Genomic DNA, 144,179 nt, shown 5'->3' with positions numbered 1-144,179 from the left:
AGATGCTGTCGGAGATGTGTGTTTGGGAAGACCCCAGAGCCAGCTGCTTGCGCGCCCCTGGAGAGCATTAAAACCTCCGCACCGATGCAGCTTGTGTGTATGGATTTCTGGTCCGCTGAGGACAGTAAGCAGCGGTCGGTCGATGTCCTAGTGGTTACTGACCACTTCACTAAGCTTGCTCACGCGTTCCCCTGCGCCAATCAGACAGCGAAGCAGGTCGCCAAGAAACTCTGGGATCATGTATTCTGTGTTTACGGGTTTCCGGAGAGAATACATTCTGACCAGGGCACAAACTTTGAGAGCAACCTGATTGCAGAGCTTCTCAGGTTGGCGGGTGTAGCGAAGTCCCACACGACGGCCTACCATCCTATGGGTAATGGCGGGACAGAGCGGTTTAATCGCACGATGGGGAATATGCTCCGTTCCCTTCCGCTTCAGCAGAAGCAACAGTGGCCTCAGCAGATCCATTCTCTCACGCTCGCGTACAATGCCACTGTTCACGAGACCACGGGTTACGCGCCTTTCTTCCTGATGTATGGGCGTGTCCCAAGACTGCCGGTGGATGTTATGTTCAGGCAGGTTTTGCATGACCCTCACGTTGTTGATTATGACTCTTATGCTCAGTCTCTGCTTTCCTGTCTAAGGAGTGCAATGGAGATCGCTCAGAAGCACTCCACGGCTGAGCAGCAGCATCAGGCGCGACAGTACAACAGACATGCCAAGGGCACTGTCCTGTCTGTCGGGGATCGTGTTTTGGTTGCGAACCAGAGTGAGCGAGGGAAGAGAAAGTTGGCTGACAAATGGGAGAACGGAGTGTACATGGTTGTCGGTGTCAACCCCAATATCCACGTCTACAAGATTCAGGATGCAGAGGGGCACACCAGGGTGGTGCACAGGAACCGTTTGTTGGAGGTCAACTTCTTGCCCCTTCCTGAGTTAGATCAGGGTGAGGAGTCCAGTACAACCAGTCAGTTGCTTGACTGCGCAGGGTCCGATGAGGAGGACAGTGCAGATGGCCTGACGGTCTCAGGGGATGCAGTGGGGCTAGCAGTCTCATCACTTGGAGACTCACCTAGATCTGAGTGGGCAGAAGCGGAAGAGTTCATTCCGTCTAGTCTGGTAGTCAGTCCTGTGGGGGCCACTGCTCAGTCTCCACCCAACACACACGCACCACACAACACACATGCACCACACATAGAGGCATCACACTCACTCGATGTAGGTGTTATATCTCACACTGATTCGTACACAGGGGCACCACCCTCACTCGATACAGATGTTGCAGCTCGCACTGTCTCACGCACACAAGTAGAGAGCGATGGTCGGGTTAGGACACGCACAGGGAGGGTGGTGAGGTCAGTGAACAGGTTAATAGAATCTATGGCTCAGATGCCATTTCTACGGAGTGTGAGGGTTTAAACTTTGATGGAGGTTGGAGTCATTCAAACTAGTTTAATGTGAGTTATTAGGTGTCTATCAGACAAGGTTGTTTTGGGCCAAATGTATGGTGTGGCGTATCAGGCGTCACATTGATCTAAGGGAATTCTGAGACTTGATCAACCTCATTATTTTCTGGACCTCGTAACCGAGGTAGCTCCTAAGTTGACTGGAGGACTAGGTCCTTCTTTTCACTTGTGCCAGTAGTCAGTGATGGGATTTTCCTTTCCTCTTTCTCTTTTTATCCTGCTGTCAGGATGTTGGTGAATTTCAGGAGGGGTGAATGTAACCAGGTTAAAATTAATGTTTTTATTTTATTTTGTTTGAGTATGAAATATCACCAAATCCTGTCTGTGTGCTGTTATTTGTGTTTACTACATTTTATTTTATGTCATTATTTACTTTTATGTGTTTTACAACGACCGTCATATACGTGTACTGTCGCTTTAAGAGAGAGGTCTTATGGGTACACGGAAGACGGAACGCGGGAGAGGCCATTTTTTTTTGTGGGAGGAGTCTCAAGCAGCAATCGAGCCGAGCCACACGTGTTTCTTACCGTGGGACAGTTTTGCTGGTTGAGGAGAACGTAACCTTGAGTATCCCTGTAAGAAGATACTGCAAGCTGTGGGATAAAATACTTGTTTATCCTTTCTTACATCGGAGTCCCGTGGACGGTTTCTACTTCTAACGCACACGAGTGGAGTCCGGGCAGTGGTTGAACTTCGACCCCCACGTCCGTAAGAAACACCGCTCCCGCTGGAGGACTGGACGGTTGTCGAAGGGTTTGAAACCAAAATAAATAGCAAGGTGGGCCAAATAGAGTCCTGTGTGTCCCCGCTCCTTCCTTGATCATGATGATGATGATGATGATGAGAGACTGAGGGCCCCCCACAACACCTGGGGCCCCACACAACTAGAACACAACGCAGAGCTACTGATGAGAGTGACGGGCATGCAGCAGGCTGACCAGCACAGAACAGAATAGGACTGCCCCCGTTACATGTGTAAACATGTCAACATTATGAAATGTTCTCTGTAAATATGTCAACATTATGAAATGTTCTATGTAAACATGTAAACATTATGAAAGGTTCTCTGTAAACATGTCAACATTATGAAATGTTCTGTGTAAACATGTCAACATTATGAAAGGTTCTGTGTAAACATGTCAACATGATGAAAGGTTCTGTGTAAACACGTCAACATTATGAAAGGTTCTCTGTAAACATGTCAACATTATGAAATGTTCTCTGTAAACATGTCAAAATTATGAAAGGTTCTGTGTAAACATGTCAACATGATGAAAGGTTCTCTGTAAACATGTTAACATTATGAAAGGTTCTCTGTAAACATGTCAACATGATGAAAGGTTCTCTGTAAACATGTTAACATTATGAAAGGTTCTCTGTAAACATGTCAACATTATGAAATGTTCTCTGTAAACATGTTAACATTATAAAATGTTCTGTGTAAACATGTCAACATTATAAAATGTTCTGTGTAAACATGTCAACATGATGAAATGTTCTGTGTAAACATGTCAACATTATAAAATGTTCTGTGTAAACATGTCAACATGATGAAATGTTCTGTGTAAACATGTCAACATTATGAAAGGTTCTCTGTAAACATGTCAACATTATGAAATGTTCTGTGTGAACATGTCAACATGATGAAATGTTCTGTGTAAACATGTCAACATTATGAAATGTTCTGTGTAAACATGTCAACATTATGAAAGGTTCTCTGTAAACATGTCAACATTATGAAATGTTCTGTGTAAACATGTCAACATGATGAAATGTTCTGTGTAAACATGTCAACATTATGAAAGGTTCTCTGTAAACATGTCAACATGATGAAATGTTCTGTGTAAACATGTCAACATTATGAAATGTTATCTGTAAATATATCAACATTATGAAATGTTCTGTGTAAATGTGTCAACATGATGAAATGTTCTGTGTAAACATGTCAACATCATGAAAGGTTCTCTGTAAACATGTCAACATTATAAAATGTTCTGTGTAAATATGTCAACATTATGAAATGTTCTCTGTAAACATTTAAACATAAAATGTTCTGTGTAAACATGTCAACATGATGAAATGTTCTGTGTAAACATGTCAACATGATGAAATGTTCTCTGTAAATATGTAAACATTATGAAAGGTTCTCTGTAAACATGTCAACATGATGAAATGTTCTGTGTAAACATGTCAACATGATGAAATGTTCTGTGTAAACATGTCAACATTATGAAATGTTCTGTGTAAACATGTCAACATGAGGAAAGGCTCTGTGTAAACACGTCAACATTATGAAAGGTTCTCTGTAAACATGTCAACATTATGAAATGTTCTCTGTAAACATGTCAACATGATGAAAGGTTCTGTGTAAACATGTCAACATGATGAAAGGTTCTCTGTAAACATGTTAACATTATGAAAGGTTCTCTGTAAACATGTCAACATGATGAAAGGTTCTCTGTAAACATGTTAACATTATGAAAGGTTCTCTGTAAACATGTCAACATTATGAAATGTTCTCTGTAAACATGTTAACATTATAAAATGTTCTGTGTAAACATGTCAACATTATAAAATGTTCTGTGTAAACATGTCAACATGATGAAATGTTCTGTGTAAACATGTCAACATTATAAAATGTTCTGTGTAAACATGTCAACATTATGAAATGTTCTGTGTAAACATGTCAACATGATGAAAGGTTCTGTGTAAACACGTCAACATTATGAAAGGTTCTCTGTAAGCATGTCAACATTATGAAATGTTCTCTGTAAACATGTCAAAATTATGAAAGGTTCTGTGTAAACATGTCAACATGATGAAAGGTTCTCTGTAAACATGTTAACATTATGAAAGGTTCTCTGTAAACATGTCAACATGATGAAAGGTTCTCTGTAAACATGTTAACATTATGAAAGGTTCTCTGTAAACATGTCAACATTATGAAATGTTCTCTGTAAACATGTTAACATTATAAAATGTTCTGTGTAAACATGTCAACATTATGAAATGTTCTGTGTAAACATGTCAACATTATGAAAGGTTCTGTGTAAACACGTCAACATTATGAAATGTTCTGTGTAAACATGTCAACTTGAGGAAATTTTCTGTGTAAACATGTCAACATGATGAAATGTTCTCTGTAAATATGTCAACATGATGAAAGGTTCTGTGTAAACATGTCAACATTATGAAAGGTTCTCTGTAAACATGTCAACATTATGAAATGTTCTGTGTAAACATGTCAACATGATGACATGTTCTGTGTAAACATGTCAACATTATGAAAGGTTCTCTGTAAACATGTCAACATGATGAAATGTTCTGTGTAAACATGTCAACATTATGAAATGTTCTCTGTAAATATATCAACATTATGAAATGTTCTGTGTAAATGTGTCAACATGATGAAATGTTCTGTGTAAACATGTCAACATGATGAAATGTTCTCTGTAAATATGTCAACATGATGAAAGGTTCTGTGTAAACATGTCAACATTATGAAAGGTTCTCTGTAAACATGTCAACATTATGAAATGTTCTGTGTAAACATGTCAACATGATGAAATGTTCTGTGTAAACATGTCAACATTATGAAAGCTTCTCTGTAAACATGTCAACATGATGAAAGGTTCTGTGTAAACACGTCAACATTATGAAAGGTTCTCTGTAAACATGTCAACATTATGAAATGTTCTCTGTAAACATGTCAAAATTATGAAAGGTTCTGTGTAAACATGTCAACATGATGAAAGGTTCTCTGTAAACATGTTAACATTATGAAAGGTTCTCTGTAAACATGTCAACATGATGAAAGGTTCTCTGTAAACATGTTAACATTATGAAAGGTTCTCTGTAAACATGTCAACATGATGAAAGGATCTGTGTAAACATGTCAACATTATGAAAGGTTCTCTGTAAACATGTCAACATTATAAAATGTTCTGTGTAAATATGTCAACATTATGAAATGTTCTCTGTAAACATGTAAACATTATTAAATGTTCTCTGTAAATATGTCAACATTATGAAATGTTCTGTGTAAACATGTCAACATTATGAAAGGTTCTGTGTAAACATGTCAACATTATGAAAGGTTCTGTGTAAACATGTCAATATGAGGAAATGTTCTGTGTAAACATGTCAACATGATGAAATGTTCTCTGTAAATATGTCAACATGATGAAAGGTTCTGTGTAATCATGTCAACATTATGAAAGGTTCTCTGTAAACATGTCAACATTATGAAATGTTCTGTGTAAACATGTCAACATGATGAAATGTTCTGTGTAAACATGTCAACATTATGAAAGGTTCTCTGTAAACATGTCAACATGATGAAATGTTCTGTGTAAACATGTCAACATTATGAAATGTTCTCTGTAAATATATCAACATTATGAAATGTTCTGTGTAAATGTGTCAACATGATGAAATGTTCTGTGTAAACATGTCAACATGATGAAATGTTCTCTGTAAATATGTCAACATTATGAAATGTTCTGTGTAAACATGTCAACATTATGAAAGGTTCTGTGTAAACATGTCAACATTATGAAATGTTCTGTGTAAACATGTAAACATTATTAAATGTTCTCTGTAAATATGTCAACATTATGAAATGTTCTCTGTAAACATGTAAACATTATTAAATGTTCTCTGTAAATATGTCAACATTATGAAATGTTCTGTGTAAACATGTCAACATTATGAAAGGTTCTGTGTAAACATGTCAACATGATGAAATGTTCTGTGTAAACATGTCAACATTATAAAATGTTCTGTGTAAACATGTCAACACGATGAAATGTTCTGTGTAAACATGTCAACATGATGAAATGTTCTCTGTAAACATGTCAACATTATGAAAGGTTCTCTGTAAACATGTCAACATTATAAAATGTTCTGTGTAAACATGTCAACATGATGAAATGTTCTGTGTAAACATGTCAACATTATGAAAGGTTCTCTGTAAACATGTCAACATGATGAAATGTTCTGTGTAAACATGTCAACATTATGAAATGTTATCTGTAAATATATCAACATTATGAAATGTTCTGTGTAAATGTGTCAACATGATGAAATGTTCTGTGTAAACATGTCAACATCATGAAAGGTTCTCTGTAAACATGTCAACATTATAAAATGTTCTGTGTAAATATGTCAACATTATGAAATGTTCTCTGTAAACATGTAAACATTATTAAATGTTCTCTGTAAATATGTCAACATTATGAAATGTTCTGTGTAAACATGTCAACATTATGAAAGGTTCTGTGTAAACATGTCAACATTATGAAAGGTTCTGTGTAAACATGTCAATATGAGGAAATGTTCTGTGTAAACATGTCAACATGATGAAATGTTCTCTGTAAACATGTCAATATGAGGAAATGTTCTGTGTAAACATGTCAACATGATGAAATGTTCTGTGTAAATGTGTCAACATGATGAAATGTTCTGTGTAAACATGTCAACATCATGAAAGGTTCTCTGTAAACATGTCAACATTATAAAATGTTCTGTGTAAACATGTCAACATTATGAAATGTTCTCTGTAAACATGTCAACATTATAAAATGTTCTGTGTAAATATGTCAACATTATGAAATGTTCTCTGTAAACATGTAAACATTATTAAATGTTCTCTGTAAATATGTCAACATTATGAAATGTTCTGTGTAAACATGTCAACATTATGAAATGTTCTGTGTAAACATGTCAACATGATGAAATGTTCTGTGTAAACATGTCAACATTATGAAATGTTCTGTGTAAACATGTCAACATGAGGAAAGGCTCTGTGTAAACACGTCAACATTATGAAAGGTTCTCTGTAAACATGTCAACATTATGAAATGTTCTCTGTAAACATGTCAACATGATGAAAGGTTCTGTGTAAACATGTCAACATGATGAAAGGTTCTCTGTAAACATGTTAACATTATGAAAGGTTCTCTGTAAACATGTCAACATGATGAAAGGTTCTCTGTAAACATGTTAACATTATGAAAGGTTCTCTGTAAACATGTCAACATTATGAAATGTTCTCTGTAAACATGTTAACATTATAAAATGTTCTGTGTAAACATGTCAACATTATAAAATGTTCTGTGTAAACATGTCAACATGATGAAATGTTCTGTGTAAACATGTCAACATTATAAAATGTTCTGTGTAAACATGTCAACATTATGAAATGTTCTGTGTAAACATGTCAACATGATGAAAGGTTCTGTGTAAACACGTCAACATTATGAAAGGTTCTCTGTAAGCATGTCAACATTATGAAATGTTCTCTGTAAACATGTCAAAATTATGAAAGGTTCTGTGTAAACATGTCAACATGATGAAAGGTTCTCTGTAAACATGTTAACATTATGAAAGGTTCTCTGTAAACATGTCAACATGATGAAAGGTTCTCTGTAAACATGTTAACATTATGAAAGGTTCTCTGTAAACATGTCAACATTATGAAATGTTCTCTGTAAACATGTTAACATTATAAAATGTTCTGTGTAAACATGTCAACATTATAAAATGTTCTGTGTAAACATGTCAACATGATGAAATGTTCTGTGTAAACATGTCAACATTATAAAATGTTCTGTGTAAACATGTCAACATGATGAAATGTTCTGTGTAAACATGTCAACATTATGAAAGGTTCTCTGTAAACATGTCAACATTATGAAATGTTCTGTGTGAACATGTCAACATGATGAAATGTTCTGTGTAAACATGTCAACATTATGAAATGTTCTGTGTAAACATGTCAACATGATGAAAGGTTCTCTGTAAACATGTCAACATTATGAAATGTTCTGTGTAAACATGTCAACATGATGAAATGTTCTGTGTAAACATGTCAACATTATGAAAGGTTCTCTGTAAACATGTCAACATGATGAAATGTTCTGTGTAAACATGTCAACATTATGAAATGTTATCTGTAAATATATCAACATTATGAAATGTTCTGTGTAAATGTGTCAACATGATGAAATGTTCTGTGTAAACATGTCAACATCATGAAAGGTTCTCTGTAAACATGTCAACATTATAAAATGTTCTGTGTAAATATGTCAACATTATGAAATGTTCTCTGTAAACATGTAAACATTATTAAATGTTCTCTGTAAATATGTCAACATTATGAAATGTTCTGTGTAAACATGTCAACATTATGAAAGGTTCTGTGTAAACATGTCAACATTATGAAAGGTTCTGTGTAAACATGTCAATATGAGGAAATGTTCTGTGTAAACATGTCAACATGATGAAATGTTCTCTGTAAATATGTCAACATGATGAAAGGTTCTGTGTAATCATGTCAACATTATGAAAGGTTCTCTGTAAACATGTCAACATTATGAAATGTTCTGTGTAAACATGTCAACATGATGAAATGTTCTGTGTAAACATGTCAACATTATGAAAGGTTCTCTGTAAACATGTCAACATGATGAAATGTTCTGTGTAAACATGTCAACATTATGAAATGTTCTCTGTAAATATATCAACATTATGAAATGTTCTGTGTAAATGTGTCAACATGATGAAATGTTCTGTGTAAACATGTCAACATGATGAAATGTTCTCTGTAAATATGTCAACATGATGAATGGTTCTGTGTAAACATGTCAACATTATGAAAGGTTCTCTGTAAACATGTCAACATTATGAAATGTTCTGTGTAAACATGTCAACATGATGAAATGTTATGTGTAAACATGTCAACATTATGAAAGGTTCTCTGTAAACATGTTAACATGATGAAATGTGCTGTGTAAACATGTCAACATTATGAAATGTTTTCTGTAAATATATCAACATTATGTAATGTTCTGTGTAAATGTGTCAACATGATGAAATGTTCTGTGTAAACATGTCAACATGATGAAATGTTCTCTGTAAATATGTCAGCATTATGAAATGTTCTGTGTAAACATGTCAACATGATGAAATGTTCTGTGTAAACATGTCAACATTATGAAAGGTTCTCTGTAAACATGTCAACATGATGAAATGTTCTGTGTAAACACGTCAACATTATGAAAGGTTCTCTGTAAACATGTCAACATTATGAAATGTTCTCTGTAAACATGTCAAAATTATGAAAGGTTCTGTGTAAACATGTCAACATGATGAAAGGTTCTCTGTAAACATGTTAACATTATGAAAGGTTCTCTGCAAACATGTCAACATGATGAAAGGTTCTCTGTAAACATGTTAACATTATGAAAGGTTCTCTGTAAACATGTCAACATTATAAAATGTTCTGTGTAAACATGTCAACACGATGAAATGTTCTGTGTAAACATGACAACATGATGAAATGTTCTCTGTAAACATGTCAACATTATGAAAGGTTCTCTGTAAACATGTCAACATTATAAAATGTTCTGTGCAAACATGTCAACAATATAAAAAGTTCTCTGTAAACATGTCAACATGATGAAATGTTCTGTGTAAACATGTCAACATTATGAAATGTTCTCTGTAAACATGTAAACATTATTAAATGTTCTCTGTAAATATGTCAACATTATGAAATGTTCTGTGTAAACATGTCAACATTATGAAAGGTTCTGTGTAAACATGTCAACATTATGAAAGGTTCTGTGTAAACACGTCAACATTATGAAATGTTCTGTGTAAACATGTCAACTTGAGGAAATGTTCTGTGTAAACATGTCAACATGATGAAATGTTCTCTGTAAATATGTCAACATGATGAAAGGTTCTGTGTAAACATGTCAACATTATGAAAGGTTCTCTGTAAACATGTCAACATTATGAAATGTTCTGTGTAAACATGTCAACATGATGACATGTTCTTTGTAAACATGTCAACATTATGAAAGGTTCTCTGTAAACATGTCAACATGATGAAATGTTCTGTGTAAACATGTCAACATTATGAAATGTTCTCTGTAAATATATCAACATTATGAAATGTTCTGTGTAAATGTGTCAACATGATGAAATGTTCTGTGTAAACATGTCACCATGATGACATGTTATCTGTAAATATGTCAACATGATGAAAGGTTCTGTGTAAACATGTCAACATAATGAAAGGTTCTCTGTAAACATGTTAACATTATGAAAGGTTCTCTGTAAACATGTCAACATGATGAAAGGTTCTCTGTAAACATGTTAACATTATGAAAGGTTCTCTGTAAACATGTCAACATGATGAAAGGTTCTGTGTAAACATGTCAACATTATGAAAGGTTCTCTGTAAACATGTCAACATTATAAAATGTTCTGTGTAAATATGTCAACATTATGAAATGTTCTCTGTAAACATGTAAACATTATTAAATGTTCTCTGTAAATATGTCAACATTATGAAATGTTCTGTGTAAACATGTCAACATTATGAAAGGTTCTGTGTAAACATGTCAACATTATGAAAGGTTCTGTGTAAACATGTCAATATGAGGAAATGTTCTGTGTAAACATGTCAACATGATGAAATGTTCTCTGTAAATATGTCAACATGATGAAAGGTTCTGTGTAATCATGTCAACATTATGAAAGGTTCTCTGTAAACATGTCAACATTATGAAATGTTCTGTGTAAACATGTCAACATGATGAAATGTTCTGTGTAAACATGTCAACATTATGAAAGGTTCTCTGTAAACATGTCAACATGATGAAATGTTCTGTGTAAACATGTCAACATTATGAAATGTTCTCTGTAAATATATCAACATTATGAAATGTTCTGTGTAAATGTGTCAACATGATGAAATGTTCTGTGTAAACATGTCAACATGATGAAATGTTCTCTGTAAATATGTCAACATGATGAAAGGTTCTGTGTAAACATGTCAACATTATGAAAGGTTCTCTGTAAACATGTCAACATTATGAAATGTTCTGTGTAAACATGTCAACATGATGAAATGTTATGTGTAAACATGTCAACATTATGAAAGGTTCTCTGTAAACATGTTAACATGATGAAATGTTCTGTGTAAACATGTCAACATTATGAAATGTTTTCTGTAAATATATCAACATTATGTAATGTTCTGTGTAAATGTGTCAACATGATGAAATGTTCTGTGTAAACATGTCAACATGATGAAATGTTCTCTGTAAATATATGACAACATTATGAAATGTTCTGTGTAAACATGTCAACATGATGAAATGTTCTGTGTAAACATGTCAACATTATGAAAGGTTCTCTGTAAACATGTCAACATGATGAAATGTTCTGTGTAAACATGTCAACATTATGAAAGGTTCTCTGTAAACATGTCAACATGATGAAAGGTTCTGTGTAAACACGTCAACATTATGAAAGGTTCTCTGTAAACATGTCAACATTATGAAATGTTCTCTGTAAACATGTCAAAATTATGAAAGGTTCTGTGTAAACATGTCAACATGATGAAAGGTTCTCTGTAAACATGTTAACATTATGAAAGGTTCTCTGTAAACATGTCAACATGATGAAAGGTTATCTGTAAACATGTTAACATTATGAAAGGTTCTCTGTAAACATGTCAACATTATAAAATGCTCTGTGTAAACATGTCAACACGATGAAATGTTCTGTGTAAACATGACAACATGATGAAATGTTCTCTGTAAACATGTCAACATTATGAAAGGTTCTCTGTAAACATGTCAACATTATAAAAAGTTCTCTGTAAACATGTCAACATGATGAAATGTTCTGTGTAAACATGTCAACATTATGAAATGTTCTCTGTAAACATGTGAACATTATTAAATGTTCTCTGTAAATATGTCAACATTATGAAATGTTCTGTGTAAACATGTCAACATTATGAAAGGTTCTGTGTAAACATGTCAACATTATGAAAGGTTCTGTGTAAACACGTCAACATTATGAAATGTTCTGTGTAAACATGTCAACTTGAGGAAATGTTCTGTGTAAACATGTCAACATGATGAAATGTTCTCTGTAAATATGTCAACATGATGAAAGGTTCTGTGTAAACATGTCAACATTATGAAAGGTTCTCTGTAAACATGTCAACATTATGAAATGTTCTGTGTAAACATGTCAACATGATGACATGTTCTGTGTAAACATGTCAACATTATGAAAGGTTCTCTGTAAACATGTCAACATGATGAAATGTTCTGTGTAAACATGTCAACATTATGAAATGTTCTCTGTAAATATATCAACATTATGAAATGTTCTGTGTAAATGTGTCAACATGATGAAATGTTCTGTGTAAACATGTCAACATGATGAAATGTTCTCTGTAAATATGTCAACATGATGAAAGGTTCTGTGTAAACATGTCAACATTATGAAAGGTTCTCTGTAAACATGTCAACATTATGAAATGTTCTGTGTAAACATGTCAACATGATGAAATGTTCTGTGTAAACATGTCAACATTATGAAAGCTTCTCTGTAAACATGTCAACATGATGAAAGGTTCTGTGTGAACACGTCAACATTATGAAAGGTTCTCTGTAAACATGTCAACATTATGAAATGTTCTCTGTAAACATGTCAAAATTATGAAAGGTTCTGTGTAAACATGTCAACATGATGAAAGGTTCTCTGTAAACATGTTAACATTATGAAAGGTTCTCTGTAAACATGTCAACATGATGAAAGGTTCTCTGTAAACATGTTAACATTATGAAAGGTTCTCTGTAAACATGTCAACATTATGAAATGTTCTCTGTAAACATGTCAACATTATGAAATGTTCTGTGTAAACATGTCAACATGATGAAATGTTCTGTGTAAACATGTCAACATTATGAAAGGTTCTCTGTAAACATGTCAACATTATGAAATGTTCTGTGTGAACATGTCAACATGATGAAATGTTCTGTGTAAACATGTCAACATTATGAAATGTTCTGTGCAAACATGTCAACATTATGAAAGGTTCTCTGTAAACATGTCAACATTATGAAATGTTCTGTGTAAACATGTCAACATGATGAAATGTTCTGTGTAAACATGTCAACATTATGAAAGGTTCTCTGTAAACATGTCAATATGTAGAAATGTTCTGTGTAAACATGTCAACATTATGAAATGTTCTCTGTAAATATATCAACATTATGAAATGTTCTGTGTAAACATGTAAACATTATTAAATGTTCTCTGTAAACATGTCAACATGATGAAATGTTCTGTGTAAACATGTCAACATGATGAAATGTTCTGTGTAAACATGTCAACATTATGAAAGGTTCTCTGTAAACATGTCAACATGATGAAATGTTCTGTGTAAACATGTCAACATTATGAAGTGTTCTCTGTAAATATATCAACATTATGAGATGTTCTGTGTAAATGTGTCAACATGATGAAATGTTCTGTGTAAACATGTAAACATTGTGAAATGTTCTGTGTAAACATGTCAACATGATGAAATGTTCTGTGTAAACATGTCAACATTATGAAATGTTCTCTGTAAATATATCAACATTATGAAATGTTCTGTGTAAATGTGTCAACATGATGAAATGTTCTGTGTAAACATGTCAACATTATAAAATGTTCTGTGTAAACATGTCAACATGATGAAATGTTCTGTGTAAACATGTCAACATTATGAAAGGTTCTCTGTGAACATGTCAACATTATGAAATGTTCTGTGTAAACATGTCAACATTATGAAAGGTTCTCTGTAAACATGTCAACATGATGAAATGTTCTGTGTAAACATGTCAACATTATGAAATGTTCTCTGTAAATATATCAACATTATGAAATGTTCTGTGTAAATGTGTCAACATGATGAAATGTTCTGTGTAAACATGTCAACATCATGAAAGGTTCTCTGTAAACATGTCAACATTATAAAATGTTCTGTGTAAACATGTCAACATTATAAAATGTTCTGTGTAAACATGTCAACATGATGAAATGTTCTGTGTAAACATGTCAACATTATAAAATGTTCTGTGTAAACATGTCAACACGATGAAATGTTCTGTGTAAACATGTCAACATTATAAAATGTTCTGTGCAAACATGTCAACATTATGAAATGTTCTCTGTAAACATTTAAACATAAAATGTTCTGTGTAAACATGTCAACATGATGACATGTTCTGTGTAAACATGTCAACATTATGAAATGTTCTCTGTAAACATGTCAACATTATGAAATGTTCTGTGTAAACATGTCAACATTATGAAATGTTCTGTGTAAACATGTCAACATGATGAAATGTTCTGTGTAAACATGTCAACATTATGAAAGGTTCTCTGTAAACATGTCAACATGATGAAAGGTTCTGTGTAAACATGTCAACATTATGAAAGGTTCTCTGTAAACATGTCAACATTATGAAATGTTCTGTGTAAACATGTCAACATGATGACATGTTCTGTGTAAACATGTCAACATTATGTAATGTTCTGTGTAAATGTGTCAACATGATGAAATGTTCTGTGTAAACATGTCAACATTATGAAAGGTTCTCTGTAAACATGTCAACATGATGAAATGTTCTGTGTAAACATGTCAACATTATGAAATGTTCTCTGTAAATATATCAACATTATGAAATGTTCTGTGTAAATGTGTCAACATTATGAAATGTTCTGTGTAAACATGTCAACATGATGAAATGTTCTGTGTAAACATGTCAACATTATGAAAGCTTCTCTGTAAACATGTCAACATGATGAAAGGTTCTGTGTAAACACGTCAACATTATGAAAGGTTCTCTGTAAACATGTCAACATTATGAAATGTTCTCTGTAAACATGTCAACATTATGAAAGGTTCTCTGTAAACATGTCAACATGATGAAATGTTCTGTGTAAACATGTCAACATTATGAAATGTTCTCTGTAAATATATCAACATTATGAAATGTTCTGTGTAAATGTGTCAACATTATGAAATGTTCTGTGTAAACATGTCAACATGATGAAATGTTCTGTGTAAACATGTCAACATTATGAAAGCTTCTCTGTAAACATGTCAACATGATGAAAGGTTCTGTGTAAACACGTCAACATTATGAAAGGTTCTCTGTAAACATGTCAACATTATGAAATGTTCTCTGTAAACATGTCAACATTATGAAAGGTTCTCTGTAAACATGTCAACATGATGAAAGGTTCTCTGTAAACATGTTAACATTATGAAAGGTTCTCTGTAAACATGTCAACATGATGAAAGGTTCTCTGTAAACATGTTAACATTATGAAAGGTTCTCTGTAAACATGTCAACATGATGAAAGGTTCTGTGTAAACATGTCAACATTATGAAAGGTTCTCTGTAAACATGTCAACATTATAAAATGTTCTGTGTAAATATGTCAACATTATGAAATGTTCTCTGTAAACATGTAAACATTATTAAATGTTCTCTGTAAATATGTCAACATTATGAAATGTTCTGTGTAAACATGTCAACATTATGAAAGGTTCTGTGTAAACATGTCAACATTATGAAAGGTTCTGTGTAAACATGTCAATATGAGGAAATGTTCTGTGTAAACATGTCAACATGATGAAATGTTCTCTCTAAATATGTCAACATGATGAAAGGTTCTGTGTAATCATGTCAACATTATGAAAGGTTCTCTGTAAACATGTCAACATTATGAAATGTTCTGTGTAAACATGTCAACATGATGAAATGTTCTGTGTAAACATGTCAACATTATGAAAGGTTCTCTGTAAACATGTCAACATGATGAAATGTTCTGTGTAAACATGTCAACATTATGAAATGTTCTCTGTAAATATATCAACATTATGAAATGTTCTGTGTAAATGTGTCAACATGATGAAATGTTCTGTGTAAACATGTCAACATTATGAAATGTTCTCTGTAAATATGTCAACATGATGAAAGGTTCTGTGTAAACATGTCAACATTATGAAAGGTTCTCTGTAAACATGTCAACATTATGAAATGTTCTGTGTAAACATGTCAACATGATGAAATGTTATGTGTAAACATGTCAACATTATGAAAGGTTCTCTGTAAACATGTTAACATGATGAAATGTTCTGTGTAAACATGTCAACATTATGAAATGTTTTCTGTAAATATATCAACATTATGTAATGTTCTGTGTAAATGTGTCAACATGATGAAATGTTCTGTGTAAACATGTCAACATGATGAAATGTTCTCTGTAAATATATGACAACATTATGAAATGTTCTGTGTAAACATGTCAACATGATGAAATGTTCTGTGTAAACATGTCAACATTATGAAAGGTTCTCTGTAAACATGTCAACATGATGAAATGTTCTGTGTAAACATGTCAACATTATGAAAGGTTCTCTGTAAACATGTCAACATGATGAAAGGTTCTGTGTAAACACGTCAACATTATGAAAGGTTCTCTGTAAACATGTCAACATTATGAAATGTTCTCTGTAAACATGTCAAAATTATGAAAGGTTCTGTGTAAACATGTCAACATGATGAAAGGTTCTCTGTAAACATGTTAACATTATGAAAGGTTCTCTGTAAACATGTCAACATGATGAAAGGTTCTCTGTAAACATGTTAACATTATGAAAGGTTCTCTGTAAACATGTCAACATTATAAAATGCTCTGTGTAAACATGTCAACACGATGAAATGTTCTGTGTAAACATGACAACATGATGAAATGTTCTCTGTAAACATGTCAACATTATGAAAGGTTCTCTGTAAACATGTCAACATTATAAAAAGTTCTCTGTAAACATGTCAACATGATGAAATGTTCTGTGTAAACATGTCAACATTATGAAATGTTCTCTGTAAACATGTGAACATTATTAAATGTTCTCTGTAAATATGTCAACATTATGAAATGTTCTGTGTAAACATGTCAACATTATGAAAGGTTCTGTGTAAACATGTCAACATTATGAAAGGTTCTGTGTAAACACGTCAACATTATGAAATGTTCTGTGTAAACATGTCAACTTGAGGAAATGTTCTGTGTAAACATGTCAACATGATGAAATGTTCTCTGTAAATATGTCAACATGATGAAAGGTTCTGTGTAAACATGTCAACATTATGAAAGGTTCTCTGTAAACATGTCAACATTATGAAATGTTCTGTGTAAACATGTCAACATGATGACATGTTCTGTGTAAACATGTCAACATTATGAAAGGTTCTCTGTAAACATGTCAACATGATGAAATGTTCTGTGTAAACATGTCAACATTATGAAATGTTCTCTGTAAATATATCAACATTATGAAATGTTCTGTGTAAATGTGTCAACATGATGAAATGTTCTGTGTAAACATGTCAACATGATGAAATGTTCTCTGTAAATATGTCAACATGATGAAAGGTTCTGTGTAAACATGTCAACATTATGAAAGGTTCTCTGTAAACATGTCAACATTATGAAATGTTCTGTGTAAACATGTCAACATGATGAAATGTTCTGTGTAAACATGTCAACATTATGAAAGCTTCTCTGTAAACATGTCAACATGATGAAAGGTTCTGTGTGAACACGTCAACATTATGAAAGGTTCTCTGTAAACATGTCAACATTATGAAATGTTCTCTGTAAACATGTCAAAATTATGAAAGGTTCTGTGTAAACATGTCAACATGATGAAAGGTTCTCTGTAAACATGTTAACATTATGAAAGGTTCTCTGTAAACATGTCAACATGATGAAAGGTTCTCTGTAAACATTTTAACATTATGAAAGGTTCTCTGTAAACATGTCAACATTATGAAATGTTCTCTGTAAACATGTCAACATTATGAAATGTTCTCTGTAAACATTTAAACATAAAATGTTCTGTGTAAACATGTCAACATGATGACATGTTCTGTGTAAACATGTCAACATTATGAAATGTTCTCTGTAAACATGTCAACATTATGAAAGGTTCTGTGTAAACATGTCAACATTATGAAATGTTCTGTGTAAACATGTCAACATGATGAAATGTTCTGTGTAAACATGTCAACATTATGAAAGGTTCTCTGTAAACATGTCAACATGATGAAAGGTTCTGTGTAAACATGTCAACATTATGAAAGGTTCTCTGTAAACATGTCAACATTATGAAATGTTCTGTGTAAACATGTCAACATGATGACATGTTCTGTGTAAACATGTCAACATTATGAAAGGTTCTCTGTAAACATGTCAACATGATGAAATGTTCTGTGTAAACATGTCAACATTATGAAATGTTCTCTGTAAATATATCAACATTATGAAATGTTCTGTGTAAATGTGTCAACATGATGAAATGTTCTGTGTAAACATGTCAACATGATGAAATGTTCTCTGTAAATATGTCAACATGATGAAAGGTTCTGTGTAAACATGTCAACATTATGAAAGGTTCTCTGTAAACATGTCAACATTATGAAATGTTCTGTGTAAACATGTCAACATGATGAAATGTTCTGTGTAAACATGTCAACATTATGAAAGCTTCTCTGTAAACATGTCAACATGATGAAAGGTTCTGTGTAAACACGTCAACATTATGAAAGGTTCTCTGTAAACATGTCAACATTATGAAATGTTCTCTGTAAACATGTCAACATTATGAAAGGTTCTCTGTAAACATGTCAACATGATGAAAGGTTCTCTGTAAACATGTTAACATTATGAAAGGTTCTATGTAAACATGTCAACATGATGAAAGGTTCTCTGTAAACATGTTAACATTATGAAAGGTTCTCTGTAAACATGTCAACATGATGAAAGGTTCTGTGTAAACATGTCAACATTATGAAAGGTTCTCTGTAAACATGTCAACATTATAAAATGTTCTGTGTAAATATGTCAACATTATGAAATGTTCTCTGTAAACATGTAAACATTATTAAATGTTCTCTGTAAATATGTCAACATTATGAAATGTTCTGTGTAAACATGTCAACATTATGAAAGGTTCTGTGTAAACATGTCAACATTATGAAAGGTTCTGTGTAAACATGTCAATATGAGGAAATGTTCTGTGTAAACATGTCAACATGATGAAATGTTCTCTCTAAATATGTCAACATGATGAAAGGTTCTGTGTAATCATGTCAACATTATGAAAGGTTCTCTGTAAACATGTCAACATTATGAAATGTTCTGTGTAAACATGTCAACATGATGAAATGTTCTGTGTAAACATGTCAACATTATGAAAGGTTCTCTGTAAACATGTCAACATGATGAAATGCTCTGTGTAAACATGTCAACATTATGAAATGTTCTCTGTAAATATATCAACATTATGAAATGTTCTGTGTAAATGTGTCAACATGATGAAATGTTCTGTGTAAACATGTCAACATGATGAAATGTTCTCTGTAAATATGTCAACATGATGAAAGGTTCTGTGTAAACATGTCAACATTATGAAAGGTTCTCTGTAAACATGTCAACATTATGAAATGTTCTGTGTAAACATGTCAACATGATGAAATGTTATGTGTAAACATGTCAACATTATGAAAGGTTCTCTGTAAACATGTTAACATGATGAAATGTTCTGTGTAAACATGTCAACATTATGAAATGTTTTCTGTAAATATATCAACATTATGTAATGTTCTGTGTAAATGTGTCAACATGATGAAATGTTCTGTGTAAACATGTCAACATGATGAAATGTTCTCTGTAAATATATGACAACATTATGAAATGTTCTGTGTAAACATGTCAACATGATGAAATGTTCTGTGTAAACATGTCAACATTATGAAAGGTTCTCTGTAAACATGTCAACATGATGAAATGTTCTGTGTAAACATGTCAACATTATGAAAGGTTCTCTGTAAACATGTCAACATGATGAAAGGTTCTGTGTAAACACGTCAACATTATGAAAGGTTCTCTGTAAACATGTCAACATTATGAAATGTTCTTTGTAAACATGTCAAAATTATGAAAGGTTCTGTGTAAACATGTCAACATGATGAAAGGTTCTCTGTAAACATGTTAACATTATGAAAGGTTCTCTGTAAACATGTCAACATGATGAAAGGTTCTCTGTAAACATGTTAACATTATGAAAGGTTCTCTGTAAACATGTCAACATTATAAAATGCTCTGTGTAAACATGTCAACACGATGAAATGTTCTGTGTAAACATGACAACATGATGAAATGTTCTCTGTAAACATGTCAACATTATGAAAGGTTCTCTGTAAACATGTCAACATTATAAAAAGTTCTCTGTAAACATGTCAACATGATGAAATGTTCTGTGTAAACATGTCAACATTATGAAATGTTCTCTGTAAACATGTGAACATTATTAAATGTTCTCTGTAAATATGTCAACATTATGAAATGTTCTGTGTAAACATGTCAACATTATGAAAGGTTCTGTTTAAACATGTCAACATTATGAAAGGTTCTGTGTAAACACGTCAACATTATGAAATGTTCTGTGTAAACATGTCAACTTGAGGAAATGTTCTGTGTAAACATGTCAACATGATGAAATGTTCTCTGTAAATATGTCAACATGATGAAAGGTTCTGTGTAAACATGTCAACATTATGAAAGGTTCTCTGTAAACATGTCAACATTATGAAATGTTCTGTGTAAACATGTCAACATGATGACATGTTCTGTGTAAACATGTCAACATTATGAAAGGTTCTCTGTAAACATGTCAACATGATGAAATGTTCTGTGTAAACATGTCAACATTATGAAATGTTCTCTGTAAATATATCAACATTATGAAATGTTCTGTGTAAATGTGTCAACATGATGAAATGTTCTGTGTAAACATGTCAACATGATGAAATGTTCTCTGTAAATATGTCAACATGATGAAAGGTTCTGTGTAAACATGTCAACATTATGAAAGGTTCTCTGTAAACATGTCAACATTATGAAATGTTCTGTGTAAACATGTCAACATGATGAAATGTTCTGTGTAAACATGTCAACATTATGAAAGCTTCTCTGTAAACATGTCAACTTGAGGAAATGTTCTGTGTAAACATGTCAACATGATGAAATGTTCTCTGTAAATATGTCAACATGATGAAAGGTTCTGTGTAAATATGTCAACATTATGAAATGTTCTCTGTAAACATGTCAACATTATGAAATGTTCTGTGTAAACATGTCAACATGATGAAAGGTTCTGTGTAAACACGTCAACATTATGAAATGTTCTGTGTAAACATGTCAACTTGAGGAAATGTTCTGTGTAAACATGTCAACATGATGAAATGTTCTCTGTAAATATGTCAACATGATGAAAGGTTCTGTGTAAATATGTCAACATTATGAAATGTTCTCTGTAAACATGTAAACATTATTAAATGTTCTCTGTAAATATGTCAACATTATGAAATGTTCTGTGTAAACATGTCAACATTATGAAAGGTTCTGTGTAAACATGTCAACATTATGAAAGGTTCTGTGTAAACATGTCAATATGAGGAAATGTTCTGTGTAAACATGTCAACATGATGAAATGTTCTCTCTAAATATGTCAACATGATGAAAGGTTCTGTGTAATCATGTCAACATTATGAAAGGTTCTCTGTAAACATGTCAACATTATGAAATGTTCTGTGTAAACATGTCAACATGATGAAATGTTCTGTGTAAACATGTCAACATTATGAAAGGTTCTCTGTAAACATGTCAACATGATGAAATGTTCTGTGTAAACATGTCAACATTATGAAATGTTCTCTGTAAATATATCAACATTATGAAATGTTCTGTGTAAATGTGTCAACATGATGAAATGTTCTGTGTAAACATGTCAACATGATGAAATGTTCTCTGTAAATATGTCAACATGATGAAAGGTTCTGTGTAAACATGTCAACATTATGAAAGGTTCTCTGTAAACATGTCAACATTATGAAATGTTCTGTGTAAACATGTCAACATGATGAAATGTTATGTGTAAACATGTCAACATTATGAAAGGTTCTCTGTAAACATGTTAACATGATGAAATGTTCTGTGTAAACATGTCAACATTATGAAATGTTTTCTGTAAATATATCAACATTATGTAATGTTCTGTGTAAATGTGTCAACATGATGAAATGTTCTGTGTAAACATGTCAACATGATGAAATGTTCTCTGTAAATATATGACAACATTATGAAATGTTCTGTGTAAACATGTCAACATGATGAAATGTTCTGTGTAAACATGTCAACATTATGAAAGGTTCTCTGTAAACATGTCAACATGATGAAATGTTCTGTGTAAACATGTCAACATTATGAAAGGTTCTCTGTAAACATGTCAACATGATGAAAGGTTCTGTGTAAACACGTCAACATTATGAAAGGTTCTCTGTAAACATGTCAACATTATGAAATGTTCTCTGTAAACATGTCAAAATTATGAAAGGTTCTGTGTAAACATGTCAACATGATGAAAGGTTCTCTGTAAACATGTTAACATTATGAAAGGTTCTCTGTAAACATGTCAACATGATGAAAGGTTCTCTGTAAACATGTTAACATTATGAAAGGTTCTCTGTAAACATGTCAACATTATAAAATGCTCTGTGTAAACATGTCAACACGATGAAATGTTCTGTGTAAACATGACAACATGATGAAATGTTCTCTGTAAACATGTCAACATTATGAAAGGTTCTCTGTAAACATGTCAACATTATAAAAAGTTCTCTGTAAACATGTCAACATGATGAAATGTTCTGTGTAAACATGTCAACATTATGAAATGTTCTCTGTAAACATGTGAACATTATTAAATGTTCTCTGTAAATATGTCAACATTATGAAATGTTCTGTGTAAACATGTCAACATTATGAAAGGTTCTGTGTAAACATGTCAACATTATGAAAGGTTCTGTGTAAACACGTCAACATTATGAAATGTTCTGTGTAAACATGTCAACTTGAGGAAATGTTCTGTGTAAACATGTCAACATGATGAAATGTTCTCTGTAAATATGTCAACATGATGAAAGGTTCTGTGTAAACATGTCAACATTATGAAAGGTTCTCTGTAAACATGTCAACATTATGAAATGTTCTGTGTAAACATGTCAACATGATGACATGTTCTGTGTAAACATGTCAACATTATGAAAGGTTCTCTGTAAACATGTCAACATGATGAAATGTTCTGTGTAAACATGTCAACATTATGAAATGTTCTCTGTAAATATATCAACATTATGAAATGTTCTGTGTAAATGTGTCAACATGATGAAATGTTCTGTGTAAACATGTCAACATGATGAAATGTTCTCTGTAAATATGTCAACATGATGAAAGGTTCTGTGTAAACATGTCAACATTATGAAAGGTTCTCTGTAAACATGTCAACATTATGAAATGTTCTGTGTAAACATGTCAACATGATGAAATGTTCTGTGTAAACATGTCAACATTATGAAAGCTTCTCTGTAAACATGTCAACATGATGAAAGGTTCTGTGTGAACACGTCAACATTATGAAAGGTTCTCTGTAAACATGTCAACATTATGAAATGTTCTCTGTAAACATGTCAAAATTATGAAAGGTTCTGTGTAAACATGTCAACATGATGAAAGGTTCTCTGTAAACATGTTAACATTATGAAAGGTTCTCTGTAAACATGTCAACATGATGAAAGGTTCTCTGTAAACATTTTAACATTATGAAAGGTTCTCTGTAAACATGTCAACATTATGAAATGTTCTCTGTAAACATGTCAACATTATGAAATGTTCTCTGTAAACATTTAAACATAAAATGTTCTGTGTAAACATGTCAACATGATGACATGTTCTGTGTAAACATGTCAACATTATGAAATGTTCTCTGTAAACATGTCAACATTATGAAAGGTTCTGTGTAAACATGTCAACATTATGAAATGTTCTGTGTAAACATGTCAACATGATGAAATGTTCTGTGTAAACATGTCAACATTATGAAAGGTTCTCTGTAAACATGTCAACATGATGAAAGGTTCTGTGTAAACATGTCAACATTATGAAAGGTTCTCTGTAAACATGTCAACATTATGAAATGTTCTGTGTAAACATGTCAACATGATGACATGTTCTGTGTAAACATGTCAACATTATGTAATGTTCTGTGTAAATGTGTCAACATGATGAAATGTTCTGTGTAAACATGTCAACATTATGAAAGGTTCTCTGTAAACATGTCAACATGATGAAATGTTCTGTGTAAACATGTCAACATTATGAAATGTTCTCTGTAAATATATCAACATTATGAAATGTTCTGTGTAAATGTGTCAACATGATGAAATGTTCTGTGTAAACATGTCAACATGATGAAATGTTCTCTGTAAATATGTCAACATGATGAAAGGTTCTGTGTAAACATGTCAACATTATGAAAGGTTCTCTGTAAACATGTCAACATTATGAAATGTTCTGTGTAAACATGTCAACATGATGAAATGTTCTGTGTAAACATGTCAACATTATGAAAGCTTCTCTGTAAACATGTCAACATGATGAAAGGTTCTGTGTAAACACGTCAACATTATGAAAGGTTCTCTGTAAACATGTCAACATTATGAAATGTTCTCTGTAAACATGTCAACATTATGAAAGGTTCTCTGTAAACATGTCAACATGATGAAAGGTTCTCTGTAAACATGTTAACATTATGAAAGGTTCTATGTAAACATGTCAACATGATGAAAGGTTCTCTGTAAACATGTTAACATTATGAAAGGTTCTCTGTAAACATGTCAACATGATGAAAGGTTCTGTGTAAACATGTCAACATTATGAAAGGTTCTCTGTAAACATGTCAACATTATAAAATGTTCTGTGTAAATATGTCAACATTATGAAATGTTCTCTGTAAACATGTAAACATTATTAAATGTTCTCTGTAAATATGTCAACATTATGAAATGTTCTGTGTAAACATGTCAACATTATGAAAGGTTCTGTGTAAACATGTCAACATTATGAAAGGTTCTGTGTAAACATGTCAATATGAGGAAATGTTCTGTGTAAACATGTCAACATGATGAAATGTTCTCTCTAAATATGTCAACATGATGAAAGGTTCTGTGTAATCATGTCAACATTATGAAAGGTTCTCTGTAAACATGTCAACATTATGAAATGTTCTGTGTAAACATGTCAACATGATGAAATGTTCTGTGTAAACATGTCAACATTATGAAAGGTTCTCTGTAAACATGTCAACATGATGAAATGTTCTGTGTAAACATGTCAACATTATGAAATGTTCTCTGTAAATATATCAACATTATGAAATGTTCTGTGTAAATGTGTCAACATGATGAAATGTTCTGTGTAAACATGTCAACATGATGAAATGTTCTCTGTAAATATGTCAACATGATGAAAGGTTCTGTGTAAACATGTCAACATTATGAAAGGTTCTCTGTAAACATGTCAACATTATGAAATGTTCTGTGTAAACATGTCAACATGATGAAATGTTATGTGTAAACATGTCAACATTATGAAAGGTTCTCTGTAAACATGTTAACATGATGAAATGTTCTGTGTAAACATGTCAACATTATGAAATGTTTTCTGTAAATATATCAACATTATGTAATGTTCTGTGTAAATGTGTCAACATGATGAAATGTTCTGTGTAAACATGTCAACATGATGAAATGTTCTCTGTAAATATATGACAACATTATGAAATGTTCTGTGTAAACATGTCAACATGATGAAATGTTCTGTGTAAACATGTCAACATTATGAAAGGTTCTCTGTAAACATGTCAACATGATGAAATGTTCTGTGTAAACATGTCAACATTATGAAAGGTTCTCTGTAAACATGTCAACATGATGAAAGGTTCTGTGTAAACACGTCAACATTATGAAAGGTTCTCTGTAAACATGTCAACATTATGAAATGTTCTTTGTAAACATGTCAAAATTATGAAAGGTTCTGTGTAAACATGTCAACATGATGAAAGGTTCTCTGTAAACATGTTAACATTATGAAAGGTTCTCTGTAAACATGTCAACATGATTAAAGGTTCTCTGTAAACATGTTAACATTATGAAAGGTTCTCTGTAAACATGTCAACATTATAAAATGCTCTGTGTAAACATGTCAACACGATGAAATGTTCTGTGTAAACATGACAACATGATGAAATGTTCTCTGTAAACATGTCAACATTATGAAAGGTTCTCTGTAAACATGTCAACATTATAAAAAGTTCTCTGTAAACATGTCAACATTATGAAATGTTCTCTGTAAACATGTCAACATTATGAAAGGTTCTCTGTAAACATGTCAACATGATGAAAGGTTCTCTGTAAACATGTTAACATTATGAAAGGTTCTATGTAAACATGTCAACATGATGAAAGGTTCTCTGTAAACATGTTAACATTATGAAAGGTTCTCTGTAAACATGTCAACATGATGAAAGGTTCTGTGTAAACATGTCAACATTATGAAAGGTTCTCTGTAAACATGTCAACATTATAAAATGTTCTGTGTAAATATGTCAACATTATGAAATGTTCTCTGTAAACATGTAAACATTATTAAATGTTCTCTGTAAATATGTCAACATTATGAAATGTTCTGTGTAAACATGTCAACATTATGAAAGGTTCTGTGTAAACATGTCAACATTATGAAAGGTTCTGTGTAAACATGTCAATATGAGGAAATGTTCTGTGTAAACATGTCAACATGATGAAATGTTCTCTCTAAATATGTCAACATGATGAAAGGTTCTGTGTAATCATGTCAACATTATGAAAGGTTCTCTGTAAACATGTCAACATTATGAAATGTTCTGTGTAAACATGTCAACATGATGAAATGTTCTGTGTAAACATGTCAACATTATGAAAGGTTCTCTGTAAACATGTCAACATGATGAAATGTTCTGTGTAAACATGTCAACATTATGAAATGTTCTCTGTAAATATATCAACATTATGAAATGTTCTGTGTAAATGTGTCAACATGATGAAATGTTCTGTGTAAACATGTCAACATGATGAAATGTTCTCTGTAAATATGTCAACATGATGAAAGGTTCTGTGTAAACATGTCAACATTATGAAAGGTTCTCTGTAAACATGTCAACATTATGAAATGTTCTGTGTAAACATGTCAACATGATGAAATGTTATGTGTAAACATGTCAACATTATGAAAGGTTCTCTGTAAACATGTTAACATGATGAAATGTTCTGTGTAAACATGTCAACATTATGAAATGTTTTCTGTAAATATATCAACATTATGTAATGTTCTGTGTAAATGTGTCAACATGATGAAATGTTCTGTGTAAACATGTCAACATGATGAAATGTTCTCTGTAAATATATGACAACATTATGAAATGTTCTGTGTAAACATGTCAACATGATGAAATGTTCTGTGTAAACATGTCAACATTATGAAAGGTTCTCTGTAAACATGTCAACATGATGAAATGTTCTGTGTAAACATGTCAACATTATGAAAGGTTCTCTGTAAACATGTCAACATGATGAAAGGTTCTGTGTAAACACGTCAACATTATGAAAGGTTCTCTGTAAACATGTCAACATTATGAAATGTTCTTTGTAAACATGTCAAAATTATGAAAGGTTCTGTGTAAACATGTCAACATGATGAAAGGTTCTCTGTAAACATGTTAACATTATGAAAGGTTCTCTGTAAACATGTCAACATGATGAAAGGTTCTCTGTAAACATGTTAACATTATGAAAGGTTCTCTGTAAACATGTCAACATTATAAAATGCTCTGTGTAAACATGTCAACACGATGAAATGTTCTGTGTAAACATGACAACATGATGAAATGTTCTCTGTAAACATGTCAACATTATGAAAGGTTCTCTGTAAACATGTCAACATTATAAAAAGTTCTCTGTAAACATGTCAACATGATGAAATGTTCTGTGTAAACATGTCAACATTATGAAATGTTCTCTGTAAACATGTGAACATTATTAAATGTTCTCTGTAAATATGTCAACATTATGAAATGTTCTGTGTAAACATGTCAACATTATGAAAGGTTCTGTTTAAACATGTCAACATTATGAAAGGTTCTGTGTAAACACGTCAACATTATGAAATGTTCTGTGTAAACATGTCAACTTGAGGAAATGTTCTGTGTAAACATGTCAACATGATGAAATGTTCTCTGTAAATATGTCAACATGATGAAAGGTTCTGTGTAAACATGTCAACATTATGAAAGGTTCTCTGTAAACATGTCAACATTATGAAATGTTCTGTGTAAACATGTCAACATGATGACATGTTCTGTGTAAACATGTCAACATTATGAAAGGTTCTCTGTAAACATGTCAACATGATGAAATGTTCTGTGTAAACATGTCAACATTATGAAATGTTCTCTGTAAATATATCAACATTATGAAATGTTCTGTGTAAATGTGTCAACATGATGAAATGTTCTGTGTAAACATGTCAACATGATGAAATGTTCTCTGTAAATATGTCAACATGATGAAAGGTTCTGTGTAAACATGTCAACATTATGAAAGGTTCTCTGTAAACATGTCAACATTATGAAATGTTCTGTGTAAACATGTCAACATGATGAAATGTTCTGTGTAAACATGTCAACATTATGAAAGCTTCTCTGTAAACATGTCAACATGATGAAAGGTTATGTGTGAACACGTCAACATTATGAAAGGTTCTCTGTAAACATGTCAACATTATGAAATGTTCTCTGTAAACATGTCAAAATTATGAAAGGTTCTGTGTAAACATGTCAACATGATGAAAGGTTCTCTGTAAACATGTTAACATTATGAAAGGTTCTCTGTAAACATGTCAACATGATGAAAGGTTCTCTGTAAACATGTTAACATTATGAAAGGTTCTCTGTAAACATGTCAACATTATGAAATGTTCTCTGTAAACATGTCAACATTATGAAATGTTCTGTGTAAACATGTCAACATGATGAAATGTTCTGTGTAAACATGTCAACATTATGAAAGGTTCTCTGTAAACATGTCAACATTATGAAATGTTCTGTGTGAACATGTCAACATGATGAAATGTTCTGTGTAAACATGTCAACATTATGAAATGTTCTGTGCAAACATGTCAACATTATGAAAGGTTCTCTGTAAACATGTCAACATTATGAAATGTTCTGTGTAAACATGTCAACATGATGAAATGTTCTGTGTAAACATGTCAACATTATGAAAGGTTCTCTGTAAACATGTCAATATGTAGAAATGTTCTGTGTAAACATGTCAACATTATGAAATGTTCTCTGTAAATATATCAACATTATGAAATGTTCTGTGTAAACATGTAAACATTATTAAATGTTCTCTGTAAACATGTCAACATGATGAAATGTTCTGTGTAAACATGTCAACATGATGAAATGTTCTGTGTAAACATGTCAACATTATGAAAGGTTCTCTGTAAACATGTCAACATGATGAAATGTTCTGTGTAAACATGTCAACATTATGAAGTGTTCTCTGTAAATATATCAACATTATGAGATGTTCTGTGTAAATGTGTCAACATGATGAAATGTTCTGTGTAAACATGTAAACATTGTGAAATGTTCTGTGTAAACATGTCAACATGATGAAATGTTCTGTGTAAACATGTCAACATTATGAAATGTTCTCTGTAAATATATCAACATTATGAAATGTTCTGTGTAAACATGTCAACATGATGAAATGTTCTGTGTAAACATGTCAACATTATAAAATGTTCTGTGTAAACATGTCAACATGATGAAATGTTCTGTGTAAACATGTCAACATTATGAAAGGTTCTCTGTGAACATGTCAACATTATGAAATGTTCTGTGTAAACATGTCAACATTATGAAAGGTTCTCTGTAAACATGTCAACATGATGAAATGTTCTGTGTAAACATGTCAACATTATGAAATGTTCTCTGTAAATATATCAACATTATGAAATGTTCTGTGTAAATGTGTCAACATGATGAAATGTTCTGTGTAAACATGTCAACATCATGAAAGGTTCTCTGTAAACATGTCAACATTATAAAATGTTCTGTGTAAACATGTCAACATGATGACATGTTCTGTGTAAACATGTCAACATTATGTAATGTTCTGTGTAAATGTGTCAACATGATGAAATGTTCTGTGTAAACATGTCAACATTATGAAAGGTTCTCTGTAAACATGTCAACATGATGAAATGTTCTGTGTAAACATGTCAACATTATGAAATGTTCTCTGTAAATATATCAACATTATGAAATGTTCTGTGTAAATGTGTCAACATGATGAAATGTTCTGTGTAAACATGTCAACATGATGAAATGTTCTCTGTAAATATGTCAACATGATGAAAGGTTCTGTGTAAACATGTCAACATTATGAAAGGTTCTCTGTAAACATGTCAACATTATGAAATGTTCTGTGTAAACATGTCAACATGATGAAATGTTCTGTGTAAACATGTCAACATTATGAAAGCTTCTCTGTAAACATGTCAACATGATGAAAGGTTCTGTGTAAACACGTCAACATTATGAAAGGTTCTCTGTAAACATGTCAACATTATGAAATGTTCTCTGTAAACATGTCAACATTATGAAAGGTTCTCTGTAAACATGTCAACATGATGAAAGGTTCTCTGTAAACATGTTAACATTATGAAAGGTTCTATGTAAACATGTCAACATGATGAAAGGTTCTCTGTAAACATGTTAACATTATGAAAGGTTCTCTGTAAACATGTCAACATGATGAAAGGTTCTGTGTAAACATGTCAACATTATGAAAGGTTCTCTGTAAACATGTCAACATTATAAAATGTTCTGTGTAAATATGTCAACATTATGAAATGTTCTCTGTAAACATGTAAACATTATTAAATGTTCTCTGTAAATATGTCAACATTATGAAATGTTCTGTGTAAACATGTCAACATTATGAAAGGTTCTGTGTAAACATGTCAACATTATGAAAGGTTCTGTGTAAACATGTCAATATGAGGAAATGTTCTGTGTAAACATGTCAACATGATGAAATGTTCTCTCTAAATATGTCAACATGATGAAAGGTTCTGTGTAATCATGTCAACATTATGAAAGGTTCTCTGTAAACATGTCAACATTATGAAATGTTCTGTGTAAACATGTCAACATGATGAAATGTTCTGTGTAAACATGTCAACATTATGAAAGGTTCTCTGTAAACATGTCAACATGATGAAATGTTCTGTGTAAACATGTCAACATTATGAAATGTTCTCTGTAAATATATCAACATTATGAAATGTTCTGTGTAAATGTGTCAACATGATGAAATGTTCTGTGTAAACATGTCAACATGATGAAATGTTCTCTGTAAATATGTCAACATGATGAAAGGTTCTGTGTAAACATGTCAACATTATGAAAGGTTCTCTGTAAACATGTCAACATTATGAAATGTTCTGTGTAAACATGTCAACATGATGAAATGTTATGTGTAAACATGTCAACATTATGAAAGGTTCTCTGTAAACATGTTAACATGATGAAATGTTCTGTGTAAACATGTCAACATTATGAAATGTTTTCTGTAAATATATCAACATTATGTAATGTTCTGTGTAAATGTGTCAACATGATGAAATGTTCTGTGTAAACATGTCAACATGATGAAATGTTCTCTGTAAATATATGACAACATTATGAAATGTTCTGTGTAAACATGTCAACATGATGAAATGTTCTGTGTAAACATGTCAACATTATGAAAGGTTCTCTGTAAACATGTCAACATGATGAAATGTTCTGTGTAAACATGTCAACATTATGAAAGGTTCTCTGTAAACATGTCAACATGATGAAAGGTTCTGTGTAAACACGTCAACATTATGAAAGGTTCTCTGTAAACATGTCAACATTATGAAATGTTCTTTGTAAACATGTCAAAATTATGAAAGGTTCTGTGTAAACATGTCAACATGATGAAAGGTTCTCTGTAAACATGTTAACATTATGAAAGGTTCTCTGTAAACATGTCAACATGATGAAAGGTTCTCTGTAAACATGTTAACATTATGAAAGGTTCTCTGTAAACATGTCAACATTATAAAATGCTCTGTGTAAACATGTCAACACGATGAAATGTTCTGTGTAAACATGACAACATGATGAAATGTTCTCTGTAAACATGTCAACATTATGAAAGGTTCTCTGTAAACATGTCAACATTATAAAAAGTTCTCTGTAAACATGTCAACATGATGAAATGTTCTGTGTAAACATGTCAACATTATGAAATGTTCTCTGTAAACATGTGAACATTATTAAATGTTCTCTGTAAATATGTCAACATTATGAAATGTTCTGTGTAAACATGTCAACATTATGAAAGGTTCTGTTTAAACATGTCAACATTATGAAAGGTTCTGTGTAAACACGTCAACATTATGAAATGTTCTGTGTAAACATGTCAACTTGAGGAAATGTTCTGTGTAAACATGTCAACATGATGAAATGTTCTCTGTAAATATGTCAACATGATGAAAGGTTCTGTGTAAACATGTCAACATTATGAAAGGTTCTCTGTAAACATGTCAACATTATGAAATGTTCTGTGTAAACATGTCAACATGATGACATGTTCTGTGTAAACATGTCAACATTATGAAAGGTTCTCTGTAAACATGTCAACATGATGAAATGTTCTGTGTAAACATGTCAACATTATGAAATGTTCTCTGTAAATATATCAACATTATGAAATGTTCTGTGTAAATGTGTCAACATGATGAAATGTTCTGTGTAAACATGTCAACATGATGAAATGTTCTCTGTAAATATGTCAACATGATGAAAGGTTCTGTGTAAACATGTCAACATTATGAAAGGTTCTCTGTAAACATGTCAACATTATGAAATGTTCTGTGTAAACATGTCAACATGATGAAATGTTCTGTGTAAACATGTCAACATTATGAAAGCTTCTCTGTAAACATGTCAACATGATGAAAGGTTCTGTGTGAACACGTCAACATTATGAAAGGTTCTCTGTAAACATGTCAACATTATGAAATGTTCTCTGTAAACATGTCAAAATTATGAAAGGTTCTGTGTAAACATGTCAACATGATGAAAGGTTCTCTGTAAACATGTTAACATTATGAAAGGTTCTCTGTAAACATGTCAACATGATGAAAGGTTCTCTGTAAACATGTTAACATTATGAAAGGTTCTCTGTAAACATGTCAACATTATGAAATGTTCTCTGTAAACATGTCAACATTATGAAATGTTCTGTGTAAACATGTCAACATGATGAAATGTTCTGTGTAAACATGTCAACATTATGAAAGGTTCTCTGTAAACATGTCAACATTATGAAATGTTCTGTGTGAACATGTCAACATGATGAAATGTTCTGTGTAAACATGTCAACATTATGAAATGTTCTGTGCAAACATGTCAACATTATGAAAGGTTCTCTGTAAACATGTCAACATTATGAAATGTTCTGTGTAAACATGTCAACATGATGAAATGTTCTGTGTAAACATGTCAACATTATGAAAGGTTCTCTGTAAACATGTCAATATGTAGAAATGTTCTGTGTAAACATGTCAACATTATGAAATGTTCTCTGTAAATATATCAACATTATGAAATGTTCTGTGTAAACATGTAAACATTATTAAATGTTCTCTGTAAACATGTCAACATGATGAAATGTTCTGTGTAAACATGTCAACATGATGAAATGTTCTGTGTAAACATGTCAACATTATGAAAGGTTCTCTGTAAACATGTCAACATGATGAAATGTTCTGTGTAAACATGTCAACATTATGAAGTGTTCTCTGTAAATATATCAACATTATGAGATGTTCTGTGTAAATGTGTCAACATGATGAAATGTTCTGTGTAAACATGTAAACATTGTGAAATGTTCTGTGTAAACATGTCAACATGATGAAATGTTCTGTGTAAACATGTCAACATTATGAAATGTTCTCTGTAAATATATCAACATTATGAAATGTTCTGTGTAAATGTGTCAACATGATGAAATGTTCTGTGTAAACATGTCAACATTATAAAATGTTCTGTGTAAACATGTCAACATGATGAAATGTTCTGTGTAAACATGTCAACATTATGAAAGGTTCTCTGTGAACATGTCAACATTATGAAAGGTTCTCTGTAAACATGTCAACATGATGAAAGGTTCTCTGTAAACATGTTAACATTATGAAAGGTTCTCTGTAAACATGTCAACATTATAAAATGCTCTGTGTAAACATGTCAACACGATGAAATGTTCTGTGTAAACATGACAACATGATGAAATGTTCTCTGTAAACATGTCAACATTATGAAAGGTTCTCTGTAAACATGTCAACATTATAAAAAGTTCTCTGTAAACATGTCAACATGATGAAATGTTCTGTGTAAACATGTCAACATTATGAAATGTTCTCTGTAAACATGTGAACATTATTAAATGTTCTCTGTAAATATGTCAACATTATGAAATGTTCTGTGTAAACATGTCAACATTATGAAAGGTTCTGTTTAAACATGTCAACATTATGAAAGGTTCTGTGTAAACACGTCAACATTATGAAATGTTCTGTGTAAACATGTCAACTTGAGGAAATGTTCTGTGTAAACATGTCAACATGATGAAATGTTCTCTGTAAATATGTCAACATGATGAAAGGTTCTGTGTAAACATGTCAACATTATGAAAGGTTCTCTGTAAACATGTCAACATTATGAAATGTTCTGTGTAAACATGTCAACATGATGACATGTTCTGTGTAAACATGTCAACATTATGAAAGGTTCTCTGTAAACATGTCAACATGATGAAATGTTCTGTGTAAACATGTCAACATTATGAAATGTTCTCTGTAAATATATCAACATTATGAAATGTTCTGTGTAAATGTGTCAACATGATGAAATGTTCTGTGTAAACATGTCAACATGATGAAATGTTCTCTGTAAATATGTCAACATGATGAAAGGTTCTGTGTAAACATGTCAACATTATGAAAGGTTCTCTGTAAACATGTCAACATTATGAAATGTTCTGTGTAAACATGTCAACATGATGAAATGTTCTGTGTAAACATGTCAACATTATGAAAGCTTCTCTGTAAACATGTCAACATGATGAAAGGTTATGTGTGAACACGTCAACATTATGAAAGGTTCTCTGTAAACATGTCAACATTATGAAATGTTCTCTGTAAACATGTCAAAATTATGAAAGGTTCTGTGTAAACATGTCAACATGATGAAAGGTTCTCTGTAAACATGTTAACATTATGAAAGGTTCTCTGTAAACATGTCAACATGATGAAAGGTTCTCTGTAAACATGTTAACATTATGAAAGGTTCTCTGTAAACATGTCAACATTATGAAATGTTCTCTGTAAACATGTCAACATTATGAAATGTTCTGTGTAAACATGTCAACATGATGAAATGTTCTGTGTAAACATGTCAACATTATGAAAGGTTCTCTGTAAACATGTCAACATTATGAAATGTTCTGTGTGAACATGTCAACATGATGAAATGTTCTGTGTAAACATGTCAACATTATGAAATGTTCTGTGCAAACATGTCAACATTATGAAAGGTTCTCTGTAAACATGTCAACATTATGAAATGTTCTGTGTAAACATGTCAACATGATGAAATGTTCTGTGTAAACATGTCAACATTATGAAAGGTTCTCTGTAAACATGTCAATATGTAGAAATGTTCTGTGTAAACATGTCAACATTATGAAATGTTCTCTGTAAATATATCAACATTATGAAATGTTCTGTGTAAACATGTAAACATTATTAAATGTTCTCTGTAAACATGTCAACATGATGAAATGTTCTGTGTAAACATGTCAACATGATGAAATGTTCTGTGTAAACATGTCAACATTATGAAAGGTTCTCTGTAAACATGTCAACATGATGAAATGTTCTGTGTAAACATGTCAACATTATGAAGTGTTCTCTGTAAATATATCAACATTATGAGATGTTCTGTGTAAATGTGTCAACATGATGAAATGTTCTGTGTAAACATGTAAACATTGTGAAATGTTCTGTGTAAACATGTCAACATGATGAAATGTTCTGTGTAAACATGTCAACATTATGAAATGTTCTCTGTAAATATATCAACATTATGAAATGTTCTGTGTAAACATGTCAACATGATGAAATGTTCTGTGTAAACATGTCAACATTATAAAATGTTCTGTGTAAACATGTCAACATGATGAAATGTTCTGTGTAAACATGTCAACATTATGAAAGGTTCTCTGTGAACATGTCAACATTATGAAATGTTCTGTGTAAACATGTCAACATTATGAAAGGTTCTCTGTAAACATGTCAACATGATGAAATGTTCTGTGTAAACATGTCAACATTATGAAATGTTCTCTGTAAATATATCAACATTATGAAATGTTCTGTGTAAATGTGTCAACATGATGAAATGTTCTGTGTAAACATGTCAACATCATGAAAGGTTCTCTGTAAACATGTCAACATTATAAAATGTTCTGTGTAAACATGTCAACATGATGACATGTTCTGTGTAAACATGTCAACATTATGTAATGTTCTGTGTAAATGTGTCAACATGATGAAATGTTCTGTGTAAACATGTCAACATTATGAAAGGTTCTCTGTAAACATGTCAACATGATGAAATGTTCTGTGTAAACATGTCAACATTATGAAATGTTCTCTGTAAATATATCAACATTATGAAATGTTCTGTGTAAATGTGTCAACATGATGAAATGTTCTGTGTAAACATGTCAACATGATGAAATGTTCTCTGTAAATATGTCAACATGATGAAAGGTTCTGTGTAAACATGTCAACATTATGAAAGGTTCTCTGTAAACATGTCAACATTATGAAATGTTCTGTGTAAACATGTCAACATGATGAAATGTTCTGTGTAAACATGTCAACATTATGAAAGCTTCTCTGTAAACATGTCAACATGATGAAAGGTTCTGTGTAAACACGTCAACATTATGAAAGGTTCTCTGTAAACATGTCAACATTATGAAATGTTCTCTGTAAACATGTCAACATTATGAAAGGTTCTCTGTAAACATGTCAACATGATGAAAGGTTCTCTGTAAACATGTTAACATTATGAAAGGTTCTATGTAAACATGTCAACATGATGAAAGGTTCTCTGTAAACATGTTAACATTATGAAAGGTTCTCTGTAAACATGTCAACATGATGAAAGGTTCTGTGTAAACATGTCAACATTATGAAAGGTTCTCTGTAAACATGTCAACATTATAAAATGTTCTGTGTAAATATGTCAACATTATGAAATGTTCTCTGTAAACATGTAAACATTATTAAATGTTCTCTGTAAATATGTCAACATTATGAAATGTTCTGTGTAAACATGTCAACATTATGAAAGGTTCTGTGTAAACATGTCAACATTATGAAAGGTTCTGTGTAAACATGTCAATATGAGGAAATGTTCTGTGTAAACATGTCAACATGATGAAATGTTCTCTCTAAATATGTCAACATGATGAAAGGTTCTGTGTAATCATGTCAACATTATGAAAGGTTCTCTGTAAACATGTCAACATTATGAAATGTTCTGTGTAAACATGTCAACATGATGAAATGTTCTGTGTAAACATGTCAACATTATGAAAGGTTCTCTGTAAACATGTCAACATGATGAAATGTTCTGTGTAAACATGTCAACATTATGAAATGTTCTCTGTAAATATATCAACATTATGAAATGTTCTGTGTAAATGTGTCAACATGATGAAATGTTCTGTGTAAACATGTCAACATGATGAAATGTTCTCTGTAAATATGTCAACATGATGAAAGGTTCTGTGTAAACATGTCAACATTATGAAAGGTTCTCTGTAAACATGTCAACATTATGAAATGTTCTGTGTAAACATGTCAACATGATGAAATGTTATGTGTAAACATGTCAACATTATGAAAGGTTCTCTGTAAACATGTTAACATGATGAAATGTTCTGTGTAAACATGTCAACATTATGAAATGTTTTCTGTAAATATATCAACATTATGTAATGTTCTGTGTAAATGTGTCAACATGATGAAATGTTCTGTGTAAACATGTCAACATGATGAAATGTTCTCTGTAAATATATGACAACATTATGAAATGTTCTGTGTAAACATGTCAACATGATGAAATGTTCTGTGTAAACATGTCAACATTATGAAAGGTTCTCTGTAAACATGTCAACATGATGAAATGTTCTGTGTAAACATGTCAACATTATGAAAGGTTCTCTGTAAACATGTCAACATGATGAAAGGTTCTGTGTAAACACGTCAACATTATGAAAGGTTCTCTGTAAACATGTCAACATTATGAAATGTTCTTTGTAAACATGTCAAAATTATGAAAGGTTCTGTGTAAACATGTCAACATGATGAAAGGTTCTCTGTAAACATGTTAACATTATGAAAGGTTCTCTGTAAACATGTCAACATGATGAAAGGTTCTCTGTAAACATGTTAACATTATGAAAGGTTCTCTGTAAACATGTCAACATTATAAAATGCTCTGTGTAAACATGTCAACACGATGAAATGTTCTGTGTAAACATGACAACATGATGAAATGTTCTCTGTAAACATGTCAACATTATGAAAGGTTCTCTGTAAACATGTCAACATTATAAAAAGTTCTCTGTAAACATGTCAACATGATGAAATGTTCTGTGTAAACATGTCAACATTATGAAATGTTCTCTGTAAACATGTGAACATTATTAAATGTTCTCTGTAAATATGTCAACATTATGAAATGTTCTGTGTAAACATGTCAACATTATGAAAGGTTCTGTTTAAACATGTCAACATTATGAAAGGTTCTGTGTAAACACGTCAACATTATGAAATGTTCTGTGTAAACATGTCAACTTGAGGAAATGTTCTGTGTAAACATGTCAACATGATGAAATGTTCTCTGTAAATATGTCAACATGATGAAAGGTTCTGTGTAAACATGTCAACATTATGAAAGGTTCTCTGTAAACATGTCAACATTATGAAATGTTCTGTGTAAACATGTCAACATGATGACATGTTCTGTGTAAACATGTCAACATTATGAAAGGTTCTCTGTAAACATGTCAACATGATGAAATGTTCTGTGTAAACATGTCAACATTATGAAATGTTCTCTGTAAATATATCAACATTATGAAATGTTCTGTGTAAATGTGTCAACATGATGAAATGTTCTGTGTAAACATGTCAACATGATGAAATGTTCTCTGTAAATATGTCAACATGATGAAAGGTTCTGTGTAAACATGTCAACATTATGAAAGGTTCTCTGTAAACATGTCAACATTATGAAATGTTCTGTGTAAACATGTCAACATGATGAAATGTTCTGTGTAAACATGTCAACATTATGAAAGCTTCTCTGTAAACATGTCAACATGATGAAAGGTTCTGTGTGAACACGTCAACATTATGAAAGGTTCTCTGTAAACATGTCAACATTATGAAATGTTCTCTGTAAACATGTCAAAATTATGAAAGGTTCTGTGTAAACATGTCAACATGATGAAAGGTTCTCTGTAAACATGTTAACATTATGAAAGGTTCTCTGTAAACATGTCAACATGATGAAAGGTTCTCTGTAAACATGTTAACATTATGAAAGGTTCTCTGTAAACATGTCAACATTATGAAATGTTCTCTGTAAACATGTCAACATTATGAAATGTTCTGTGTAAACATGTCAACATGATGAAATGTTCTGTGTAAACATGTCAACATTATGAAAGGTTCTCTGTAAACATGTCAACATTATGAAATGTTCTGTGTGAACATGTCAACATGATGAAATGTTCTGTGTAAACATGTCAACATTATGAAATGTTCTGTGCAAACATGTCAACATTATGAAAGGTTCTCTGTAAACATGTCAACATTATGAAATGTTCTGTGTAAACATGTCAACATGATGAAATGTTCTGTGTAAACATGTCAACATTATGAAAGGTTCTCTGTAAACATGTCAATATGTAGAAATGTTCTGTGTAAACATGTCAACATTATGAAATGTTCTCTGTAAATATATCAACATTATGAAATGTTCTGTGTAAACATGTAAACATTATTAAATGTTCTCTGTAAACATGTCAACATGATGAAATGTTCTGTGTAAACATGTCAACATGATGAAATGTTCTGTGTAAACATGTCAACATTATGAAAGGTTCTCTGTAAACATGTCAACATGATGAAATGTTCTGTGTAAACATGTCAACATTATGAAGTGTTCTCTGTAAATATATCAACATTATGAGATGTTCTGTGTAAATGTGTCAACATGATGAAATGTTCTGTGTAAACATGTAAACATTGTGAAATGTTCTGTGTAAACATGTCAACATGATGAAATGTTCTGTGTAAACATGTCAACATTATGAAATGTTCTCTGTAAATATATCAACATTATGAAATGTTCTGTGTAAATGTGTCAACATGATGAAATGTTCTGTGTAAACATGTCAACATTATAAAATGTTCTGTGTAAACATGTCAACATGATGAAATGTTCTGTGTAAACATGTCAACATTATGAAAGGTTCTCTGTGAACATGTCAACATTATGAAATGTTCTGTGTAAACATGTCAACATTATGAAAGGTTCTCTGTAAACATGTCAACATGATGAAATGTTCTGTGTAAACATGTCAACATTATGAAATGTTCTCTGTAAATATATCAACATTATGAAATGTTCTGTGTAAATGTGTCAACATGATGAAATGTTCTGTGTAAACATGTCAACATCATGAAAGGTTCTCTGTAAACATGTCAACATTATAAAATGTTCTGTGTAAACATGTCAACATTATAAAATGTTCTGTGTAAACATGTCAACATGATGAAATGTTCTGTGTAAACATGTCAACATTATGAAATGTTCTCTGTAAATATATCAACATTATGAAATGTTCTGTGTAAATGTGTCAACATGATGAAATGTTCTGTGTAAATATGTCAACATTATGAAATGTTCTCTGTAAACATGTAAACATTATTAAATGTTCTCTGTAAATATGTCAACATTATGAAATGTTCTGTGTAAACATGTCAACATTATGAAAGGTTCTGTGTAAACATGTCAACATTATGAAAGGTTCTGTGTAAACATGTCAATATGAGGAAATGTTCTGTGTAAACATGTCAACATGATGAAATGTTCTCTCTAAATATGTCAACATGATGAAAGGTTCTGTGTAATCATGTCAACATTATGAAAGGTTCTCTGTAAACATGTCAACATTATGAAATGTTCTGTGTAAACATGTCAACATGATGAAATGTTCTGTGTAAACATGTCAACATTATGAAAGGTTCTCTGTAAACATGTCAACATGATGAAATGTTCTGTGTAAACATGTCAACATTATGAAATGTTCTCTGTAAATATATCAACATTATGAAATGTTCTGTGTAAATGTGTCAACATGATGAAATGTTCTGTGTAAACATGTCAACATGATGAAATGTTCTCTGTAAATATGTCAACATGATGAAAGGTTCTGTGTAAACATGTCAACATTATGAAAGGTTCTCTGTAAACATGTCAACATTATGAAATGTTCTGTGTAAACATGTCAACATGATGAAATGTTATGTGTAAACATGTCAACATTATGAAAGGTTCTCTGTAAACATGTTAACATGATGAAATGTTCTGTGTAAACATGTCAACATTATGAAATGTTTTCTGTAAATATATCAACATTATGTAATGTTCTGTGTAAATGTGTCAACATGATGAAATGTTCTGTGTAAACATGTCAACATGATGAAATGTTCTCTGTAAATATATGACAACATTATGACATGTTCTGTGTAAACATGTCAACATGATGAAATGTTCTGTGTAAACATGTCAACATTATGAAAGGTTCTCTGTAAACATGTCAACATGATGAAATGTTCTGTGTAAACATGTCAACATTATGAAAGGTTCTCTGTAAACATGTCAACATGATGAAAGGTTCTGTGTAAACACGTCAACATTATGAAAGGTTCTCTGTAAACATGTCAACATTATGAAATGTTCTCTGTAAACATGTCAAAATTATGAAAGGTTCTGTGTAAACATGTCAACATGATGAAAGGTTCTCTGTAAACATGTTAACATTATGAAAGGTTCTCTGTAAACATGTCAACATGATGAAAGGTTCTCTGTAAACATGTTAACATTATGAAAGGTTCTCTGTAAACATGTCAACATTATAAAATGCTCTGTGTAAACATGTCAACACGATGAAATGTTCTGTGTAAACATGACAACATGATGAAATGTTCTCTGTAAACATGTCAACAATATGAAAGGTTCTCTGTAAACATGTCAACATTATAAAAAGTTCTCTGTAAACATGTCAACATGATGAAATGTTCTGTGTAAACATGTCAACATTATGAAATGTTCTCTGTAAACATGTGAACATTATTAAATGTTCTCTGTAAATATGTCAACATTATGAAATGTTCTGTGTAAACATGTCAACATTATGAAAGGTTCTGTGTAAACATGTCAACATTATGAAAGGTTCTGTGTAAACACGTCAACATTATGAAATGTTCTGTGTAAACATGTCAACTTGAGGAAATGTTCTGTGTAAACATGTCAACATGATGAAATGTTCTCTGTAAATATGTCAACATGATGAAAGGTTCTGTGTAAACATGTCAACATTATGAAAGGTTCTCTGTAAACATGTCAACATTATGAAATGTTCTGTGTAAACATGTCAACATGATGACATGTTCTGTGTAAACATGTCAACATTATGAAAGGTTCTCTGTAAACATGTCAACATGATGAAATGTTCTGTGTAAACATGTCAACATTATGAAATGTTCTCTGTAAATATATCAACATTATGAAATGTTCTGTGTAAATGTGTCAACATGATGAAATGTTCTGTGTAAACATGTCAACATGATGAAATGTTCTCTGTAAATATGTCAACATGATGAAAGGTTCTGTGTAAACATGTCAACATTATGAAAGGTTCTCTGTAAACATGTCAACATTATGAAATGTTCTGTGTAAACATGTCAACATGATGAAATGTTCTGTGTAAACATGTCAACATTATGAAAGCTTCTCTGTAAACATGTCAACATGATGAAAGGTTCTGTGTGAACACGTCAACATTATGAAAGGTTCTCTGTAAATATATGACAACATTATGAAATGTTCTGTGTAAACATGTCAACATGATGAAATGTTCTGTGTAAACATGTCAACATGATGAAATGTTCTCTGTAAATATATGACAACATTATGAAATGTTCTGTGTAAACATGTCAACATGATGAAATGTTCTGTGTAAACATGTCAACATTATGAAAGGTTCTCTGTAAACATGTCAACATGATGAAATGTTCTGTGTAAACATGTCAACATTATGAAAGGTTCTCTGTAAACATGTCAACATGATGAAAGGTTCTGTGTAAACACGTCAACATTATGAAAGGTTCTCTGTAAACATGTCAACATTATGAAATGTTCTTTGTAAACATGTCAAAATTATGAAAGGTTCTGTGTAAACATGTCAACATGATGAAAGGTTCTCTGTAAACATGTTAACATTATGAAAGGTTCTCTGTAAACATGTCAACATGATGAAAGGTTCTCTGTAAACCTGTTAACATTATGAAAGGTTCTCTGTAAACATGTCAACATTATAAAATGCTCTGTGTAAACATGTCAACACGATGAAATGTTCTGTGTAAACATGACAACATGATGAAATGTTCTCTGTAAACATGTCAACATTATGAAAGGTTCTCTGTAAACATGTCAACATTATAAAAAGTTCTCTGTAAACATGTCAACATGATGAAATGTTCTGTGTAAACATGTCAACATTATGAAATGTTCTCTGTAAACATGTGAACATTATTAAATGTTCTCTGTAAATATGTCAACATTATGAAATGTTCTGTGTAAACATGTCAACATTATGAAAGGTTCTGTGTAAACATGTCAACATTATGAAAGGTTCTGTGTAAACACGTCAACATTATGAAATGTTCTGTGTAAACATGTCAACTTGAGGAAATGTTCTGTGTAAACATGTCAACATGATGAAATGTTCTCTGTAAATATGTCAACATGATGAAAGGTTCTGTGTAAACATGTCAACATTATGAAAGGTTCTCTGTAAACATGTCAACATTATGAAATGTTCTGTGTAAACATGTCAACATGATGACATGTTCTGTGTAAACATGTCAACATTATGAAAGGTTCTCTGTAAACATGTCAACATGATGAAATGTTCTGTGTAAACATGTCAACATTATGAAATGTTCTCTGTAAATATATCAACATTATGAAATGTTCTGTGTAAATGTGTCAACATGATGAAATGTTCTGTGTAAACATGTCAACATGATGAAATGTTCTCTGTAAATATGTCAACATGATGAAAGGTTCTGTGTAAACATGTCAACATTATGAAAGGTTCTCTGTAAACATGTCAACATTATGAAATGTTCTGTGTAAACATGTCAACATGATGAAATGTTCTGTGTAAACATGTCAACATTATGAAAGCTTCTCTGTAAACATGTCAACATGATGAAAGGTTCTGTGTGAACACGTCAACATTATGAAAGGTTCTCTGTAAACATGTCAACATTATGAAATGTTCTCTGTAAACATGTCAAAATTATGAAAGGTTCTGTGTAAACATGTCAACATGATGAAAGGTTCTCTGTAAACATGTTAACATTATGAAAGGTTCTCTGTAAACATGTCAACATGATGAAAGGTTCTCTGTAAACATGTTAACATTATGAAAGGTTCTCTGTAAACATGTCAACATTATGAAATGTTCTCTGTAAACATGTCAACATTATGAAATGTTCTGTGTAAACATGTCAACATGATGAAATGTTCTGTGTAAACATGTCAACATTATGAAAGGTTCTCTGTAAACATGTCAACATTATGAAATGTTCTGTGTGAACATGTCAACATGATGAAATGTTCTGTGTAAACATGTCAACATTATGAAATGTTCTGTGCAAACATGTCAACATTATGAAAGGTTCTCTGTAAACATGTCAACATTATGAAATGTTCTGTGTAAACATGTCAACATGATGAAATGTTCTGTGTAAACATGTCAACATTATGAAAGGTTCTCTGTAAACATGTCAATATGTAGAAATGTTCTGTGTAAACATGTCAACATTATGAAATGTTCTCTGTAAATATATCAACATTATGAAATGTTCTGTGTAAACATGTAAACATTATTAAATGTTCTCTGTAAACATGTCAACATGATGAAATGTTCTGTGTAAACATGTCAACATGATGAAATGTTCTGTGTAAACATGTCAACATTATGAAAGGTTCTCTGTAAACATGTCAACATGATGAAATGTTCTGTGTAAACATGTCAACATTATGAAGTGTTCTCTGTAAATATATCAACATTATGAGATGTTCTGTGTAAATGTGTCAACATGATGAAATGTTCTGTGTAAACATGTAAACATTGTGAAATGTTCTGTGTAAACATGTCAACATGATGAAATGTTCTGTGTAAACATGTCAACATTATGAAATGTTCTCTGTAAATATATCAACATTATGAAATGTTCTGTGTAAATGTGTCAACATGATGAAATGTTCTGTGTAAACATGTCAACATTATAAAATGTTCTGTGTAAACATGTCAACATGATGAAATGTTCTGTGTAAACATGTCAACATTATGAAATGTTCTCTGTGAACATGTCAACATTATGAAATGTTCTGTGTAAACATGTCAACATTATGAAAGGTTCTCTGTAAACATGTCAACATGATGAAATGTTCTGTGTAAACATGTCAACATTATGAAATGTTCTCTGTAAATATATCAACATTATGAAATGTTCTGTGTAAATGTGTCAACATGATGAAATGTTCTGTGTAAACATGTCAACATCATGAAAGGTTCTCTGTAAACATGTCAACATTATAAAATGTTCTGTGTAAACATGTCAACATTATAAAATGTTCTGTGTAAACATGTCAACATGATGAAATGTTCTGTGTAAACATGTCAACATTATGAAATGTTCTCTGTAAATATATCAACATTATGAAATGTTCTGTGTAAATGTGTCAACATGATGAAATGTTCTGTGTAAATATGTCAACATTATGAAATGTTCTCTGTAAACATGTAAACATTATTAAATGTTCTCTGTAAATATGTCAACATTATGAAATGTTCTGTGTAAACATGTCAACATTATGAAAGGTTCTGTGTAAACATGTCAACATTATGAAAGGTTCTGTGTAAACATGTCAATATGAGGAAATGTTCTGTGTAAACATGTCAACATGATGAAATGTTCTCTCTAAATATGTCAACATGATGAAAGGTTCTGTGTAATCATGTCAACATTATGAAAGGTTCTCTGTAAACATGTCAACATTATGAAATGTTCTGTGTAAACATGTCAACATGATGAAATGTTCTGTGTAAACATGTCAACATTATGAAAGGTTCTCTGTAAACATGTCAACATGATGAAATGTTCTGTGTAAACATGTCAACATTATGAAATGTTCTCTGTAAATATATCAACATTATGAAATGTTCTGTGTAAATGTGTCAACATGATGAAATGTTCTGTGTAAACATGTCAACATGATGAAATGTTCTCTGTAAATATGTCAACATGATGAAAGGTTCTGTGTAAACATGTCAACATTATGAAAGGTTCTCTGTAAACATGTCAACATTATGAAATGTTCTGTGTAAACATGTCAACATGATGAAATGTTATGTGTAAACATGTCAACATTACGAAAGGTTCTCTGTAAACATGTTAACATGATGAAATGTTCTGTGTAAACATGTCAACATTATGAAATGTTTTCTGTAAATATATCAACATTATGTAATGTTCTGTGTAAATGTGTCAACATGATGAAATGTTCTGTGTAAACATGTCAACATGATGAAATGTTCTCTGTAAATATATGACAACATTATGAAATGTTCTGTGTAAACATGTCAACATGATGAAATGTTCTGTGTAAACATGTCAACATTATGAAAGGTTCTCTGTAAACATGTCAACATGATGAAATGTTCTGTGTAAACATGTCAACATTATGAAAGGTTCTCTGTAAACATGTCAACATGATGAAAGGTTCTGTGTAAACACGTCAACATTATGAAAGGTTCTCTGTAAACATGTCAACATTATGAAATGTTCTCTGTAAACATGTCAAAATTATGAAAGGTTCTGTGTAAACATGTCAACATGATGAAAGGTTCTCTGTAAACATGTTAACATTATGAAAGGTTCTCTGTAAACATGTCAACATGATGAAAGGTTCTCTGTAAACATGTTAACATTATGAAAGGTTCTCTGTAAACATGTCAACATTATAAAATGCTCTGTGTAAACATGTCAACACGATGAAATGTTCTGTGTAAACATGACAACATGATGAAATGTTCTCTGTAAACATGTCAACATTATGAAAGGTTCTCTGTAAACATGTCAACATTATAAAAAGTTCTCTGTAAACATGTCAACATGATGAAATGTTCTGTGTAAACATGTCAACATTATGAAATGTTCTCTGTAAACATGTGAACATTATTAAATGTTCTCTGTAAATATGTCAACATTATGAAATGTTCTGTGTAAACATGTCAACATTATGAAAGGTTCTGTGTAAACATGTCAACATTATGAAAGGTTCTGTGTAAACACGTCAACATTATGAAATGTTCTGTGTAAACATGTCAACTTGAGGAAATGTTCTGTGTAAACATGTCAACATGATGAAATGTTCTCTGTAAATATGTCAACATGATGAAAGGTTCTGTGTAAACATGTCAACATTATGAAAGGTTCTCTGTAAACATGTCAACATTATGAAATGTTCTGTGTAAACATGTCAACATGATGACATGTTCTGTGTAAACATGTCAACATTATGAAAGGTTCTCTGTAAACATGTCAACATGATGAAATGTTCTGTGTAAACATGTCAACATTATGAAATGTTCTCTGTAAATATATCAACATTATGAAATGTTCTGTGTAAATGTGTCAACATGATGAAATGTTCTGTGTAAACATGTCAACATGATGAAATGTTCTCTGTAAATATGTCAACATGATGAAAGGTTCTGTGTAAACATGTCAACATTATGAAAGGTTCTCTGTAAACATGTCAACATTATGAAATGTTCTTTGTAAACATGTCAACATGATGAAATGTTCTGTGTAAACATGTCAACATTATGAAAGCTTCTCTGTAAACATGTCAACATGATGAAAGGTTCTGTGTGAACACGTCAACATTATGAAAGGTTCTCTGTAAACATGTCAACATTATGAAATGTTCTCTGTAAACATGTCAAAATTATGAAAGGTTCTGTGTAAACATGTCAACATGATGAAAGGTTCTCTGTAAACATGTTAACATTATGAAAGGTTCTCTGTAAACATGTCAACATGATGAAAGGTTCTCTGTAAACATGTTAACATTATGAAAGGTTCTCTGTAAACATGTCAACATTATGAAATGTTCTCTGTAAACATGTCAACATTATGAAATGTTCTCTGTAAACATTTAAACATAAAATGTTCTGTGTAAACATGTCAACATGATGACATGTTCTGTGTAAACATGTCAACATTATGAAATGTTCTCTGTAAACATGTCAACATTATGAAAGGTTCTGTGTAAACATGTCAACATTATGAAATGTTCTGTGTAAACATGTCAACATGATGAAATGTTCTGTGTAAACATGTCAACATTATGAAAGGTTCTCTGTAAACATGTCAACATGATGAAAGGTTCTGTGTAAACATGTCAACATTATGAAAGGTTCTCTGTAAACATGTCAACATTATGAAATGTTCTGTGTAAACATGTCAACATGATGACATGTTCTGTGTAAACATGTCAACATTATGTAATGTTCTGTGTAAATGTGTCAACATGATGAAATGTTCTGTGTAAACATGTCAACATTATGAAAGGTTCTCTGTAAACATGTCAACATGATGAAATGTTCTGTGTAAACATGTCAACATTATGAAATGTTCTCTGTAAATATATCAACATTATGAAATGTTCTGTGTAAATGTGTCAACATGATGAAATGTTCTGTGTAAACATGTCAACATGATGAAATGTTCTCTGTAAATATGTCAACATGATGAAAGGTTCTGTGTAAACATGTCAACATTATGAAAGGTTCTCTGTAAACATGTCAACATTATGAAATGTTCTGTGTAAACATGTCAACATGATGAAATGTTCTGTGTAAACATGTCAACATTATGAAAGCTTCTCTGTAAACATGTCAACATGATGAAAGGTTCTGTGTAAACACATCAACATTATGAAAGGTTCTCTGTAAACATGTCAACATTATGAAATGTTCTCTGTAAACATGTCAACATTATGAAAGGTTCTCTGTAAACATGTCAACATGATGAAAGGTTCTCTGTAAACATGTTAACATTATGAAAGGTTCTCTGTAAACATGTCAACATGATGAAAGGTTCTCTGTAAACATGTTAACATTATGAAAGGTTCTCTGTAAACATGTCAACATGATGAAAGGTTCTGTGTAAACATGTCAACATTATGAAAGGTTCTCTGTAAACATGTCAACATTATAAAATGTTCTGTGTAAATATGTCAACATTATGAAATGTTCTCTGTAAACATGTCAACATTATGAAAGGTTCTGTGTAAACATGTCAACATTATGAAAGGTTCTGTGTAAACATGTCAATATGAGGAAATGTTCTGTGTAAACATGTCAACATGATGAAATGTTCTCTCTAAATATGTCAACATGATGAAAGGTTCTGTGTAATCATGTCAACATTATGAAAGGTTCTCTGTAAACATGTCAACATTATGAAATGTTCTGTGTAAACATGTCAACATGATGAAATGTTCTGTGTAAACATGTCAACATTATGAAATGTTCTCTGTAAATATGTCAACATGATGAAAGGTTCTGTGTAAACATGTCAACATTATGAAAGGTTCTCTGTAAACATGTCAACATTATGAAATGTTCTGTGTAAACATGTCAACATGATGAAATGTTCTGTGTAAACATGTCAACATTATGAAAGGTTCTCTGTAAACATGTCAACATGATGAAATGTTCTGTGTAAACATGTCAACATTATGAAATGTTCTCTGTAAATATATCAACATTATGAAATGTTCTGTGTAAATGTGTCAACATGAGGAAATGTTCTGTGTAAACATGTCAACATGATGAAATGTTCTCTGTAAATATGTCAACATGATGAAAGGTTCTGTGTAAACATGTCAACATTATGAAAGGTTCTCTGTAAACATGTCAACATTATGAAATGTTCTGTGTAAACATGTCAACATGATGAAATGTTCTGTGTAAACATGTCAACATTATGAAAGCTTCTCTGTAAACATGTCAACATGATGAAAGGTTCTGTGTAAACACGTCAACATTATGAAAGGTTCTCTGTAAACATGTCAACATTATGAAATGTTCTCTGTAAACATATCAACATTATGAAATGTTCTGTGTAAATGTGTCAACATGATGAAATGTTCTGTGTAAACATGTCAACATTATAAAATGTTCTGTGTAAACATGTCAACATTATAAAATGTTCTGTGTAAACATGTCAACATGATGAAATGTTCTGTGTAAACATGTCAACATTATGAAATGTTCTCTGTAAATATATCAACATTATGAAATGTTCTGTGTAAATGTGTCAACATGATGAAATGTTCTGTGTAAATATGTCAACATTATGAAATGTTCTCTGTAAACATGTAAACATTATTAAATGTTCTCTGTAAATATGTCAACATTATGAAATGTTCTGTGTAAACATGTCAACATTATGAAAGGTTCTGTGTAAACATGTCAACATTATGAAAGGTTCTGTGTAAACATGTCAATATGAGGAAATGTTCTGTGTAAACATGTCAACATGATGAAATGTTCTCTCTAAATATGTCAACATGATGAAAGGTTCTGTGTAATCATGTCAACATTATGAAAGGTTCTCTGTAAACATGTCAACATTATGAAATGTTCTGTGTAAACATGTCAACATGATGAAATGTTCTGTGTAAACATGTCAACATTATGAAAGGTTCTCTGTAAACATGTCAACATGATGAAATGTTCTGTGTAAACATGTCAACATTATGAAATGTTCTCTGTAAATATATCAACATTATGAAATGTTCTGTGTAAATGTGTCAACATGATGAAATGTTCTGTGTAAACATGTCAACATGATGAAATGTTCTCTGTAAATATGTCAACATGATGAAAGGTTCTGTGTAAACATGTCAACATTATGAAAGGTTCTCTGTAAACATGTCAACATTATGAAATGTTCTGTGTAAACATGTCAACATGATGAAATGTTATGTGTAAACATGTCAACATTACGAAAGGTTCTCTGTAAACATGTTAACATGATGAAATGTTCTGTGTAAACATGTCAACATTATGAAATGTTTTCTGTAAATATATCAACATTATGTAATGTTCTGTGTAAATGTGTCAACATGATGAAATGTTCTGTGTAAACATGTCAACATGATGAAATGTTCTCTGTAAATATATGACAACATTATGAAATGTTCTGTGTAAACATGTCAACATGATGAAATGTTCTGTGTAAACATGTCAACATTATGAAAGGTTCTCTGTAAACATGTCAACATGATGAAATGTTCTGTGTAAACATGTCAACATTATGAAAGGTTCTCTGTAAACATGTCAACATGATGAAAGGTTCTGTGTAAACACGTCAACATTATGAAAGGTTCTCTGTAAACATGTCAACATTATGAAATGTTCTCTGTAAACATGTCAAAATTATGAAAGGTTCTGTGTAAACATGTCAACATGATGAAAGGTTCTCTGTAAACATGTTAACATTATGAAAGGTTCTCTGTAAACATGTCAACATGATGAAAGGTTCTCTGTAAACATGTTAACATTATGAAAGGTTCTCTGTAAACATGTCAACATTATAAAATGCTCTGTGTAAACATGTCAACACGATGAAATGTTCTGTGTAAACATGACAACATGATGAAATGTTCTCTGTAAACATGTCAACATTATGAAAGGTTCTCTGTAAACATGTCAACATTATAAAAAGTTCTCTGTAAACATGTCAACATGATGAAATGTTCTGTGTAAACATGTCAACATTATGAAATGTTCTCTGTAAACATGTGAACATTATTAAATGTTCTCTGTAAATATGTCAACATTATGAAATGTTCTGTGTAAACATGTCAACATTATGAAAGGTTCTGTGTAAACATGTCAACATTATGAAAGGTTCTGTGTAAACACGTCAACATTATGAAATGTTCTGTGTAAACATGTCAACTTGAGGAAATGTTCTGTGTAAACATGTCAACATGATGAAATGTTCTCTGTAAATATGTCAACATGATGAAAGGTTCTGTGTAAACATGTCAACATTATGAAAGGTTCTCTGTAAACATGTCAACATTATGAAATGTTCTGTGTAAATGTGTCAACATGATGAAATGTTCTGTGTAAATATGTCAACATTATGAAATGTTCTCTGTAAACATGTAAACATTATTAAATGTTCTCTGTAAATATGTCAACATTATGAAATGTTCTGTGTAAACATGTCAACATTATGAAAGGTTCTGTGTAAACATGTCAACATTATGAAAGGTTCTGTGTAAACATGTCAATATGAGGAAATGTTCTGTGTAAACATGTCAACATGATGAAATGTTCTCTCTAAATATGTCAACATGATGAAAGGTTCTGTGTAATCATGTCAACATTATGAAAGGTTCTCTGTAAACATGTCAACATTATGAAATGTTCTGTGTAAACATGTCAACATGATGAAATGTTCTGTGTAAACATGTCAACATTATGAAAGGTTCTCTGTAAACATGTCAACATGATGAAATGTTCTGTGTAAACATGTCAACATTATGAAATGTTCTCTGTAAATATATCAACATTATGAAATGTTCTGTGTAAATGTGTCAACATGATGAAATGTTCTGTGTAAACATGTCAACATGATGAAATGTTCTCTGTAAATATGTCAACATGATGAAAGGTTCTGTGTAAACATGTCAACATTATGAAAGGTTCTCTGTAAACATGTCAACATTATGAAATGTTCTGTGTAAACATGTCAACATGATGAAATGTTATGTGTAAACATGTCAACATTACGAAAGGTTCTCTGTAAACATGTTAACATGATGAAATGTTCTGTGTAAACATGTCAACATTATGAAATGTTTTCTGTAAATATATCAACATTATGTAATGTTCTGTGTAAATGTGTCAACATGATGAAATGTTCTGTGTAAACATGTCAACATGATGAAATGTTCTCTGTAAATATATGACAACATTATGAAATGTTCTGTGTAAACATGTCAACATGATGAAATGTTCTGTGTAAACATGTCAACATTATGAAAGGTTCTCTGTAAACATGTCAACATGATGAAATGTTCTGTGTAAACATGTCAACATTATGAAAGGTTCTCTGTAAACATGTCAACATGATGAAAGGTTCTGTGTAAACACGTCAACATTATGAAAGGTTCTCTGTAAACATGTCAACATTATGAAATGTTCTCTGTAAACATGTCAAAATTATGAAAGGTTCTGTGTAAACATGTCAACATGATGAAAGGTTCTCTGTAAACATGTTAACATTATGAAAGGTTCTCTGTAAACATGTCAACATGATGAAAGGTTCTCTGTAAACATGTTAACATTATGAAAGGTTCTCTGTAAACATGTCAACATTATGAAATGTTCTCTGTAAACATGTCAACATTATGAAATGTTCTCTGTAAACATTTAAACATAAAATGTTCTGTGTAAACATGTCAACATGATGACATGTTCTGTGTAAACATGTCAACATTATGAAATGTTCTCTGTAAACATGTCAACATTATGAAAGGTTCTGTGTAAACATGTCAACATTATGAAATGTTCTGTGTAAACATGTCAACATGATGAAATGTTCTGTGTAAACATGTCAACATTATGAAAGGTTCTCTGTAAACATGTCAACATGATGAAAGGTTCTGTGTAAACATGTCAACATTATGAAAGGTTCTCTGTAAACATGTCAACATTATGAAATGTTCTGTGTAAACATGTCAACATGATGACATGTTCTGTGTAAACATGTCAACATTATGTAATGTTCTGTGTAAATGTGTCAACATGATGAAATGTTCTGTGTAAACATGTCAACATTATGAAAGGTTCTCTGTAAACATGTCAACATGATGAAATGTTCTGTGTAAACATGTCAACATTATGAAATGTTCTCTGTAAATATATCAACATTATGAAATGTTCTGTGTAAATGTGTCAACATGATGAAATGTTCTGTGTAAACATGTCAACATGATGAAATGTTCTCTGTAAATATGTCAACATGATGAAAGGTTCTGTGTAAACATGTCAACATTATGAAAGGTTCTCTGTAAACATGTCAACATTATGAAATGTTCTGTGTAAACATGTCAACATGATGAAATGTTCTGTGTAAACATGTCAACATTATGAAAGCTTCTCTGTAAACATGTCAACATGATGAAAGGTTCTGTGTAAACACATCAACATTATGAAAGGTTCTCTGTAAACATGTCAACATTATGAAATGTTCTCTGTAAACATGTCAACATTATGAAAGGTTCTCTGTAAACATGTCAACATGATGAAAGGTTCTCTGTAAACATGTTAACATTATGAAAGGTTCTCTGTAAACATGTCAACATGATGAAAGGTTCTCTGTAAACATGTTAACATTATGAAAGGTTCTCTGTAAACATGTCAACATGATGAAAGGTTCTGTGTAAACATGTCAACATTATGAAAGGTTCTCTGTAAACATGTCAACATTATAAAATGTTCTGTGTAAATATGTCAACATTATGAAATGTTCTCTGTAAACATGTCAACATTATGAAAGGTTCTGTGTAAACATGTCAACATTATGAAAGGTTCTGTGTAAACATGTCAATATGAGGAAATGTTCTGTGTAAACATGTCAACATGATGAAATGTTCTCTCTAAATATGTCAACATGATGAAAGGTTCTGTGTAATCATGTCAACATTATGAAAGGTTCTCTGTAAACATGTCAACATTATGAAATGTTCTGTGTAAACATGTCAACATGATGAAATGTTCTGTGTAAACATGTCAACATTATGAAATGTTCTCTGTAAATATGTCAACATGATGAAAGGTTCTGTGTAAACATGTCAACATTATGAAAGGTTCTCTGTAAACATGTCAACATTATGAAATGTTCTGTGTAAACATGTCAACATGATGAAATGTTCTGTGTAAACATGTCAACATTATGAAAGGTTCTCTGTAAACATGTCAACATGATGAAATGTTCTGTGTAAACATGTCAACATTATGAAATGTTCTCTGTAAATATATCAACATTATGAAATGTTCTGTGTAAATGTGTCAACATGAGGAAATGTTCTGTGTAAACATGTCAACATGATGAAATGTTCTCTGTAAATATGTCAACATGATGAAAGGTTCTGTGTAAACATGTCAACATTATGAAAGGTTCTCTGTAAACATGTCAACATTATGAAATGTTCTGTGTAAACATGTCAACATGATGAAATGTTCTGTGTAAACATGTCAACATTATGAAAGCTTCTCTGTAAACATGTCAACATGATGAAAGGTTCTGTGTAAACACGTCAACATTATGAAAGGTTCTCTGTAAACATGTCAACATTATGAAATGTTCTCTGTAAACATATCAACATTATGAAATGTTCTGTGTAAATGTGTCAACATGATGAAATGTTCTGTGTAAACATGTCAACATTATAAAATGTTCTGTGTAAACATGTCAACATTATAAAATGTTCTGTGTAAACATGTCAACATGATGAAATGTTCTGTGTAAACATGTCAACATTATGAAATGTTCTCTGTAAATATATCAACATTATGAAATGTTCTGTGTAAATGTGTCAACATGATGAAATGTTCTGTGTAAATATGTCAACATTATGAAATGTTCTCTGTAAACATGTAAACATTATTAAATGTTCTCTGTAAATATGTCAACATTATGAAATGTTCTGTGTAAACATGTCAACATTATGAAAGGTTCTGTGTAAACATGTCAACATTATGAAAGGTTCTGTGTAAACATGTCAATATGAGGAAATGTTCTGTGTAAACATGTCAACATGATGAAATGTTCTCTCTAAATATGTCAACATGATGAAAGGTTCTGTGTAATCATGTCAACATTATGAAAGGTTCTCTGTAAACATGTCAACATTATGAAATGTTCTGTGTAAACATGTCAACATGATGAAATGTTCTGTGTAAACATGTCAACATTATGAAAGGTTCTCTGTAAACATGTCAACATGATGAAATGTTCTGTGTAAACATGTCAACATTATGAAATGTTCTCTGTAAATATATCAACATTATGAAATGTTCTGTGTAAATGTGTCAACATGATGAAATGTTCTGTGTAAACATGTCAACATGATGAAATGTTCTCTGTAAATATGTCAACATGATGAAAGGTTCTGTGTAAACATGTCAACATTATGAAAGGTTCTCTGTAAACATGTCAACATTATGAAATGTTCTGTGTAAACATGTCAACATGATGAAATGTTATGTGTAAACATGTCAACATTACGAAAGGTTCTCTGTAAACATGTTAACATGATGAAATGTTCTGTGTAAACATGTCAACATTATGAAATGTTTTCTGTAAATATATCAACATTATGTAATGTTCTGTGTAAATGTGTCAACATGATGAAATGTTCTGTGTAAACATGTCAACATGATGAAATGTTCTCTGTAAATATATGACAACATTATGAAATGTTCTGTGTAAACATGTCAACATGATGAAATGTTCTGTGTAAACATGTCAACATTATGAAAGGTTCTCTGTAAACATGTCAACATGATGAAATGTTCTGTGTAAACATGTCAACATTATGAAAGGTTCTCTGTAAACATGTCAACATGATGAAAGGTTCTGTGTAAACACGTCAACATTATGAAAGGTTCTCTGTAAACATGTCAACATTATGAAATGTTCTCTGTAAACATGTCAAAATTATGAAAGGTTCTGTGTAAACATGTCAACATGATGAAAGGTTCTCTGTAAACATGTTAACATTATGAAAGGTTCTCTGTAAACATGTCAACATGATGAAAGGTTCTCTGTAAACATGTTAACATTATGAAAGGTTCTCTGTAAACATGTCAACATTATAAAATGCTCTGTGTAAACATGTCAACACGATGAAATGTTCTGTGTAAACATGACAACATGATGAAATGTTCTCTGTAAACATGTCAACATTATGAAAGGTTCTCTGTAAACATGTCAACATTATAAAAAGTTCTCTGTAAACATGTCAACATGATGAAATGTTCTGTGTAAACATGTCAACATTATGAAATGTTCTCTGTAAACATGTGAACATTATTAAATGTTCTCTGTAAATATGTCAACATTATGAAATGTTCTGTGTAAACATGTCAACATTATGAAAGGTTCTGTGTAAACATGTCAACATTATGAAAGGTTCTGTGTAAACACGTCAACATTATGAAATGTTCTGTGTAAACATGTCAACTTGAGGAAATGTTCTGTGTAAACATGTCAACATGATGAAATGTTCTCTGTAAATATGTCAACATGATGAAAGGTTCTGTGTAAACATGTCAACATTATGAAAGGTTCTCTGTAAACATGTCAACATTATGAAATGTTCTGTGTAAATGTGTCAACATGATGAAATGTTCTGTGTAAATATGTCAACATTATGAAATGTTCTCTGTAAACATGTAAACATTATTAAATGTTCTCTGTAAATATGTCAACATTATGAAATGTTCTGTGTAAACATGTCAACATTATGAAAGGTTCTGTGTAAACATGTCAACATTATGAAAGGTTCTGTGTAAACATGTCAATATGAGGAAATGTTCTGTGTAAACATGTCAACATGATGAAATGTTCTCTCTAAATATGTCAACATGATGAAAGGTTCTGTGTAATCATGTCAACATTATGAAAGGTTCTCTGTAAACATGTCAACATTATGAAATGTTCTGTGTAAACATGTCAACATGATGAAATGTTCTGTGTAAACATGTCAACATTATGAAAGGTTCTCTGTAAACATGTCAACATGATGAAATGTTCTGTGTAAACATGTCAACATTATGAAATGTTCTCTGTAAATATATCAACATTATGAAATGTTCTGTGTAAATGTGTCAACATGATGAAATGTTCTGTGTAAACATGTCAACATGATGAAATGTTCTCTGTAAATATGTCAACATGATGAAAGGTTCTGTGTAAACATGTCAACATTATGAAAGGTTCTCTGTAAACATGTCAACATTATGAAATGTTCTGTGTAAACATGTCAACATGATGAAATGTTATGTGTAAACATGTCAACATTACGAAAGGTTCTCTGTAAACATGTTAACATGATGAAATGTTCTGTGTAAACATGTCAACATTATGAAATGTTTTCTGTAAATATATCAACATTATGTAATGTTCTGTGTAAATGTGTCAACATGATGAAATGTTCTGTGTAAACATGTCAACATGATGAAATGTTCTCTGTAAATATATGACAACATTATGAAATGTTCTGTGTAAACATGTCAACATGATGAAATGTTCTGTGTAAACATGTCAACATTATGAAAGGTTCTCTGTAAACATGTCAACATGATGAAATGTTCTGTGTAAACATGTCAACATTATGAAAGGTTCTCTGTAAACATGTCAACATGATGAAAGGTTCTGTGTAAACACGTCAACATTATGAAAGGTTCTCTGTAAACATGTCAACATTATGAAATGTTCTCTGTAAACATGTCAAAATTATGAAAGGTTCTGTGTAAACATGTCAACATGATGAAAGGTTCTCTGTAAACATGTTAACATTATGAAAGGTTCTCTGTAAACATGTCAACATGATGAAAGGTTCTCTGTAAACATGTTAACATTATGAAAGGTTCTCTGTAAACATGTCAACATTATAAAATGCTCTGTGTAAACATGTCAACACGATGAAATGTTCTGTGTAAACATGACAACATGATGAAATGTTCTCTGTAAACATGTCAACATTATGAAAGGTTCTCTGTAAACATGTCAACATTATAAAAAGTTCTCTGTAAACATGTCAACATGATGAAATGTTCTGTGTAAACATGTCAACATTATGAAATGTTCTCTGTAAACATGTGAACATTATTAAATGTTCTCTGTAAATATGTCAACATTATGAAATGTTCTGTGTAAACATGTCAACATTATGAAAGGTTCTGTGTAAACATGTCAACATTATGAAAGGTTCTGTGTAAACACGTCAACATTATGAAATGTTCTGTGTAAACATGTCAACTTGAGGAAATGTTCTGTGTAAACATGTCAACATGATGAAATGTTCTCTGTAAATATGTCAACATGATGAAAGGTTCTGTGTAAACATGTCAACATTATGAAAGGTTCTCTGTAAACATGTCAACATTATGAAATGTTCTGTGTAAACATGTCAACATGATGACATGTTCTGTGTAAACATGTCAACATTATGAAAGGTTCTCTGTAAACATGTCAACATGATGAAATGTTCTGTGTAAACATGTCAACATTATGAAATGTTCTCTGTAAATATATCAACATTATGAAATGTTCTGTGTAAATGTGTCAACATGATGAAATGTTCTGTGTAAACATGTCAACATGATGAAATGTTCTCTGTAAATATGTCAACATGATGAAAGGTTCTGTGTAAACATGTCAACATTATGAAAGGTTCTCTGTAAACATGTCAACATTATGAAATGTTCTTTGTAAACATGTCAACATGATGAAATGTTCTGTGTAAACATGTCAACATTATGAAAGCTTCTCTGTAAACATGTCAACATGATGAAAGGTTCTGTGTGAACACGTCAACATTATGAAAGGTTCTCTGTAAACATGTCAACATTATGAAATGTTCTCTGTAAACATGTCAAAATTATGAAAGGTTCTGTGTAAACATGTCAACATGATGAAAGGTTCTCTGTAAACATGTTAACATTATGAAAGGTTCTCTGTAAACATGTCAACATGATGAAAGGTTCTCTGTAAACATGTTAACATTATGAAAGGTTCTCTGTAAACATGTCAACATTATGAAATGTTCTCTGTAAACATGTCAACATTATGAAATGTTCTCTGTAAACATTTAAACATAAAATGTTCTGTGTAAACATGTCAACATGATGACATGTTCTGTGTAAACATGTCAACATTATGAAATGTTCTCTGTAAACATGTCAACATTATGAAAGGTTCTGTGTAAACATGTCAACATTATGAAATGTTCTGTGTAAACATGTCAACATGATGAAATGTTCTGTGTAAACATGTCAACATTATGAAAGGTTCTCTGTAAACATGTCAACATGATGAAAGGTTCTGTGTAAACATGTCAACATTATGAAAGGTTCTCTGTAAACATGTCAACATTATGAAATGTTCTGTGTAAACATGTCAACATGATGACATGTTCTGTGTAAACATGTCAACATTATGTAATGTTCTGTGTAAATGTGTCAACATGATGAAATGTTCTGTGTAAACATGTCAACATTATGAAAGGTTCTCTGTAAACATGTCAACATGATGAAATGTTCTGTGTAAACATGTCAACATTATGAAATGTTCTCTGTAAATATATCAACATTATGAAATGTTCTGTGTAAATGTGTCAACATGATGAAATGTTCTGTGTAAACATGTCAACATGATGAAATGTTCTCTGTAAATATGTCAACATGATGAAAGGTTCTGTGTAAACATGTCAACATTATGAAAGGTTCTCTGTAAACATGTCAACATTATGAAATGTTCTGTGTAAACATGTCAACATGATGAAATGTTCTGTGTAAACATGTCAACATTATGAAAGCTTCTCTGTAAACATGTCAACATGATGAAAGGTTCTGTGTAAACACATCAACATTATGAAAGGTTCTCTGTAAACATGTCAACATTATGAAATGTTCTCTGTAAACATGTCAACATTATGAAAGGTTCTCTGTAAACATGTCAACATGATGAAAGGTTCTCTGTAAACATGTTAACATTATGAAAGGTTCTCTGTAAACATGTCAACATGATGAAAGGTTCTCTGTAAACATGTTAACATTATGAAAGGTTCTCTGTAAACATGTCAACATGATGAAAGGTTCTGTGTAAACATGTCAACATTATGAAAGGTTCTCTGTAAACATGTCAACATTATAAAATGTTCTGTGTAAATATGTCAACATTATGAAATGTTCTCTGTAAACATGTCAACATTATGAAAGGTTCTGTGTAAACATGTCAACATTATGAAAGGTTCTGTGTAAACATGTCAATATGAGGAAATGTTCTGTGTAAACATGTCAACATGATGAAATGTTCTCTCTAAATATGTCAACATGATGAAAGGTTCTGTGTAATCATGTCAACATTATGAAAGGTTCTCTGTAAACATGTCAACATTATGAAATGTTCTGTGTAAACATGTCAACATGATGAAATGTTCTGTGTAAACATGTCAACATTATGAAATGTTCTCTGTAAATATGTCAACATGATGAAAGGTTCTGTGTAAACATGTCAACATTATGAAAGGTTCTCTGTAAACATGTCAACATTATGAAATGTTCTGTGTAAACATGTCAACATGATGAAATGTTCTGTGTAAACATGTCAACATTATGAAAGGTTCTCTGTAAACATGTCAACATGATGAAATGTTCTGTGTAAACATGTCAACATTATGAAATGTTCTCTGTAAATATATCAACATTATGAAATGTTCTGTGTAAATGTGTCAACATGAGGAAATGTTCTGTGTAAACATGTCAACATGATGAAATGTTCTCTGTAAATATGTCAACATGATGAAAGGTTCTGTGTAAACATGTCAACATTATGAAAGGTTCTCTGTAAACATGTCAACATTATGAAATGTTATGTGTAAACATGTCAACATGATGAAATGTTCTGTGTAAACATGTCAACATTATGAAAGCTTCTCTGTAAACATGTCAACATGATGAAAGGTTCTGTGTAAACACGTCAACATTATGAAAGGTTCTCTGTAAACATGTCAACATTATGAAATGTTCTCTGTAAACATATCAACATTATGAAATGTTCTGTGTAAATGTGTCAACATGATGAAATGTTCTGTGTAAACATGTCAACATCATGAAAGGTTCTCTGTAAACATGTCAACATTATAAAATGTTCTGTGTAAATATGTCAACATCATGAAAGGTTCTCTGTAAACATGTCAACATTATAAAATGTTCTGTGTAAATATGTCAACATTATGAAATGTTCTCTGTAAACATGTAAACATTATTAAATGTTCTCTGTAAATATGTCAACATTATGAAATGTTCTGTGTAAACATGTCAACATTATGAAAGGTTCTGTGTAAACATGTCAACATGATGAAATGTTCTCTGTAAACATGTCAACATTATGAAAGGTTCTCTGTAAACATGTCAACATTATAAAATGTTCTGTGCAAACATGTCAACATTATAAAATGTTCTCTATAAACATTTAAACAAAAAATGTTCTGTGTAAACATGTCAACATGATGAAATGTTCTGTGTAAACATGTCAACATTATGAAAGGTTCTCTGTAAACATGTCAACATTATGAAAGGTTCTGTGTAAACATGTCAACATGATGAAATGTTCTGTGTAAACATGTCAACATTATAAAATGTTCTGTGTAAACATGTCAACACGATGAAATGTTCTGTGTAAACATGTCAACTTGAGGAAATGTTCTGTGTAAACATGTCAACATGATGAAATGTTCTCTGTAAATATGTCAACATGATGAAAGGTTCTGTGTAAACATGTCAACATTATGAAAGGTTCTCTGTAAACATGTCAACATTATGAAATGTTCTGTGTAAATATGTCAACATGATGAAATGTTCTGTGTAAACATGTCAACATTATGAAAGGTTCTCTGTAAACATGTCAACATGATGAAATGTTCTGTGTAAACATGTCAACATTATGAAATGTTCTCTGTAAATATATCAACATTATGAAATGTTCTGTGTAAATGTGTCAACATGATGAAATGTTCTGTGTAAACATGTCAACATGATGAAATGTTCTCTGTAAATATGTCAACATGATGAAAAGTTCTGTGTAAACATGTCAACATCATGAAAGGTTCTCTGTAAACATGTCAACATTATGAAATGTTCTGTGTAAACATGTCAACATGATGAAATGTTCTGTGTAAACATGTCAACATTATGAAAGCTTCTCTCTAAACATGTCAACATGATGAAAGGTTCTGTGTAAACACGTCAACATTATGAAAGGTTCTCTGTAAACATGTCAACATGATGAAATGTTCTGTGTAAACATGTCAACATTATGAAATGTTCTCTGTAAATATATCAACATTATGAAATGGTCTGTGTAAATGTGTCAACATGATGAAATGTTCTGTGTAAACATGTCAACATCATGAAAGGTTCTCTGTAAACATGTCAACATTATAAAATGTTCTGTGTAAATATGTCAACATCATGAAAGGTTCTCTGTAAACATGTCAACATTATAAAATGTTCTGTGTAAATATGTCAACATTATGAAATGTTCTCTGTAAACATGTAAACATTATTAAATGTTCTCTGTAAATATGTCAACATTATGAAATGTTCTGTGTAAACATGTCAACATTATGAAAGGTTCTGTGTAAACATGTCAACATGATGAAATGTTCTCTGTAAACATGTCAACATTATGAAAGGTTCTCTGTAAACATGTCAACATTATAAAATGTTCTGTGCAAACATGTCAACATTATAAAATGTTCTCTATAAACATTTAAACATAAAATGTTCTGTGTAAACATGTCAACATGATGAAATGTTCTGTGTAAACATGTCAACATTATGAAAGGTTCTCTGTAAACATGTCAACATTATGAAAGGTTCTGTGTAAACATGTCAACATTATGAAATGTTCTGTGTAAACATGTAAACATTATTAAATGTTCTCTGTAAATATGTCAACATTATGAAATGTTCTCTGTAAACATGTAAACATTATTAAATGTTCTCTGTAAATATGTCAACATTATGAAATGTTCTGTGTAAACATGTCAACATGATGAAAGGTTCTGTGTAAACATGTCAACATGATGAAATGTTCTGTGTAAACATGTCAACATTATAAAATGTTCTGTGTAAACATGTCAACACGATGAAATGTTCTGTGTAAACATGTCAACATGATGAAATGTTCTCTGTAAACATGTCAACATTATGAAAGGTTCTCTGTAAACATGTCAACATTATAAAATGTTCTGTGCAAACATGTCAACATTATAAAATGTTCTCTATAAACATTTAAACATAAAATGTTCTGTGTAAACATGTCAACATGATGAAATGTTCTGTGTAAACATGTCAACATTATGAAAGGTTCTCTGTAAACATGTCAACATTATGAAAGGTTCTGTGTAAACATGTCAACATTATGAAATGTTCTGTGTAAACATGTCAACATGATGAAATGTTCTGTGTAAACATGTCAACATTATGAAAGGTTCTCTGTAAACATGTCAACATTATGAAATGTTCTGTGTAAACATGTCAACATTATGAAATGTTCTCTGTAAACATGTCAACATTATGAAAGGTTCTCTGTAAATATGTCAACATTATGAAATGTTCTGTGTAAACATGTCAACATTATGAAAGGTTCTGTGTAAACATGTCAACATTATGAAAGGTTCTGTGTAAACACGTCAACATTATGAAATGTTCTGTGTAAACATGTCAACTTGAGGAAATGTTCTGTGTAAACATGTCAACATGATGAAATGTTCTCTGTAAATATGTCAACATGATGAAAGGTTCTGTGTAAACATGTCAACATTATGAAAGGTTCTCTGTAAACATGTCAACATTATGAAATGTTCTGTGTAAACATGTCAACATGATGAAATGTTCTGTGTAAACATGTCAACATTATGAAAGGTTCTCTGTAAACATGTCAACATGATGAAATGTTCTGTGTAAACATGTCAACATTATGAAATGTTCTCTGTAAATATATCAACATTATGAAATGTTCTGTGTAAATGTGTCAACATGATGAAATGTTCTGTGTAAACATGTCAACATGATGAAATGTTCTCTGTAAATATGTCAACATGATGAAAGGTTCTGTGTAAACATGTCAACATTATGAAACGTTCTCTGTAAACATGTCAAAATTATGAAAGGTTCTGTGTAAACATGTCAACATGATGAAAGGTTCTCTGTAAATATGTTAACATTATGAAAGGTTCTCTGTAAACATGTCAACATGATGAAAGGTTCTCTGTAAACATGTAAACATTATTAAATGTTCTCTGTAAATATGTCAACATCATGAAATGTTCTGTGTAAACATGTCAACATTATGAAAGGTTCTGTGTAAACATGTCAACATTATGAAAGGTTCTGTGTAAACACGTCAACATTATGAAATGTTCTGTGTAAACATGTCAACATTATGAAAGGTTCTGTGTAAACATGTCAACATTATGAAAGGTTCTGTGTAAACACGTCAACATTATGAAATGTTCTGTGTAAACATGTCAACTTGAGGAAATGTTCTGTGTAAACATGTCAACATGATGAAATGTTCTCTGTAAATATGTCAACATGATGAAAGGTTCTGTGTAAACATGTCAACATTATGAAAGGTTCTCTGTAAACATGTCAACATTATGAAATGTTCTGTGTAAACATGTCAAGATGATGAAATGTTCTGTGTAAACATGTCAACATTATGAAAGGTTCTCTGTAAACATGTCAACATGATGAAATGTTCTGTGTAAACATGTCAACATTATGAAATGTTCTCTGTAAATATATCAACATTATGAAATGTTCTGTGTAAATGTGTCAACATGATGAAATGTTCTGTGTAAACATGTCAACATGATGAAATGTTCTCTGTAAATATGTCAACATGATGAAAGGTTCTGTGTAAACATGTCAACATTATGAAACGTTCTCTGTAAACATGTCAAAATTATGAAAGGTTCTGTGTAAACATGTCAACATGATGAAAGGTTCTCTGTAAATATGTTAACATTATGAAATGTTCTCTGTAAACATGTAAACATTATTAAATGTTCTCTGTAAATATGTCAACATTATGAAATGTTCTGTGTAAACATGTCAACATTATTAAATGTTCTCTGTAAATATGTCAACATTATGAAATGTTCTGTGTAAACATGTCAACATTATAAAATGTTCTGTGTAAACATGTCAACACGATGAAATGTTCTGTGTAAACATGTCAACATGATGAAATGTTCTCTGTAAACATGTCAACATTATGAAAGGTTCTCTGTAAACATGTCAACATTATAAAATGTTCTGTGCAAACATGTCAACATTATAAAATGTTCTCTATAAACATTTAAACATAAAATGTTCTGTGTAAACATGTCAACATGATGAAATGTTCTGTGTAAACATGTCAACATTATGAAAGGTTCTCTGTAAACATGTCAACATTATGAAAGGTTCTGTGTAAACATGTCAACATTATTAAATGTTCTCTGTAAACATGTAAACATTATTAAATGTTCTCTGTAAATATGTCAACATTATGAAATGTTCTGTGTAAACATGTCAACATTATGAAAGGTTCTGTGTAAACATGTCAACATTATGAAAGGTTCTGTGTAAACACGTCAACATTATGAAATGTTCTGTGTAAACATGTCAACTTGAGGAAATGTTCTGTGTAAACATGTCAACATGATGAAATGTTCTCTGTAAATATGTCAACATGATGAAAGGTTCTGTGTAAACATGTCAACATTATGAAAGGTTCTCTGTAAACATGTCAACATTATTAAATGTTCTGTGTAAACATGTCAACATGATGAAATGTTCTGTGTAAACATGTCAACATTATGAAAGGTTCTCTGTAAACATGTCAACATGATGAAATGTTCTGTGTAAACATGTCAACATTATGAAATGTTCTCTGTAAATATATCAACATTATGAAATGTTCTGTGTAAATGTGTCAACATGATGAAATGTTCTGTGTAAACATGTCAACATGATGAAATGTTCTCTGTAAATATGTCAACATGATGAAAGGTTCTGTGTAAACATGTCAACATTATGAAAGGTTCTCTGTAAACATGTCAACATTATGAAATGTTCTGTGTAAACATGTCATCATGATGAAATGTTCTGTGTAAACATGTCAACATTATGAAAGCTTCTCTGTAAACATGTCAACATGATGAAAGGTTCTGTGTAAACACGTCAACATTATGAAAGGTTCTCTGTAAACATGTCAACATTATGAAATGTTCTCTGTAAACATGTCAACATTATGAAATGTTCTCTGTAAACATATCAACATTATGAAATGTTCTGTGTAAATGTGTCAACATGATGAAATGTTCTGTGTAAACATGTCAACATCATGAAAGGTTCTCTGTAAACATGTCAACATTATAAAATGTTCTGTGTAAATATGTCAACATCATGAAAGGTTCTCTGTAAACATGTCAACATTATAAAATGTTCTGTGTAAATATGTCAACATTATGAAATGTTCTCTGTAAACCTGTAAACATTATTAAATGTTCTCTGTAAATATGTCAACATTATGAAATGTTCTGTGTAAACATGTCAACATTATGAAAGGTTCTGTGTAAACATGTCAACATGATGAAATGTTCTCTGTAAACATGTCAACATTATGAAAGGTTCTCTGTAAACATGTCAACATTATAAAATGTTCTGTGCAAACATGTCAACATTATAAAATGTTCTGTGCAAACATGTCAACATTATAAAATGTTCTCTATAAACATTTAAACATAAAATGTTCTGTGTAAACATGTCAACATGATGAAATGTTCTGTGTAAACATGTCAACATTATGAAAGGTTCTCTGTAAACATGTCAACATTATGAAAGGTTCTGTGTAAACATGTCAACATTATGAAATGTTCTGTGTAAACATGTCAACATGATGAAATGTTCTGTGTAAACATGTCAACATTATGAAAGGTTCTCTGTAAACATGTCAACATGATGAAATGTTCTGTGTAAACATGTCAACATTATGAAATGTTCTCTGTAAACATGTAAACATTATTAAATGTTCTCTGTAAATATGTCAACATTATGAAATGTTCTGTGTAAACATGTCAACATTATGAAAGGTTCTGTGTAAACATGTCAACATTATGAAAGGTTCTGTGTAAACACGTCAACATTATGAAATGTTCTGTGTAAACATGTCAACTTGAGGAAATGTTCTGTGTAAACATGTCAACATGATGAAATGTTCTCTGTAAATATGTCAACATGATGAAAGGTTCTGTGTAAACATGTCAACATTATGAAAGGTTCTCTGTAAACATGTCAACATTATGAAATGTTCTGTGTAAACATGTCAACATGATGAAATGTTCTGTGTAAACATGTCAACATTATGAAAGGTTCTCTGTAAACATGTCAACATGATGAAATGTTCTGTGTAAACATGTCAACATTATGAAATGTTCTCTGTAAATATATCAACATTATGAAATGTTCTGTGTAAATGTGTCAACATGATGAAATGTTCTGTGTAAACATGTCAACATGATGAAATGTTCTCTGTAAATATGTCAACATGATGAAAGGTTCTGTGTAAACATGTCAACATTATGAAAGGTTCTCTGTAAACATGTCAACATTATGAAATGTTCTGTGTAAACATGTCAACACGATGAAATGTTCTGTGTAAACATGTCAACATTATGAAAGGTTCTCTGTAAACATGTCAACATTATGAAAGGTTCTGTGTAAACATGTCAACATTATGAAATGTTCTGTGTAAACATGTAAACATTATTAAATGTTCTCTGTAAATATGTCAACATTATGAAATGTTCTCTGTAAACATGTAAACATTATTAAATGTTCTCTGTAAATATGTCAACATTATGAAATGTTCTGTGTAAACATGTCAACATTATGAAAGGTTCTGTGTAAACATGTCAACATGATGAAATGTTCTGTGTAAACATGTCAACATTATAAAATGTTCTGTGTAAACATGTCAACACGATGAAATGTTCTGTGTAAACATGTCAACATGATGAAATGTTCTCTGTAAACAAATAAATATTATGAAATGTTCTCTGTAAAAATTATGAAATGTTCCGTTTAAAATTTTAGCCCTCAAGTTTGTCTGACAGGCAGGAGCAAATCATGATGGTTATTTGTAATTCCTTCCTCCTAACATCTATTGTCTACCTCTTGCAACGAGCAATCACCCAAGCCTGCAAACATGTCGGTGTTAGCCGGCCGATGTCTAAAGTCAGGGGTCACCCAGGTTCCACCCCGGTTTCTGAGACAAACTTCAGGGCTGCAAAAGCCCATGGGTGTGTAAGAACAAGTGTGTGTTTGTTTGTGTGTGTGTCTGTGTGTGTGTGTGTGTGTGTGTGTGTGTGTGTGTGTGTCTGTGTCTTCTCCTGGATCTTCACCTTGTCGTGGAGAAGCTTGCGTGTGCCAGTGATCTCAGGAGCTATGCCGTCCGGAGCTTGGCTCCTGGTAGTTTCATCCAAGGGGGACAGGTCAAGGAGGAGGTTCCACATGAAGCGTGATCCAACAAAGACCTCAACAGCGGAACTGGTGGAAAATGTCTCCAGGTGTAACGACCCTCACTTGTTCAGGTGTTCGTGATAGAGATTCAGACCAGGGGTTCCTAACAGTGGCTTTTATTGCCTGCATTCACACATAAAACAATAATCCATGAGATTTCTGCTGCAACGCGACTGCTTACAAGTCTCCAGCGGAGATGGTCTAGCTCTCAGGTACGGATAGCGCAAATGCCCAAAATGTGTCAAAGCGAAAGTAAATAGACAAACAGTCGCGCAGCCTCATATTTAACCTTAGTGAATGCGGTACAATATCTGGGGTTTACACAAACCATCAAAAATTATTGGATTACAATAACATGTTAAAATAAACATTTTGGGAGAATTCACTTTATCTGAGTGAGGTCATTTTCAACTCTGTTACACAGGCCACAACGGGAGTGAAGGCGGGTGAAGGCTGCAACAGAGGGTGGTCTCCAATCACCTTGGTTCTCCGTGTCATTGGACTCTGGACACCCCCTGCCAAAGACCAGGACCGTGTGGCGGCTGCAGGAGCATCAACGTCTCCACGTAAAAAGCTGTGACGTGGGCGACGCCCACGTCGTAGCGGTCTATTGCGTTGCCTATACACGGAGATCGCCTGATCGAATCCCCGTGTTGCCTCCGGCTTGGTCGGGCGTCCCTACAGACACAACTGGCCGTGTCTGCGGGTGGGAAGCCGGATGTGGGTATGTCAGGAATCAGGAACACTTTATTTGTCATTTCATTTCATGCACTTACATGAAATTAAACGAAATGGTGTTTCCCCCCGCCCACAGCAGTACAACACAAAGACAACAACTACAAGAACACACATACCCAAACTAACACGCATATCCAAACTTACACACATACCCAAACAAGCACTGTCCAGTGGAAATAACGCCAGCCAGGATAACTGTCGGAACTGCCGGTTGAAGTAATACTTGGGGTAGTATTGGTCGAGGATCAATGACCACACCGGGTTATAGAACTCAGGTTTAATCGTGGCTCAGTAGGCAGACGTAATAACCATACATGGTAGTGGTGTAACCATAATAACAGTCCGGGTAGTACATAACACCTAGTGTAGTTCCAGTGGATATACATGGCGTTATATCACTACATCCCCGCTGTTTAGTTTTCAATTTTTTCATTACACAGAGGTTGCCTTCTCTTTTTTTTTTCTTTTTTTTTTTTAGACAACACACTCAGAATTGTCCATCTCAAAAAACAATAAACATATTCAGAGCCCTCCTTTTGTGTGTGATTGTCTCTACTCATAGTCCCTGTAGTTAGCTGGTTTGGAAACAGCTCTTCCATATCTTGTGCGTACTGTCTTGTGTGTTTCACAGGTTTGGCTGGAAGAAGTTCCAGCTGCATGAGTGTCCCGTTGAGCTTCTGTGAAGCGGGTTCTTGCGCTCCTCAGTGTATGGGGGTGGTGAATTTCCCGCAGGTGGCTCCTGCCACGTCTGAGTTTGTTCCCATTTGATGTTTGCACAATGTAGCTCCTTGACTCATCGCACTTTTGTACGACGGTGGCTAGATACCAAGTCCCTTTTTCCTTGTTTAGGACAGATACGTGCTGTCCGGGACCGAGTGGAGGTAGTTCTCTGCCGCTGCTGCGGTCATGATGTTCCTTCATGTTTGCTGTTCTCTGCTCCAGGTGGAGTCGGTTTTCCTCCTTGCCTGGGTCCCCTCGACTCGGCAGCAGGGTGGTGACTGGCCTTCCAAAGATCAGTTCTGCTGGTGATGGTAGTTTACTGTTGATGGGTGTTGCTCTGACCTGTAGTAAGGCCACTTGTATGTTACCTCCTTGTCTCATGGTTTTCTTCACAATGGCTTTGATGTGTCGCACATGCCTCTCAATGAATCCATTGCTTTTTGGATAGTGGGGTGAGCTTGTCACGTGCCTGATTCCCCAGCCAGCCGTGAATTTCTGGAACGCGTGCCCTGTGTACTGGGGTCCATTATCTGTAAGTATCTCGTCAGGCCTTCCAAAAAGAGACATGTACATTTCCATTTTTTGTGCAACTGCCCGGCTGGACACAGGCATGGGCATTTCATCCACTAGAGGGAACTTAGAATATCTGTACACAATCAGTAAATACTGATGTCCATCGATCTCGAATAGATCAGAAGCTAGGGATTGCCATGGTTTTGACGGTGTGTTGTGTGGGTTGAGAGGTTGCTTTGGATTTGCATCCTGATGTTCCACGCATACGCTACATGACCTGCAGACTCTTTCGATGTCATCGTTCCTTCTGATCCAGTAGACGCTTTCTCTCGCCAGTCGCCGTGTCTTTTCGATGCCCTGGTGTCCTACATTCAGCTGTTCGAGTATAGAATCAGTCACGGAGTCTGGGATGAGCACCTGTCTGCCTTTGAATATGACTCCTGCTTCAACTGCGAGCTCATCTCTGAATGACCAGTACTCACGTAGTTGTCTTGGTAGAGCTTTGATGTTGTCTGGCCATCCCTGGTGGATCAGCTCTTTCAGTGCATTGAGTCTGGGGTCGCTGGTGGTTTCCGTGCGGAGTGCGTCCTGTTTCTCGGGAGAGAAGTTTATCATTGCAACAGTGAGCATCTCTGGATCATCGACTTCTACCTCTATTCCGTCAATGCGCTCGTCCAGCTCGATGTTGGTGTTGTTCTCAGGGTTGGGTAGTCGGCTGAGTGTGTCTGCCAGGACCATCTGGTTTCCTGGTCGATACGTGACCTCGTAGTTGTATCCTTGTGTTTTTATCAGCATTCGCTGAAGCCGTGGCGGGGCGCCATGCAGTGGCTTTGTGCATATGGTAACGAGGGGTTTGTGGTCTGTAACTACAATGAATGACTTCCCATACAGGTAGGTATGGTATCGCTGCATTCCATAGACTATGGCCAGCATTTCTCGCTCTATGTTGCTGTACCTGGATTGGCAGTCGTCCAGTGTCTTCGAGCCAAAAGCTATGGGTATTTTGTTCTGCACTAATGCCACGCCGAGTCCTTTCTGTGATGCATCGACCTCAAGTGTCAGAGGTGTGCTTGGATCATAGTACTTCAGGCAGTCACGTTCTCTGATAACTGATTTCAGGTCCTCAAAGCTCTTTTGGTGGTCAGTGTCCCATGTCCAAGGCACGTCACTTTTCAGCAGCACCCTCAGTGTGTGTGTGCTTTGTCTGCGAACTTTGGGATGTAGGGTGACAGGTAGGTCAGCATCCCCAAGAATCTGCTCAGTTCATCTTTGTTCTGGGGTGTCGGCATTTTCTGGATGTCCCTGATTTTGGCTGGGTCAGGTTTGATACCTTTGTCTGTGTACAGGTTGCCAAAGAATGAGATGCTTGTCTGTTTGATTGTGCACTTGTCACTGTTGAACACAATACCTGTCTTGGCTGCTCTCTCCATCAGGTTGGTCAGGTTCCTGTCATGCTCCTCTTCGCTTGTTCCGTAGACTGCGATATCATCGGCTATGCTGACGACACCGTCGAGCCCCTCCAGGATTTGGTCCATCTTTGCCTGGAAGAGATCTTGAGAGACACTGAGACCAAATGGCAAACGTTTCCAGCAGTATCTACCAAATGGAGTTCGGAATGTGGTTAGCAGTTGTGACTCTTCCTCTACGTGTATTGACCAATATCCAGCTTTTGCGTCAAGTTTGCTGAATATTTTTGCATTTGCAAACTTCGGGTTCAGTTCCTCCACAGTAGGAATCTTGTGTGGGCATCTCCTAAGGCTGGCATTAAGCTTGTGGGGGTCTAAGCATATGCGAAGGGAACCGTCTTTCTTTGTGCTGTATGCCAGACTCGAGCACCAGTCTGTGTGCTGTTCTTCTTTTCTTAACACATCTTGTTCGACTAGGTTATTCAGTTCATCTTTCAGTTTGTCTTTGATGTGAATGCTGCACTTACGTGGTGGGTCTATGAATGGTTCAGCATCCTTTTTCAGGAAGAGCTTGGCCTTTCCACTGAAGTTGCCAATATTGTCAAACTGGTCTGGGTATGCTCTCTTTAGGTCTGCACTGTTAGATATGGTCATTTTGGGTTTTGTCTGTCTTGTGTTTTTTCTGGTTTGCATGTCCTTTCTCGGTCACTGCATCTACATTGACAGTCACTAGGTTTAACAGTTCACATGTTGGCAGCCCAACTATGGCTGGCCCTGGTACATCTACATCATAGAACTTTGCATTGATCCATTTGGATTCTTTGTACTAGCATGGAATGTCAATGGTGCCTAGGCAGGGGATGGCATGACCACTGTATGCAGATAGCCTCCTGTTGGTTTTTTTCAGTCGTTTCTGGGTGCATGCCTTTTCACCGTACATCTGCTTGAAGGTACGCAATGGGAGTGTGTTGCCTGACGCACATGTGTCTATCTTCAGACGTAGTGTGTATCCACGACCAGGTAGGTCAGGTGGTGTCACCTTCAGGACTGTGTACGCCTCCTCTCTGGCCGGCTTGCTGTCTATGCTATGCATGCACTTTTCACTGATAGTTATGGAGTGGAACTGTTTCTGGTACTCTCGTATGGCCTTCCTGCAGCACCGCTCCCAGTGACCTTTTGCACCACACGCATTGCATTCATCATCATATGCAGGACATCGACGTGGTTTGTGGCTTCTCCCACAGTTACGACATATGCGGTCCTTGTCCACAGCGTGGATTCTCTCATTGTGTGACAGGCTAAGTTTGACTAACTGTTCATTGCCTGCTGTCAGGGCTTCATATTTTCATCCCTCGGCCAGAACCTCTGCTAAGGAATATCCTTTTGGTTTGCTGTATAGATCATTCCTCAGGGCATCATGGGGAGTGCTCGCAATAATAAGCTCAATCATACGCTCGTTAAGCCCTTCGTCTGAAAACTGACATTTCTGTGCTAGTGTTCTGGCTCTGGTCACAAAATCATCAATATTCTCATCTAGTTTCTGTCTGTGTTGCATCAGTTGTAGTCTATGGATTCTGAAATTTACGTTCAACTTTAGCTGTTTTTCAAAGAAGTCCCATAGTTTGGCAGTTTTTTTCTTTTCATCATCAGTGAGACCACTTGCGTTCAGTCTTTTTAATCCTTCATCTCCGATTCCACGACATATTTTCCTAGCTTGTTTATTGTCTAGCTTGTTTATTGCAGTTTGTGTGTAACAGAAGCAGGTTAAGAGGAGAGGTGACGATCAGCAGCAGCAGTATGGTTTCATGCCAGGATCTTCTAAATACAGAGTCATTTTCTGTTTATACAGTGAAATTGCCTCACCCAGGTCCGGGTCGGACCAATTCATCGTCGGTAGATGCGACGCCATGACGTCTCCTGTTACTAGCTAGCTAGTTAGCTTTGCGGCTAGCTCAGCTCCGGCGCACTCTTGCTTGAATGATGACAGAAATTATCCACGGACAATTTTATCAGTCTATCTTCATTCTTCATAGAGAGTACTTTACCGCTGCCACCATGAAGTAGTACTTGGGGTAGTATTGGTCGAGGATCAATGACCACACCGGGTTATAGAACTCAGGTTTAATCGTGGCTCAATAGACAGACGTAATAACCATACATGGTAGTGGTGTAACCATAATAACAGTCCGGGTAGTACATAACACCTAGTGTAGTTCCAGTGGATATACATGGCGTTATATCACTACACTGGTCTGCATGGTTTAGCTGTTAGCTTAGCCTGCCCCGCTTCCGCGTCCTGTCAGACCGCCCACAGTGTTTCCTTCTTGGACACAGCTCCAGGCAGGGGCCGTGTTCACTGGGCCCACCGGACGAAGCAGACCAAGCTCTCCCAGCCGATCCAGCACCAGCTCTCCTAGCAAGACACCCTCGACACACCTCCCCATACTCCACACGACGACATCAAAAACACCACAATCAACGTCAGGTGAGGCCGCCGCCAACCCGCCCTCGGTGTTATCGGAACTGCGCTCTGGTCGCTGCACTAGCGCCTCCTCTGGTCAGTTGGAGGGGGGACTGGGGGGAATAGTGTGATCCCCCCACACGCTATGTCCCCCTGGTGAAACTCCTCACTGTCAGGTGAAAAGAAGCGGCTGGCGACACCACATGTATTGGAGGAGGCATGTGGTAGTCTGCAACCCTCCCCGGATTAGCAGAGGGGGTGGAGCAGCGACCAGGACAGCTCGGAAGAGTGGGGTAATTGGCCAAGTGCAATTGGGGAGAAAAAGGGGGAAAATTTAAAAAAAAATAAATGCTTGAACTTGTGATACAGTTGTAACCAAGGGGGGTGCAGGGTGGCAAGGTGGCAGTACGCTGTCTTTTTGTGTCCACACTCCGCATTTGTAGGGTGGTCGTGCTAAATAATTTACTTGGAGCCTTTGTGCATTGTGGAATATAAAGGCATTTTGTCTCACAGGGGCAAGCCCTGAAGCCTGGGGCAGAACTCGGGTGTGTATGATATACTGGGCCTGGACACTTTTAAGGGGCTGAGACATAAAGTGTTTTATTAGAGTCGTCTGAGATATGCACTGCAGGAAAATACCCATCAAAAAGCCCTCTCTAACCAAACGGCATTAAACTTTTCTCACTTTGCTAATGCTCCGTTTATATTCACTGCAGGAGTTGCAGGGGTCGCAGGGGTGCAGGGCCTGCAGAGGCTGCATGGGCTGCATAGGCTGCAGAGGTGCAGGGGTTGTAGAGGCTGCAGGGGCTGCAGGGGTGCAGGGGCTGCAGGTGGTGCAGGGGTGCAGGGGCTGTAGAGGCTGCAGAGGTAGCAGGGGAAAAGAAGCTCATAAAACACACCATTAAGATAATGAAGCAGAAAAGGTGACTTTGACTAACACAGTTTTCTGTGAAACAACGTGGTGGAGGCAGAGAGGAATGACTAAGTTAGGCCAGTACATTCTGTCAGATTCCCCCCCACCACACACACACACACACACACACACACACACACACACACACACACACACACACACACACAATCGTTTATAATAGTAGTGGTCGGAAGTCTATTTTTTCTTTTTTTGTTTCCCCGTTTTTCTCCCCAATTTAACTTGGTCAATTACCCCACTCTTCCGAGCCGTCCCGGTCTCTGCTCCACCCCCTCTGTTGGTTCGGGGAGGGCTGCAGACTACCACATGTCTCCTCCGATACATGTGGAGTCACATGTATCTTTTCACCTGACAGTGAGGAGTTTTACTAGGGGGACGTAGCGCGTGGGAGGATCATGCTATTCCCCTCCAGCCCCCCCCCCCGAACAGGCACCCCGACCAACCAGAGGAGGCGCTAGTCCACTAACCAGGACACATACCCACATCCGGCTTCCCACTCGCAAACACGGCCAATTGTGTCTGTAGGGACGCCAGATCAAGACGGGGGTAACACGGGTATTCGATCCGGCGATCCCCGTGTTGGTAGGCAACGGAATAGACTGCCGTGCCACCCGGACGCCGGAAGTCTATATTCTACATTGGTGTCCATTTTTGGTTGCAGGGAAGTTTAATTGACTCGAAGTTTGTTAACATTATGGCTACCCTTGTCTCTTTTTGGATATGGGTCAAAGTGGGTGGAATCGCAGTTCTGGATGCATTACCGCATCGTTTTACTGCAGGGGTAATTCTCGTACTTCACGACTCAAAATCTTGGCCCATACCATGCAGTTTGATTCCTTTCTACCCACCTTTTATCCATCCCAAAATCTGATAAAAAGATGGTTGGCTGAGCTACGCTACCAAGGGAACACCGACGCCTCACACATTAAGGGCACGCCACGTAAGTTCCAGTCCCTTGTCTTTATTATATTACCCATACGTGGAAGTGAGTGGACTGCACAGTCTTTCTGTCACACAATGCAACAGAATTTTAAACAATAATGGTTGCAGAGTCAAAGTCATAAGTCTACGTGGCATAATTTCCATGGCAACTGCAGACATATTTTTTCAGAATACACCAATCAGCCAAAACATTATAGCCATTGACAGGTGAGTGAATAACAGTGATTATCTCGTTACAAAAGCAGCTGTCAAGAGGTGGGATATATTAATCAGTAGTGAACAGTCAGGTGTTGAAGTTGATGTGTTGGAAGCAGGAAAAACATGCCAGCATAAGGATCTGACTGACTTTGACAAAGGCCAAGTCGTGATGGCTAGAAGACTAGGTCAGAACATCTCCAAAGTGACAGGTCTTGTGGGGTGTTCCCAGGATGCAGTGGTCAGTACCTACCAAAAGTAGAAGGACAACCGGTGACCCAGCGACAGGGTCCTGGGTGCTCAAGACTCACTGATGGGTGTGGGGAGTGAAGGCTAGCTGGTCCGATCCCACAGAAGTGCTACTGGAGCTCAAATTGCTGAAGAAGTTAGCGCTGGCTGTGATAGACAGGTGTCACAACACAGTGCATCACAGCTTGCTGCGTATGGCACTGTGTATCTGCAGACTGCTCCGAGTGTCCATGATGACCCCTGCCCACCACTAAAAACCCCTACGATGGCCACATGAGCATCAGAACTCGACCATGGAGCAATGGAAGGAGGTGGTCTGATCTGATGAATCACGTTTTCTTTTACATCATGTGGACGGCTGTGCGTGTGTGTCGCTTACCTTGGGGGGAGTTGGCACCAGGATGCATTATGGGAAGAAGGCAAGCTGGCGGAGGCAACATGGTGCTTTGGGCAAGTTCTGCTGGGAAACCTGGATCCTGGCATTCATGTGGATGTGACTTTGACAAGTACCACCTACCTACACATGGTTACAGACCAGGTTCACCCCTTCATGGTGTTCCCTGATGGCAGTGGCCTCTTTCAGCAGGATAATGCCCCCTGCCACACTGCTCACACTGTTCAGGAATGGTTTGAGGATCATCACAGCATTCAAGGTGTTGCCTTGTTCTTCAAATGCCCCAGATCTCAATCCAATCGAGCATCTGTGGGATGTGCTGGAAGAGCAAGTCTGATCCATGGATGCCCCACCTCACAACTTATAGGACTTAAAGGATCTGCTGCTAAAGTCTTGTTACCAGAGGACACTTTCAGTTATTAGAGGACACTTTCAGGGGCCTTGTGCAGTCCATACCTTGATGGGTCGGTGCTGTTTTGGTGGCATGAGGGGGACATGTACAATAGGCAGGTGGTTTTAATGTTTTGGCTGGTCGGTGTACACCTGTTTCATGTGACTCTTCCTATCATGCGGCTTCCTTGACACAACTAAATCTACCTTTCCCTCTTTTTTTTGTGAATAACATTGCAGTTTGTGTGTAACAGAAGCAGGTTAAGAGGAGAGGTGACGATCAGCAGCAGCAGTATGGTTTCATGCCATGAAAGAGCAGCACAGATGTGATGTTTGCTTTGAGAATGTTGATGGAGAAGTATAGAGAAGGTCAGCAGGAGTCACATTGTATCTTTGTGGATTTAGAGAAAGCATATGACAGGGTGCCGAGAGAGGAGGTGTGGTATTGTATGAGGAAGTCGGGAGTTGCAGAGAAGTATGTAGGAGTGGTGCAGGATATGTATGAGGGAGGTGTGACAGTGGTGAGGTGTGTGGTTGGAATGACAGATGGGTTCAAGGTGGAGGTGGATTACATCAAGGATCGGCTCTGAGCCCTTTCTTGTTTGCAGTGGTGATGGACAGGTTGATGGACGAGATCAGGCAGGAGTCTCCGTGGACTATGATGTTTGTGGATGACATTGTGACCTGTAGCGAGAGTAGGGTGCAGGTGGAGGAGAGCCTGGAGAGGTGGAGGTATGCACTGGAGAGAAGAGGAATGAAAGTCAGTGGAAGCAAGATGGAATACATATGCACGAATGAGAAGGAGGACAGTGGAATGGTCAGGATTCAAGGAGTAAAGGTGATGAAGGTGTATGAGTTTAAATACTTGGGGTCAACTGCCAAAAGTAACGGGGAGTGCAGAAGAGAGGTGAAGAAGAGAGTGCAGGCAGGGTGGAGTGGGTGGAGAAGGGTGTCAGGAGTGATTTGTGACAGAAGGGTACCAGCAAGAGTTAAGATGGTTGTGAGACCAGCTATGTTATATGGTTTGGAGACAGTGGCACTGATGAAAAGACAGGAGGCGGAGCTGGAGGTGGCAGAGGTGAAGATGATACGATCTTCACTGGGAGTGACGAAGAAGGGCAGGATTAGGAACGAGTATATTAGAGGGACAGCTCAAGTTGGACGGTTTGGAGAGAAAGCAAGAGAGAAAAGACTGAGATGGCTTGGACATGTGTGGAGGAGAGATGCTGGGTATACTGGGAGAAGGATGCTGAATATGGAGCTGCCAGGGAAGAGGAGAAGAGGAAGGCCAAAGAGGAGGTTTATGGATGTGCTGAGGGAAGACATGCAGGTGGCTGGTGTGACAGAGGAAGATGCAGAGGACAGGAAGAGATGGAAACGGATGATCCGCTGTGGCGCCCCCTGACGGGAGCAGCCGAAAGTAGAATTAGTAGTAGTAGTACTAGTAGTAGTAATAGTAGTATATTTAAGTTTTTGTGTGTGTGTGTGTGTGTGTGTGTGTGTGTGTGTGTAGGTGTGTACTATTATGATGCATGCTGACTGTGTGGGGTTGTGGCTCAGCAAACGACAGGCATGGATATGGGCAACCCCTACGCCACATCCCTGCAGCTAGACATTGCCACATGCATGCTGCTTGCTCACCCCAGTGGTCACTATCTGCTCCACTCTGTCCCCACAACCCCATCAATTACCAGCAGGCTTTAAATCCTCCATATAAGCTTGACAGAGAGGGCGCAGTTCTACAAATGTAAACTTAAGCCTTAGAAAAACATGCTGTTTCTGTTAGGGTTTGTGGAAGACCCCAAGCGCACGACACCAGACAGAGATGGGGTTAGCCGAAAACTGGCGTACTTTATTCCTTACGCGTACAAATAGTCAAACATAAGAAGGCAATGAGCGACAAGGAAAAACGGAAAGTCCAAGGGGGAAAAAACTCGCGGGTAATCCAAACGGGAACACGGCAGGATACTTCCACGGGGAAACTTTGCAAGGGAAAAACATGAACCAAGGGCTGGGATGAGTTCGTAGAGAAAAGGACCGTGAGAGGAGAGTAGCCGCTACTGCGGGGAGGTTACAACACGAACTGACAGCGGGCACGTGGGAGGCCACCAAACTTAAGCCCAGCCCTGATGACTAAGCCCGGCCCTGACGAGCCGATTGGCTGCCGGCGCGGGGTGGGCGGGCCACGGCGCGGGGTGAGCGAGCCATAACAGTTTCCCCGTCATCACAACAGGCGGTTGATATTACAATAGCTTAATGTGTCTGCGAACAGCTCTAAATAACACAACTGACCACATGAGCCTGTGTCCAGACACGTCTAAGTAACACAACTGACCACATGGACCTGTGTCCAGACACGTCTTGGTTGAAGAACATCTATAAGAGTTGACATAGCAAGGCACACTTGAATACAATATGCAGATACATGGGATGTGTGTGCTCCCTTTCCTTTCCTCCCATGTTCGAGGCCTGCAAAGCTGCAAAAGGAGAACGGGAGCTGCAGGTTCGCCTCAGCATGCAGAGTGTACACTGCCAAGCCACAAGAGGAGAACCTGGACACCTAGCTTCACAGAGGATCTCCCTTCTTCACACTTACAACCATGCACCCTAAACTCAGCAAGACCTTGTAGAAGGATTTAAGTGGATGCAAGAATCCTGAAGAACGTCAGCACGTGATTAATGATGTTTAGACAAATACCCCCTCCACCCCCCAAAAAAGAAGGTTTTATCATTCGTCTTAAAGTGCCTTGAGTCGCCTGCTGAGGCTCTACCGAACTGGAGATGATGTGCACTCCTCATGCTCAGAGCTTCAGAGCTCGTGGTGGGACCCGCTCTTCTGCAGCCGAGTCAGTAGGAGCACGCGGTGGTGACGGTGGAGTAGCTGAACCTGGACACAGAGACGGCCATGGAGGTGGTGGTGATGCCATCGTCTCTGCCCTCCTTTCTCCTGCAACACCAGCAGCAGGGGCAAAGCCGGGTGCCGCAATAATGGCTGAAGGTCGCCAGCAGCGCCATCCTGAAGCGTGTGTTCATGAAGCAGTAGATGATGGGGTTGACGCAGGCCGAGGTGTAGGACAGCAGGTGGATGAAAGAGATGGGTGCCCCCGACAGAGCTTGATGGGCCGACTTCAGGTCAAACGCCTTCCACGTGTTTGCCCAGTACAGCGGCATCCAGCAGACGAAGAAGAGCGCCACGATCACCATCAGCATGCGGATGACTCGCTTCTTTGCCTGCAGCTTGGCCTCCGAGGTGTTCCTGCGGGCCCGCTCCGGCTGGGCCTGGGGGCCGCCTGCTGCCCCCGCAGGCGCCTGTAGCGCCACAGAGGACGAGGGTTTCTTTGCCATCTGGATGTAGCAACCGTCATCATCGTAATTACTCCTGTTGATAGCACGGCCAATGTCGCTATTCAGCCCTGTGTGTGTGTGTGTGTGTGTGTGTGTGAGAGAGAGAGAGAGAGAGAGAGAGAGAGAGAGAGAGAGAGAGAGAGAGAGAGAAACAATGTTTAAGACAGTGTAGATCAGTAAATGAATTGTAACGCAAAGAAAATGTCATGCATTAGAGGGCAGATCACACTAGTTCATCCATCCATCCATCCATTATCTGAACCGCTTATCCTGCTCCCAGGGTCGCGGGGACACTGGAGGTTATCCCAGCAGTCATTGGGCAGCAGGCGGGGAGACACCCTGGACAGGCCGCCAGGCCATCACAGGGCCGACACACACACACACACACACACACACACACACACACACACACTCACACCTAGAGACAATTTAGTACGGCCGATTCACCTGACCTACATGTCTTTGGACTGTGGGAGGAAACCAGAGCACCCGGAGGAAACCCACACAGACACGGGGAGAACATGCAAACTCCACACAGAGGACGACCCGGAACGACCCCCAAGGTTGGACTACCTCGGGGCTCGAACCCAGGACCTTCTTGCTGTGATACGACCACGCTAACCACTGCGCCACCGTGCCGCCCAAACGAGCTAAATGCCACAAAAAGATTTTCCTACATTACGCCAGTAAACAAATGTGTGTTTGTATCTATATGTGTGTGTGTGTGTGTGTGTGTGTGTGTGCGTGTATATTGCAGCGAATTCGGGGAGCAGTCTAGGAGACCTAAGCCACAGCCGGGACGCGAGCCCGTATCTCCCGCTCCGCAAGCGACAACGTTAACCAGTCGACTAAAGGGTCGGACCCGTTAGTCAAGGACCAACGTGTCTACTTATCCGTGCACGTTACACTACCCCCCCTCCTTTGGGAAGCGCGTCCTCGCGCTTCAGCATATCAGCTCCTTCACGCTTCTGGGCGCACGCGCTTCCGATGACCTCACCGTCTCACCATCCCACCTCTGACACCAATGTAGCGAATTTTGGGAGGCAGTCCGGGAGACCGTCGCCACAGCCGGGACGCGAACCCGTGGCTCCCATACCGCAAGCGACAACGTTAACTAGTCGACTGGTTAACGAGTAAAGAGTCCGACCCGTTAGTCAACTGGTTAATGGTGTCGCTTGCGGTATGGGAGCCACGGGTTCGCGTCCCGGCTGTGGCGGCGGTCTCCCGGACTGCCCCCCCCGAATTCGCTACAATATGCAAGATGAAAAGCCTTACCACCGGCTATTTCAGAATCGCTCCACTTGGTGAGTCATGCGCACGACTGAGCTCCATGGAACAGACGCTTCAAATGCATGCGAGACTTCTGCGCTTGTGTTCATCTGACTGAAAACTGACCTGTTATCATAATCCCGGTTTCAGCACTGCAGCCGTTTTAGTCACATCTTAAACAACGGAAGCAGCGCTGTGGCAATAACTCCCCTTCCAGCGCAGTTAACTGGAGCCGCCTGCACTCCCACAGCTGAGCTACTTCTAGAAACTCTAGGACACCTCGGGGGGGGGGGGGTGCGACTCTGGACAACGGAACAAATGACTGCAGTTTTGATTAGTTCTTGACTGAACGTACCCGCGGCGGTCTCTTGGTTCTGGTTCAGCTCAAACTGGATGCCCCGGTACAGCTCGCGTGATATCAGCCCATAGGCTGTAATCATCACCACCCCTGGGATGAAGAACAGAGTCAGCAGCAGCAGCACGTACCTGAGACACGCACAACATGAGACACAGACACACAAGAGAGATGACGCACAAGCTGCTGAAAACCCGCTAAACCAAACTGAAGAACAAAGCAAAAAAGAAGAAAGAAAGGTAACTGGGGGTTCTGTCGACCCGTCTGCAGAAACGCACCGCTTAAAACAACAACTTTGTAATGGTTCAGCTGAACGCCGTCATGGGGTTCCTCTTCTCTGTGACATGAGAATATAACTTACAAAAAGGGGGCGGCTCCTTCAGTCCAGCGGTTAGTGATGTCGCCTCGTGGTGCAGTACAACGCTAGTTCGAATCCCGCAGTGGGCGGAAATGTACTGCGGTTTGTTAGCGAACGGTTTCGGACGCAGCCTGAATCTCAGTTTGTGAGTGTGTGAGTTAGAATCCATGTTCACGAGGGCCTCACATCTAAACACGGACACGGAGACACCGGAAGAGATAAAAGGAAAAGAATAAACAAATAATGAGAGGGAAGCTGTACAGACGTCACTTCGATGGCGTTCAGTCGTCTGCACCTTCACTACCCTCACCCTGCACGCGCTCTTCATCAGGCCGTCTGACAGTGGACGCCACTTAGCACGTGAAAGCGAGAGCAGGGGGCCAGACGGAGGTGTTGGTGCACGCTGTGGTCTACGTGCCCCCTGCACCCCATTTCCACCGCTAACGCCGCTCTAAGCCACCGCCCGTCTCTGGACAGCCCCGCTTCTCGTAACTGGGTTTCATCTCAAACTCTGCCGGACGCCACGGCGAAGTGGACACAAGGGGGCAGGACACAGATCAGAGGGGCCGGTGGGCCGGTGCACTTTAATCCCGGGTGGCAAAAAATAAATAAAAAGTGATTCAGCATTTCGTTACTTTACAGCGTTTATAACTTACCGCCTGTTTTGTCTTTCCATTTCCTCCGTATTAATATCATCCCAATTTTATTTCGAACAGAAGTTTAACACTGTGACGCGAGCTCGGCTCATTTATTCATGCTCTAATAACGCTGCACAGTTTCATCATAAATTAGAAAGCTAAAGCGTGGCATTATTCATGAAAGTGGAGTAAAAGACAAAGAGATTTGATCTTGTACTGCAGGTTATGACCCCCAGCCCACCCGCACTGAGGGAGGCTGGTGCCGGGTGGGGAGGAAGATCAGTTAGGGCCGTCCATCACACTTCTAGACTTCGGGCATCGGAGTTTTTAACTTTTATTCTTTTTTACCATACTAATTAACTGATCTCCTGCCTCCGCTCTGCTGGCGAGGCTCTGCAGTTTGACAGACACGGCCCAGCCACAGACGTATTCATGAAGGTGTTCATGCACAAAGAGGCGTCAGAGGAGGGACATGCAGAAGACTTGTTGCTGCGGACTTTTCTCCTTCATTTCCAGCGCCATACTCCACGGGACCTTCTGCATGGAGATATATCCAAACACACACACACACACTTATATATACACTGCTCAAAAAAATAAAGAGAACACATAAGCAATGCAATGTAGCTCCAAGTCAATCACACTTTTGAGATATCAACCTGTCCAGTTAGGAAGCAACACTGATTTGTGAATCAATTTCACCTGTTGGTGAATTGTCTAATTTCCACCAGGTGGAAATTAGAATATTTGCAAGACAACCCCTATAGAAGGAATGGATTTGCAGGTGGTGGCCACAGACCATTTGCCTGTCCTCATCTTTTCTGGCCGATCTTTGGTTAGTTTTTCATTTTGCTAGTGCCCTCACCACTAGAGGTGGCATGAGGCGGTATCTGCAACCTACAGAAGTTGCTCAGGTAGTGCAGCTCATCCAGGATGGCACATCAATGCGTGCTGTGGCAAGAAGATTTGATGTGTCTCCCAGCACAGTGTCCAGAGCATGGAGGAGGTACCAGGAGACAGGCCAGTACACCAGGAGACGTGGAGGGGGCCGCAGGAGGACAACAACCCCGCAGCAGGACCGCTATCTGGTCCTTTGTGCAAGGAGGAACTGGAGGAGCACTGCCGGAGCCCTACAAAACGACCTTCAACAGGCCACTAATGTGCAGGTTTCTGCTCAAACAGTGAGAAACAGAATGCATGAGGATGGTATGAGGGCCCGACGTCCACAATTGGGGCCTGTGCTCACAGCCCAACACCGTGCAGCCCGACTGACCTTTGCCAGAGAACATCTTGGCTGGCAGATTCACCATTGGCGCCCTGTGCTCTTCACAGATGAGAGCAGGTTCACACTGAACACATGTGACAGACGTGAGAGAGTCTGGAGACGCTGTGGAGAACGTTCTGCTGCCTGCAACATCCTCCAGCATGACCGGTTTGGCGGTGGGTCAGTGATGGTCTTGGGAGGCATATCCTTGGAGGGCCGCACAGACCTCTACGTGCTAGCCAGAGGTACCATGACTGCCATTAGGTACCGGGATGAGATCCTCAGACCCATTGTCAGACCATATGCTGGTGCAGTGGGCCCTGGGTTCCTGCTCATGCATGACATTGCTCGTCCTCATGTGGCCAGAGTGTGTCAGCAGTTCCTGTATGTTGAGGGCATTGATGCTATGGACCGGCCTGCACGTTCCCCAGACCTGAATCCAATCGAGCACCTCTGGGACATCATGTCTCGTACCATCCGCCAACGCGATGTCGCACCACAGACTGTCCAGGAGTTGACCGATGCCCTGATCCAGGTCTGGGAGGAGATCCCTCAGGAGACCATCCGTCGTCTCATCAGGAGCATGCCCAGACGTTGTAGGGAGAGCATACAGGCACGTGGAGGCCACACACACTACTGAGCCTCATTTTGAATCGTCTTGAAGAATTTCCACAGACGTTGGATCAGCCTATGTTCTCATTTTCCACTTTGATTTTGAGTATGATTCTGAATCCAGACCTTAATGGGCTAATGATTTTGATTTCCAGTGATCATTCTTAGGTAATTTTGCTCTAAACACATTCCTCTGTCTAATAAATAAAGATTTCCAGCTGGAATATTTCATTCATCGAGGTCTATATTGTGTTTTTTAGGTGTTCCCTTTATTTTTTTGAGCAGTGTATATATATATATTGTAGCGAATTCAGGGGACAACGTAACCACAGGAACTGCCGCGGCCGGGAAGCGAACCCGTATCGCCCGCACCGCAGGGGACATCGCTAACCGCTCGACTAAAGGGTCAGACCCGCGAGCCAGCGGCCAGCGTGTCTTCTTATCCATGCACCTTACTATATATATATATATATATATATATATATATATATATATATATATATATATATATATATAGAGGTGGAGTCTATGACAGCTATTTCGTGTAAGGACTCAGACCGAGAGGGGAAATTCTCATTTCAACACACAAATTGCTGTGCTTGCATTCAAAAGGATTTCAGACCTCCGCACCCCACAGTACGTATGACTCCACCTCTTAGGCATTGACTTAGAAAATAAAATAAAATCCTTTATATTCAGTTTGGTTTGTGTTCGTAGTTAAACTTTTGTTGTGGTTACACCGCCCCGAGCTGCCTCCCCGGCACGTTCAAGCCACTCCCCCAGCTCGGACGTGCCGGAAACATCCGAGCGCTCGGCTCGCGCTCTGAGGAGACAAGAGCTGCACTGCACCAGGTGTTTGCCATCATCCATCAGGCACACCTGCGGCAATCAGGCAGCCCTCTACAAGTCTCCCAGAACACCACTCCAGGCTTCGACGTACTGAACCCTGCGACTCTCCTCCGCGACTTCCACGGCTCCCTGCGTCTCCCTCGACCTTCACGGTTTTCCCCGGACCTCTCCTACGATCTCCCCCCTTGTCCCTCTACCTGGACCCCTCCTTTCGGATTCGACTTCCCTGATCTCGGACCCGGACTTCCTCGGACAACCCCTCTTGGATCACGGACTGGACTTTCTTGCCAGGTGCACGCACATTATTTCAACACCTCCTGGTCATTTACATACCGCACCACACATAGGCTAAAAACGCTCACACATAGTTATACACGCAAACCACGGGACACCACACATAGTTTATTCACACATCCCACTAAAAGAACGTTTTCGCACCATACATTCCCCTCCCACAATAAAACCACCTTTCTGGATTTTGAAGTCATCCTGTGTCTGTCTGCCTTGGGTATCGCCACACGGGTCGGGTTCTGGTGCGCGAGCATAACAGAACGTCGAAGCCATTATGGACCCAGGCAAACCCAAGGTGCAGACGGTCCCTGTGACGCCCCAGAGCCCCGTCCCCCTAGAGGCAGTAGTAAGAAGTCACAGCTGCCAACTTGCCTCTCTCCACTCAGAGCATTCTGCTGCCTTCACACAGGTCACCGGAGAGATCAGCGGTCTTCAGTCCGGCTCCCAGGCCGCGACGAGCGCGTTAGACGCCCTCTCCGCGCAGATCGCTGCACTCTCAACAGCGGTCTCCAGGATGAGCGACCCCCCTGCTCTGGCCCCGGTCTCTGCCCCCAGCTCGGCCTCCGGTTTCCCCGTTCCTGGTCCCGATGTTCCCCCTCCTCCGAGTCAACCCCCACTGGACCCTCAGTGCGAGCCTAACCTTCCCTGCCCCAAGGTCTTCGGTGGGGAGTTCGAGCTGTGCAGGGGTTTCCATGGTCAGTTTGAGCTCCTGTTCAAACACCAGCCAGCCAGGTATAGGACAGGAGAGACCAAGGTAGCCCTTATGTCCCTCCTCACTGGCAAAGCCCTCAGCTGGGCCATAGCGGCGGTTGGCCATACCGAGTGGCTCGCCTCGGACTATGGTGCCTTCCGCCGCGAGTTCTGTCTGGTGTTCGACCACCCAGCTGACGGGCAGGACGCTGCCAGCCGCCTCCATTCCATCCAACAGGGAGCCAGGTCGGTGGCAGATTATTCCCTGGAGGTAAGGATACTCGCGGCAGACAGTGGGTGGGATGACACTGCGCTCAAGAGCGCGTACAGGAGGGGCTGAGCGAGCCCATCAAAGATCTCATCGTTCGGGACCACCCTGCCTCCTTCAACGAGCTCGTCACCCTCGCCCTCCTGATGGACGAACGGCTGCGGGAGCGGCGCCAGGAACGCGCCCCGCGCACTAGCCCCTCCCATAGACCAACCCCCATCCGTTCTACCGGTGCCTTCCCTGGGTCAGCGTCCCGTGGGCTCTCTTCACCCTCACACTCCCCCTCGCAACACTGGGTGGCTTCTGGATCCAGGCCGGAGGAGGAGCCCATGCAGTTGGGTCGGTCACGGCTCCTGCTGGAGGTTAGGGAGCAGAGGATGCATGACCACCTCTGCTTCTACTGCGGGAGGTCGGGCCACTACATTAAGGCCTGCCCGACTCACCCAAAAAGACCCGGCTCACTAGCGAGGGGTGTCCTAGTGAGCCTGACGATCCTTCCTCAGCCCAAGAAGGAGCACAACCAGCTGTTCCCGGACACTCACCTGGGGTAACGACTCACTGTCTATTGGTGCACTCCTGGATTCGGGGGCGGACGAGTGTTTGATGGACATCTCGCTGGCCCGGCAGGCCGGCATTCCACTCGTCCCCCTAGACACACCCCTCACAGCCCAAGCCCTAGATGGTCGTTCACTTGGTAAGATCACACACAGCACTGCTTCCCTCACCCTCACTCTTTCGGGTAATCACGTGGAAACTATGCGTTTTTTGGTTTTGCACGCCCCCACAGCGCCCCTGGTGTTAGAAAGACCGTGGTTGGACTGGCACGATCCCCACATCTCTTGATCTACTGGGCGGATTTTGGGTTGGAGCGTTGCGTGTCATGCCAACTACCTTCGCTCTGCCAACTCCCCGTCCAGTGGCCTCAGACCCGTGCCTCCTCCCACGGATCTCACTGGTGTTCCTCCCATTTATCACGATTTAGCCCCTGTATTTAGTAAGGACAGTGCACTTTCCCTCCCCCCTCACCGTCCCTATGATTGTGCCATAGATCTCCTTCCCGGGGCCGCCCTTCCCACCGGTCGGTTTTATAACCTCTCCGTCCCGGATAAGGAGTCTATGCGCAATTATATCAGAGTCCCTGGCCTCAGGAATCATAAGGCCCTCGTCTTCCCCGGTGGCAGCGGGCTTCTTTTTTGTGGTAAAGGAGGGCAGCCTGAGGCCTTGCATAGATTATCGAATGTTAAATGACATCACGCTGAAAAATAAATATCCACTCCCCCTTATGAGTTCCACGTTCGAGCCACTCACTCACGCCACGGTGTTCCCCAAGCTAGACCTGCGCAGCGCGTACCACCTGGTGCGCATCCGGGAAAGGGATGAATGGAAGACGGCCTTCAACACCCACCTGGGGCATTTCGAGTACCTCGTTATGCCCTTCGGCCTCACCAACGCCCCGGCCGTCTTCCAGTCGTTGGTCAACGACGTGCTCCGGGACATGCTGAACACGTTCGCAGTGGTGTACCTGGATGACATCCTCGTCTTCTCCAGGACTGAGGAGGAACACCACCAGCATGTCCGCCTGGTCCTCCAACGGCTGCTGGAGAACAAGCTCTTCGTGAAAGCCGAGAAGTGCATGTTTCACTCCGCCTCCGTGGAGTTCCTTGGCCACATCGTGGAGAAGGGGCTCGTCCGCACCGACCCCAGGAAGACTCGAGCGGTGGAGGAGTGGGCACGGCCCACCAACAGGACGCAACTCCAGCGCTTCCTGGGGTTTGCAAACTTCTACCGGCGCTTCATCAGGGGGTTCAGCCGTGTGGCCGCCCCCCTCACTGCACTCACCTCCACCCTCCGCCCCTTCTCCTGGACCTCGGAGGCAGAGGCCGCCTTCTCGGCCCTGAAGAGGCTGTTCACAACGGCTCCGGTGCTCGCCCACCCGGACCCGTCCAGGCAGTTCATCGTGGAGGTGGACGCATCGGACACAGGCATCGGAGCCGTCCTCTCCCAGTGGTCGGAGGAGGACCAGAAGATCCACCCGTGCGCCTTCTTCTCCCGGCGTTTCAGTCCTGCAGAGCAGAACTATGACATCGGCAACAGGGAGTTGCTGGCTGCCCACGCCGCCCTAGAGGAGTGGAGACACTGGCTGGAGGGAGCAGGGCAGCCGTTCATCGTATGGTCCGATCACAAGAACCTGACCTACGTGCGGACGGCTAGGAGGCTCAACCCCAGGCAGGCGCGCTGGGCTCTCTTCTGGAGCCGGTTCGAATTCACCCTCACCTACCGCCCGGGCACCAACAACGTCAGGGCAGACGCCCTCTCCCGTCTGTTTGCCGAGCGGTCCCCTGACGCCCCAGACACCATCCTTCCCCCGGCCCGGGTGGTGGGTGTCGTCACCTGGGCCATCGAATTGGTGGTGAGAAGGGCCCATCGCGCCCAGCCCGACCCAGGCAATGGACCCCGGAACCGGCTATTTGTGCCTCCCTCTGTCCGGCACCAGGTGCTGGAGTGGGGCCACTCCAGCCGTTTTGCCTGCCACCCCGGTGTCCATCCGCAGGGGTTTCTGGTGGCCCACCATGGAGGCAGAAACCAGAGAGTTCGTGGCTGCCTGCACCACCTGCGCATGCAGCAAGGCTCTCAATCGCCCTCCAGCGGATCTCCTGTGCCCCCTTCCTGTCCCCGGCCGACCTTGGTCCCACATTACCTTTGACTTAGTAACTGGCCTCCCCTTGTTCCAAGGCAATGACACCATTCTGACCATTGTCGATCGGTTTTCCAAGGCCGTCCACTTTGTTACTCTCACCAAACTCCCCTCTGCAGCCGAGACGGCGGACCTTCTCGTCTCCCACGTCGTCCGACCCCATGGGATTCCCCTGGACATTGTCTCTGACCGTGGTCCCCAGTTCACTTCTAAGGTGTGGCAGGCCTTCTGTAAGGGGATTGGGGCCACGATCAGCCTCTCCTCCGGGTATCACCCCAGACCAATGGGCAGGCAGAGCGGGCCAATCAAGCCCTGGAGTCGGCTTTGCGTTGCGTTACCACCAGAAACCCCGCCTCCTGGAGCAAGTACCTGCCCTGGGTGGAGTACTCGCTCAACTCCATGGAGAGTTCGGCTACCGGTTTGTTCCCCCTTCGAGTGTTCCCTTGGCTATCAACCCCCTCTGTTCCCCCATCAGGAGTTGGAGGTGGCGATCCCGTCCACGAGGGCCCATCTCCGCCGATGTCGGCGCGTTTGGAAGACCGCCCGGGCCACTTTGTTGCGAGCTACAGAGCGGGCCCGTCGCAACGCCAACCGGCGGAGAGTGCCGGCCACAGCCTATCAACCTGGCCAGAGGGTATGGCTCCAGGCCCAGGACCTGCCCCTCCCTACCCTCAACCGGAAGCTGGCTCCCCGCTACGTCGGTCCCTACACCATCGACCGCATCGTCAACCCATCGGCGGTGCGTCTCCATCTCCCCACCTCACTCAAGATCCATCCCGTCTTCCATGTCTCGCGCCTCAAACCGGTAGCCTCCAGCCCTCTGTCCCCCCCTGTCCAAGCTCCTCCACCCCCCAGGGTCCTCGACGGTGGTGACATGGTCTGGGATGTTGACCGGCTGCTCGCCGTACGCCGCCGGGGGCGTGGGTACCAATACCTGTTAGACTGGGTTGGCTATGAGCCCGAGGACCGCAGCTGTGTCCCCCGGTCCTACCTGGCCGACCCCGCACTCCTGGAGGAGTTCTATCGGGCCAACACCATCGGACGGTCGCCCGGTGTCTCCCGTAGGAGGAGGGGTCCTGTTGTGGTTACACCGCTCCGAGCTGCCTCCCCGGCACGTTCAAGCCACTCCCCCAGCTCGGACGTGCCGGAAACATCCGAACGCTCGGCTCGCGCTCTGACGAGACGAGCGCTGCACTGCACCAGGTGTTTGCCATCATCCATCAGGCACACCTGTGGCAATCAGGCAGCCCTCTACAAGAAGTATCCCAGAACACCACTCCCTGAACCCTGCGACTCTCCCTCCGCGACTTACACAGCTCTCCGCGTCTCCCTCGTCCCCAGCGACCTTCACGTTTTTCCCCGGACCTCTCCAGCGATCTCCCCCCTTGTCCCTCTACCTTGACTCCTCCTTTCGGACTCGACTTCCCGGATCTCGGACCCGGACTTCCTCGGACAACCCCTCTTGGATCATGGACTGGACTTTCTTGCCAGGTGCACGCACATTATTTCATCACCTCCTGGTCATTTACATACCGCACCACACATAGGCTAAAAACGCTCACACATAGTTATACACGCAAACCACGGGACACCACACATAGTTTATTCACACATCCCACTAACGGAACGCTTTTCGCACCATACATTCCCCTCCCACAATAAAACCGCCTTTTGGATTTTGAAGTCATCCTGTGTCTGTCTGCCTTGGGTTTCGCCACACGGGTCGGGTTCTGGTGCGCGAGCATAACTTTGGCGCTTTCACTTGGGACATACTTGTATAATCGAAGTACTGAAATGGAGCAGTAATTTCTCATTTGTTGCAAATCATTGAAAATTTTTCTTTCTTTTTCTGTTTTTATTTCATATTGAAGAATAGGGTTCTCAGAACCAACTGCCTCCTCCTTCAGTAGGGGTGGAGACGTTACCTCCCTACCAGCCTCACCGGAATATTGTTCAGCTGAATTCTTTATCTGCTAGACCTTATGGTATCTACAGCACGTGAGAAAACCAGATCAGAGGATCTTGGGTTTGACAGGGACTGGATCCCCGAAAAGAGCAGCGGAACCCATCCATCCATCACCCGACCTGCTCTCAGGGTCGCGGGGATGCTGGAGCCTATCCCAGCAGTCATTGGGCGGCAGGCGGGGATACACCCTGGACAGGCTGCCAGGCCATCACACAGGGCCGACACACACACACACACCTAGGGACAATTTAGTACAGCCGAGTCACCTGACCTACATGTCTTTGAGTCACCTGACCTACGTGTCTTCGATCCACCTGACCTACATGTCTTTGATTCAACTGTCCTGCATGTCTTTGATCCACCAGACCTACATGTCTTTGAGTCACCTGACCTACATGTTTTTGAGTCACCTGACATACATGTCTTTGATCCACCAGACCTACATGTCTTTGAGTCACCTGACCTACATGTCTTTGAGTCACCTGACATGCATGTCTTTGATCCACCACACCTACATGTCTTTGAGTCAACTGACCTGCATGTCTTTGAGCCATCTGACCTACATGTCTTTGATCCACCTGACCTACATGTGTTTGAGTCACCTGACATACATGTCTTTGAGTCACCTGACCTACATGTCTTTGAGTCACCTGACCTGCATGTCTTTGAGTCATCTGACCTACATGTCTTTGAGTCATCTGACATACATGTGTTTGAGTCACCTGACCTGCATGTCTTTGAGTCACCTGACCTACATGTCTTTGCGTCACCTGACATATATGTCTTTGATCTACATGTCTTTGATCCACCTGACCTACATGTCTTTGAGTCACCTGACATACATGTGTTTGAGTCACCTGACCTACCTGTCTTTGAGTCACCTGACATACATGTCTTTGATCCACCAGATCTACATGTCTTTGAGTCACCTGACATACATGTCTTTGAGTCACCTGACCTACATGTCTTTGAGCCACCTGACCTACATGTCTTTGAGTCACCTGACCTACATGTCTTTGAGTCACCTGACCTTAATGTCTTTGGACTGTGGGAGGAAACCGGAGCGAGCACCCGGAGGAAACCCCCAAAGACACGGGGAGAACATGCAAACTCCACACAGAGGACGACCCGCGACGACCCCCAAGGTTGGACTACCCCGGGGGCTCGATCCCAGGACCTTCTTGCTGTGAGGCGACCGCGCTAACCACTGCGCCACCGTGCCGCCAAGAGCAGCAGAATGAAAGTTAGAAGTGGGAGTGGACAGCGTTTTCTCTTTGGAAGGCAGAAATGTGAAGCATGGGAGGTCACATCCAGCCCTGCCAACACACATGCAATTCTTTTGAATGCTGCTAGAATGAGGAATTAGGATTTGTCCGAGTGATTCCCCGGCTCCTTACCAGGTCTGCTCCGCCTCCCCGCAGGGCCAGTTAAGGCGACACATGTGGCCGACGGTGCCGTCCGACTTGGGGAAAGCCTTGAGGATGCTGAATACCGGGTATGGGACCATGATCAGCAGCGACAGGACCCACGTAGCAGCGATGACACGGTAGGCATGGGAACGCGTCTGCCACGCTCGCGACTTCAGCGGGTTACAAATGGCGCTGTACCTCTCGATGGCGATGGCCACCAGGCTGAAGGTGGATATGCTTACGGAGATCCCTGTGGAGAAGGAGGGTAGGAGGATGAAATGGAGGGTAAAGGGTAAATACTTAAGAGAGATTTTGGTTGGGTACAGGCTGAGATGAGTAAACAATACTTAATTTTCAGTTGTCGGTATCTCTAGATGCAGGTTTGGGGAACTGCGTGTTATGTGAGACAGCAGTTACCCCACGTTTCAATGTCAGTGTTAATATACTTGGCAACAGGGCGATTATTCAAATGAGCATCTGTTAGACTAAGAAGGATGAAGAGGTGGTCTGTTAGACTGAGAAGGATGAAGAGGTGGTCTGACCATCTATGTTAATATCTCATAAAACAGATGTTATTTGTGGGAAGTGCCCCTGTTTTCACAACTTAAAGGGTAGAACAGAGAAAACCCCCACAGGAACTCTGCATTAACTGTCTCCTTATCTGGTAGGAATTTAGATAATGATGCAAGGCGTACAGCAGTACCCCACCTTCTGTAAACCTACTGACCAGTAGGAATGCTTTATTCTAGAGCCAAAGTGGTAATTCTCAGGGATGCACCACATCCTGATATACACTCACCGGCCACTTTATTAGGCACACCTGTCCAACTGCTCGTTAACGCAAATTTCTAATCAGCCAATCACATGGCAGCAACTCAATGCATTTAGGCATGTAGACATGGTCAAGACGATCTGCTGCAGTTCAAACCGAGCATCAGAATGGGGAAGAAAGGTGATTTAAGTGACTTTGAACGTGGCATGGTTGTTGGTGCCAGACGGGCTGGTCTGAGTATTTCAGAAACTGCTGATCTACTGGGATTTTCACGCACAACCATCTCTAGGGTTTACAGAGAATGGTCCGAAAAAGAGAAAATATCCAGTGAGCGGCAGTTCTGTGGGCGAAAATGCCTTGTTGATGCCAGAGGTCAGAGGAGAATGGCCAGACTGGTTCGAGCTGACAGAAAGGCAACAGTAACTCAAATAACCACTCATTACAACCGAGGTATGCAGAAGAGCATCTCTGAACGCACAACACGTCGAACCTTGAGGCAGATGGGCTACAGCAGCAGAAGACCACACCGGGTGCCAGTCCTGTCAGCTAAGACAGGAAACTGAGGCTACAATTCGCACAGGCTCACCAAAATTGGACAATAGAAGATTGGAAAAACGTTGCCTGGTCTGATGAGTCTCGATTTCTGCTGTGACATTTGGATGGTAGGGTCAGAATTTGGCGTCAACAACATGAAAGCATGGATCCATCCTGCCTTGTTTCAACGGTTCAGGCTGGTGGTGGTGGTGGTGTAATGGTGTGGGGGATATTTTCTTGGCACACTTTGGGCCTCTTAGTACCAATTGAGCATCGTGTCAACGCCACAGCCTACCTGAGTATTGTTGCTGACCATGTCCATCCCTTTATGACCACAGTGTTCCCATCTTCTGAAGGCTACTTCCAGCAGGATAACGCGCCATGTCATAAAGCTCGAATCATTTCAGACTGGTTTCTTGAACATGACAATGAGTTCACTGTACTCAAATGGCCTCCACAGTCACCAGATCTCAATCCAATAGAGCACTTTTGGGATGTGGTGGACCGGGAGATTCGCATCATGGATGTGCAGCCGACAAATCTGCAGCAACTGTGTGATGCTATCATGTCAATATGGACCAAACTCTCTGAGGAATGTTTCCAGTACCTTGTTGAATCTATGCCACGAAGGATTAAGGCAGTTCTGAAGGCAAAAGGGGGTCCAACCCGGTACTAGCAAGGTGTACCTAATAAAGTGGCCAGTGAGTGTATATGTACATAATTTAGTTGGAGACGTGACTGTCAGGCCCTCACTTTAAAGACTCCTCAAGTAAAAACTGGTCAACTCACCCCGCTCCCCCTACTGGCCAGCTCATTATTGCAGGAGAACAGCAGCACAAGTGTGAAGATGGATCATGTGTAAGATGTAAAATGTCGTTTCTATGCACGGACAAGTCACGGAGTCTGAATTCACTGGCGCTCCACTGCTGCACTGTGATGTTTTGTCAGGGCTCAGGGCCATGGCATCAATAGGTTTAAACCCCACCGAAAGTCTCTCTTTCAGAATAAGCTGTATTTGCATGCATGAATATGCATAAGCTAAAGAGATGGAGCAAGCCCAGCGAGCACTCCTTCTTCCTGAGGATTAATTTAGGTGAGACCAATAGCATTAACATACAGATACATACCTGGGCATCAGCAAAAGCCACAAAAAGATGCAGGAATTAATTCAGCCCTCTGATTCCACCATCCGCCAATGAACCAAAGAGCTGAATCCATTGTTTCATCCAAGTACTGTGTTCTCCCGCAGAACGTGCTAGCTGGGGACAGACAGGTGTCTCCTAATTAAACTTCTGGTAGCGTTCTTACTCTACAAGTGCTATGTTCTTGCATTGTTCTACAAGCCTGATACAGTTATTTATGTATTTATCTAGCTATTTATTTTACCCCCCTTTTTTCTCCCCAATTGTACTCGGCCAATCGAATGTGTGCATAACTGTAGTCCACTGACTTCCGGTTTCTACTGCAGCGGTTATACCAGTTTCCTGTTTATTGGCGTGTGCTAATGACAATGGCATATTTTTCAGGGTGCCTGCAAGATTTACCATGCATAAATGTCAACCACATGCACACAACTGTCGACACACTTTCACCTGCACCTATCAGCAAACGACCGACCAGAGGAGGCGCTAGTGAAGCGACCAGGACCCACACCCACATCTGGCTTCCCACCCGCAGACACGGCCAATTGTGTCTGTAGGGACACCCAACCAAACTGGAGGTAACACGGGGATTCGATCCGGTGATCCCCATGTTGGTAGGCAACGGAATAGACCGCCACGCTACTCGGATGCCCATGATTCATTTATGTAGTCAGGAAAACAAAATAAGCACTGACAGAGAGACGACAGTGTATGGCTTGGTCCAGATTTGAAATATAAGCAGTTTGTTGTTTCCAAATCTTCCTGACCAGGGCACCTCTACAAATCTTTCCCATTACTATAGCACCCATATAAATCCTTCCCATCCCCATGGCATCCCTATAAATCCTTTCCATCCCCATAGCACCCCTCTAAATCCTTTCCATCCCCATAGCATCCCTATAAATCATTCCCATCCCCATGGCACCTCTAACATCCTTCCCATCCCCATAGCACCCCTATAAATCCTTCCCATCCCCATGACACCCCTATAAATCCTTTCCTGTTGTGGTTACACTGCCCCGAGCTGCCTCCCCGGCACGTTCAAGCCACTCCCCCAAATCGGACGTGCCGGAAACATCCGAGCGCTTGGCTCGCGCTCTGAGGAGACGAGCGCTGCACTGCACCAGGTGTTTGCCATCATCCATCAGGCACGCCTGTGGCAATCAGGCAGCCCTCTACAAGAAGTCTCCTAGAACATCACTCCGTGGTTCGACGTACTGAACCCTGCGGTAAAGCTCTGACAAGCCCTCCAGCGTTCCTTGCCCTCTTACAATTCTGTTTATTCCCCAGTGTCTTATCTTCGTGTCTCTGTTTCCTCCCAAGACTCTTCCTCCGCGACTTCCACGGCTCCCCGCGTTTCCCTCGTCCCCAGCGAACTTCACGTTTCCCCCAGACCTCTCCAGCGATCTCCCCCGTGTCTCCCTAACTGGACCCATCCTTTCGGACTCGACTTCCCGGATCTCGGACCCGGACTTCCTCGGACAACCCCTTTTGGATCAAGGACTGGACTTGCTCGCCAGGTGCACGAACATTATTCAACACCTCCTTTTCATTTACATACCGCACCACACATAGGCTAAAAACACTCACACATAATTTTACAGGCAAACCACTGGACACCACACATCATTTATTCACACATCCCATTAACAGAACGTTTTTTGCACCATACATTCATTCCACTCTATTCCATTTATTATTTAGTGGCAGTATTTGCTATCTCCCCCTCCCCCAATAAAACCGCCTTTTGGATTTTGAACTGTCTGCCTTGGGTTTCGCCACACGGGTCGGGTTCTGGTGCGCGAGCATAACAGAACGTCGGAGCCATTATGGACCCAGGCAAACCCAAGGGGCAGACGGTCCCTGGTCCCCTAAGCCCCAGAGCCCCGTCCCCCTAGAGGCAGTAGTAAGAAGTCACAGCTGCCAACTTGCCTCTCTCCACTCAGAGCTTTCTACTGCCTTCACACAGGTCACCGGAGAGATCAGCGGTCTTCAGGCCGCGACGAGCGCGTTAGATGCCCTCTCCGCGCAGATCGCTAAACTCACTACAGCGGTCTCCAGGATGAGCGACCACCCTGCTCTGGCCCTGGTCCTTGCCCCCAGCTAGGCCTCCGGATTCCCCGTTCCTGATCCCGACGTTCCTCCTCCTCCGAGTCAACCCCCACTGGACCCCCGGTTCGAGCCTAACCTTCCCTGCCCCAAGGCCTTCGGTGGGGAGTTCGAGCTGTGCAGGGGTTTCCATGGTCAGTGTGAGCTCCTGTTCAAACACCAGCCAGCCAGATATAGGACAGGAGACACTAAGGTAGCCCTTGTTATGTCCCTCCTCACCGGCAAAGCCCTCAGCTGGGCCATAGCGGCGGTTGGCCATACCGAGCAGCTCGCCTCGGACTATGGTGCCTTCCGCCGCGAGTTCCGTCTGGTGTTCGACCACCCAGCTGACGGGCAGGACGCTGCCAGCCGCCTCCATTCCATCCAGCAGGGAGCCAGATCAGTGGCAGATTATTCCTAGGAGGTGAGGATACTCGCGGCAGACAGTGGGTGGGATGACACTGCGCTCAAGAGCGCGTACAGGAGGGGGCTGAGCGAGCCCATCAAAGACCTCATCGTTCGGGACCGCCCTGCCTCCTTCAACGAGCTTGTCACCCTGGCCCTCCTGATCGACGAACGGCTGCGGGAGCGGTGCCAGGAACGCGCCCCGCGCACTAGGCCCTCCCATAGACCAACCCCCGTCCGTTTAACCGGTGCCTTCCCTGGGTCGGCGTCCCGCGGGCTCTCTCCAACCTCACTCTCCCCCTCGCAACCCTGGGTGGCTTCTGGATCCAGGCCGGAGGAGGAGCCCATGCAGTTGGGTCGGTCACGGCTCCGGCTGGAGGTTAGGGAGCAGAGGATACGTGACCACCTCTGCCTCTACTGCGGGAGGTCGGGCCACTACATCAAGGCCTGCCCGACTCGCCCAAAAGACCCAGCGAGGGGTGTCCTAGTGAGCCTGACGACCCTTCCTCAGCCCCAGCCCAAGAAGGAGCACAACCAGCTGTTCCCGGTCACTCTCACCTGGGGTAACGACTCACTCTCTGTTGGTTCACTCCTGGATTCGGGGGCGGACGAGTGTTTGATGGACATCTCGCTGGCCCGAAAGGCCGGCGTTCCACTCGTCCCCCTAGAGACACCCCTCACAGCCCAAGCCCTATATGGTCGTTCACTTGGTAAGATCATATACAGCACTCCTTCCCTCACCCTCACTCTTTCGGGTAATCACGTGGAAACTATGCGTTTTTTGGTTTCGCATGTTCCCACAGCGCCCCTGGTGTTAGGAAGACCGTGGTTGGAACGGCACGATCCCCACATCTCTTGGTCTACTGGGCGGATTTTGGGTTGGAGAGTTGCGTGTCATGCCAACTGCCTTCGCTCCGCCCACTCCCCGTCCAGCGGCCTCAGACCCGTGCCTCCTCCCACGGATCTCACTGGTGTTCCTCCCATTTATCACGATTTAGCCCCTGTATTTAGTAAGGACAGTGCACTTTCCCTCCCCCCACACCATCCCTATGATTGCGTCATAGATCTCCTTCCCGGGGCCGCCCTTCCCACCGGTCCGTTGTATAACCTCTCCGTACCAGAGAAGGAGTCTATGCGCAATTATATCAGAGTCCCTGGCCTCAGGAATCATAAGGCCATCGTCTTCCCCGGTGGCAGCGGGCTTCTTTTTTGTGGCAAAGAAGGAGGGCAGCCTGAGGCCTTGCATAGATTATCAACTGTTAAATGACATCACGGTTAAAAATAAATATCCACTCCCCCTTATGAGTTCCACGTTCGAGCCACTCAATCACGCCACGGTGTTCACCAAGCTAGACCTACGGAGCGCATACACCTGGTGCGCATTCGGGAAGGGGATGAATGGAACACGGCCTTCAACACCCACCTAGGGCATTTCGAGTACCTCGTTATGCCCTTCGGCCTCACCAACACCCGGGCCGTCTTCCAGGCGTTGGTCAACGACGTGCTCCGGGACATGCTGAACACGTTCGCGGTAGTGTACCTGGATGACATCCTTGTCTTCTCCAGGAGTGAGGACGAACACCACCAGCATGTCCGCCCCGTCTTCCAACGGCTGCTGGAGAACAGCCTCTTCGTGAAGGCTGAGAAGTGTGTGTTCCACTCCGCCTCCTTGGAGTACCTTGGCCACATCATGGAGAAGGGGCTCGTCCGCACCGACCCCAGGAAGACTCGAGCGGTAGAGGAGTGGGCACGGCCCACTAACAGGACGCAACTCTAGTGCTTCCTGGGGTTTGCAAATTTCTACCGGCGCTTCATCAGGGGGTTCAGCCGTGTGGCCGCCCCCCTCACTGCACTCACCTCCACCCTCCGCCCCTTCTCCTGGACCTCAGAGGCAGGGCCGCCTTCTCGGCCCTGAAGAGGCTATTCACAACGGCTCCGGTGCTCACCCACCCGGACCCGTCCAGGCAGTTCATCGTGTAGGTGGGTGCATCGGACGCGGGCATCGGAGCCGTCCTCTCCCAGTGGTCGGAGGAGGACCAGAAGATCCACCCGTGCGCCGCCTTCTCCCGGCGTTTCAGTCCTGCAGAGAAGAACTATGACATCGGCAACAGGGAGTTGCTGGCTGGCTGTCCACGCCGCCCTAGGGGAGTGGAGACACTCGCTGGATGGAGCAGGGCAGCCGTTCATCGTATGGTCCGATCACAAGAACCTGACCTACGTGCGGACGACTAAGAGGCTCAACCCCAGGCAGGCGCGCTGGGCTCTCTTCTTCAGCCGGTTCGACTTCACTCTCACCTACCGCCCGGGCACCAAGAACGTCAGGGCAGACGCCCTCTCCCGTCTGTTTCCCGAGGGGTCCCCTGACGCCCCAGACACCATCCTTCCCCTGGCCCGGGAGGTGGGTGTGGCCACCTGGGCCATCGAATCGGTGGTGAGAAGGGCCCAGCGCGCCCAGGCAATGGACCCCGGAACCGGCTATTTGTGCCTCCCTCTGTCCGGCCCCAGGTGCTGGAGTGGGGCCTCTTCAGCCGTTTTGCCTGCCACCTTGGTGACCACTGAACGGCGGCCTTCATCCGCAGGGGTTTCTGGTAGCCCACCATGGAGGCAGACACCAGGGAGTTCGTGGCTGCCTGCACCACCTACGCCCGCAGCAAGGTTCTCCATCGCCCTCCAGCAGGTCTCCGGCACCCCCTTCTTGTCCCCAGCCAACCTTGGTCCCACATTGCCTTGGACTTTGTAACTGGCCTGCCCGTGTCCCAAGGCAATGACACCATTCTGACCATTGTCGACCGGTTTTCCAAGGCCGTCCACTTTGTCGCCCTCACCAAACTCCCCTCTGCAGCCGAGACGGCGGACCTTTTTGTCTTCCACGTCGTCCGACCCCATGGGATTCCCCTGGCGATGTCTCTGACCGTGGTCCCCAGTTCACTTCTAAGGTGTGGCAGGCCTTCTGTAAGGGGATTGGGGCCACGGTCAGCCTCTCCTCCGGGTATCACCCCCAGACCAATGGGCAGGCAGAGCGGGCCAATCAAGCCCTGGAGGCGGCTTTGCATTGCGTTACCACCAGCAACCCCGCCTCCTGGAGCAAGTACCTGCCCTGGGTGGAGTACTCGCTCAACTCCATGGAGAGTTCGGCTACCGGTTTGTCCCCCTTCGAGTGTTCCCTTGGCTATCAACCCCCTCTGTTCCCCCATCAGGAGTTGGAGGTGGCGATCCCTTCCACGAGGGCCCAACTCCGCCGATGTCGGCGCATTTGGAAGACAGCCCGGGCCGCTATGTTGCAAGCTAAAGAGCGGGCCCGGCGCAGCGCCAACCGCTGGAGAGTGCCGGCCCCAGCCTATCGACCTGGCCAGAGGGTATGGCTCCAGGCCCAGGACCTGCCCCTCCCTACCCTCAACCGGAAGCTGGCTCCCCGCTACGTCGGTCCCTACACCATCGACCGCATCGTCAACCCATCGGCGGTGCGTCTCCATCTCCCTACCTCACTCAAGATCCATCCCGTCTTCCATGTCTCTCACCTCAGACCGGTAGCCTCCAACCCCCTTTCTCCCCCTCTCCAAGCTACCATGTACCAGGTACCAATACCTGGTGGACTGGGTTGGCTATGGGCCCGAGGACCGCAGCTGAGTTCCCCGGTCCTACCTGGCTGACCCCGCACTCCTGGAGGAGTTCTATCGGGCCCACCCCAACGCTATCGGACGGTCGCCTGGTGTCTCCCGTAGGAGGGGGGCTCCTGTTGTGGTTACACCGCCCCGAGCTGCCTCCGGCACGTTCAAGCCACTCCCCCAGCTCGGACGTGCCGGAAACATCCGAGCGCTTGGCTCACGCTCTGAGGAGACGAACGCTGCACTGCACCAGGTGTTTGCCATCATCCATCAGGCACACCTGCGGCAATCAGGCAGCTCTCTACAAGAAGTCTCCTAGAACACCACTCCGTGCTTCGACGTACTGAACCCTGCGGTAAAGCTCTGACAAGCCCTCCAGCGGTCCTTGCCCTCTTGCAATTCCGTTTAATCCCCAGTGCCTTATATTCGTGTCTCTCTGTTTCCTCCCAATACTCTTCCTCCGCGACTTCCACGGCTCCCCGCGTCTCCCTCGTCCCCAGCGAACTTCACTTTTTTCCCCGGACCTCTCCAGCGATCTCCCCCCGTGTCTCCCTACCTGGACCCCTCCTTTCGGACTCGACTTCTCGGACCCGGACTTCCTCGGAAAACCCCTTTTGGATCACGGACTGGGCTTGCTCGCCAGGTGCATGCACATTATTCAACACCTCCTTGTCATTTACGTACCGCACCACACATAGGCTAAAAACACTCAAACATAGTTATACACGCAAACCATTGGACAAAGCACATGGTTTATTCACACATCCCACTAACAGAACGTTTTTTGCACCATACATTCCCCCTACTCTATTCCATTTATTATTTAGTGGCAGTATTTGCTATCTCCCCTTCTTGTTATTCCCCTCCCCCAATAAAACCGCCTTTTGGATTTTGAACTGTCATTCTGTGTCTGTCTGCCTTGGGTTTCGCCACACGGGTCGGGTTCTGGTGCGCGAGCATAACATTTCCATCCCCATAGCACCCCTATAAATCCTTCCCATCCCCATGGCACCCCAAACAGTAATGCAGCACCTCATAGGCCTATTACAGCCAAGCACAATTATCACTCATTTGTGTGTAGGCATACATTTGCATTAGAGACAGATATATACATCAGGTTGTCAACATGTTTGTTGTTGGCAAGACATTCAAGTCCCCCATAAGGGCTGCAGAGAGGGCCTCTAGATGACTTGGGCTCAGGAGGAGTTACCTGTGGGCCAGTGCTGCTGGGACACCAGCCAGGGCCTGATCCACCCTGTTTGGGTCGTCTGAGAGAGGGTGTGTGAAAGACCCCAAAACACCCGAGGACCTCAGGAAAGATCACTGATGATGTGTCCCAGGGCATCCTAGGACGTACCTTTAAGTCACTGGCAATGGATTCATGTGGGACAGTCACCCAGTTTAAACAACCACCTAGATGGAAAGGCTGAGAAACTGTCTCTTTGTGCAAGGGGGTATCGTGGACAGTGCAACCGAGTTCTGTTGTCCTTTTCTAATAATCGCACTGTCTCATCTTGTTCTTAACACAGGTGAGGGAGGTGGAATATGAATGCTCACATGGAGCAGATGTGGAGTGTTAAAAGCATCGTGATAGGTGTCCCGGTAGTATGGTTGTCGGGCATCCTTACAGACACAAATGGCCGTGTCTGTGGGTGGGAAGCCGGGTGTGGGTATGTGTCCTGGTCGCTGCACTAGCGCCTCCTCTGGTTGGTCGGGGTGCCTGTTCGGGGGGGAGGGGGAACTGGGGGGAATAACATGATCCTCCCACGCGCTACATCCCCCGGGTGAAACTCCTGTCAGGTGAAAAGAAGCTGCTGGTGACTCCACATGTATCAGAGGAGGCATGTGGTAGTTTGCAACCCTCCCTTGCTCGGCAGAGGGGGTGGAGCAGAGACCGGGACGGCTCGGAAGAGTGGGGTAATTGGCCAATACAAATAGGGAGGAAAAGGGGGCAAAAAAATCCAAAAAAAGAAAGCATCTGTGAGAGGAGGCAGGGTAGGATAGTTGCGTCCCACAAGCAGCCAAAAGCGTCTCAGCGGAGTCCATCTTGTTTTAGCGTCAGTCCTTTCAGAGTAGAGCGCATCTTGTTATAGCGTTACAGTACGTCTTGTTTTTAGCGTCAGTACTGCCAGATTACAGCGCGTCTTGTTTTAGCGTCAGTACTGTCCGAGTACAGCGCGTCTTGTTTTAGCGTCAGTACTGTCCGAGTACAGCGCGTCTTGTTTTAGCTTCAGTACTGTCAGATTACAGTACATCTTGTTTTAGCGTCAGTACTGCCAGATTACAGTACGTCTTGTTTTAGCGTCAGTACTGTCCGAGTACAGCGCGTCTTGTTTTAGCGTCAGTACTGCCAGATTACAGCGCGTTTGTAACTACGAGTTCATCCTTGAGTTTTGGACAAACTTGATGCTTGAAGCTGTGGGGGAGTAGTTCTCATTCATGGGAGGGAAATACCAATGTGAAGTTGCCCTTCAGCTTCCTTCAGTGGCAGTTATTCAGTTAAAAAGCTGCGGAACTTCTGGATGAAAAAAGGAAACCTCTCAGTGTATGTTTAGTTTAGTTTAGTTTTGTTTTGTTTTGTTTCGTTCGGTTTGGTTTGTGTGTTTTGTTGTTTTCTGGCCGTCCTGTCTTACCACAGCCTCGGTGCGGAATGGATTTTGTCATTTGTTTTCGATATGTTGTCATTGTTCCCTTGCACATTTATGCTAGGTTCGTTCAAATGGTGAAAATGTGAAGAAGGTTCAGTCCGCCACAAGTCACCCGCCATCTGTCGTCTGTAGGGCAGATCAATCGTCTGTAGGGCAGATCATTCGTCTGTAGGGCAGATCATTCACACATACCACCTGCTCCTGTCATGAGCAGATGGTATGGGAGCAGCACCTTGTCCTGTGGTGACCACCGCAGCTTCACACACCTCAACACAACAACTGCACCTTCACACACAGCAGCAGACCTTCACACACACCCTCACACAACCACCGAACCTTCACACACACCCTCACACACAGCAGCAGAGCCTGGTGGTCAGACCTTCACACACAGCAGCAGAGACTGGTGCTCAGACCCCATCCCACTGCACACCACAATGAACAACCAACATTTCAAAAGATATGAAAAGTTAATGTTTAATGTTCACAATTTGATCTGATACTTCATCTGGAGGCGTAGCTTCCACAGACACCGCCTTTCAGCCCAGCACGCAACAGGCTACCAGAGCGTCTAGATGTTTCTCCTTGACGTTCATTGCGAAGCCTTCACCTTCCTGGTCATCGAGGTAGCCCCATCGTTGGTGCCATAAACAGGCACGTCCCCAGTTAAGACCCTGCACTTCCAGATGCTCGTGTAGGACCATAAAACTCTCTCCACGCAATGGCCGAGTGGCAAACTAAGAGAAGCAGTAGAAGTCCTGGAGGAACGCTGGGTTTCTGAGCTGGCTGGATGGGTCAGAGGGATGACGCCACAACTGTTCAAATTGACTTGCTGCACCAACAGTGTTGTATCTCCCTTAGAGTATTGACCAACTTATACTGCTAGGTTACAACATAAAAGTCGGGAGAGGGATTCGAAATTTGCCGTCATGACAGCCGGTGGTTTTATTATACAACAACCGTTACATGACACTCCAAGGGATCCGTAATATCAATACACTGATCCGCCTATAGGTGGCAGCAACGGACCAGGTATAATCACAATATATAACATCTCCTCCCCACTTAATGAACATGTGACATCACTAATATCAGAACAAACACCTGTAACCAATAAACCACTATCATAACATGTAAACACTATGTTGTCCATGGTAACTGAAATATCTCAAATCCCTAGAATCAAAACTGTTCAATTACCAATAATATAATTAACAGTCCCCCTTACTCCCAGTGACAAGCAACAATATTACTTTTTTTTAACTAAGGAAATGAGGTGGACTACTCAGACCCTTCCATAACCCTGGGGATTATTCTGCCTCATTCTTCAGGGTGTGGCTACTATAAATCTAGGCGTTTAGGAGACCGCCGTTCTCTCTGGGGATACCGGCAGTTAGCACCAGCTTCTGGCGGATCTACAAGGGGTGCAACAGGGACATACGTCAGTGTGGAGCATGATGACAGTTCTGTCTCTGAAACTGCTTAAGAGATGGGCCCAGAAGAAGCAGTTTCTGTGTGACCTGGTGCATTCTGGGTGAGGATGGGTTGGGCTGGGTTGTCCTGCTCATATGGCTCAGCACAGACCACTGGTAGTGGTGATGTAGTGTTCTCAGACGCTGTTTCTGCAGCAAGCAGTTGGTCTGTGTGTCTCCTCCAGACGGTGTCCTCAGTTGTCCGGACTGTATAGGACACAGGCACTGTCTGTGCCAGGACGGTGGCTGGCACCCATTTTGGTCTGGTGTTATAGTTGCGTGCCAGTACACTGTCACCTGGGAAGAAAACCCTTTCTTTTGCTTTATGTTGGCGTTGTTGAACCTGAGTTTGTTGTTTCAGGTGAACAGTCTCTTTGGTCATTGGTGGTTTTAGGAGGTCGAGGTTGGTGCGGATTTGTCTCTTCATGAGCAGTACCGCAGCAGCAGCTCTTGTGATTGCATGGGGCACATTTCTGTAAGACAGCAGGAAGTTGTTCAGCCTCTGGTGGAGAGAGCCTTGGCCCTGAGAAGCCCTCAAAGTGTGCTTCATGCTCTGAACAAATCTCTCTGCCAATCCATTAGTAGATAGGAGATAGGGAACAGAGCGGATGTGTTGCACTCCATTTACCAGCTGTTCTGGGAAGCCAAACCGACTGAACATTTCCCCAAGTTTCTCGATGGTTTTCTCAGCTGTTGTTGATGTCATTATGGCCACTTCTGGCCACTTGCTGTGAGCATCAACTGCCACCAGAAACATCCTCTCCTCGAACGGGCCAGCAAAATCAATGTAGACACACTGCCAGGGTCCCTCTGGCCATTCCCATGGGTGGAGGGGGGCTGGCTGTGGCATGCCGCGCACCTGCTGACAAGATGGATATGTTCTCTAAGTCTCTTCTATTTGCCCATCCAGCCCACGCCACCAGAAGTAGCTCCTGGCGAGTTCTTTCATGCGGACCATTCCGCTGTGGCCTGCATGTACCTGCTGTAGTAGCCTTTTTCGCAGCGTGGGTGGAATAATCACTCTGTGTCCCCATAGGAAACATCCTGCCTGCACAGAGAGCTCATTCCTTCTTGCTAGGTATGGTTTTAGCTCTGGAAGGTTCCCACTCCTGCCACTGATCACAACATCTATCAGTTTGGACAGCACAGGGTCATTTCGGGTGTGTCATTTCACTTGAGTAGAAGTGATGGGACCCTCCTCCACTTGCCTGACATAGAAAATGCTAGCCTGCTGTGGCTCACCATGGTCAACCGGCAGGGGCAGCCTAGAGAGACTGTCGGCATTTGCATGCAGCTCCGACTTGCGGTATTTGATGTCGTAGTCATGGGCGCACAACAACAAGGCCCATCTTTGCATCCAACTAGCTGCCAAGAAAGGAATACCAGTATGGGGCCCGGAAATTGTTGTCAGGGGACGGTGGTCTGTCAGAAGGACACATTTCCTCCCAAAGAGATATTGGTGAAATTTTCTGACTCCAAACACAATTCCCAGCGCTTCTCGTTCAATTTGCGCATAGTTGGAGTTCCCACTCCATAAGGGGAAGCATCACATGCGAGTTGTAAGGGCAATGTGGGGTCAAAGTGTGCCAGCGTGTCAGACTCAAGCAGCACCTTTTTTGTTTGCGCAAAGGCAGCCTCACACTGTTCAATCCATTTCCATGCCTCACCATGGCACAGCAGCTGGTGAAGCGGTCGCTGCAGAGAAGAGAGGCTCGGTATGAATTCCCCATATTAGTTTAGGAGCCCGAGATAAGCGCGTAGTTGACTCACATTATGAGGCGTCGGTGCTTCCACGATCGCTTTGATTTTGGATGGAGCTTTGTGTAAGCCCTCTGAATCTATTACGTGACCCAAATACTCTACTGCAGACTGGAACAACTCACACGTTGATCTGCGGACCCTGAGTCCATATTCTTCCAGCCGCTGCAGTGTGGCGTCCAGATTTTCCAGGTGCTCTTGCTCTGTCTTCGCAGTGACCAGTATGTCATCCAAGTAGCATTGGACACCAGCCAAGCTGCTCAGTATCTGGTCCATCGCACGCTGGAAGAGAGCCGGGGCCGATGTTATTCCAAAGGGTAGCATGCAGTATTGGTAGAGGCCCTTGTGAGTGACTTGTGAGCAGCTCTCTCGACTTCTCATCGACTTGCATCTGGAGGTAGGCTTGTGCGAGGTCAATTTTGCTGAATTTTTGTCCTCCAGCCAATCCAGTGAAAAGCTCCTCAATGTGGGGCAGTGGATATTGTTCAGCCTCAAGCACTGGGTTTATGGTGACTTCGAAGTCGCCGCAGATTCTCACCAAATTATCCTTTTTTTATAACTGGCACGATTGGAGTGGCCCAGTCACTCTGGCTGACAGGATGCAGCACTCCCCTATTGACCGAGGATTCCAGCTCGGCTTCCACTTTTGGCTTTATTGCGTAGGGAACTGGTCTGGCTTTCATGAACCTTGGTTTGCTATCCGGCTGAATGTTCAGTTTAACTGTTTTGTCTTTCATTGTTCCCAGTTCCTCCTTGAACACATCTGCATGTTTGTTCAGAACCGTTGTCAGACGTTTTTCACCTTTGCACACCATACGAATTGCAGGCCAGTCCAGTGTGAGCTCCTCCAGCCACAACCGACCCAGCAGAGATGGAAAGTTACCTTTGACTACATACAATGGTAGTTTAGCTGTCTGGCCATTCACCAGGACTGGGACATTGACAACGCCTTTTGTTCGCACTGACTCGCCGGTGTATGTTTTCAGTTTGAGGCTGGTTGGTTGTAATGGAAGGTGCTGCAAGGTTTTTTTGTAAACAGCATACGACACGTTTGGGACAGCTGCACCGGTGTCAATTTCCATGCGCACTGGTTTCCCCTCCAGCAGTGGAGTTTCCCAATATCCATCTGGACCTCCCTGCACTGACAGTACATACACTGATGCCTCATCAGATGAGCTGTTGGGCTCAGCGGTGGTGTGGCTTGGTTCCACACTGTGTACAGACCGTCTCTTTTTGAATTTGGGCATTGGCTATTTGGTTACTTGCCTTGGGTTTCTGTCAGCTCCCTTACTTCTGCAAGCGCGTTCCAGGTGCCCCTTTTTTCAACACTTCCTGCAATCCACATCCTTATTCCCAACAATCAGCTGCAAAATGTCCTGTTTTGTCGCATCGGTAACATTTTTGATGAGCCCACTTGTCCTCGGTGGAGACCCGGTGTAGTTTACCATTTGCACTGAGGTGTGCTGAGCCTCCCTGGTAGCTAGCTCCTTTGACACAGCAATCTCGACAGCTTTATCCATGTGAGTGAACCTTCAGTTAGCAGACGTTTCTAAGTAGCCTCACTCCTCAGCCCGCACATGAGTCTGTCTCAAATGGTGTCATTCAGCACATCATTGAATTCACCATGCTCTGCCAGCCTCCTCAGTGCAGCCACAAACACTTACACTCTCCCCTTACTCTTGGTTCCTTTTATGGAAACGAAAACGTTCTGCAATTACCAGTGGCTTGGGTGAGAAATGGGCCGTCAACGTAGGCACTATGCTAGCGTAGCTTTTAGTCCCAAGCTTGGCTGGCTGGACCAGGCAACGCAGCACACCAAAAGTTTTCGGCCCCATTACACTCAAGAACGTTGGCACAATCTTCTCATCTGCAATCCCATTTGCTTGAACAAAGTATTCAAAATGTTCTTTGTAAGAGCGCCACTGCTCAGTATTTTCATCAAAGGGGCCAATGCTCCCAATCATCCCCGCCATTTTCACCTCGTTCGCCGTTTTTTTCACAAGTATCTTACCTCTGCCGACACTGCAGCCTCTGACGATGAAGCTAACTTGCTAACCTGCTAGCTTCCAGCTTTCTCAGCAACAGTCCGGCTCAGAATCTTCAAAACCAGCGGAGAAACACACGCGGATGTCGAATAAGATCCTTGTCGCCTCTTTGTTGTATCTTCCTTAGAGTATTGCCCAACTTAGACTGCTAGGTTACAACATAAATCTGTCGGGAGACGGATTCGCAATTTGCCGTCATGACAGCCGGTGGTTTTATTATACATCAACTGTCACATGACACTCCAAAGGCACCCGTAATATCAATACACTAGTCCGCCTATAGATGGCAGCAACGGACCGAATATAACAAATATAACAAACAGGTCGGCTGCCAGTGCCTTTGCTGGGTCAGAGCCTTTCTCTCTTTTCTCACACACTCACACAGACCACACACGACCCCCTAAAATAACACAAATCCATGTGAAGCTGAGGAGAGATTAGAGCTCCATAAAAAGCCACATAAAGAGAAAAGTAAAAGCAAAAGCCCCATCACCCTTTGGAACCAACCCGAGACCTGGGAATGATCAGCAGGGCTCCATCTGCGGATGTTAATCGCGTCACCACTCCATGCGTGACTACATCTAAAGGTAGTTGTCCATTGTACTGTCTGATTTTTGGGCTTTCTGAAGCTGTTTGCTTGGGGTGCTGCATGTGGTGTTAATGGCTGACAAGTTCTTTTTGGTCTCTGAACTGTGGTAAATCGGTCTTTTATAGTTTTTTTTTAACTGTCTGGTGAGACAGGGCGAATACACTCTGAAAGTAAGAGCAAGTGGTTTGCTGATGGGAAGTTAAGTATGCTGGCACTGTTACCCACAGCAACCATATACATTCTCACAGAAGCTAAATGATGCTAACACCATTGCTGGGCACACCACTTAGATTGTACAATAGGCATACATATATATTGTGTATTTTTTATCTGATGACTGTTAAATCATAGATTGAAATCAAGTATTAAATGTTTTATATTGTGAACATATCGTCTGAATATGAGATAAGCAGATTCTGCAGCACCAGGGGATGTATACTGCGACATCCACTTTGGGTACTGCAGCTCTAGAGGAGCTCAGCCAAAATATTTTGTTCCCCTTATTCTGTAAAGAGGCTACAAGTGACTGACTGTTTACATCCCACACTTCCCTACCGGAACCTCCGTTTCCGCCTACAGTGGCATCCCACAGTACTGTTTTGCCCGCTAGCTCCCCCCACTGACCTCATCTGTCATTAACCCACTCAGCAGGAGTGTTCCCCATACAGACTATTATGAGGCACCGTGTTATGGTCGCGCACCAGAACCCGACCCGTGTGGCAAAACCCAAGGCAGACAGACACATGACTTCAAAATCCAAAAAGGCGGTTTCATTGGGGGAGGGGAATGTATGGTGCAAAAGCGTTCTGTTAGTTGGATGTGTGAATAAACTATGTCTGGTGTCCCGTGGTTTGCGCGTATAACTATGTGTGAGTTTTCTTAGCCTATGTGTGGTGCGGTATGTAAACGACAAGGAGGTGTTGAAATAATGTGCGTGCACCTGGCAAGAAAGTCGAGTCCGTTATCCAAGAGGGGTTGTCCGAGGAAGTCCGGGTCCGAGAAGTCGAGTCCGAAAGGAGGGGTCCAGGAAGAGGGACACGGGGGGAGATCGCTAGAGAGGTCCGGGGAAAAACGTGAAGGTCGCTGGGGACGAGGGAGACGCGGGGAGCCGTGGAAGTCGCGGAGGGAGAGTCGCAGGGTTCAGTACGTCGAAGCACGGAGTGGTGTTCTGGGAGACTTATTGTAGAGGTCTGCCTGATTGCCGCATGTGTGCCTGATGGATGGTGGCAAACACCTGGTGCAGTGCAGCGCTCGTCTCCTCAGAGCACGAGCCAAGCTCTCGGATGTTTCCGGCACGTCCGAGCTGGGGGAGCGGCTTGAACGTGCCGGGGAGGCAGCTTGGAGCGGTGTAACCACAACAGGACCCCCCCCCCCCTCCTACGGGAGACACCGGGCGACCGTCCGATGGCGTTGGGGTGGGCCCGATAGAACTCCTCCAGGAGTGCGGGGTCGGCCAGGTAGGACCGGGGAACCCAGCTGCGGTCCTCGGTCCCATAGCCAACCCAGTCCCCCAGGTATTGGTACCCACGCCCCCGGCGGCGTACGGCGAGCAGCCGGTCGACATACCAGACCATGTTACCACCGTCGAGGACCCTGGGGGGTGGAGGAGCTTGGACAGTGAGCTGGAGGCTACCGGTTTGAGGCTCGAGACATGGAAGACGGGATAGATCTTGAGTGAGGTATAGGGAGATGGAGACGCACCGCCGATGGGTTGACGATGCGAACGATGGTGTAGGGACCGACGTAGCTGGGAGCCAGCTTCCGGTTGAGGGTAGGGAGGGGCAGATCCCGGGCCAGGAGCCATAACCTCTGGCCAGGTCGATAGGCCGGGGCCGGCACTCTCCACCAGTTGGCGCTGCGCAGGGCCCGCTCTGTAGCTTGCAACATAGCGGCTCGGGCGGTCTTCAAAACGCGCCGACATCGGCGGAGATGGGATCTCGTGGACGGGACCACAACCTCCAACTCCTGACGGGGGAACAGAGGGGGTTGATAGCCAAGGGAACATTCGAAGGGGAACAAACCGGTAGCCAAACTCTACATGGAGTTGAGCGAGTACTCCACCCAGGGCAGGGACTTGCTCCAGGAGGCGGGGTTGCTGGTGGTAACGCAACGCAAAGCCGCCTCCAGGGCTTGATTGGCCCGCTCTGCCTGCCCATTGGTCTGGGGGTGATACCCGGAGGAGAGGCTGACCGTGGCCCCAATCCCCTTACAGAAGGCCTGCCACACCTTAGAAGTGAACTAGGGACCACGGTCAGAGACATGGGGTCAGACGACGTGGAAGATGAAAAGGTCCGCCGTCTCGGCTGCAGAGGGGAGTTTGGTGAGGGCGACAAAGTGGACGGCCTTGGAAAACCGGTCGACAATGGTCAGAATGGTGTCATTGCCTTGGGACACGGGAAGGCCAGTTACAAAGTCCAAGGCAATGTGGGACCAAGGTCGGCCGGGGGCAGGAAGGGGGCGCAGGAGACCTGCTGGAGGGCGATGGAGAGCCTTGCTGCGGGCGCAGGTGGTGCAGGCAGCCACGAACTCCTTGGTGTCTGCTTCCATGGTGGTCCACCAGAAACCCCTGCAGATGAAGGCCGCCGTTCGGTGGACACCGGGGTGGCAGGCAAAACGGCTGGAGAGGCCCCACTCCAGCAACTGGGGCCGGACAGAGGGAGGCACAAATAGTCGGTTCCGTGGTCCATTGCCTGGGTCGGGCTGGGCCCTTCTCACCACCGATTCGATGGCCCAGGTGACGACACCCACCACCCTGGCCGGGGGAAGGATGGTGTCTGGGGCGTCAGGGGACCCCTCGGGAAACAGACGGGAGAGGGCGTCTGCCCTGACGTTCTTGGTGCCCGGGCGGTAGGTGAGAGTGAAGTCGAACCGGCTGAAGAAGAGAGCCCAGCGCGCCTGCCTGGGGTTGAGCCTCCTAGCCGTCCGCACGTAGGTCAGGTTCTTGTGATCGGACCATACGATGAACGGCTGCCCTGGTCCCTCCAGCCAGTGTCTCCACTCCTCTAGGGCAGCGTGGACGGCCAGCAACTCCCTGTTGCCGGTGTCATAGTTCTTCTCTGCAGGACTGAAACGCCGGGAGAAGGCGGCGCATGGTTGGATCTTCTGGTCCTCCTCCGACCACTGGGAGAGGACGGCTCCGATGCCCGTGTCCGATGCGTCCACCTACACGATGAACTGCCTGGACGGGTCCGGGTGAGCGAACACCAGAGCCGTTGTGAATAGCCTCTTCAGGGCCGAGAAGGCGGCCTCTGCCTCCGAGGTCCAGGAGAAGGGGCGGAGGGTGGAGGTGAGTGCAGCGGCCACACGGCTGAACCCCCTGATGAAGCGCCGGTAGAAGTTTGCAAACCCCAGGAAGCGCTGGAGTTGCGTCCTGTTGGTGGGCCGTGCCCAGTCCTCCACCGCTCGAGTCTTCCTGGGGTCGGTGCGGACGAGCCCCTTCTCCACGATGTGGCCAAGGAACTCCACGGAGGCGGAGTGGAACACACACTTCTCGGCCTTCACGAAGAGTCTGTTCTCCAGCAGCCGTTGGAGGACCAGGCAGACATGCTGGTGGTGTTCCTCCTCAGTCCTGGAGAACATGAGGATGTCATCCAGGTATATCACCACGAACGTGTTCAGCATGTCCCGGAACACGTCGTTGACCAATGCCTGGAAGACGGCCGGGGCGTTGGTGAGGCCGAAGGGCATAACGAGGTACTCGAAATGCCCTAGGTGGGTGTTGAAGGCCGTCTTCCATTCATCCCCTTCCCGGATGCGCACCAGGTGGTACACGCTCCGTAGGTCTAGCTTGGCGAACACTGTGGCGTGAGTGAGTGACTCGAACATGGAACTCATAAGGGGGAGTGGATATTTACTTTTAACCGTGATGTCATTTAGCAGTCGATAATCTATGCAAGGCCTCATGCTGCCCTCTTTCTTTGCCACAAAAAAGAAGCCCGCTGTCACCGGGGAAGACGAGGGCCTTATGATTCCTGAGGCCAGGGACTCTGATATAATTGCGCATAGACTCCTTCTCCGGTACGGAGAGGTTATACAACCGAACGGTGGGAAGGAGATCTATGGCGCAATCATAGGGACGGTGAGGGGGGAGGGAAAGTGCACTGTCCTTACTAAATACAGGGGCTAAATCGTGATAAATGGGAGGAACACCAGTGAGATCCGTGGGAGGAGGCATGGGTCTGAGGCCACTGGACGGGGAGTGGGCAGAGCGAAGGCAGTTGGCATGACACACAACGCTCCAACCCAAAATCCGCCCAGTAGACCAAGAGATGTAGGGATCGTGCCGTTCCAACCACGGTCTTCCTAACACCAGGGGCACTGTGGGGCGTGCAAAACCAAAAAACGCATAGGTACCACGTGATTACCCGAAAGAGTAAGGGAAGCAGTGCTGTGTATGATCTTACCAAGTGAACGACCATCTAGGGCATGGGCTGTGAGGGGTGTGTCTAGGGGGACGAGTGGAATGCCGGCCTGCCGGGCCAGCGAGATGTCCATCAAACACTCGTCCGCCCCCGAATCCAGGAGTGCACCAATAGACAGTGAGTCGTTACCCCAGGTGAGAGTGACCGGGAAAAGCTGGTTGTGCTCCTTCTTGGGCTGGGGCTGAGGAAGGGTCGTCAGGCTCACTAGGACACCCCTCGCTAGTGAGCCGGGTCTTTTGGGCGAGTCGGGCAGCCTTTGATGTAGTGGCCCGACCTCCCGCAGTAGAGGCAGAGGTGGTCACGCATCCTCTGCTCCCTAACCTCCAGCCGGAGCCATGACCGACCCAACTGCATGGGCTCCTCCTCCGGCCTGGATCCAGAAGCCACCCAGTGTTGCGAGGGGGAGTGTGAGGGTGGAGAGAGCCCGCGGGACGCTGACCCAGGGAAGGCACCGGTAGAACGGACGGGGGTTGGTCTATGGGAGGAGCTAGTGCGCAGCGCGCGTTCCTGGCGCCGCTCCCGCAGCCGTTCGTCCATTCAGGAGAGGGTGACGAGCTCGTTGATGGAGGCAGGGCGGTCCCGAACGATGAGATCTTTGATGGGCTCGCTCAGCCCCCTCCTGTACGCGCTCTTGAGCGCAGTGTCATCCCACCCACTGTCGGCCGCGAGTATCCTCACCTCCTAGAAATAATCTGCCGCCGACCTGGCTCTCTGCTGGATGGAATGGAGGCGGCTGGCAGCGTCCTGCCCGTCAGCTGGGTGGTCGAACACCAGACAGAACTCGCGGCGGAAGGCACCATAGTCCGAGGCGAGCTGCTCGGTATGGCCAACCGCCGCTATGGCCCAGCTGAGGGCTTTGCCGGTGAGGAGGGACATAAGGGCTACCTTAGTCTCTCCTGTCCTATATCTGGCTGGCTGGTGTTTGAACAGGAGCTCACACTGACCAAGGAAAGCCCTGCACAGCTCGAACTCCCCACCGAAGGCCTTGGGGCAGGGAAGGTTAGGCTCGAACCGGGGATCCAGTGGGGGTTGACTCGGAGGAGGAGGAAGGTCGGGACCAGGAACGGGGAATCCGGAGGCCGAGCTGGGGGCAGGGACCGGGGCCAGAGCAGGGTGGTCGCTCATCCTGGAGACCGCTGTAGTGAGTGCAGCGATCTGCGCGGAGAGGGCGTCTAACACGCTTGTTGCGGCCTGGGAGCCGGACTGAAAATCGCTGATCTCTCCGGTGACATGGGTGAAGGCAGTAGAAATCTCTGAGTGGAGAGAGGCAAGTTGGCAGCTGTGACTTCTTACTACTGCCTCTAGGGGGACGGGGCTCTGGGGCTTAGGGGACCAGGGACCGTCTGCCCCTTGGGTTTTCCTGGGTCCATAATGGCTCCGACGTTCTGTTATGCTCGCGCACCACAACCCGACCCGCGTGGCGAAACCCAAGGCAGACAGACACAGGATGACAGTTCAAAATCCAAAAGGCGGTTTTATTGGGGGAGGGGAATGTATGGTGCAAAAACGTTCTGTTAGTGGGATGTGTGAATAAACTATGTGTGGTGTCCAGTGGTTTGCGTGTATAACTATGTGTGAGTGTTCTTAGCCTATGTGTGGTGCGGTATGTAAATGACAAGGACGTGTTGAAATAATGTGCGTGCACCTGGCAAGAAAGTCGAGTCCGTGATCCAAGAGGGGTTGTCCGAGGAAGTCCGGGTCCAAGATCCGGGAAGTCGAGTCCGAAAGGAGGGGTCCAGGTAGAGGGACAAGGGGGGGAGATCGCTGGAGAGGTCCGGGGAAAAACGTGAAGGCCGCTGGGGACGAGGGGAGCCGTGGAAGTCGCGGAGGGAGAGTCGCAGGGTTCAATACGTCGAAGCACGGAGTGGTGTTCTGGGAGACTTCTTGTAGAGGGCTTCCTGATTGCCACAGGTGTGCCTGATGGATGATGGCAAACACCTGGTGCAGTGCAGCGCTCGTCTCCTCAGAGCGCGAGCCGAGCGCTCGGATGTTTCCGGCACGTCCGAGCTGGGGGAGTGGCTTGAACGTGCCGGGGAGGCAGCTCGGGGCGGTGTAACCACAACACACCGGGCCTCTCAGCCACATGACGTATTACAACGTGACCGGCCCGTAGACCACAGTGTGCTAACTCCGCTCGTTAAATCAGCTGTTTATACGCGCAAGACCTGTCATAAATTGGTCCTCTACAATATCTGATCCATCACTAACAAAGCCCCTCTGGTCAATGACGTCATCACAGTAGAACCTGGACTATATAAGTCTCACGGAAACCTGGCAGACTTTCTACAGGTAAATTCAGCAACTCCACCACGATTTGTTTACATATGAAAACCTTGGTCTTCGGGCAGAGGGGGCGGTCTTGTGCTGATCTATCGCGATGGTATAAAAGTAACGCCACTCCCTACCTGATGAATCTTCCTTGTAACCGCTGGCTGATAAGCTCTATGGACCTACACCATCATCATTGCTGCTCTGTACAGACCACTCAAGGCGTCACATAGTTTTATCACTGAACTCTTGACAGTTTTAACCACCCTTAGTGCAATGTCTCAGAATATAATCCTAATTGGGGATTGAGATGTTCATTTTGATAACACTGGCAATATGTTCACTAAAGATTTTAAAGCAATGTTAGATTGCTTTGCTCTAACACAATATGTCAACTTTACAGCCCACACCAAGGGTCGTATCCTTGACCTAGTTAGCTGTTCTGGCATCGCATCATATAACATCAGCTCTGCTGAACTACTCTTCTCTGACCATAACGCTGTGTTATTCAACATCACACCATATCATACCACAACATTAGATATGTTAATCCAGATGATCTCAGCAGTTTAACTAGAACCCCTTTCCTATTCCCACTTCCTCACTGTCTGATCTTCTGGACAGTAATACTTTATCTTCTGCACTTGATACTTCAGGCACCCTGAAAACACGGGTTGTCTCATTTGCCCATGCTGCTCCCTGGTACACACCTGAATTACGTCAGCTCAAGGCTATAGGTTGGTGCCTTGAGAGGCTTCGCACCAAGACTGGACTTGCTGTTCACAAACAAATGTATTGGGATCATATAAGCCATTACAAAAATGCTCTTTCAACAGCTAAAGCATCCTATTATTCAAATATCATCAGTACATTTGAAGGGAATACTGGAACTCTCTTCTCCACAGTTAAAAGGTTACTAAAGCCACCTGAAACCAATGTGAACAGTAACCTTTCTAATGAACAATATCCTTCTTTTTTGAAGTTTTTCAGCTCCAAAATTAGTACCATTCGTGAGCTGCTAACCTCTGCTAACATCACGCAGACTGATTTACTATCAGCAAGCGCCATGAAACTGTCCCCATCCGTATGTCTTAAGTCTTCCAACTGAAACATCACATTTCTGAACTTATTACTGAGTCTAGCACTTTGACATATTACCTGGATCCAATTCCCACAAACCGAGTTAAAACATGCCTGCCCTCTATCATCTCCCTGATAACCTCCATCATCAACGCCTCTCTGTCCACTTGTTCAGTTCCCCCTTCACTGAAGGTTGCCATAATCAGCCAAAAAAAAAAAAGATTCTACTGACAAAAACAACTATCGGCCTATTCCCAATTTACCATTCATTTCCAAAATCATTGGGAGGGTATTTGCATCTCTACTCCAAATCTATGATAATAGTAGTCTCTTTGAACAATTCCAATCTGGCTTTCACCCCAATCATAGCACAGAAACAGCCCTGGTTAAGCTCACTAATGACCTCCTTCGTGCAGCTGACTCCAGTCTACTCTCTATCCTCATCCTTCTTGACCTCACCGCAGCCTTTGATACTATATCCCATCAACTCCTCATGGATCGTCTGGCGAGCATCGGAGTTGGGGGCACTGTGAATAAGCGGTTTGCTTCCTACCTTACAGACAGTACACATTTTGTACAAATTCAGAATTATCGGTCAGAAAGTTTGATAGTTCCTCGTGGAGTTCCACAGGATTCAGTGTTGGGCAACTCCAGTGTATTATTTACCTCCTCCCTCTTGGCACTATCTTCCATCACTACGGTAGCCATTTCCACTGCTATGCTGATGATACACTGCTTTATGTGTCCACTAAGCCCAGCACTGCTCGTCTCCATGATATACCTGTCGATGAGAAACAATTATGAACTCCTCGTTGGCGCTAAAGCTACACTCTCAAAATCTAATATTTGCTCTCTGCCCATTGCTAGAACCATCGTGTCTGTCTCCGCTACAGACATGAATAACACACTGACTGGAAAAGGAAAGGGTACTATCTAGAATAACAAAGAGCCTTGGGCATAAACTGCCTTTTTCCATCTGCGAAACATCTCCACACTACGCCCTGCTTTAACACAACAATGGACGGAAGTCTGAGTCAATGCTTTGGTGACATCACGCATTAACTACTGCAGTGTGATCCTGGCAGGCATCCCCAACAAACTTATGCACCAACTTCAGCTCATCCAGAATTCTGCAGCATGGATTATTACACGTTCAAAGCCACTGAACATGTCTCTCCCCTGCTGATTCAATTACTCTGGCGTCCTGTGTCAAAGCGGATTAATTTTAAAATTGTATTATTAACATTCAAAGCGCTTCATAATCCTATCCCCTGCTTATCTCACAAGTTTCCTTCAGACTTACACCCCATCTCGCTCCCTTGCAGTCTTCACCAGCAAGTGTATTGGCACTACCAGCCATCAACCTCAGCACAATGGGTGCCAGGGCTTTCTCCTATGCTGCACCCAAACTCTGCAACTCCATTCCCTGTCACATCTGCTTACTGGACTCCATTACAGAATTCAGAACTGCTCTTAAAACCCACCTTTTTAAACTTGCATACTCACTTTAACAGCATTAACAGCATCAAATTCATCTTTTTTTAAAACTCCTGCTGATGTATGCTCCATTGTTTATTGCGTGTTTTATTGTTGATTACATTGTTTTTTACTGCTTTGATGTATTGTATTTGATGTAAGGTGACCTTGAGTGTCATGAAAGGCAAATTATATTATTATTATTGTTGTTGTTGTTATTATTATTGTTATTACAAGATCAGAACCTAAATGATAATTAACTGTACAGTTTCGCTATTTGATATCGGTTTACTGGGAAAAAAACAAAGGAGTGATACAGAAAAACAAGGAGAACTGTGGAGATGTTCAGCAGGGGAACTGATGCAGAGTCTGTTGGATGTAGAGAATAACTGTACCTGTCTCCTGGGCAAAAATAACATAAAAATGGTGAACCTTTGTGTAGTTGCTGAAGAACAGAAAGAACATGGTAGCCACGAATAGCAAAGTAAAGGCCTGTTATGTATGTGTGGTTTCAGGGGCAATTTTGAGGTTTTTTGTAAGATGGCTGATTTCTTTTGTTCTCACTGTGCTGACATGAAAACCCAGTGGTGTACTGCATCAGGGCAAAGAGCAGGCATCTGCAGACTTAACTGGAGCACTACCAATACTACTAGAGAAAAGCATGAGGTTGTTGACATATTCAGGTGTACACTTCCTTGAAATTCAAGAAATGCTGAATTACTCATTCATCAACCATGTAAATTATTCATGCTCTAAAATCCTCCTATGAAATACTGATTAATTATTCTCTGGCCGCCGCGGGAGTCAATAGATCTCTATCATCTCTAGCTTCAGCCAGCCTTTACCCCCCCCCCCCCCGTTTTTCTCCCCAATTATACCCGACAATTACCCCCGCTCTTCCGAGCCGTCCTGGTCGCTGCTCCACCCCATCTGCTGATCCAGGGAGGGATACACAATACCACATGCCTCCTCCGATACACGTGGAGTCACCAGCCGCTTCTTTTCACCTGACAGTGAGGGGTTTCACCAGGGAGACGTAGCGCGTGGGAGGATCGCGCTACCCCCCCCCCAGTCACCCCCTCTCCGCCGAACAGGAGCCCCGACCGATCAGAGGAGGCGCTAGTGCAGCGACCAGGACACATACCCTCATCCGGCTTCCCACCCGCAGACACGGCCAATTGTGTCTGCAGGGACGCCCGACCGAGCCTAATACCTATATAATAACTACAGACGATCACTCTACTTGGAACATCTCATATCCTAAGAGTGGCACCTATCCATCAAATAGACTCCTACCTCAGTCTAACCCTAGGCCCAAGGAATGGACCCGCCCGGTTATTATGTTGTATTATGGCATGAACTTAAAGGACATTTGTATGATAATAATAATATTACGTTGGGCTGCTCCCACTAGCGGTCGCCACAGCAGATCATCCGTTTCCATGTCTTCATGTCCTCTGCATCTTCCTCTGTCACACCAGCCACCTGCATGTCCTCCCTCACATCCATAAACCTCCTCTTTGGCCTTCCTCTTCTCCTCTTCCCTGGCAGCTCCATATTCAGCATCCTTCTCTCCTCCACATATGTCCAAACCACCTCAATCTTGTCTCTCTTGCTTTGTCTCCAAACCGAACCGTCCAACCTGAGCTGTCCCTCTAATATAATCGTTCCTAATCCTGTCCTTCTTCATCACTCCCAATGAAAATCTTAGCATCTTCACCTCTGCCACCTCCAGCTCCACCTCCTGTCTTTTCATCAGCGCCACTGTCTCCAAAACATATAACATAGCTGGTCTCACTACCATCTTGTAAACCTTCCCTTTAACTCTTGCTGGTACCCTTCTGTCACAAATCACTCCTGACACTCTTCTCCACCCACTCCACCCTGCCTGCACTCTCTTCTTCACCTCTCCTCTGCACTCCCCGTTACTTTGGACAGTTGACTCCAAGTATTTAAACTCATCCACCTTCTTCACCTCTACTCCTTGCATCCTCACCATTCCACTGTCCTCCCTCTCATTCAGCATATGTATATGTCAGATGCCCTTCTTGAGTGTTTGTAAAAGAGCTGAAAGCAACGTGCACCACACACTCTTAGTTATTATACCAGCTCCACCTCAGAGAGAGATCGCAGCCTGAACTGACACGCTGATTAGTAACTGCATTACAGCACGAGAAAAAATGGAGGCACGCATGAATAGATGGATGGAAGGATGGATGGGAAAAAATAGAAAAATCAATGGATGCAGGAACATGTCCATCCATTCATGCAAATGAGATGATAGGTTATTAGTCTCTGACCAGACCATGCAAACAATTTAACCATCATCTCTGCTGAAGCTACAACAGTAAAACAACATAAGGAAAAGCTTCAGTGGAAGTTCAGCAGCAGACATCCTGGCTTAAAGAATGCTCAGTAACTGAAAAGTAACATTTCAGCAGAAGCTTCCGATCAGATAAAGAGCTGAGAGAAAAACCACCTCCGCTCTATCGACGTTGCATTTCTGGGGTCACGCTGGATTGTGGACCCACCCAATCCACATCTTCAGGAGAACTGAGGAGACTTGGAATTGATCTTACGGCCCCGGTCTCTCGCTCTCTCTGGCCCAAGAGTCACGTGCCTCCCACACTCCGGCTTAATGCAAAGCTCATCACTAAGTCACACTCCCCAAGATGTGTCTGAGTCAGTAGCTTAAAAACAACAGGCGTCCGGGTTGTGTAGCGGTCTATTCGGTTGCCTACTAACACGGGGATCGCCAGTTCGAATCCCGGTGTTATCTCCGGCTTGGTCAGGCGTCCCTACAGACACAATTGGCCGTGTCTGCGGATGGGGAGCCGGATGTGGGTATGTGTCCTGGTCGCTGCACTAGCGCCTCCTCTGGTCGGTCGGGGCGCATAGCGTGATCCTCCCACGCACTGTCCCCCTGGTGAAACTCCTCACTGTCAGGTGAAAAGAAGCGGCTGTTGACTCCACATGTATCAGATGAAGCTTATGGTAGTCCTCAGCCCTCCGCGGATCAGCAGAGGGGGTGGAGCAGCGACCGGGACGGCTCAGAAGAGTGGGATGATTGGCCAAGTACAATTGGGGAGAAAAGGGGGGAAATAAAATAAAAATATCAGGACTCTGAATTCCTCCCTATAGTTCCTCCTCACACACCAATGGCATAAACACCAGTCACCTGATTATTCTGCCTGATGTTTACTTCTGTTATTGTGTAAGTGTATTGTTATTGTGTATCTGTATTGTTTGTGATAATATGTGGAGTGTCTGTTGTCCACGTACGTATTGTGCTATGGCCTTGGTCGTGTGGCTAATAAAACAATCTATTGAAATCCAAAAAATAAAAAACAATGCTACAAAAATACAAACAGAACCCACTTCCAAGTATTAGGACAGAGTCTCAGTAGGGACATCCAGCAGGGTTCTAGCAGGACTCTGATGCTGGGTCACATTTCCTTCAGAACAGCGTCATGTATTAATGAACGCATGATTTCGTAAATTCGGATGAGCTATAAATATGTTGGTACTGTGATGTATCTCATCACTCTTCTCCAGTGTGAGATCGAACATAATCAGCTACTCTTACAAACTTCACAGATGCCCTTCATCTTAGTCCTAATCTTAATCTCAGCCATGGAGTGAAAGAGAGGGGACACAGACAGCAGACAGTGCATACCATCATTCTAAACCTTTTTCCAATCACTTATTCTGTGAGAGGGAGAAAAATGCAAGACTTTTCATTATTTAAAACAACAAGGCTGGGAAAGAGCTTCCAACCATATACTGGGTAGGAAATTAATTAATTCATGCATGCATTCATTCGTCTTCAGCCACTTCCCCGGGGTCGGGTCATGGTGGCAGCAAGCTCAGTAGGGCGCTCCAGACATACCTCTCCCCAATAACGCCCTCCAACTCCTCCTGGGGGATCCCAAGGCATTCCCAGGCCAGTTTGGACATGGAGTCCCTCCAGCTACTTCTGGGTCTACCCCGGGGTCTCATCCCAGTTGGCCGTGCCCGAAAACCTCCAAAGGAAGGCTCCCAGGAGGCATCCTAATCAGATGCCTGAACCACTTCAATTGGCTCCTTTCGACGCGAAGGAGCAGCGGATCTACTCCGAGCTTCCTCCGGATATCCGAGTGCCTCACCCTATCTCTGATCCCAGACACCCTACGGAGGAAACTGGATGGGAAATATTCAGCTGAGTCAAATAAAGCTATGAATGCTACATATAGTATGTCACAGCCTGCGCCTTGTTTCAAAAGCTTTGCAAGATCAGCTAGAGTAGATCAGCTAGACTCTAAAGAAAGTAAAGCTATGCTGGCTTTAAACGAGACACTCATAAGCTAAACATTGATAAATAGGTTCAGTAGAGGTAACTGTGCCCAAACCTAACAATCCTAGCCATCTAGCTACTGACATCGTTTGTAGCTGTCTCAAAAGTAAAGACTTGGTTTGTTATAGTTTCATTATGATTTCATGTGATAAATATGTGATTAAGAATATAAATACAGGTTAAAAATCTTATCGTTAAAAAAAGTGACTTTTACTTTGAAAATGTGTTATGCTCACATGATTGCTGTATGTAGTTGCACCTACAACTACTGCATTATGGGAAGGAGAAACGTACCGCAGTGCTGAGACGCCATGCAAAGTTCCAAATATTCATTCTACACATGGTCCGAGAGGCGCACACGGTAACTATGTCACATTCTGTATTATTTTATGTATCCTGTCATAACTTTATGTTTGTTGATCTTGTGTGTAATTGATTTTCTATATCGTTGTTATGTTACGTTGTACAATGATGGAACCTAGCCATGTGCAGCCATGATAGTAATTGTCGTTCTGTTGTTGTTCTTGACTTTAGTTTTCACGGTGTCTGAGGAGGCGAATGGGAGAGTAATAAACACTGGACATCAGTATGAATCGTGGCCTTTTATTAAAGTAAATTGGACCTGTGTAGCTACGTTTGTCCCTTTTTTGTGTCATATCATAGAGTTCACCTGACCTATATGTTTTTGGACTGTGGAAGGAAACTGGAGCACCCGGAGGAAACCCACGCAGACACGGGGAGAACATGCAAACTCCACACAGAGGATGACCCGGGACGACCCCCAAGGTTGGACTACCCCGGTGCACGAACCCAGAACCCTCTTGCTGTGGGGCGACCGCACTAACCACTGCGCTTAACTCCACCTGATGACGTTTGAGGTGCTATGTGGCAGTGCCACATAGACATGTAGCTCAGCGCCATACTAAATTGTCCCTAGGTGTGTGTGTGTGTGTGGGGGGGGGGGCTGTGATGGCCTGGCGGCCTGTCTAGCGTGTCTCCCCGTCTGCCGCCCAATTACTTCTGGGATAGGCTCCAGCATCCCAGCGACCCTGAGAGCAGGATAAGCGGTCTGGATAAATCATAGAGTTTTAGTCTCACCCATGAAGTAGGCAACGATCTTGCACATGGTGGCTCCAAAGATGAAGTCCTCCAAGATGTTGGGGATGAGGGTGAAGGGCATACAGAAGACGGCCATCATCATATCACTAACTGCCAGCGACAGCAGAAAGCAGTTGGTGATGGTCCGCATGCACTTGTTCAGCATCAGGACCACAAGAATCAGCAGGTTGCCAAAGACACTGAGCAGGAAGATTACCGAGTACAGCAGAATCCGCACCGAGTCCATTTCTAAGAAAGGAAGAGTCACAGAATAAATTAATCAGTTAAGATGCAACAGTTATGTACCTGAGCAGATCAACACTGGAAAGAAGTATGGCTGTTACCTTACTTTAGTGCATTAACTGCCGTGCATAACCTGCAGTTAATGCACTAAAGTTAATATGAGGTTGTTCACCTGAGAAACACAATTCAAAGAGGATGAGAAAGAACCAAGTTGAACAAGGGTCTTAGACGTGTTACTATCATTTGTCAGTGTAATGTTGCAGTATTACATAATAATGTGTAATAATATCCATCCATCCATCATCCGAACCGCTTATCCTGCTCTCAGGGTCGCGGGGATGCTGGAGCCTATCCCAGCAGTCACTGGGTGGCAGGCAGGGAGACACCTTGGACATCACCAGTCCATCATAGGGTCAAAGGTCACATTAAATAAGAAATGTATATTCTTGTTACCTCTTTTCTTATCGCATACCTTCTATTAAACACTATGTTCTAGAAACTCAAACATATTTTTGGACTTCTGAATAATGTTTTTCTCTTCCTTGTAACACAACAGTATTTGCAGGCGCGCAGATATTATTTGCAAGCATGCATGTCCAATGAATGGGAGAGAGACAAGAGAACGTGATCTTCCACCACTAAATTCAACCTAGCCAATAAGATTCTGGAAATGCATGGCCATCCGTCACATCACCCAATCATAACAGGGGTAGGACGAGGCAGGGGGATAGGAGGCTGATCGAGCAGGGCAGATCTGGGTCTTGGGTCAGGACGGCTGGAGACAGAGCAGGACTGGAAGCTGGAGCTGATGGTCACAGCACAGAAAGGGAGTACAAAGAGCACACGGCTGGCACAGAGACAAACGCAAGCAAGGAGCCAATGCAACTATACCACAAAGATAAGCAGACGATCTGGTGACGAGTGGGAGAATGAACAAGGTTTTATGGACCAGGAGAGTAGGTGGCTGACGAGGCTTGATGGAAGACAGGTGTGCAGGTGATTAGCTACAGCCCAGCTCCCGGCCAACCTCCAGACAGACAGAAGGGGGAGGGACCAGCAGCACAGACAACCAGGAGGAAAACGGAGAAAACACTAGGAACCGTGACAGTACCACCCCCCCCCCTCAACGGGTCCCGGCGACCCCCAGGTTTATCAGGATGGGCCAAACGGAACTCCCTCACCATGTCAGCATCCAGGATGGAGGAACGTGGCACCCAGGAGCGCTCCTCTGGACCAAAACCCTCCCAATCAATCAAGTACTGGAGACCACGTCGAACATCCAGCAGGCGGCGCACCGTAAATGCAGGGTGGTCATCAATAAGCCCGGGGGGTGGTGGGGGTTCGGCTGGTGGGCAAAGCTCACTGTGACGAACAGGTTTTAACTGGGATACATGAAACGTAGGATGAATCCTGAGAGACTTGGGGAGTTCCAGACGAACTGTAGTAGGATTAATGATCTTGAGAATCTTGAAGGGACCAAGGTAACGGGGTGAAAGCTTGCGAGAATCAGTCTTCGGAGGTATGTTCTTGGAGGACAACCAAACTGACTGACCTACTTGATAATGTGGGGCAGGAATCCGATGGCGGTCTGCAGCTTGCTTGCTCCGGGCAAAGGAGCGAAGAACGGGCCTTCTCCCAGACCTTCTGGCAGCGCTGGAGATGCTACTGGATGGAGGGCACCGCAAGCTCCTTCTCATGAGAGGGAAACAGAGGGGGCTGGTAACCCAAAGAAGCTTCAAATGGAGACATACCTGAGGCAGAAGAGATCAGGGAGTTGTGGGAATATTCGACCCAGGGAAGGTACGTACTCCAAGAAACGGGGTTAGCCACCACCATGCAACGTGGAGCTGTCTCTAGGTCCTGGTTAGCCCTCTCCGTTAGACTGGGGATGGAATCCTGACGATAGACTGGCCGTGGCCCCGATTCCCAGACAGAAGGCTTGCCAAACCTGTGACAGAAACTGCGGTCCCCTGTCCGATACAATATCCACTGGAATGCCATGTAGGCACATGACATGATTGGTAAGTAAATCAACAGTTTCCTTGGCAGAAGGTAGTTTGGGTATGGCAATGAAATGAGCTGCTTTAGAGAAGGGGTCTGCTGTCGTAAGGATGGTAGTGTTCTCTAGAGATGGCGGAAGTCCGGTGACGAAATCCAAAGCTATGTGGGACCATGGCCGGCCAGGAACGGGTAGGGGCTGAAGGAAACCGGAGGGGGGGGGTGAACAATTGGACTTCCCTCCTTTATTTTCACCAGATGTTATGCATTACGTAGGTCTAGCTTGGAGAAAACTGTAGCTCCGTGGAGTGGTGTAAAGGTCGAATCAATGAGAGGTAGAGGGTACTTATTTCTTACCGTGATGTTGTTTAATCCCCTGAAATCAATGCACGGCCTTAACGTAGAATCCTTCTTGGGCACAAAAAATAATCCGGCTCCCAAGGGGGAAGAGGAGGGCTGGATAATGCCGGCAGCCAATGAGTCCTGAATGTACCTCTCCATAGCTTCCTGTTCAGGTTTGGAGAGTCTGTAGAGGCTGGTGGAGGGGAGAGGTGCACCAGGGAGCAGGTCGATAGAACAATCAGGGTCGATGGGGAGGCAAAGAGAGGGCATTGAATTTCCTAAAAACCTGTTGCAGATCATGGTACACCACTGGGACCCCAGAAAGTTCTGGAGATTCCAGGGGAGAATCTACACCACCTGTTGGGCAAAAGGCAAACTGAAAGCAGTTTTGATGGCAAAAGGGGCTCCAACCCAAGACTTTTCCATTAAACCAATCGATATTGAGGTTATGAAGTGTTAACCATGGGTGACCGAGCAGGGTCCATTGCTGAGAAACTGCCTGACGGAGAAAAACAGGTTCATTGTCTGTGTCTGAGGTGTCCATTTTGTGGCCAGATCATTCTGTCATAATAACCAATGTGTTCTCTGGGCACCCAAAGATGCAGACACAGACAAGGAACTCCCAGATAGTGAGAAGAAAAAGGTTTAATAGAGGATGCTGGTCTTGCCGGTCTGAATGGTCTCACTGGCATGTGGAAATCCAAGATGGAGGCTGGGAGTTGGAGAGACACCAGGTAGGACGTGGCAGGGGGATGGGAGGCTGGTCGAGCAGGGCAGAGCTGGGTCTTGGGTCAGGACGGCTGGAGACAGAGCAGGACTGGAAGCTGGAGCTGATGGTCACAACACAGAAAGGGAGTACAAAGAGCACACGGCTGACACAGAGATAAATGCAAACAAGGAGCCAACGCAACTATACCACAAAGGTAAGCAGACGATCTGGCGACGAGTGGGAGAATGAACCAGGTTTTATGGACCAGGAGAGTAGGTGGCTGATGAGGCTTGATGGAAGACAGGTGTGCAGGTGATTAGCTACAGCCCAGCTCCCGGCCAACCTCCAGACAGACAGAAGGGGGAGGGACCAGCAGCATAGACAACAAGGAGGAAAACGGAGAAAACACTAGGAACCGTGACACATCCCCCTTTCACTTTGACGATACTGCAAGTCGTGACAGTTTGCAATGCTCCAAATACTGCCTCACTGGTCCTTCAAGCTTTGTTGGGCACTCATCCATTGGCAGCCAGACAACATGTGAAAGTGAGGGGTAGAACAGTGCAAAATGTGTGAAAGTGAGGGGTAGTGGGAGAATGGTGCAAAAACCGGGATACAGCCTTGATAAAACCTGAACTGGTCAGATGCTCGATGAAGTCGTCTTTTGGCTAGTTTTTATTTACTTATTTTTTTTAGCAAAACTGTTATTTCCCCCTGTCTAATCGACTGGCCGAGGGAGGGACTCCATTTGGGTGAGTTTAGTGGGAGGCTGGGAGTTTTCTGATAGGGTCATCTGTTAAGTGGAAATAGCTCCTAAAACCTGACTGGTTCTCTGAGAGGCGGAGTCCCACGCCGAAAGAACAGAACGTCAGAAGGAAAGAAAACGTGTGGTTCCGTTTGCAGGGTGCGTGCGCACGTCATGGGTGTGTGGCTGGTGCTGAGAACGTGGAGGGTGCTGTGCTCGAGCAGGGACGCCCCATGGCTAGAAGAATGCGTCTCAAACCTGCCGACAACACGTGTGTGCCTGTAGACAAGTATCCTTTATTGTTCCGCACATCCCGCCTGACACCTAGGCTTGGACCTGAAACAGGCCATGCTGACACATCACAGCAGGTGGTCTGTTCTGCAGCGCTGCAGTACGGATGCCGCGGCTGCGCATCACCGTGTATAGCAGGGCCGGGCCCGCGGTTCTGAGAAGCTCCATGTCGTCGTGCACGGCCAAGCCGGTGTGTTTGATAGTGAGAGTGTTTGACGGGACAAGGTCAGGGCTGGCTACGTGCCTGGCTCACTGACATCTCTTGGTAAAGAGAAGAGGGTGGGAGCAGTCCAGCACCGCAGGCGCCACTGGAAGAAGAACACACGTAATTTGAGACTGGGCCTGAAAATGAATTTGAGTTTGTATTAGCATGAGTTGAAGAACTAAAGGAAAACAAATACAGTTCTTTCTTCTTTTATGCCCCCCCTTTTTTTCTCCACAATTATACTTGGCCTATTACCCCACTCTTCCAAGCCATCCCGGTCGCTGCTCCACCCGCTCTGCTGATTCGGGGAGGGCTGCAGACTACCACGTGCCTCCTCCCATGTATGTGGAGTCACCAGCCACTTCTTTTCACCTGACAGTGAGGAGTTTCACCAGGGGGACGTAGCACGTGGGAGGATCGCGCCATTACCCCAACTTCCCTCTCCCCCCCGAAAAGGTGCCCCGAACGACCAGAGGAGGCGCTAGTGCAGCGACCAGGACACATACCCACATCCGGACCAAGCCGGAGGTAACACGGAAATTTGAACCGCCAATCCCCATGTTGGTAGGCAACAGAATAGACCACTACAGCACCCGGACGCCCCTCCAGGTATATTTTTTTAATTATTATTTTTGTATTTTTGTATTTATTTATTTAATTATTCGTTTGTTTAGTTATTTATTTATTCGTTTATTTATTTTTTGAGATCCAGGCCTATTCATAAAATCTTCAGGGCTGTACCCTCGGAAGCCAAGGCCCACACCGCTAGTGGTGGACAATTCAAGTGAATTTTGCAAACGTCTAACACAACCTTGCTTCATGAAGCACGCTCATTTAATTTGCATATTCTTGTGCTGGGACTTGCTCTCCATAACTTGCAGTAATTCAGGAATCACTGCAGCAAATGCCGCTGCTCCGCGGCATCAGCTGGCTCCTCATTTGGCAGAGCACCGTTGTTAGTGCGCTCCTCGGCCGGCTCCCCCGGCTCAGGCCGCCCCTCGGCCGGCCTGTGAGGGCAAGCATTCCGCTTGTGCCCCACATGCCCACACTCAAAGCTGCCTGTGCTGCGTGCACCATGTGATGTCCCTCCCCATGTTTCACTCTGAAGGAAACCTCCAGCGTCCGTGGCAGACAATTCAGATACATGAACACCTGTCTCCAGAGGGACTGGACATGTTTCAGTTTGTCGTTCGTACAGCCCAACCCGACGGTTCTAAAACTGCTCGCCAGCTTCCCGAAGTGCTGCAGCTCCCACTCCAACACCTCATTGGAAATGAACGGGGGAACACCAGACTGTGACCTGGGTGGAAGTCACGGCGAGCAGGGAAACCTGCAGATTGACGCCATTCAGAGAGATACCGCTCACTACTAACTCAGCCACAAAACCCTCCTCCTTCATGAAAACAACCACACCTTTGTTCATCCTGGAGGCAGAGGACAGGTTGGCGTGTCCCACACGGTCTCCCACAGCCAGGAGAACCACCGCTATCGGAGTAGATGGATCGGGCTGAACTACACTCCATCATGTTGGTGCAGCATCAGCAGTAATGCGGACGTTGTACCGGACCGTTGTGGTGGCGAGGGAGCTGAGCCAGAAGGCAAAGCTCTCAATTTACCAGTCAATCTTCATTCAAACCCTCACCTATGGTCATGAGCTTTGGGTAGTGACCGAAAGGGTGACATCGCGGATACAAGCGGCTGAAATGAGTTTCCTCCGTAGGGTGTCTGGGCTCAGGCTTGGAGATAGGGTGAGGAGCTCGTTCATCCGGAGGGAGCTTGGAGTAGAACCGCTACTCCTTCGTGTCGAAAGGAGCCAGCTGAGGTGGTTCGGGCATCTGATCAGGATGCCCCCTGGACGCTTTCTTTTGGAGGTTTATTAGGCACGGCCAACTGGGAGGAGACCCCGGTGTAAACCCAATCTGGCCTGGGAACGCCTTGTGATCCCCCAGGAGGAGCTGAAGAGCGTTGCTGGGTAGAGGGGCGTCTGGAGTGCCCTACTTAGCTTGCTGCCACCGCTGATGACGAATGAATGAATGAATGAATGAATGAATGAATGAATGAATGAATGAATGAATGAATGAATGAATGAATGAATTGTGAAAGCCGGCCTGACTTGAACCTCTTGGTGGAGCAGTGTGTCACATTTTATAATCACTTTACTCTGAAATAACTTGAAAATGGTGCAATTATCACAGAATGCCTAGAGATTTCTGGGCAGCAATATGCCATCAATGTTTCAAGATCCTAACAAGGCCTCAGTTGTCCACTTTATCTGGCATGAATAGGGCCTTAACAGCTATGGTGTTTCTGTAACTATAGCAAAAATAACCTACGAAATACTCCTAGCTTCTCTGCCTGGTGATAGTTACATGTACTTAAATATGAAATACTCCTAGCTTCTCTGTCTGGTGATAGTTCTCTCTCTCAACGTGCAGGGAACAGATGTGTAGCCTCATCTCAGCCATGCTGCAGAAGAGTTATCTCAACATGCACATGGGCAACAAGCAATTATTCAATGTAGTCTTCATGTGCAATGTGAAAAAGTGGTTGAGATGATGGATTTTTGTAATTTAGTGGGATGGCGTATGGGGTTCATATCAGGAAATATTTATAAATTATAAAAGCAGTCAGTAGCATAGACAGCATGAAAAACGATATTTAAAAAAAAAGCAAAAGAAATGACTGCACCATATCAACTACACTGTGGCAAATCTGCGCTACAGCCTTTCATTAATTAACAGCCCTCACTGCAGCCCTCGGCTGTCACTCGGGCTCCGCTGCGCCCTCGTTTGGGGTGTGGAACCACTGCATCTGTCCTGCTGGAATTACATTAACCCAGGACAGATGGTCCACACCCCACAAGACCCGCATTCAACAAAGCCTGGTCTTATCTTCAGCCGGGCTTGGACAGACGTACTTTACCATACTTTAATAATCATTCAGCTAACCTCTGGGCATGTGTGAGGAGCACATCTACCTCATCCATCTGTGGAATATAAGTACTTTATGTACATATTCATAGATTCATCTGTGGAATATAAGTTATGTATATATTCATAGATTCATCTGTGGAATATAAGTTCCAGATTTCTTCCTTTTTGATACGTTTGCATTTACAGTGCATCCGGAAAGTATTCACACCCCTTCACTTTTCCCACATTTTGTTATGTTACAGCCTTATTCCAAAATGGACTAAATTTCTTTTTTTCTCATCAATCTACACACAATACCCCATAATTACCAAGTGAAAAAGGTTTTGTAGACGTTTCTGCAAATGTATTAAAAATTAAAAACTGAAATATTGCATGTACATTAGTATGCACACCCTTTGCTATGACACTCAAAATTGAGCTCCGGTTCATCCTGTTTCCACTGACCATCCTTGACATGTTTCTACATCTTGATTGGACTCCACCTGTAGTAAATTCAATTGATTGGATATGATTTGGAAAGGCACACACCTGTCTACATAAGGTCCCACTGTTGACAGTGCATGTCAGAGCAGAAACCAAGCCATGAAGTCAAAGGAATTGTCTGTGGACCTCTGAGACAGGATTGTACCGAGGCACAGATCTGGGGAAGGGCACACACAAATTTCTACAGCTTTGAAGGTCGCGAAGAGCACAGTGGTCTCCATCATTCGTAAATGGAAGAAGTTTGGATCCACCAGGGCTCTTCCTAGAGCTGGCCGCCCAGCCAAACTGAGCAATCGGGGGAGAAGGGCTTTGGTCGGGGAGGTGACCAAGAACCCGATGGTCACTCTGACAGAGCTCCAGCGTTCCTCTGTGGAGATGGGAGAACCTTCCAGAAGGACAACCATCTCTGCAGCACTCCACCAATCAGGCCTTTATGGTAGAGTGGCCAGTCGGAAGCCTCTGCTCAGTAAAAGGCACATGACAGCCCGCTTGGAGTTTGCCAGAAAACACCTAAAGGACTCTCAGACCATGAGAAACAAGATTCTCTGGTCTGATGAAACCAAGATTGAACTCCTTGGCCTGAATGCCAAACGTCACGTCTGGAGGAAACCAGGCACCTCTCATCACCTTGCTAATATCATCCCTACCGTGAAGCATGGTGGTGGCAGCATCATACTGTGGGGATGTTTTTCAGCGGCAGGAACTGGGAGACTAGTCAGGATCGAGGGAAAGATGAATGGAGCAAAGTACAGAGAGATCCTTGATGAAAACCTGCTCCAGAGTGTTCAGGACCTTAGACTGGGGCAAAGGTTTACCTTTCAACACGACAACGACCCTAAGCACACAGCCAAGACAACGAAGGAGTGGCTTCGGGACAAGTCTGTGAATGTCCTTGAGTGGCCCAGCCAGAGCCCAGACTTGAACCCCATTGAACATCTCTGGAAAGACCTGAAAATAGATGTGCCGCGACGCTCCCCATCTAACCTTACAGAGCTCGAGAGGATCTGCAGAGAAGAATGGGAGAAATACCCCGGACATAGGTGTGCCAAGCTTGTAGCTTCATACCCAAGAAGAATTGAGGCTGTAATCACCAAGGGTGCCTCAACCAAAGTACTGAGTAAAGGGTGAGAATACTAATGTACATGCAATATTTCAGTTTTTTATTTTTAATAAATTTGTAAAAAATTTCTACAAAACCTTTTTCACTTGTATTGTGTGTAGATTGATGAGAAAAAAAGGAATGTAATCCATTTTGGAATAAGGCTGTAACATAACAAAATGTGGGGAAAGTGAAGCAGTGTGACTACTTTCCGGATGCACTGTAAATCTCAAAATAAGTCCATGTCTGTTACATTCATCTAAACTGGGTTTACATAGTAGTACTGACTGGAATGAGGGTTACTGTTACGGCTCTCGAACGAAGACCTGAGACCAGTGTAGCGAAACCCAAAGGCAGACGGACACAGAGTACTGAGAAGCCCAAAGGCAATTTTAATGCAGGATAAAATAAACAAACCGCCACAAAATAATAACAGGGGACTCTAAGGTAGGGGGGGTGTATGGTTCGGATAGCGGGTCTGTTTGTGAGATGTGTGCTATATTACCTGTGTGTAACGAAAGCTGGTGTCTAACTTGCAAGATCTTACCTGCGTGCAATAATGGAAATATGTTTGGCGGGGTGTTGTGACGATGTGCGTGCGCCTGACTACCAAAGTCCAAATCCGCTGAGCGAGGGGTTGTCCGAGGACGTCCGAGTCCGTGATCCACGAAGTCAAATCCGAAGGGTGGGGTCCAGGGACAGAGACGCGGAGGGAGATCGCTGGAGGGGCCTGAGGAAATGTGATGGTCGCTGGGGACGAGGGGGACGCGGGGAGCCGTGGAAGTCGCGGAGGGAGGGTCTTGAGGGAAACAAAAACAGTGAGACGAAACACAAGAACACAGGAGTTAGACACTGAGAAACAAAACAACAGCGTGGGAATAGACACGAGAGGAGGGTTACCGCAGGTTTCAGTACGTCGGAGCACAGAGAGGCGTTCTGGGAGACTTCTTGCAGATGGCTGCCTGGTTGCCGCAGGTGTGCCTGATGGATGATGGCGAACACCTGGTGCAGCGAAGCGCTCGGGTTTTCCCGGCGCGTCCGAGCTGGAGGAGTGGCTCGAACGTGCCGGCGATGCAGCTCGGGGCGGTGAAACCACAACAGTTACCGAACGAACTATGCCATCATTCATCTAAATGAGGCCCATTTTCCCACTTCCCATCTTCTCCGTCTGGGAGTCTCTCAGAATTAATTCAGAGCAAACAATGACATTATCCTCACCTGCAACCACCTACACCTCACCTATAGAGGTTACCGCACCTGGAACACAGTGCTTCCTCACACACATATATACACATACACATATCACATCACATCTGTGTGAATGAGAGGAAGGACAGTGGAAGGGTGAGGATGCAAGGAGTAGAGGTCACCTCTACTCCTTGGAAGGCGCATGAGTTTAAATACTTGGGGTCAACTGTCCAAAGTAATGGGGAGTGCAGAAGAGAGGTGAAGAAGAGAGTGCAGGCAGGGTGGAGTAGATGGAGTACAGTGTCAGGAGTGATTTGTGACAGAAGGGTACCAGCAAGAGTTAAAGGGAAGGTTTACAAGATGGTTGTGAGACCAGCTATGTTATATGGTTTGGAGACAGTGGCACTGATGAAAGGACAGGAGGTGGAGCTGGAGGTGGCAGAGATGAAGATGGTAAGATTTCCATTGAGGGTGATGAAGAAGGACAGGATTAGGAACGAGTATATTAGAGGGACAGCTCAGGTTGGACGGTTTGGAGACAAAGCAAGAGAGACAAGATTGAGATGGCTTGGACATGTGTGGAGGAGAAATGCTGGGTATATTGACAGAAGGATGTTGAATATGGAGCTGCCAGGGAAGAGGAGAAGGGGAAGGCCAAAGAGGAGGTTTATGGATGTGGTGAGAGAGGACATGCAGGTGGCTGGTGTGACAGAGGAAGATGCAGAGGACAGGAAGAAATGGAAACGGATGATCCGCTGTGGCGACCCCTAACGGGAATAGCCAAATGTACTAGTAGTAGCAATAGTAGTAGTAGTAGTAGCAGTAGTTGTATTAGCAGTACTAGTAGTAGTAGTAGCGGTAGTAGTAGTAGTAGTAGTAGTTGTATTAGTATTAGCAGTAGTAGTAGTGGTAGTTGTAGTAGTAGTACAATTAGTAGTAGTTTTAGTAGTAGTAGTAGTACGACTACTAGTAGTAGTAGTAGCAGTTGTAGTAGAATTACTATTGTAAGTGCTAGCAGCAGTATTTTTATTTTAGTAATAGTAATAGTAGTAGTAGTAGTAGCAGTAGATATCGCATCACTTTTGATAATCAAGTGCATTTAACAGCGACTACCCTCCACCTGTCATTCATTTCATCCTTTCTGTAGAAACGAGATGTTTGAGCTACACGTGAACCTCTGGCCTGAAAACTGTCATAATTCTTCAAATGTCACTGACCATGTTTTGATTATCAACAAATTGAATATTGGTAATACTGGAAAACTGTATGAAATATGCTGACCGTATATTTGATGGGTTATACAGATACAGTAAACATGAATGTGGACTTATGTGTAGCATGGTACTCCTCCAGAGTGGTTGTCAGGTCCTATACAGTTTAGTTTGTTTGGGTTTTGACTTCCTGTTTTAGTTTTGTGGATTCTCTCACTTCCTGTTTGTGTTCATTCTAGGTGTCTTGACTCCGTGTGTTTGATTGTCCATTGTCTTCACCTGTGCCTCATTATCTCCTCCCCTCATGTGTATAAATGCCTGTTTCCCCAGTGTGTCTTTGTCAGATTGTCTGCATCACTTGTGAGTAGCTTTCCGGCAGTTTTCTTGTGTATGTTTCCTCGTGTTCTGACCCAGTTTTTCCCTTGAGACCAGTTTAGCCTAGCGTTCTGTTACCTTAGCCTTATCCCACCGTTTGATGGTTTTGACTCTGGACTGTTTTTTGGACCTACCTTTCTGCCTCGTGTTTTTGTACTTCTGCCTGAGCTGACTGCCTTTTGTGTACCGACCCTGGACTGGTTAATAAACAGCCTCTCCACACCTGTCTGTCTCTGGTCTGCTCTGTGGGTCCCAGTTTGTCTGTCTGAACCTGACAGTACAATCTGACCACTACCATGGACCCCGCAGATCCAGAGCCTGTCCGTGAGGCACTGAAGACTCAAGGCCGGTGGCTTTGCAAGCATGAGGAGCAAATGGCTTCATTGAGACAGGAATTAGCTGAGTCAAACAAACGTCAAGAGGCAGCATTTACTCTGTTAGCCTCTCAGCTAAGCCATCTGACAGTCGGCCTGCAGCAAGGGGAATCCGCAACGCCTCCCAGCGAGGGCGCAGTCGCCTCATCTACGTCACAACCTCAAACTGACACTCACGCCTCCACATCTCCTGAACCGACTCACTTCCGGTTGTCAAGCCCGGAAAGGTTCTCTGGTGAGTCTGGTGACTCTAGGTAATTTCTTACCCAATGTGAGCTTCATTTTGAGTTTAAAGCAGCAGCCCTCCCCTCTGATCGCGGTATGATAGCTTAAATGATTTCTTTCATGTCTGGTCGAACCAAAGCCTGGGCCACGGCGGAGTGGAGCCGCCGTTCGGCCATCTGCAATTCTCTGCCCCTCTTTGAAAAGACTTTTACCCAGATATTTCAAACTGTTGCTCCTGGTCGAGAGGCCGCCAAAGCCTTAGTTGCCATGCGTCAAGGGAGGTGAAGTGTAATGGACTATGCTATCGAATTCAGAACACTAGCAGCAGATAGTGGTTGGAATCAACCTGCTTTGGTTGATGCCTTTTTTAATGGCCTTTCTGAGCGTGTTAAGGATTTTTTGACTCCTCTAGACCTGCCCTCTGAGCTTGATGCTCTAGTCTCCCTTGCTTCCAAGATTGACAAGAGATTGCTGGAGCGTGATCAGACAAGAAGTTCCACCCCCCTGGTCTGCAACCTGGCTCCTACCCCTCCCGGGGGCCTCGCCTAGACATTCTCCTGCTCCAGCTCCCACGACCAACACCAGGAGGGACTCCGAGGAACCCATGCAGATCGGACGCACTCGGCTCTCCTGAGGAACGCCTTCGAAGACGCAATGAGGGACGATGCATCTACTGCGCTCAACTGAGTCATTTCCTGGAGAACTGTCCGGTTCTGCCATTCAGGCATCTGTGCTGGTAGGTACCTCCCCCAGTAAGAATAGCTCTTGCCGGCAGTTCTCTCATGTGACACTCTCCTCAGAATCTCTGTCTCTCCCTCACACTGCTCTCATTGACTCTGGTGCTGATGCTAGTCTCATGGACATTACCTTAGCCAAGAGACTTAACCTCTCTTTCGTCCAAATAGACTCCCCCGTGCATGCCACCGCCCTAGACAGCCATGTGATTTATCTGACTCTGACTTTTCCCGACTCTCACTCTGAACAGATAACTTTCCACCTTTTTGATGCACCCCAACACTCACTTGTCTTAGGCTATCCCTGGTTAACTCTGCATAATCCTCATATAGACTGGTTCTCCGGCAAGGTTCTGTCATGGGGGAGCAACTGTAAGACGCAGTGCTTTTTGGGTCCACCTGTTTCCAGTTCGGAGGGGGTTTCCACCTCGCTCGAGGAGGTCGACGAAGAGGAGTTTCCAGATCTGTCCTCAGTTCCACCCTGCTACCAGGACCTTAAGCAGGTATTTAACAGGGCTAAGGCTACTTCACTCCCTCCTCATCATCCTTATGATTGTTCCATAGATTTACTTCCTGGTACCTCGCCCCCTCGTGGCCGTCTGCACTCTCTATCGGGACCCGAGTATCAAGCCATGGAGGAGTACATTGGTGCTGCTCTTAAGGCTGGGATCATTCGGCCTTCCTCATCACCTGCTGGAGCTGGTTTCTTCTTTGTGCGGAAGAAAGACACAACCCTTCGACCCTGCATTGATCTTCGTGGACTCAATGAGATCACTGTAAAGAACAGGTATCCTCTTCCACTCATTTCCTCTGGGTTTGAGCTCCTCCAGGGGGCCAAGGTATTTACTAAACTAGACTTGCGCAATGCTTATCATCTGGTCCGCATCAGAGAAGGGGATGAGTGGAAGACGGCTTTTAACACCCCGACAGGACATTGAGTATCTGGTTATGCCTTTTGGACTCACTAATGCCCCTGCTGTGTTTCAGTCACTGGTAAATGATGTTCTTCGTGAGTATTTGAACAAGTTTGTTTTTGTTTATTTAGATGACATTCTGATCTTCTCTTCTGATATTGAGACTCACAAGAAACATGTCAGGCAGGTTCTGGAGCAGTTACTGCTTAATCAACTGTTTGTCAAGGCTGAGAAATGTGAATTTCATGCGTCTACAGTGTCTTTCTTGGGGTTTGTGGTGTCTGAGGGGAGGGTCAGCATGGATCCGGAGAAGGTTCGGGCAGTGCAGGAGTGGCCCACACCCACATCCAGAAGAGAAGTCCAACGGTTTCTGGGGTTTGCGAACTTTTATAGGAAGTTTATTCGTAACTTCAGTCACATTGCTTCCCCTTTGCATGCCCTAACCTCCTCCAAGGTGCAGTTTCTCTGGTCCCCCCAGGCAGAGTCCACCTTTCAAAGGCTCAAGAGCAGCTTCGTCGCCGCCCCTGTGGTGATTCTTCCTGACCCCAAACGGCAGTTCGTGGTGGAGTTGGACGCCTCTGATTTGGGTGCAGGGGCGGTACTCTCTCAGCGTTCTGAAAAGGACGACAAGCTCCACCCATGTGCCTTCTTGTCTCGCAGGTTTTCTTCTTCAGAGAGTAACTATGACATTGGGGACTGAACTACTGGCCATTAAACTGGCCTTGGAGGAGTGGAGGCATTGGCTGGAGGGGGCGGAACAACCTTTCCTGGTCTGGACGGACCATAAAAACATTGAGTACATCAGGACAGCTAAAAGACTGAACCCTCGACAAGCCAGGTGGGCCCTTTTCTTCTCCCGATTCAATTTCACCATGTCCTGGCTTCAAGAACGTTAAACCCGATGCCCTGTCTAGACTGTTTAAAAGTGAATGCGTTCCTAAGGAAACTGAGACAATAGTCCCTGAGACTTGTGTTGTGGGCTGTGTCACCTGGGAAATTGAAGAGCGGGTCAAGAGAGCTAATCAAGGGATTCAGATTCCTCCCGAGGTACCACCAAACAAGTTATTTGTCACCCCTGACCTTCGGGGTTCTGTGAATACTTGGGCTCATGCTTCTCTGATCGCTTGTCATCCGGGTTTCCGCAGAACTCTGACCCGGGTCCATGAGAGGTTTTGGTGGCCTGGTATGAGGAATGATGTCAGTGAGTATGTGGCGGCCTGCAGAACAAGAGCAAGAACGTCCCCAGTGCTGGACTTCTCCAGTGCCACAGCGGCCCTGGTCTGACATCTCACTCGACTTTGTGACCAGTTTACCACCCTCAGAGGGTAACACCGCTGTACTTACAGTAGTAGACCGTTTCTCCAAAATGGCACGGTTCATGCCATTACCAAAGATTCCCTCCGCCAAAGAAACGGCAGAGGTGTTCATGTCTCATGTTTGTCGAGTTTTTGGATTTCCCAGGAATGTCCTGTCTGACCGGGGTCCGCAGTTTGTGGCTCAGTTTTGGAGGGCTTTCTGCCAACTCATGGGTGCCACTGTTAGTCTGACCTCAGGCCACCATCCTCAAACCAATGGGCAGAAGGAGTAGTTAAACCAGGAGCTGGAGAAGGGGCTCCGCTGCCTGGCTTCCAGGAATCCTGCCTCGTGGAGCAAGTACGTCATGTGGGTGGAGTATGCTCACAACACGCTCCCCTGCACTTCCGTTGGCATGTCTCCATTCCAGTGTGTTTTTGGGTACCAGCCGCCTCTGTTTCCTGCGCTGGAGAGGGAGGTCAGCGTCCCGTCTGCAGTTGCCATGGTCCGCCGTTGCCAACGGATGTGGGCCCGGGCCCGTCAGAACCTCCTCAGGTCATCCCAAAGCTACAAGAAGTTTGCTGACAGGAGGAGGAGAGTTGCCCCAGTGTATCAAGCTGGACAACGGGTGTGGTTGTTGACCAAGCACTTACCTCTCAAGGTGGAGTCCCGTAAGTTGGCCCTTCGTTTTGTTGGACCATTCCCTGTGTCAAAGGTTATTAATCCTGTGTCTGTGAAACTCAAACTTCCCAGGTCCCTTCGGGTGAACCCCACCTTTCATGTCAGTGAGGTTCAGCCTGTCAGGACCAGCACTTTGGTCCCGCCTGCCAGGCCCCCTCCTCCCGCCCGGATCATCGATGGGGGTCCAGTCTACATGGTCCGGAAGCTGTTGGCTGTTCGCCGCCGGGGGAGGGGTTTTCAGTACCTCGTGGACTGGGAGGGTTACGGACCAGAGGAGAGGTCTTGGGTCTCCTCCCGGAACATCGTGGACCCTGACCTCATACGGGATTTCCATCGTGACCACCCCCACGATCCTGGGCCGTCAGGGGTCGGCCATAGGGGGGGGGGTACTGTCAGGCCCTATACAGTTTAGTTTGTTTGGGTTTTGACGTCCTGTTTTAGTTTTGTGGATACCCTCACTTCCAGTCTGTGTTCATTCTAGGTGTCTTGACTCCGTGTGTTTGATTGTCCATTGTCTTCACCTGTGCCTCTATCTCCTCCCCTCGTGTGTATAAATGCCTGTTTCCCCAGTGTGTCTTTGTCAGATTGTCTGCATCACTTGTGAGTAGCTTTCCGGCAGTTTTCTTGTGTATGTTTCCTCGTGTTCCGACCCAGTTTTTCCTCTTAAGACCAGTTTAGTCTAGCGTTCTGTTACCGTAGCCTTATCCCACCGTTTGATGGTTTTGACTCTGGACTGTTTTTTGGACCTACCTTTCTGCCTCGTGTTTTTGTACTTCTGCCTGAGCTGACTGCCTTTTGTGTACCGACCCTGGACTGGTTAATAAACTGCCTCTCCACACCTGTCTGTCTCCGGTCTGCTCTGTGGGTCCCAGTTTGTCTGTCTGAACCTGACAGTGGTATGATAAAGTGCGGACAAATCAATCCTTGACAGCAATGTAGCATCGAAACTGGTGTGTAGAAGTAAATATGTGTTACTTGTTTTACCAGAGCAAAGGGGAGACTTGCCTTTTTGGTAAGCACAATGCACCGAAACAGGTCTTTGTATAATGTAATTGCTCGGGCTACTGATCTTAATTTCCTCTGAAGAAACTGAGGAAGGC

General features: G+C 41.6%; 1 protein-coding gene across 1 annotated transcript; it reads right to left on the bottom strand.

The window, feature by feature from the left end:
- Positions 1-82,140: 82,140 nt before the first annotated feature.
- Positions 82,141-131,532, bottom strand: LOC130131961 (cholecystokinin receptor-like). The gene is made up of 10 exons (XM_056301686.1): positions 131,432-131,532; positions 130,306-130,449; positions 129,635-129,812; positions 128,836-129,030; positions 128,408-128,745; positions 127,996-128,084; positions 127,037-127,285; positions 95,291-95,552; positions 84,263-84,393; positions 82,141-82,706 (listed from the first exon to the last, which is right to left on the bottom strand). Exons 1-10 carry the CDS (start codon positions 131,530-131,532, stop codon positions 82,141-82,143), a joined length of 2,253 nt encoding a protein of 750 aa, XP_056157661.1.
- Positions 131,533-144,179: the final 12,647 nt, after the last annotated feature.

This window comes from Lampris incognitus, unplaced genomic scaffold, assembly GCF_029633865.1.
Source record: "Lampris incognitus isolate fLamInc1 unplaced genomic scaffold, fLamInc1.hap2 H_1, whole genome shotgun sequence".
NCBI lineage: Eukaryota > Metazoa > Chordata > Actinopteri > Lampriformes > Lampridae > Lampris > Lampris incognitus.
This window is presented reverse-complemented; position numbering and strand designations above follow the sequence as displayed.

What these genes read in the sequence shown, in the direction of transcription:
- LOC130131961 (XM_056301686.1), bottom strand. Translation starts at nt 131,532, where the DNA reads ATGGAGCTTCTCAGAACCGCGGGCCCGGCCCTGCTATACACGGTGATG. An exon ending in AACAGACCACCTGCTGTGAT is followed by an intron (nt 130,450 to 131,431) that starts GTGTCAGCATGG and finishes TGTGACCATCAG; the next exon opens with CTCCAGCTTCCAGTCCTGCT. An exon ending in GAACCAAGAGACCGCCGCGG is followed by an intron (nt 82,707 to 84,262) that starts GTACGTTCAGTC and finishes ACACACACACAG; the next exon opens with GGCTGAATAGCGACATTGGC.